A 144,179-nucleotide genomic window follows, 5' to 3' on the forward strand; every position below is an offset into this window, starting at 1 on the left:
CTCCCCATATGACTTCAAATAGAAAACCAATTATTTGCATTAATTTTGCGAGCCTGAATTGTTCTCCCTTGGCGGAGCACTGTTTTTTAAGTTGATAATTTTGTATGGCCCGCAAATGATGTTATAAATAACCAAATGGCCCTTGGCAGAAAACAGGTTCCCCACCCCTGAATTAGAAAGCACGTAATTGTCCAACCTCCTGTGCCCAGTGCATTCATCCTGAGGTTGATAATAAATAAATAAATACTGATGGAGAATAAAGGCATCCTATGATGATCCAGATTGTAGGATGCCAAAGATGTATAAAAATCAGATTTTCTTAAGGATGCACAAGAAATTTAGAAATGCAAATCCAGTTAAGACCAGCAAGCCATCTGTTGCTACAGGACAAAAGAAACCCTCAGTTTATCAGTTATGTTAGATCTGAAAAAGTATTCTGAAGTTACCTGGGATAATTCAGTTTTTGAAGCAAACCTAAGTAATCTGAGTAATCCAATCAATCCAATACTGCCAACTTAATCCATAAAAGATCACATTTTCCTATATTTCAAGATACCTTTTTTAACATAATGGTGAGCTTCCAAAATTATTTATAATAGGACAATCAAGAGATATAGTGTTTTTACTTCTTTCTAATAAAGAGCAGTGCATTTTGAATTATTTTAAACAGAACTGAACTGTGGACATGAATTAAATTCAGCAGTGGTACCTGTTGAGCTGTTGTCCAGGTCATTCGGAAACCAGGTGCTTAAAACATTAGAAACAAAACCTGTACATTCTCTTTATTGCTTGCATGATTCATATAAAAACTGTATGAGGAACATAGTCGTTTGTCATGAGACTGGTTTGCAGTACAAAGTAGTAACGTCATCATACTGAGGGTTTTCTTTTGATTGAGCAACTTTGTTAGAGATAAGTTCTACAGGTTTATAGGATGATGCGAATTGAAGGAACCATGTTATATAGAAAGACTTCCCGCATATCCATGTAAACCTGTGTCGGAGCGGGAGTAGCAGAGTGAGGGAGATGACTTGCCCGACACAGGGCTTCAGGAAAGAAAATCAGGCTTACACGTGCAACTAGTGCCAAAAGGTGTATTAACATATATACACAACAAGTGCTCTCTTGTGCAGTCTATACAATATCACCTCCACGGACAAAGTGCTTCGCCTAACCACCATCTCACAGGGAGAGACCTGTGTGATGCACACACAGATCATATATAGTCCAAGCAGCCAATCCTGGCCATGCTGACTCAGCAGATTGCATCACTTGGCTTCTGCCGGCTCAAGCCGGTCTGCTGATCAGGTCACTGTGACCTAGCCTGGCAGCTAGATCACCAGCTGTCATACTGTGGCTGTCAGACTGGGTTTATGTAGATTCTTGCTCCAACACACCTCCTAATCTATTTAAACCCAGTGCACCAAAACACTTTACACAGTTTACATACATGTCCACCAGCAACATTACAGTTCATATTTACGTAGCTCGGAACCCTTTCCGGAATTCGTTCAGGAACTCATCATGATTGTAAAACACATCATCGTGTTCCTGTTCAGCCAGCTCTTTCAGACGCTTGGCTTCAGCCTCCATCTCCCTTGCCTCGCACTCTGCCACCCAGGCTTTCCATTTCTTAGCCTTTTCTTTTAACATTTCCTCTAATCCGGGTGGGTCTGGATTGACAGTCAGAGTGACATAGGGACACTTGTACCTAGCGGGACGTTGGCCTTTGGTGGACCTGGCAGACACCCGTGGCCCTGTGCTTGGACCAGCTTTGTCTTCTTCGGGTTGCTCTGTTCCCACCTCCTGGGCTGGTTGCTCTGCCCCTGTAATTGGGTGTTGAACCTCCTGACTCTCACACTTTACCTCCAGTTCCTGCATTTGAGGCTCTGCCTCCTGACTCTGCTCGTCGGGCTCTGTGCCAGCATTCGGCTCACCTTCTCCAGCCCCACTGGGTGCCACCTCCTGGGCTGGAGTTCTGGGCTGCGCTCCAACATCGTTATCGCTACTTGGCAGCAGGACAAATTGTTTCTGCAAGGAGTGCAACCTTGGCCAGCTGCTTTCTTCATTGAACTGGGCACTCTTACTAAGTGTTATCTTGCTTTTGCTATTGCAGAAACGATAACACCTGGCCCTTGGCTTGTAGCCCAGAAAAATTAGGCTCTCTGCCCGGACATCCCCCTCCCCGCTACTCGTGGAGTGGATGCCAACCCGAGCCCGTGACCCAAAGACTTTTAAAGAACTCAAATCTGGGGTCTTGTTCAACAGTAACCTGTAAGGCACATTTTTCACAGTATTACACCAAACCCTATTTTGCAAAAAAACAGCTGCATGTATGGTTTCTGCCCAATAGGTCATTGGCAGTTGTGCACCCTCTAACATGCAATACATCACATTCTGCAATACAGCCCCATGCCCATTTTCTCGGGGCGTTGCCGGGTTCGTCAGACGGTGGGCGATGCCCTTGTTCTCCAGCCAACGTTTCATCTGGTTAGATAAGAATTCCCCCCCTCTGTCGGTTTGTACAGCCAGGAGATTAACCCCTAATTGTCTCTCCACTGCTTTGACCCACTTGGTGAATGTCTTATACACCTCAGACTTATGCACCATGGTGAAAACCCACGCGTACCTCGTGTGGTCGTCGGTGGCCACCAAGCAGTATCTCCTCCCCGACAGACTCTTTGGCAATGGGCCAATAACGTCTAAATGGACTAGTTCCAGGGCTCGTGTGCTTTCCCTTGAGCTTTCTTTAGCAACAGCACACGCCTTGCTTTTGGTCTTCTTGCAGACCTGGCAATCCAAGTAACATTTGCAAGGATTTACTTTCAAACTAGGCACAAGCTCCAGGGTTTTCTTTAACGCCCTAAATCCGCAGTGCCCAAGTCTCCTATGGAGCAAATGTATACAATTATTGTGCACAGGCTCATTCGACACCTGAGCCACCTGGGCACAATCACTCTGGACCACATACAGTTTACCTTCCCTCTTTCCTGTCACAAGCAACTTTCCCCCACCTCCCAGGATTTTGCAGCAGGTTTTCTCAAATCTCACCTGGTATCCCTGGTCAAACAGTGTGCTAACACTCAACAGGTTAGACTGCAGTGAGGGTACATACAACACATTTTGCAACATACATTTCAGTGCAGGAAATTCCACATTGCCTGAGCAAACAGAATTGGCAGTGGTCCCATCAGCCAATCTCACATACTTATGCTCAGGACTGTCAATGTTTTTCAACAACTCCTTCTCGCAGCAGAGATGGCTCGTTGCCCCGGAGTCTAAAATCCAAGCAGACCCTGTGCTCTCTACTGCAGACGTGACCAGCCGGGTTGCTTCCTCACACGGGCTGGCGGTCCTCCGCTCTCGCCGCACACGCCCCCGCCTCTTCACCCTCTCAGGGCAAGCTCGGAGCAGGTGCTGCGACGACCCGCATCCATAGCAGCGACGGACTGCAAACGCAGTCGGCTCCACTTCCTCCACCTTCGGACGCCTGCCAGCAGCAAAAGCTGGCTCATTCTTGGCTGTCTTCCCGGACACACCGATAACAGCACGCTGCCCGGCCGACACCCCCGGACAGCTCACGGCCGCAATTCTCTCTTGGAAGTCAAGCAGGTGGGCACAGACGTATTCCATGGTCAGGGTCGCTACGTCCACCGTCTCCAGAGAAGGTATCAGGGGAGTGTACTCAGGTGGCAACGACGACAGCAAAATGTACACTCTGTCGTCTGGAGCTACAGTCTTGCCTCTTGCCTCCAGCTCAACGAAACAGTCCGTTAGCCGTTTGATGTGATCTTTCACACACCCTCCAGCCGGCATAACGGTGCGGAACATCCTCCTTGTCAAGGCCACCGGCGTTCCTCGCCTCCGGCTCTTTCCAAACTCACAGTCAGCTCAACTCTCACCTCTCTCCTCCGCGCAGCGGAACCGCCCTGGGCCCATAACCCTGTCGGAGCGGGAGTAGCAGAGTGAGGGAGATGACTTGCCCGACACAGGGCTTCAGGAAAGAAAATCAGGCTTACACGTGCAACTAGTGCCAAAAGGTGTATTAACATATATACACAACAAGTGCTCTCTTGTGCAGTCTATACAATATCACCTCCACGGACAAAGTGCTTCGCCTAACCACCATCTCACAGGGAGAGACCTGTGTGATGCACACACAGATCATATATAGTCCAAGCAGCCAATCCTGGCCATGCTGACTCAGCAGATTGCATCACTTGGCTTCTGCCGGCTCAAGCCGGTCTGCTGATCAGGTCGCTGTGACCTAGCCTGGCAGCTAGATCACCGGCTGTCATACTGTGGCTGTCAGACTGGGTTTATGTAGATTCTTGCTCCAACAACCTGTACAATCTGAGAAGGAATCCTTCACAGCACTAGTTTACACATGCATGCTTACCATTTGATTATTGCACATAAAATAACATCATTCACCTCTGCACTCTTCATAGGAGCAATACATTAATAGTGCAATCATGCACAGAAATCATGTGATCTATATTCATGAGAACATGAATGTGACTATCTACTTTGCTATTCCTCAGAAAGTTTGTTTGAAAGATTTTCCGTTTGTTTTCCATGTAGAAATTGGCGCTGGCAGTAGATTCAAACAGCAGATCGCAGCAGCTACTTCCATGACTATAAGTGCATCACTGCAGTCTTCCTTGTTCTTCCAAGTTGGTACAGATACGATTTGCTAAAATATCTTATTTGTGTACAAAACACCAGTTTAAGTGAGGGCACATGGAAGACAGGATCAGTGACTTCTTTGATTATAAAACAATGCATCTTGCCAATTTTTTAACAAGGGCGTTTCTGGTGTTTATGTTCCCACTGTTCACCCCCTGGAATGTTATGCAGGTTAATTAAACTGCAGAAACACCCCCCTCCGCGCGCGTATGGATTTCAAGCAGGCTCCCAAAGTAAGCCCACCTAAAAGGTAAAGGTAGCTCCCTGTGCGAGCACCAGTCGTTTCCGACTCTGGAGTGACGTCGCATCACGAGGTTTTCATGGCAGACTTTTTACGAGGTGGTTTGCCATTATTAGCGGCCACGCGGCGCAGAGTGGTAAAGCAGCAGTACTGAAACCTGAGTTCGATTCCGCCGGAAGTTGGATTCAGGTAGCCGGCCCAAGGTTGACTCAGCCTTCCATCCTTCCCAGGTCCCCCCAGCTTGCTGAAGGGAAAGTGTAAAAGATTGGGGAAGGCAATGGCAAACTACCCCGTAAAAAAGTCTGCCGTGAAAACGTTGTGAAAGCAGCGTCACCGCAGAGTCGGAAACGACTGGTGCTTGCACAGGGGACCTTTGCTTTCCTTGCTATTATTACTACTCCTAAACAGGCCCACCTATCGCTCCCCCACTTGACTCGACCCACAGCTCCCCGCCTCCTCAAGCGTCACGAGCGTCTTGCGGGCAGCGCATGCGCAAGACTGCTCATTTGGTTTCGACCTCCACCTCCTCTTCAGAAGCAGCCTCCGCCTAGAGTAGAGTCCTTCTTGTGTTAACGGTCTGAGTCTCCGCCGTCTCGCTCGGTGAGTATCTCTGCTCTCGCCAGTCGGACTTCGGTCGCTTGCTGTGTGCTTCGGGGTGAGAGACGCTGGGGCAGTCCGAGGTAGGGCTGGGGGGTGACAGCCAGGGCTCCCCTTCGGGGCTGAAGTTCGGGCCTGCCGCCCTTTGGTCCTGAAGTCCAGGGAGAGAAGAGTGGGCTGCTTGCTTCTGTCGGTGACAAGGGACACGTAGTCTCCGCATGCCCCGAGGCACTCGTCGGCTTCCTCTTCGCGGAGCGTCCTGAAAGGGGAAGGGCCCTGCTGCCCCGATGTGTTTGGACGCCCCCCCCCCCCGGCCTCCGCCCTTCTTAAGGGGCTCAAAGCGCGTCGGAAGGGACGCTGGGCTCTCCTGTGACTCTCGCGAGGGACGAAAGAATATCCTGGCTGGGCTCCCAGTCTTCCGAGAGGCTCTGCGGGGGAGGGCTGGGTGCCAGCTTGATTCCCCCTCAGTCAGGGGAGGAAACTGGAGGAGGAATAAAGGGGAGAAAGGACATAGGCAGGTTGGGGGGAAATGGAGGCGCGGGAGAAAGAAAGACTCCTTTCACTCGGTTGCATGACGTCAAGTATTAAAAGTGGAAGGAGGAAGTACGCCTATTTTCATGAGTGGCGCAGTCTGCTTCCCTCTCCTGTGGCTACTGATTCAGCTTAGGATACGTGGGATGGTCTCTAAAGTAAGCAAAGTTAGAGGAATCCATGTGGCGTGGTGGTAGTTGGCTTGGCTGCTTCCAGCTTGTTGCTCAGAATATTTGATACATGGGGAAGGGACATTTACTTATTTATGTACATTTATATCCTTGCCTTTAGCTCCAGTGGGGACTCAAAGCAGTTCTCCCTGTCTCTTTGATCCATACAGCCACCCAGTGAGAGTGTAACTAGCTCAAGGGCACCCAGGGAGCTTCCATGGCAGTTGTGGAGTTGAACTCAATCTTCCTGACCTTAGTGTGACACTTTCACCGTACCATGCTGGTTCTCAAAAGATATATCTGTGAAGTTGCCTTACATTGAGATCACACCATTAGCCCATCAAAGTATTCACGATTGTCTATTCTGACAGTGGCTGTCCAGGGTCTCGGACAGAGGGCCTTTCACATCACCTGCTGTCTGGTCCCTTTAACTGGAGATGCTGGAGACTGAACATGACACCTTCTGCATGCCAAGCAAATGCTCTGCTACTGGGCCAGAGCTCCCATGCATATGAATTCTGAATGTAGTCACAGATAACATGGTGGCACAATTTATGTGTTAGCTGACTTCTTTCCCTCTGAATTCGATTATGTGACAATTGAATGCTAAGCATTTTTAGTTTTTCAGTGTAGGATATTGGTTTGTTTTTAGGCTTGGTGGGGAAATTTTCATCTTTTGTAGAGGTTTTTATAGAAAATTTGATTTTTAATCATCTAGGTCCTTAATTTTATCAATTTTTCTAACTGGTGAATGGTGGGTTTTTTACTCAGACTGACTACTCCCTGATCTGAGAATATCTCCTCAGAATAACAGCTTCATGAAGTACATGGGTTTAGCACAGGGGTTGCCAAACTTGCTTAATGTAAGAGCCACATAGAATAAACATCAGATGTTTGAGAAATGAAAGGAAGATGGGGTAAGGGGGATGTGAGGGGAAAGCAATTTTAAATGCATTCTCCAAGCTGCTGGTTGGTTTGGCAACGTGATTTAAAGAGAAAAATGTGTTATTCAAGCTGGCCAATGGGGTAGTGGGGACTTCGAGAGCCACACAGTATGTGTGAAAGAGCCACATGTGACTCCTGAGCCACAGTTCGGCCATCCCTGGTCTAGCAAATAACTGTTAAAGTTTAAATTAATGGTCATCTGGGTTACTGCTGCAGGAATAAATTGGGATTGGAGGAAAAGTGGAATAAAATATGATGAAGGTATGTGTTTTGGTTTTTTTTTACGGTGTAGTTGGCTACTTGCCTGTAAAAGAAGTTCTTTAGATTTCAGACAGTGGAAATAGCTGAGTTCTAGCTGTGTGATTTTTGGTGTTTTCCATGACTGGAATAGTTCCTCCAGATGGCCCTGTTGGAGCTGTAAACTGGCCTGTTCTCTCCCATCGGAAATGTTATTAATAAGACTGAGCTACTTTAAAAATAAAACTGTGGTGTTTTGAGTACTCTGTATTCTCTGAATGTTCTTTTTACAATTTGTATTGAATACTCAGGTAAATAGAGTTCATTAAACAGAATGCAAGACATGTACTTAGCATGTTATAAAAATAGATTGGGGAAATCTAGGTTCAGGTTTATTTTTGAGGAAGACAGGGACTGTGTTCGTGTGTGATCAAAAGCTCTGAAATAGCATATTAGGAATATTTTCTTTTTTGCAATCATTAAAAAATGACCTACAGTGACCACACACACACACCGGGCTTTTCAAGGCAAGAGATGTTCAGAGGTGGTTTGCTGTTGTCTGCCTCTGCCTAGCAGCTAGTTTTCTTGGTGGTCTCTCCAAGTACAAACCAGGGTTTACCCTGCTGAGCTTCCAAGGCCTGATGGGATTAGGTTAGCCTGACAAGGTTTTATGTGCTCAAAGTGTAGTCTACTGATGCACCATCATGTTCTGAATTGTTTCACTTGTCTTGTCATGCTTTGTATAGACAACAGCTTTGTTTCACATTTCTAAAATCCTAGTTCTTTTACATTGCTTGTAAGATATTATCCTATTGATTGGATTAATTTATATTGTCTAATCTTCTTAGTGTCAGTAATGAACTATAAATAAATATTCAGGGATATGATGTGATTTGTAACAGGTAGATAACTAACTGAACATCAGCCTATTTAAAAATAGAAGGCTTAGTCTCAGACTCGGCTGGATCAAGCAACTCCATGGGACAATATGCTCTCCCCTCCCAGTGTTCTATTATATATAACAGTCTTAGAATGAACAATTCTTTTTCTTTCTGTAGTGAAATTGGGTGAAAATGTCACTGTATCCTTCTTTGGAAGATCTGAAGGTGGACAAGGTAATTCAGGTATGTTAAGGATAAATTGAAAAAATGGATTTGTTGAAGGTAAATTTATATTGTGAAGAGCCAAGGTTATGTAGAAAGTAGTCATTAGTAGACAAAGAATCTCTCTCTCGGCTTGGCTTCGCGAATGAAGATTTAAGAAGGGTGCAGTAGTCCACGTCTGCTGCAGGCTCGCTGGTGGCTGACAAGACCAATGCGGGACAGGCAGATCCGGCCACAGTGGCTGCAGGGAAAAGTCTGATTTGGGGTTGGTGCTGTAGCAGTGCGATTCTTCCTCAATCTTCTTTTGTCCTCAAGACCAGCTATGCGTGCGTTCTCAAAGGAAGAGACAGCCTGGTGGATGGTGTGCCTCCGTGCTTTGCGATCTGAGGCTAGGTCAGACCACTGGTGATGGTTGATGCGACAGGTGCCAAGGGACAAAGAATAGTTGGCTGTATTACACTAATACAGGGGTGGCCAACGACAGCTCTCCAGATGTTTTTGCCTACAACTCCCATCAACCCCAGCCATTGGCCATGCTGGCTGGGGCTGATGGGAGTTGTAGGCAGAAAACATCTGGAGAGCTATCGTTGGCCACCCCTGCACTAATGGATATAAGCTGAAGTTGGGGTCTCTCTTTTTAGCAGGATGTTGTGTTGCAACTGACATAGGTGGGGGTGGATTGTGGGGAAGTCAAGGTTTATGCCAGTAAGCTTCACCTACTTACCTATGGCTGATATCATGGCTGGGGAACTTTGCATGCTGGACCTGGGAGATGATGCAGCAGCAGTGAACAAAACTGAAAATACTGCAGACTAAGTGCATGCATTCTTCCAGAGATGTGGCAAAGTGAAACTCATGTGAATTCCTATGTAAATAATATAGTGTGTCCCAAATGATGTGAAGCTCTCCAATATTTAAAAAAATTGAATGAGATCTTACTGCTAATGTTTCTTCATAATGGTTTTTGAAATTAAACTTCATGGAGTCTGTTTGCTGTTATATAGGCCCAGACAGCTTTCTCTTCAAATCCTGCCAATCCAGCAATTTTATCAGAAGCCTCAGCACCCACTTTTCAAGATGGAAGTAAGTTACTGTAGTGCGGAAAAGCATAAAGGGGAAAATTTGCATTGTATAGAAAAATACAGTTCTTATTGCATTAACAAGACTAAAGGGAGATAAATGACAAAGTTTAGGAAAATGAATTGTGGCTTAAGTGCTTAACATTATGTATATTTCCATTGTTTTTAGCATGATACTTAATGTTCTAGTCATTTTTGTGGTTCTTTGCCTTTCACTTGATTATATCTTTTCTCCTTTTGACTTTACACCTGTTTCCCCAAGATCCATGAATTGGAGAGGTTGCAGAGGAGGAAGGCTGAAAAACATTATTCTGATTTCATTTTTAAAAAGGCAGCTCAGCGAGTCTTAAATTATCACCTTTCACTGAGCTTAGTTTCCTGCACGAATAGTAAACCCTCCAACAGAACTTAAAAAAAATTCTAAAAGACCTGATAGTAGGAAATTTGTAAGCAAAATTGTTATAATGTTGACCCCTTTTTAGGAAATATTGTGCATTCCTTAACATGCCTGTTTTCTGTGAATTGAACTGTGTTTTACTTAAACAATTGCATTAGGGTTTTGAAGCGGAATGTATGGTATATGGGTATCAGTTGCTTGCCACAGTAACAATGCCAGCATTAAACAAATTGTCTTTGGGAATACCAGTCAACCAGTTAAATAATGTCAAATAAATGGCATTATCTTCCAGCACATGATGACTTTTTGTATGCTGTGAAGGAGGAATAGGTACACTGAATCCTGTTACTTGCTTTCATCATGTCTGGAGGAGAGGAGTGGGAACTATAATCTGAATAGGTCCTAAATATTTTATAGCACAAATCACTGTTTGGAATTGCTTTAATTTCTGTAGGTTTATATCCAAGACTGTATCCTGAACTTTCCCAGTATATGGGTCTGAGCCTGAGTGAAGAGGAGATACATAGAAACTTGGCAGTGGTTCCTGCTGCTGATTCTCAGGGGGTAAGTGTCAGTCCAGTGAGCGATCTCCTGTTTTGAGTTTGACATCTGATTTCCTGTAGTTAACTTCTGGGGGTTTTGTCCTAGCTTCTTTTAAGAGTACTAGAAATGCAAGTACAGAAATACTGTTCCACAAAATGTGGATATAGATGTTTCCTCCCCCAAGTATTCTGTTAATGTACTTACCAGTGTTGTGATACCTTTTAGCTGTTGCAGCTTTAGTCTTGATGCCAGAATCTTTTGCTGAAGCATAAAAAATTGCTGTACCAAATGAAGTTATATTCCATTTTAATCAAAGACCTGTGAATGATACATGATGCTGCTATAGTTTGCATATATTTTCTAATCCTCAGCTTGTTGCGAGGCCTTCTGGGGTGAATTACATGGTGGCTCCAGTAACTGGAAATGATGTTGGGATTCGTCGAGCAGAAATTAAGCAAGGGATCCGTGAAATAATCTTGTGTAAAGATCAGGATGGGAAAATTGGACTTCGTCTTAAATCAGTTGACAATGTATGTATGAAACTTTAGTATATCACCTTGTATACAATGTATGAATGAATTTAAAACAAATAATTTAAAGGAATATAGATCCAGATTTAAAGAAATATGAAGCAAGCATGAATTTTTAAAGGCTTAGATCCAGGCTAGCATTTCCATAGGCGCAAGAATGGAAACACTGGTCTGAATCCAAGCAAAAGCATTTAAATTTTATGTATCAGAAGACAAAGGAAATATGTATTACCATTTAGTGAACTGTTTCCTAGATACTGAGAAGTTGAATATACTGTTCTTTCCAGTAATGAGAGGTCATTGTTGATTTTTTTAAAGTATGGAACTTTGCAAAACAAAAACAAATTGAGTTTTGCTAAACTCCCACTATAGTTTTAAAAATGTCCTATGCTGCTTGCTATCTTCATCTTGTATACATCTTTTTAAATGCATTTGGTAGATCCTGATATTGTACAGTTCCTTGCTTGACATACAGCTCTGTCTTTGTGTTTAGGGTATATTTGTCCAGCTGGTTCAGGCAAACTCTCCAGCCTCACTGGCTGGCCTGAGGTTTGGGGACCAGGTTCTGCAAATCAACAGTGAAAACTGTGCAGGATGGAGTTCTGACAAGGCTCACAAAATTCTGAAGCAGATACCTGGAGATAGAATTTCAATGATTATTCGTGACAGGTAAAAGCTTCTAGAATAACTGTAGTTGTATGTTAAGGCTAATTTTTGGTTGCTTTTATGAAGAGAAAAGTTGATAGAGAATGTCTTTAAATTGTGTTTAATTTGTTCAGATCATGATCTACTAGTGGGACTAATAAATATGTACATAGATGAGAGAGGGATAGCTTATTTTTGACTTTATATTCTACCTTTCTCTTGAAAAGCAGCTTACATCTTTCTCTTCTCCATTCTATCCTCATAGCAGTCCATATGCTAGGGTAGGCCTGGGAGTACATGAGTGGCTCAAAATTACTTAGGAAGCTTCCATGGAACACTGAGGATTGGAATTTGAGTCTTTCAGATTGCATTCTGACACTTTAACCATCACTGTACCATACCGCTTACTGAACAGAACATTATACAATGACAATTGTAATTTTATTTTTCCTGATAGGCCTTTTGAGCGAACTGTTACCATGCACAAAGACAGCACAGGACATGTTGGCTTCATATTCAAAAATGGAAAGATAACTTCAATAGTAAAAGACAGTTCTGCTGCTAGAAATGGACTCCTGACAGAACATAACATCTGTGAAATCAATGGACAGAATGTAATTGGCCTGAAAGTGAGTAACGTGCTTGCTTAGGAAAAAAGAAAGCACCCCAATACTTGTGTGCCTTTAATTTTATTTTTATGATGTAATTGTGGCCATGCATGGAACAGGTCAAATGAGAAAATATTGCCTCAGATACTTAGTAATGCAGTCTTTGTGATTTTGTTTTATGTTCTGTTATGCTGTTATGTGCACCTCTAAAGTGGAGCAGTAGTAGTTGCTGGGGAAAGACTTGTTGCCTCTCTTGGAGCAGGCTACATATTTGGCTGCAGCGAGGACTCTGTCTGGGATATAAGAACAGGACACACTCTGCCCTCCCCCCCCCCCCCCGCAACACCACCAAAGAGAGAGGCTCTCAAAAGGGAAAGAATATTCTTGATTTCCTAATGAGTGCTGTATTCTGTCTGGGTACTAAGATCACAGGGAGAAGCCCTCCCAAGTGACCCATCAACTAGAGAAGCCATTTACAGTGGTCATTTACAGTGACAGCCCCTTGGTTATGGAATACCTTCCCGGAGTGGTGCACTTGGCCCACTCATGCTTTGTCTTTAGGAGGTAGCTGAAGATTGCTTTATTAATGTGTTCAGTTAAAATCAGCTCTGCCTACCAGTAATTTTTGATCAGTGTTTTTATGTATTTTATTGTTATTGCTGTTCATATTGTAAGCTGCCTTGAGTTCCTATAAAGTAAAAAGGCAATGACTACTAAAAATCTTAAATAAGATATGCATGCAGTTCTCTCCATTGCTCTTTCTCAGCTAACCTTGTAAAGCTAGTAGAGTGCAAAAACAGGGTAAATCCTGACAACAGTGGAGGAGTTTTTTGTCACTAGATAATAGCTAATCTTTGATAGTAAGCAGATGAATGCTTATTGAAAAGGCAGGGCTAATTTTTTCCCTTCGTCAGTCTTGTTTTTAAGAGGCTTTCTGGATCATAACACATCTCTAATAGGGCAATTAATCTCAATCTTTAAGACCTTCAGTACTCATTGCATCTGTAACACTTTCACAGGATTCCCAAACTGCAGATATCTTGACAACAGCTGCAAATGTAGTGACTATCACCATCATGCCTTCCCAGATTTTTGAGCACATAATAAAGAGGTATGTTTAAAACACTGTACTGTTTCTACCTTAACCTACCTTTTTGAAATTACAGGGAACACTGCTTTATCATAACTGAATTAATTTTGTGGTTTTGGAATAACTGCTTGATAAAAATGTAAAAACTATACACGTTGGGAGTACATCTGAGGGTCAACAACTTTATTCTATGTCAATGTTTCCCATTCGCAGGGTCATGACCCAGTACCTGACCACAGAAGCATCACTACCGGGTCACAAGAAAAGCCAAAGCTAGCCCCGCCCCCAGCAATGTATGACCTCTGCTCTGTTTCCTTCCTTCCCCCATTTCTCTGTTGTGCGGAGAAAAGTTAGTCTTGAAGACTGACACAAGCTGCAAAGCCTGAGCTCCGTTTGACTTCCTTCCTTCCCCTATCACTGTGTTGTGCAGAGAGGATCTGGGCTGCCTCTCCTTCCTTCTCCCCCCCCACAGTGTTTGAGAGAAAAGCTGGAGTCCATTGACACTTTAGACCCATGAAGTGTTCTTCAAAGTATGAGCTTTCATGTGCCTTGCAGTATGTTCTTTTGGGGAGATTTCTCTCGGAGGCCAAGGCAGCAAAGAAGGGGGGATGTATTTTTCAGCTGGGAGGGGTGGGGTGTGGGCATTCCAGTAGCTATTTTTTTTACCAAATGACCCCTGGGCAGAATTGTTGTGGACTGGGGTCATCTGATGGTGAGTAAGGCTTTTTCTTTCTTTGTCCCCCCCCCTTTTTTCCCTGCATGTGATGCTCTGTCTGTATTGGTGCGGGGGGGGGGAAGCAACAGTGGGAGGGCTTCTAGTGTCCTGGCCCCACTGGTGGACATTCTGGTGCTTTTTGGACATTGTGTGAGCGAATTTTGGACTGGATGGTCCACTGGCCTGATTCAACATGGCTTCTCTTATGTTCTTTCTTTCCATGTGTTTCTTTTCTTTTCCTTCCATTTCATTCTTTCCTTCTTTTCATTTTTACTGGATGAAACTTTTCTGTTCATCATACTGTTGCAGACATAGGAGCTCTGCCAATGAAAACACCAGTTGTACCCCCAGTTGTAGCCAGCTGACCTTTGTATGAGATTTCTGTGTGAGTGAGTGAGAGGTGTGGGGCAGAAAGAGAGTATTGGAAATTACTGCTGTATATCTTAACAGCACTGGAAGTGATGGTACTGTGAACTTGACACCATTTTACTGGTCCTTCTTTTAACAGCTGTCTGACACCAAAATTAAACTCCTCCTGTAGATATTTAAAAGGATAAAAGAAGTTGTTTTTAAAGGCATGGGAAACAAAGCCAGTAAAAAGCTGCAAGCCCCTCATAAATATACTTTTGGGGATAACTGCAGAAAAGCTTGTATGAACTTCATATAACATGAAATTAATTCATTGTTTGCAGTATAATTCTCTGCTACCTTTCATAGCAATTTCCCAATAGCTGTCAAAAGATTTTCTTGAAACCAAGCAAGCTTGGCAGTAGCTTGAGGCAGGGTTCCAGTAGTATCAGCTGAAGGAAGGGGCTAATAAATGTGACAGCATATTTTGAGGTAGAGCAGCTGCAAGGGTCCAGTGTAGGTGGTACACAGTGCTGGCATTCGTAACGGCAATGGCAACAGCACTCCCAACTGCATACACTGGCCAGTGCTGTTGAAGAAGGGGTTTGATCCGGAAGTGACATCACTTGGCCCTTGGCCTGGTCCTGCTTTTAACACCACAGGAAATGACATAATTCCTGGCTCCACCCCTGAATTTTAGTGGGCCACGAAGGAGAATTGTAAAAATAACCGGGCCACAGAAAAGAAAAGTTTGGGAAACCCTGTTCTATGTTAAGTGATAATGCATCTATTATTACTGAAGATCAGAGCTGACGATTAGAATCATAGAGGTGGAAGGGACCTCCAGGATCATCTAGTCCAACCCCCTGCACAATGCAGGAAATTCACAAATATCTCCCCCCCCCCATGCCCCCAGTTACCCCTGCTCTATGCCTAGAAGATGGCAAAAAACCCAGCACTAGTATTTCAGTGGTATTTTTGGCAGATACTGTTGATGCTGGGATAACAAACATAAAACAGGGATGCCACTTTCTGAAAAGTCAGGAAAGTGGAAATTGGTCAGGGAAATTGTGATTAAAATATATTCAAGCAGTAGATTTTTGGCCTGCTGCTGCAAGAGCATGATCTGTTTTTGTGGTAACTGAAACAGAGAAGTAGCAGACTACAAGTAAAACTTAATGATCCCCTTTCCCAGCCCCACTCTTAGCAAAAAGCCTAATGTGTTTGTTGAGCTCTGTCCTTGCATGATTTCCAGAGTTTGCCTGTTGCATTTGCAAAGCAAGGCTAGTTTAAACATTCAGCAAAATATATGAACTTTAAACATATCTTTTCATCTCTACCTGCTAGTACTGCATTTAACTTACATACAAAGATAAGCATGTTTTTGAGTCATGCTTATGTATGGAATGGACGTTTTGTCTCCTGCCAAACCCAGCAAAGTTGCAAATGAGTTTTGCTGCTGTTGGATTTCACAGACAACTAGCACTTTCTTCTCTGCACTATGCAAAGTAAATTTTGTTCCTGCTGAAGTTTACAGACTACCAGCTCTCTTACTTTTTCCTGACTTCTTCCATGCACAAAGGTTGCAAATGAGAGTTGTCTGCTTCTCTAGATTGCAGAGACTCCGCTTCCTTTCTTGATGCTGATCTGCTCATTTGGAAAATTCCAACTTGTTAGCATTCAGAATTCACTTGAATTGAAGTTTGTATCTTGGTGTAATTTTGGGGGCAATTGCAAAACAGATTTGCTGCAGTTAACATTGAAAGAAGCTGATATTCTCTTACTTTGACAAATATTTTTGCAGTTGAGACCTGGGTAATTGTAGAGTGGAACATTTCATGAAGTCTTGCATTAATTCAACATGACCTATTCATTTTTTAACTTACGGTTATATTTGCATAAGAGCCCCGTGGCGCAGTGTTAAAGCTGCAGTACTGCAGTCCTAAGCTCTGCTCACAACCTGAGTTCGATCACCGGTGGAAGCTGAGCTTTCAGGTAGCCGGCTTGAGGTTGACTCAGCCTTCCATCCTTCTGAGGTCAGTAAATGAGTACCCAGCTTGCTGGGGGGAAAATGTAGATGACTGGGGAAGGCAGTGGCAAACCACCCTGTAAAAAGTCTGCCATGAAAACGTTGTGAAAGCAGTGTCACCCCAGAGTTGGAAACGACTGGTGCTTGCACAGGGGACCTCTCCTTTCCTATATTTGCATGGTGGTCAGGGAAATTGGCAAATGTTGGTCAGGGAAGGAAATGAAAAATAAAATTTTAGTGGTAACCTTGTAAAACTTGTATAGCTAAGCTGGTTATGTTCATACACAGTCAGCTCCAGCTAATGGAAACCAAATGTTTTAAAGTTAAATCTGCTTGTTAATAATAATACAAACAAGTCATGACCTGTAGATAAGTATCTTGCCAAAAGGGTCCTTGGGGAACTGAGGGATAAGCCTTCAGTAATGTACTCTGCAGTCTGTGTTCTAACTCTCCTCTCCTCCCAGTAGGAAAGATAGCCTTACTTGGAGCTGAAAAGTTAGGTCCGGGAGGGAGATGTAACTTGGAGTTTACTTGTCAGAAGATGTATGTGTTTATTCCATTCTCTCAGGATAAAGTCCATGTACATTCCTTTGTGTAACACCCCCCCCCCCCCCCCAGTGTTTAATAGCTGAAGATGTTCCTTATGACTCAAGTAAGAATGACTTGAAAGGCAATAGATTAGAGTTCATCTGGGAGAGATCATAGAACCACTTGCATAGCAGTGATGTACTCTAAACAAATCTTCAGTATGAAGGCTTGGAGGAAAAAGTGTAAATGTGTTTCTTGTTGCAAGGACCCTTTCCATTTTTTTCTGATAACAAATTGGAAAGTTTTGAGGAGCACTAAAGGCAACTTAAATTTTTTTCTTCAAATGAGTAAAATGTGCTAACATAGCATAGACTGCAGCAGCTTTCTTGCTTTGGTACGGAGTGCTACATTTATGCTTCTAAATTGTGTAACTGTCTTAACTAATCCAACTGTATATCCTAACCTAAGTTATAAAGTATGAATTTTGAATTAAAGTAACAGTAGGTTTAGATAGGAAACTTGCCTAAATTAAAGTTTTTCCATATTTTTTTAATTTGTGTGTGGTGGGGGCGGGGGGGGGGAACTGCCAGACAATAGCTAGAACAGAGGTTTCAAATTCTGTGGTCTCTTTCCATCTTTTTGGATGCATTCTGCTTTTTCACCGAGGATTCAAACAGCTTACACTTTCTCATTTTATTCTCACAGAATACTCATGTTTGGCACATTAAGCAGATACAAGCTCACGGTCACATGACAAGTTTCCATAGCAGGGTGGGGATTTGAACCTTGGTTGCCCCAATCCTTGTTTGATGGTATTTACTGAGAAACACTGGCTTTGTGATCTCTGGTTTATATTTTATGCTCCTGGAATTAACAGCTTTTACTTTTTTTCCTTGATTGTCTTGGGGTTTGTTTCATAGAAGAGGATATATACTAGCTAGAGGCATTAACCTCTGTGTAAGGGGAAAATAGTTTTAGTATATTACCATTGGAGAAGTATGTGGATACAAGCTATGACAGTAAGCATTTTTGTACCATTTTGGACCTTGCTTCATGGTTACAGATCAAACAAGTACAAGTTTGTGCCATGTATGAAATTACTTTAATGTTTAACCTCCCTCCCCAGTAATAATGTCTGTAAAGAGTGTTTTGTTTTGTTTTTATTCCTAGGATGGCCTCAAGCATTATAAAAAGCAAGATGGATCACACTATCCCTGAAGTTTAAAATTTGAGCTATTTTGCTGTGGATACATCTATAATAAGAACTCTGCTAAACTCTTCATTCAGAATTTATGTTCTGCACATGAGCCTTTAAAAGCCGAAGAGGAGAGCTGCTGCATTGCATTATGATTCCAACTCATGACCTTTGTTTACCAGCTGTGAACATGGTAGCCTTACACTAGCTTCAGAAAATATAGAACTATGTAATGCTTCTTTTCATACGGCTATACTGTATATTTCCCCTCTAACTATAAGCCATAGTGGAAGAAAACTGATGTATACCATGTTAGTATTTACTATTTGTGATTCAAGCCTGTTGCTGCTCTTTGTACTCTTTTCAGATACTTTAGTTTTTTACACTACTTTCTGCTTGCAAAGATACCTTGTGATGACTCTAGTGCTAGTAATTTTGTTTACAAAAGCATGCCTCTTAAAGTTGAGCATAACAATGCTATCATTCCATATGTATTCTAATTAGAAGCATAGCTGAGCATCTAGGTGTCAATCTTTTTATTGCTATCCAGTCATTTTGATATGTTTGACCTTACTTTCACTGTTAATTCAAATAAATTGTTGCTAAACTTCTTGTTTTCTAATTAAAATGGCATTATGAGGTCATAATTAAATACTTTTTCTACGAAGTACCAGGGATGGGGAGTGCCTCTGTCAAACTGGCCAAATAGTAAAGGGGAGGCTCTACAAGTGCAGATATACGTAACACTGCAGTGTTGTCAACAGAATATTGGGAGGGGGGAGAGAATGTGGCTGTTTTGGTACTCAACATCAGAAGAACCTTGCTGTACCAAACCAACGGTCCATCTAGACCAGCATCTTGTCCCCCACAGTGGCCAACCTCTTCACCTGATGTTGGTTCCTGCCTCTGAACATGGAGACTCCTGGTCACCATGGCTAGTGTCTGATGCCCTTTTAAAGACTACTCTTTGCTTCCTGTCACTTAACCAGTTCTAATCTATAAGAGACTGATAAATTTATCAAGGAATATTAAGTGAGGTATCTTGTCAAAAGCCTGCTGAAAGTCCAAATATAATTTATTTTATTGTATTTATACGTTGACTAATCACCACAGTTGTGGGACTCTAGGCGACACACAGCATTATAAAAACAGTATCAGAACATAACATTACTTTAAAATCAAGAGATGAAATTTAGTCTCTTCCCACTTCCACTCTCATGGATATAAGGGAGAGGAATTCAGTCAATCTGGGGATGGAGAGCACCAGCCTGCCTGTAGCTACAGGGGCCTGTGGGGACCCTGCCCCTGACTTTCTGGCAAGGGACCCCAACCCAGCAGAGCCGGAAGAGAGGACAATAGGCAGCTGCGGTGGGTCTGCATGCTCTTTCAGCTGCCTGGCTGTAAAAGTAGGAAGATGGCCTCTGGGCCCCACCTCTCTCCCCTATTGCTCAGCCATTGTCCTTGCCTGAGACCACAACCTTGGCTGCTGCAGAGGGGAAGGAACCAGAAGAACACTTGGACTTCAGCTCAGACAGTGATGTGGGAGGGCAAGAGACTAGCAGAGAGGAGGCTGAGGGATGTGAACATTCCCCCCCTCGCTCTGGGGCATTCAGAGAAGGTGCAAACCATTCCCTCACCTTGGAAGTGGGGGACAAAGGAGTCCTAAGTCAGCATCCATAAGAGGGAGGCTGGCAAGGTAAGTTTCGGGGGGAAGGGGAATGAGAGGAGACAGCCAGATAAAAATACGAGATTGGGAGGGAGGAGAGCTGGAGAGGACTGTCCCCTCAGCAGGGAAAGGTCTCAGCACACAACCCCCACCCTCCTGCCCAGCTCCTTAGTCAGGTCTTGGATCCCAAGTTCAGGCCAGGTTCAGCAGCCAAGCTCCAGGGTGCTTACAAGGAAGTGCAGAGGGCAGCAGTCCTGGGGAGGAAACTGCATTCAGCCGTCAGGGAAGGTGCCTGTCCCAGAGGTTGCTGGTCTTTTCCCCTGGGAAGGGGAGAAGGGAAGCCTTGCTAAGAGCAGCCCCCAACCACACTGAAAGTGTCAGGGAGGAAGAGACTTTTAAAAAGGTTTAAGAATTGAGTGCCCCCCAAATTTTTTTAAAGACCCCAAACGTAAAACTTGGTTATGCCCATGGTGCCAACCATCACTGCCCTCAACCAAATTCCTGGTGGATCATCCCTACCTTAAAGGCCCTGCTGAACTGCATAAGATCCCGCAGGAAGGGCTGGACCTAAACTGTTTGGTACCCTAGGCAAAGCTAACTACTTCCCCTGCATTACATTGGAGTCCATTCTATTCTATGGGCCACCACTGTGGTGTGACTCCAGAGAAAGGGTTGCCCTGCCAGCCCACACTTTGGAGACTCCAAGAGGCACAGGGGGGAGTGTTCCCCACCCCACTGCCTGCGGCTCTCGGAGACTTTGAGAGGTGTAGAGGAGGGGAGATCTTTTTTCTGCTTTTGCGCGGGGTACAAAAGCAGGAAGAAAGCCCCGCTGGCCTGTTCCTCTTCGATATTCTGAGGGACATGGGGGAAGGGAGAGATCGTTTTCCTGCTTTTGCACCCCAGCGTGCTAAAGCAGGAAGAAAGCCCTGCCTCCCACACCTCTCAGAGCCTCGAAAGGTGCAGGGGGGGGGACGCTGGCCCATTCTGTGCTCCTGGACTGTCCAGTACCCTAGGCAATTTCATAAGTTGCCTAGCAGGCAAGTCCAGCCCTGCCCGCAAGGCACTGTTATTTGGCAGAGTTCCACCAGGTTGTGGTCTCAAGTCTTTGATTCTCTGGGACAGACCTTCCACTTTTAAAAAGTCTTTTTATAGCTTCTTTGACTTGCATTGTTTACCATGGCTAAATTTAATGATAGGTTACATACAATGGATTAGTAGATCACAATCTCACATCTGAGTTCCTTAAGAACTCATAGGCACATGCCTATCAGACCTGAAGATGTAATGGTCTTTAATTTCCCCAGTAGGCAAAAAAAAAAAGTCACCTTTATTTTACTCAGTTTTTCAGATTCCCTGAAAATAGTGGGTGTAGCATAGATATATGCCTCACACATTCCACAGTGATCATAAAAGAAAAAAGTTCATTGCCATCTTTCTTTAACAACCCCTTTATTCAGTGGCTCAGCTGCTTCTGACTGGTCTCCAGATACATTTAAAGAAATGTTTGTCTTGATGCTTTTAGCAACCTGCTCCTCAAATTCCCTTTTTTGCTTGCCTAATTATTGCCTGTAGTCTCTTCTGTTCTATTTACTAGGGCAGACCTCTACTTCAGCTTCTTTGACTTGTGTTGTTAACCATACAGGCATTCTTTTAGACGTCACAGTGCCTTTCCTGGGGAATGCATTTTAGCTTGGCTTTAATTAGAGTGGTTTAAAATAGCTTCCAGCCATCCTCTAGGATAGGGGTAGCCAACAGTAGCTCTCCAGATGTTTTTTGCCTATAACTCCCATCAGCCCCATCCATTGGCCATGCTGGCTGGGGCTGATGGGAGTTGTAGGCAAAAACATCTGGAAAGCTGCTGTTGGCCACCCCTGCTCTAGGAATTTGACTATCTTGTCTTGTGTTTCCTTTTCAAATTCCTTTTAACTATTTCCCTTGTTTATGGTTCCCTGTTTTGAAATAAAATTTTATTTTATTCCAATGAAATTTTGGACTTTAGGATAAGGTTCAATTGCCATGAATGCTGAACTTACTAGCATCTTGATCACTGTTCCCAACTGGTGTAAACCTCTACATCTCTCATCAGGTCTTGGGCACCACTCAGAACCAAGACCCCAAAGATCACTACCCCTCTTTGTTAGTGCTGTGGACTAATTGTTGCAGTGACATCATTTAGAAGCTACAGGGCAAAAGCATCTCAGCCTGCCATGCTGCAGGTCCAATCTGCCCTCACAGCATTTTTATATTATTTTCAAAAGGCAGTGGCATTCTTCTCATAACCATAGGGATGCCTTCAAATGTAGCCCATTAGACTGCACACAGTGAAATAGAAAAAATGTCAGTGAATTTAATAAAATCTTAAAAACCACATAGTGCTAAGGCTGCTTACCTCCACTAAGATGTGGATAAATACAGATGCTAAATATGTCACCATGCCTGCAAATTGATATCTTTACCAAAAATAAGTCTTTATTTTCATTTGAATTATTTGGAAAAGAATTTCAAGCTGCAATGATATACAGAAATACATGTGCATATTATAGGCTGACACTGAATAATTTAGAAAACGTAAGCTACAGGCACCAAGAACTCTTGGTCTGAACCTTTACAGGTTTGATTACATATGGCTAAGATCCATTTAAAAGCCTGGTTTAAAATATATTGGAAGCCCATGTACAATATGAGAAAAGGCACTTAGTACTGCTGTTTCCAGAACATGATTTGTTTGTCCTCCCCTCCAGTAATAATGTTGTTACATTGCTCATTCATCCACATAGATGTCACTGGACCTAAAGATGAAAGAAATTTAGCCAACAAATAAGTTATTTTTGATTGTCTGAATATATCTGATTTAGTGCTGTGCTAACATTGCAAACTACATCCTACTGCAGTATCATTTATTTTACATCTAAAGGCTTGTCCATAAAAGGTTAGAAGCAGCTAATTAAATTCACTTTTAATAAGCCAGCAACTATTTAAAATGATCCAATGCATTCCAGTATGATCAAAAGCAAAACAATGCACAACCTTCAATGTATCCCACTAGGTTCTAGGAGACAGTTAGTGGGCCTTTGCTAAGTCCTCTTCAAAGCAAAATGAGCTAATTTAAATATGCAACTTTATTTATTGTACAATAAGCATTAGGTTTAGATCATAAGTCATTCAGTATTACAAATGCTTTCACTCAAAACAATAAATGAGAACATACCTGTATGTCCTTTGATTCTTTCTACTATTTTTCCTCCAACTATATCCCAAACCAATAATTCTCCAGATTGACTTCCTGACAAGATAGTATTGCCATCCCACTTGAAACATCTGTAAATCAATTTTAGAAGGCACATGGGAATAAAGAGATGCTATAACTCATCTTCTCAACACATTACACATTTTTAAACCTGGCAAATGTTCCAGGTATATTGTTTGCACACACCACTCTTACAGTTTCCCCATGACATTTTCCCTTAAGGAGATATCCCATCATTGTTATGCCAACTTATAGTTTTGTCCAGAAATCACTTCCAAAACATCTGATATTACCGCATTACCTTTGTGGCTGCTCTGAAGCCATGGAAGAGATAATCATTCCAGTCTGCACATCTGTCACTTTGAAGTGACCATCTTCTCCTGTGCTCAGAAGATGCCGGCTATCTACGAAAAGGACAATGCTATATATGAGGGGTGGCCAACAGTAGCTCTCCAGATGCTTTTTGCCTACAACTCCCATCAGCCCCAGCCAGCATGGGGCTGATAGGAGTTGTAGGCAAAAAACATCTGGAGAGCTACCACCAGCCATCCCTGCTATATATTGAATTCAGGCATACTATACAAACAGAAAAACAATAGAGGCCATTGTTAATGGAGCTACCTGTACAGGTGCACATTCAGCCAGTGCTGGAAACATTGCACTGGTTGCCTGTGGTGTTCCAGATTTGCTTCATATGGTGATGCTCATAACCTTTAAAGCCCTATATGGCCTGGGACCTGCCTACCTTCGGGACCACCTCTCCTATGTGCCCCAGAGATCACTCCGTTCGGGGTCTCAAAACCTCCTTAAGATCCCCAGACCAAAAGAGGCTCCACTGTCCATCACCAGAGCCAGAGTATTCTCAGTAATAGCCCCTGCTTTGTGGAACGCCCTCCCTGAAAACATCAGGGCCCTGCGGGACCTGCCATAGTTTTGCAGGGCCTGTAAAACTGAATTATTTAAACTTGCTTTTAGCAGTTGAAGGGAGATAGCTATTACTCCACGGCACTGATAATCCCACTGAATCATTATAACTGAATCAAGAACATCAGAGTAATCAGAAACGCACATCTCGGTTTTAATGACTGTAAACAGTATGATTGATTTTATTGTGTAATTTGTTTTTAATGTTTTATGTGGTTTAATTTGCTGCTGTTAGCTGCCCTGAACCCATCAGGGGAGGGCGGGATATAAATCTGATAAAATAAACAAAATAAAATAAACAAAATACACCATAAACGTTAACCTGTGAAGCACACTCATTTTTTAAAAATGAAGACATTTCCCTTATGTATTTGAATGTGATTAACTGTCAAAGAAAAAAATTAAGTCAGAAAGGAAGGATCTTCTTGGCAGTGTTCCCCAACAGAGTGCCCATGGCCTCACGAACACCTTTCTTGGTGTCTACCAAATGTTTTTAGAAAGGGGATACATGGGGCTTTTGAGTTTCTGATGTTTATGGTATAACGAGGACAGTGGGTTTATTCTCTATGCAAACAGAGTGCCATTCAAAAAACACCATGGGATTTCCTTCTAACTAAATATGATAGGACAACATGGCTAAGATAATGTTTCTAACTAATTAGATCTCGCCAATTTGAATATATTTTTATAATTCAGATGGAAGTTGATATAATTTATGTTCCTATCAAAATCTGGCCAGAATTTCTTACTATACACATCACATATTCAATAAGCTCTTGCCAGCCTTTCAGCACTAATTGACATTATTACAAGAAACAGTGCAGACTGAAATTGTCTGAGCTCATGGAAGAAGTGTCTATTTAAAGCATAGAAGCTAGGAGAAACACTGTTTCCCCTTATGCATAAGTGAGTTAGATACCTGCAAAATGAAGACAAGATACTGCCAATGAGGGTTTCTTAGCTAGCTCATTATGTATACTTATTTTGTGTATATGCAAGAAAATATTTTAAGCAATATGTTAATTTTAAAAGACATCCTGTTAAACAGAGTTTCTGTCTGAAATGAGGAAGAGCTACTATCAGAGTTTATGCATAATTCACTCCCTGACATTTGTGGTTGGCTCTGATAATTTCATCTCCTGGAATTTGTTTTTTTGGGTTAGCACAGGAAAAAGGAGGGAATAAGAAAGAAAGGACCAGTTTGTGTTTGGCTCTCAGCTGTTATAGTGCACAGGCCCTTAAACTGTAATGGGCTTTCTTTTATGGGAAGATCTGGTCTCTGAACTCAAGCTAAGAGGCATAAAACAGATAAAGATGATTTATATCAAGTCAAACCCTTGGCCCATGTAGCTCAATGTGAGCAGCTTTTCAGTGCTTTAGGCAAGGAAATGTCCCTTCAAACTGTCAGTTAATTGAAGATGCCAGGGACTGAACATGAAGTCTTTTTTTCCTACTACTCCAACACACACACACACACCCTGGCAGTGGGAGGTTACTCCCTTTCTGATTCAGGGTTAAGATATAGATAGAGACTGCAAGTTATGTGGAGACAGATTGAATTGTTTCAGAAGACGATGCTTTAATAAAACATACCAGGGCTAAAAGCAGCATCAAAGACAGTCCCTACATGACAGGCAAGCTGATGCAACATTGTAGCAGTAGTAATATCCCAGATACTAATGGTGCCTTCTTTGGTTCCTGATGCTAGCAGGGTATGTACATCATTCAAGTGGATTGTATTTACCTAGGTATTTAAATACATATTACATATTATATCTTTACTCATTATTCAGACAAGCATTCATTTAAAAACTATGCATCGAGTAGATGGCCATTTCCCTTGAAAATTGGCATTTACTGACATCTATGGTCTTGAATGCCAATATTTCACTACATAAATCATTGTTATAAACTGTTTTTCCAAACATACTCTGCCCTGTTACTTTTTATTAGGCACTAGGTGAAATCTGTCCTGTTCACACAGAATCTGGGCAGGACAAAATTACAGAAATAGCAATAGTACCAAGAATATTGGAAGCCACCCACACCATTGCACTGTACAGAATTCATAAACCAATCTAGTTGTCCCTGTATTTACTCCTTTGAGATTGGCCTACCAAATGCTTTCAATTCAACATTAACTGGAAGCTGATGAGCCAAGGTCTTCTATCGAGTCCTCAGTGGCAGGAGTCTATAGCATTAATGATTTCCTATTATGTTACACAGCAATATTTTAGTAATCTAATCACATACTTATTTCTACAACAAAGCACACAAAAACTTATAATAACAAAGTCATTTAAAAAGATGGGTTCATTTTTCTGTTTGTCTCCAGTGCATGAAACAAAAATGAGTACATTTATAAGACCTACTGATCACTAAAGGCATACTTGTTTTTCTCTTTATCCTACTATAAATAGTCTTTTGAGTAAGTAGAATTTGTATACTGCTATTTGCAGTTCTGACCTCCCAGAATGTGGCTATATAAAATACACCATCACCCCAACTTTCTCCCTCTTCTGCATGTGCAGAAACTTAATTTTTTTTAAAGACTTGCATTAAATGATACATTCTCGGACATGTACATATAAAGTATAGGCACACAAAACAAGATACTTGGACTTCCATTCTTGTACTAGGAGAGCCTTTTTTTGATACAACAAGCATTTGGTCATTGCAACATTTCTTGCATTGAAGGAAGTCTCTATTGTTAGTGGAATAGAAACTACAGATCTACTCCAGTCTAAATCATCAACACACTCTTATTACAGGTAAAACAAACTACTATATTACAATCTGTTAGTTCTCATGTTTTACTTTTTAAAAAATTCTATGATTGACATGACAGCAACCACTTGTCAATTTCATTGAATATGTATACACAGTAATCAGTTCTTCGCACCACAATAAGAGGTTTCAGATAATATATAGGGCATGGTCTACTCTTTAGCTAGTATTTTGGGTTTGATTTACAGTAGTACATTCAGATAAACTATTATACTCACACTAACATCATGTTCCAACTCAGCAACCAATTCAAACTGTTTCTTAGTGCCCAACAATTCTGTAGGAACACAGTGCCACACCTGGAACACAAATATCTGGGTTGTTCTACATGGGACTGACATAAGTTCCATTTTCATTCATATTTGCTTTTTGTTACCTTTTGTATGTTGCCTAGAAGTTGAAGTTAATTTTAGAACAATTTGGCCTCTTTTTGTGGGGAGGGAGCGGAAAAAGAACAAAGTAACTGGCTTATAGAAGGTACTTCTACCCGTAGAACATGTGTGCATGTGTTTCTGCCACAATAAGACTTCATTTTAGGCTAAAATGCTATTATCTCAAACTATATTTTACACAACTGGGAGTCACTGCATCTGGGCTACACAGGTATCCAGCCACATTGGAGGAGGTTTTCAGTTCAACATTAGGAAGAACTTCCTGACCTTTAGAGCGGTTCCTTAGTGGAACAGACTTCCTCAGGAGGTGGGGGGCTCTCCTTCCTTGAAGGTTTTTGAACAGAGGCTAGATGGCCATCTGACAGCAATGAGGATCCTGTGAATTTGGGGGGAGGTATTTGTGAGTGTCCTGCATAATGCAGGGGGTTGGAATAGATGACCCTGGAGGTCCCTTCCAACTCTATGATTCTATAATTCTAACTCGTGGCAATTCTAACTCTAACTGCAATACTCGTGGCAATTGCCCTTATACTCTGTGGGAGAGGGGAGACTTGCAGGGGGAGAATGAGCTTGGTATCCTCCCTTGCTGCTGCTTGGCCTGGCACAACTACCAGAATCCTCCTCTGCTGCAGTTGAGCTGGCGTGATTGCCAGGTGTCTTCCACCAATGTAGTCTGGCTACAGTGGCTGCCAGGAGTCCTTCTCTGCCACAGATGGATCACAGTGAATCCTGGATGTCTTCCTCTATTGTGGCCGGGTGCCTGTGTAGCCCAGATACAGTGACTCCCAGCTGTCCTCTGCCACCACAGCTGGGCTGGTGCAGCTGCCAGAGTCCTTTGATTCTGAGGCCATGCCTGGTGCAATTGCTAGCATCCACTGCTGGGAGTCAGCTGCTCCATGTGGAATAGGTAGGAGTGGGGACCTGCAAGAAACTTAGAGAGGATCCATCCCTTTCCCACCTTTGTTACAGAAAGAGGAAGAGGTAAGGAAACAATATTCCACCCCTTTCTCCCTCCCCTTATCTGTCAACCTACCCATATCTCTTTTGCTCCCCATCCCTGTCAATCTACCCCTCCCCTTCTCTAGTTACCCTACCCATTTCCCCCCTTTCTCCCATTCATCTTATCTATCAATCTACCCCACATCTCTTTTGCCCTCCCTCCACCTTTTCTCCATCAGAGAGCCAGTTTGGTGTAGTGGTTAAGTGTGCGGACTCTTATCTGGGAGAACCGGGTTTGATTCCCCACTCCTCCACTTGTACCTGCTAGCATGGCCTTGGGTCCGCCATAGCTCTGGCAGAGGTTGTCCTTGAAAGGGCAGCTGCTGTGAGAGCCCTCTCCAGCCCCACCCACCTCACAGGGTGTCTGTTGTGGGAGAGGAAGGTAAAGGAGATTGTGAGCCGCTCTGAGACTCTTTGGAGTGGAGGGCGGGATATAAATCCAATAACTTCTTCTTCTTCTTCTTCTACTCAGTCCTTGCTGCTCTTCCAACTTATCACCTACTCCTGGTACTTCATTCGCCCCCATCTTTGCAGCTCTTCCCACCACTCTGGCACTCCACTCATCCCCCAACCTTGCTGCTCTCCCTGCCTACCCCACCCTTTGCACTCCTCACCAAACACTCTTGCTGACACTCCATTATCCCCCCATTCACCCTTGCTCTCTTCTCACCTGCCCCCACCTTTGGAACTCCATTGCCTCCCCCACCTTTGGCATTTACTCATCCCCACCCTCACTTTCTTCCCACCTATCCTTGGTACTCCACTTCCCCTAAGCCTACCTCCTTCTTTCTCCCTTCCACAGGCCAATACCTCCATCTTTTCCTTTCTCCCTCCCAAGCCAGTCCTCCCTTTATTTTTCTTCTCCTACGTCTTTTCCCCTGCCTGACAGTGGCAGTGGTGCTTGGGAGATGCTCAAAACCTAGAGAAGCTCCTGGTGGTAATCAGGCCTGGAGCCTCTCCCAGTGTTCCCTGCTGCCATGGCCAAGCCCAGAGTGCCTCTCAGCATTCCCCACCACTGCAACCAGGCCCTGAAAAGTTGCATTGTTAATACATGCTCAGACAATGCTTTGTTTAGGGGGTAATTTAACCCCCCCCTCCCCGATTTTTTAAAGATTTCCTATGGAATTCCTCAAGTGTGCAGAAAGATTTAGCTTCCATGTGGACCTGATCCACAGATTTAGATATCTGGAGACTGGAGCTATAGGTACCTAATATATAGATACTATTGACAGGGCACGTATAAAATGCATATCATGGCGGGCGTATACTTATATGGAGGAATCTGCCTGTAAAGCTTCTGCTCTCCTACAATCTGAGGAATGGCTTGCCTTATGAATGGTTTCTCACTGTATGGACAGCTGTATTGCTACCCACCATCAGGAATGTCTAGTAGTGGTATCATATGGGAACCTTTATACACAGCTTGGAGGAGATTCGTGTGTCTAGCTGACCAATACATTACAAGCACTGCAGGAAGCAATCACTATGGATCTGTGCGCTCAAGTAGTTTTCAAATAAATACAAATGAAAGACTGATTATGTAGCTGCAACTGACAAGAAAGAGCTTCCTTTGTGTACAGTCATAGACAATGTAGTTTCCAGAAGGTACAAGGTATTCAGCAGTCCTTGCTTGGAAGATTCAATGCTACACAGGCTCTGTAGATTTATACCATTGCTTTCATAGAATCATAGAGTTGGAAGGGATCTCTAGGGTCATCTAATCCAACCCCTTGCACAATGCAGGAAACTCACAAACACCTCCCCCTAAATTCACAGGATCTTCATTGCTGTCAGATGGCTATCTAGCCTCTGTTGAAAAACCTCCAAGGAAGGAGAGCCCACCACCTCCCGAGAAAGCCTGTTCCACTGAGGAATCGCTTTAATGGTCAGGAAGTTCTTTCTAATGTTGAGCCAGAAACTTTTGATTTAATTTCAACCCATTGGTTCTGGTCCTACCTTCCGGAGCTTTCACTATAACAAACGCATATCACATGAAGAAATGTACATACTTTAACAGTCGAATCCCAAGATGCAGAAAACAAGCAATCATTGTGCCAGCAGATCTTGCTGACAGCATCATCGTGGCCTATTAGGGTGTCTTGTCGTCTTCCGAAGGCAATTGAGTAGAAATAGCTAAGAGGAAAAGTATAACAGAAAAAAGTATCACAAAGAGATGACAGTATTTTGTATACTACTTTCAGACAGCTTCTTTGAATCTGCTTTTCAGAGTAGTTCAAATAAAGTAAATGCCTGGTTATCCAGCACTTGTTTATTCAAAGCACTCGCTTAACCAGCACTGCCCAGAGAACAAGCTCCTCCCTCTCAGCCACTATCCCCTTGCATCTTTGTGCATGTCTGAGCCTCACTCCCACCTCTCCAGTTGGCCAGCCTGATGCCTCCAGCTGTTGCTGGGCTCCTGAAAGCTGAAACTGCCAGCTGACATAACCTTTGAGTGCCTCCTTATCTCTCAACCTGCTGGAGGGCTCCCAGGCAGCCAGCTTGCTGTGTAGGAAGGCTCTGTTGCTCAAGAAAAAGATCCCAGTGGGTTTGGTCACTGTGATTCTTCTGGGTGGATGATGGGGCAGACAAATAAGATAGACTATTTGGCATATGTGATTAACTTGGCAACCCTCATTCCCCATGAGTGCCAGATAATAAAGCTTTTACTATATACATAAAGGAAACTCTTAATACTGCTAAATTTAAAAGCTGTTACATTACGTACATATTGTTGTCCCATGAAGAACATATGACAGTGGTATCCCCTGGAAGAATTAAACAGGATGACAAAGCCTGTGACAAAAGGCAAACAATACTATATTCAGTTTGATGACAGGTATTGCAAGAATAGGTTCTAAAGAAAGCAAATATTATTGCAAGCACTTTGTATCCTAAAAGCTCATACATTGACAATAACTCTACCACCTATACAAAAGAAACCTTATTGCCTTGTAGAGTATGCTATGTTCAACTCACCAACAAAGGATGAAGGCTGCCTGTGCAGAACAAAAAGACCTCTGTTGTTATACTCTGTTACTCAAAAGATTTTAAAAAGTCTGTGCTTTCCTACATTCTATGTGTCCAAAAGAAAGAAAAAGCTAAATCAGCCAAGGTCAGGAGTGGCCAATGGTAGCTCTCCAGATGTTTTTTGCCTACAACTCCCATCAGCCCCGGCCATTGGCCATGCTGGCTGGGGCTTATGGGAGTTGTAGGCAAAAAACATCTGGAGAGCTACCATTGGCCACCCCTGGCCTAGATAATATGTCTAAACCTAATTCTAAACCTAATTCAGATTAATACTCGCTTTGTAGTTAAGCCAGTTGCCAGTACTAGGGTTCTGCAGGGCAGCCTGCAGCTTTGAACAAAACTTTGTTGTTTGACAAGAAGCCAGCAAGGAGGCTTAAGACTTTTTCATTCTCATTTTATTTCATTCTCTGTACTGACTACATAGTAGCTTAAGGAAAATTTTCTTGGCAAAAAAGGGCCAGTTCTTTTGCTCAAGAGCCATCTGCCCATTTATATCAGCAGTTTGCATTGTAGTAAACATGTCAAATGCTACAGCTCAATGGCTTTCTGTACAAATGATACACTGTGTTGTATTAAGGTTTCTTTTCTTGACAGATTCACAGGTTAAACTGTAAATAAGAATAATGCAGGTCTGAAAGACTGACCATGTTTGAGAAGGACACACTCCTCTGGAGCATTTTTGATTCTGCAGAAAACATCTTCAAGGTTGAATCTAACACAAATTTTGAAGTAATAATGAAAAATAAATCAATACAATCAGTGCTTGCTAGATTTGACTTTCCAAACTCACAAAAACATATTAATCAGCAAAAGAAACATTACAACTTGTGCAGTCCTTTATGCAGACACTGAACTGCTAGTAAATGATTTATGCACACCAGATAAAAAAATAAACTGTTTACACACTAAGATTACTGTCCACAGAATATGGAAGATTTCTGGATCAGGCTTCATTTTCTTCCCACAATTTGACTGCAGTTTGTTCATGAGAAGAAGAAAGCTCTTCTGCAAGTGGCATACAAGTACTGTAGATTTCTTGATCCTAGCTGGCTTGATCTGAGCCACCTATTGTAACTACTGAATATCCAGACTATCCAAATATGCTGCAGGAAAGGAATCCACTCCCTTATTTTGAAGCCTGTGAACTTCATATTCTGTGCTGCCAGGTACATGGATCTGTCTGCCAATGAATGCAAACATTTCTGGGGAATCCCAAAAGATTACAGCAGATTCTGGCTGCACACTCTCAGTTTGCACAGAGTGCCGTAGGATATGTGCCACAGTCACATTCCATGCAGCTGAGTATTAAAAGAAAATTGAGCATTGTAGATAAGCTGATATTTCACAATCCAAACTGCAACAGAGAAATGATAGAAATTGTGCAAATTTGTCCAGTTTGTATAACCCTAAGACCTTTAATTCTGTCTATTTGGGTGGTCATGGGGAAGGATATAAGCTATTCAGGAAACTGAAGTTCAACCACTACTGCTGAAAGTGTTTTCTAGTCTAAGATTTCAACAGGAATCTCTATGTCTGCAGGTGGCTTCCCTACCCCCCATACTTACTGCCCTCGGCCGATCCACAAGATGAAGAGGCAGCAGAATACAGGGTGGGGATGGCAAGAGCAGGGGAGAAGGCCAGAGCACTGTACTGAACACAGAAGAAGGGGGGCAGGCAGAGGTGCAGAGCTGGGAAGTCAGAGGAAATCAACAAACAGGTACACCCCATGCCACCAGACAAGCCCACACAACAACCCTCTCATTGCATGGGAGAGGTAGCTGTCTACAGAGCACGAGTGAGGCAGGGAGAGGACTGGCAAATTCGGAGCTGTCACAACTCTGGGAGAGGTACTTACATGGGAGGCAGATGGCAGACTGAGGAGGATGAAGCCCTGCTATGCTGGCAAGAGGGGAAGTAAGACCAGGAGAAGGACTCAGGTGCTTGTCAACCCCTTCCCCTGGTATAATCTGAGGTCCTGCCCAGCCAACCAGTGGACATACCACTGTGGAGGGTTCTGCAGCTCTGAGTTCTAACCCAGCAACATTGTAACCTGACACCTCAACAGGCTTTCCTAACTATATTGCAAGAGTTGTGAGCTCCATAAGCGTTCTTACTTAAAAAAAAAAGTTCTCAGGAAAATGTGTTCTGTGTCTATTCTGTACCTTTCCTACTATTCTGCTCCTTTCCTATTCTGCATACACAGAGAGGCCACAGATTTCCTGAGAACACACATGAAAACTACGGAAGTAATAAAATACTCAGATGCATTCGTGAACAGTGTATGTTCCTGCTTATATGTATTCATGGACCTACACAATGAATTCTAAGGCAATCTTTATGGAGTGAAGTCAGTGCTTCCGAACACTTTTCATACTGCTGAAAATAACATTAGCCTACCTTGAGATGTAGAAAAAACAAAGGACTTGCTGGAAGAGGCTGCAATTCCAGTAACTGCCCTGTTCAAACAACAATATTGTGTACAGAACATTTTGTTAACATCTAGAAGTCCAAGTTTAATTTAATTCCAGGAGAAGATTTAGGATTATCCTATCCCTCAAGATGTGTCAGTGGTGGTATCTGCTCCAAAAACTGGTTATATCCTGATCCTGTAAAGCAGATCCACTCTCCCACCCACCATTCCCAATCCAGTTGAAGGATTATATTTTTCATTTGTACATGAAGGTTGTACATGTGCTACCAGCTGTAGAGACTGGCATGCCAGCCTCCTTTCCACCAGCTTGCTTACCCTTTGTGAATCTTGTGTTGTTCCTCTAGTTTTAATTTGGTAATGTTGTTCCAGGCAAGAGTTATACTTTCTTCTGTCAGATCTTCAAAAGACTCTTCACTGGGGAAGACTAAAGCAAACAGGGAAAACATGTCAGAGAAAAGGTTGCAGAATTATGCTTCATATAATTTTGCCTAACTGAAGAAGCTGAAAACAGATGGGAAACTCAGCCCTCTGCTGCATTTGACCTCCCTCACATTACCTTTGTGCTTATGAGATTTTTCCCCTTGAACCTTTTATGACTACACAGCTTGTACCATTTTATGACATTAAATCAAGAGCTGAGAGTCATGGGTAATTGACAGATATGCTGGTACATGGATGACCAAGATCAGGATGTTGAAGTAAATGAACAGCAGAGAAAAAGCAGGTACATGTAATTAAGATCCTGCCCCTTTGTCATATAAAGAGCTAATAGCCTGCATGATTTTCCCTAGGTCTTTCTAGGGCAAAAAAATTCCAGCATAAAGAGGTCCAGCACTCCTCTTCTTCCCACCATAATGCACCACTATAAGAACATAAGAGAAGCCATGTTAGATCAGGCCAATGGCCCATCCAGTCCAACACTCTGTGTCACACAGTGGCAAAATTTTTATATATATATATATATATATATATATATATATATATATATATATATATATATATATACACACACATACATACACACACATACACACACTGTGGCTAATAGCCACTGATGGACCTCTGCTCCATATTTTTATCTAAACCCCTCTTGAAGGTGGCTATGCTTGTGGCCGCCACCACCTCCTGTGGCAGTGAATTCCACATGTTAATCACCCTTTGGGTGAAGAAGTACTTCCTTTTATCCGTTTTAACCTGTCTGCTCAGCAATTTCATCGAATGCCCACGAGTTCTTGTATTGTGAGAAAGGGAGAAAAGTACTTCTTTCTCTACTTTCTCCATCCCATGCATTATCTTGTAAACCTCTATCATGTCACCCCGCAGTCGACATTTCTCCAAGCTAAAGAGTCCCAAGCGTTTCAACCTTTCTTCATAGGGAAAGTGTTCCAGCCCTTTAATCATTCTAGTTGCCCTTTTCTGGACTTTCTCCAATGCTATAATCCTTTTTGAGGTACGGCGACCAGAACTGCACACAGTACTCCAAATGAGACTGTACCATAGATTTATACAGGGGCATTATGATACTGGCTGATTTGTTTTCAATTCCCTTCCTAATAATTCCCAGCATGGCATTGGCCTTTTTTATTGCAAACGCACACTGTCTTGACATTTTCAGTGAGTTATCTACCACGACCCCAAGATCTCTCTCTTGGTCAGTCTCTGTCAGTTCACACCCCATCAACTTGTATTTGTAGCTGGGATTCTTGGCCCCAATGTGCATTACTTTGCACTTGGCCACATTGAACCGCATCTGCCACGTTGACGCCCACTCACCCAGCCTCAACAGATCCCTTTGGAGTTCCTCACAATCCTCTCTGGTTCTCACCACCCTGAACAATTTAGTGTCATCCGCAAACTTGGCCACTTCACTGCTCACTCCCAACTCTAAATCATTTATGAACAAGTTAAAGAGCATGGGACCCAGTACCGAGCCCTGTGGCACCCCACTGCTTACCGTCCTCCACTGCGAAGACTGCCCATTTATACTCACTCTCTGCTTCCTATTACTCAGCCAGTTTTTGATCCACAAGAGGACCTGTCCTTTTACTCCATGACTCTCAAGCTTTCTAAGGAGCCTTTGATGAGGAACTTTATCAAAAACTTTCTGGAAGTCAAGGTAAACAACATCTATCGGGTCTCCTTTGTCCACATGTTTGTTTACCCCCTCAAAGAAATGTAACAGGTTAGTGAGGCAAGATCTTCCCTTGCAGAACCCATGCTGAGTCTTCCTCAATAACCCGTGTTCATCAATGTGCCTACTCATTCTGTCCTTGATAATGCTTTCTACCAACTTTCCTGGTATTGAAGTCAGACTGACTGGCCTGTAATTTCCCGGATCTCCTCTGGAACCCTTTTTAAAGATGGGGGTGACATTTGCTACCTTCCAATCCTCAGGAACGGAGGCAAATTTCAGTGAAAGATTACAGATTTTTGTTAGATGATCCACAAGTTCAACTTTGAGTTCTTTCAGAACTCTCGGATGTATGCCATCTGGACCTGGTGACTTATTAGTTTTTAATTTGTCTATCAGTTGTAGGACCTCCTCTTTTGTCACCTCAATCTGACTCAGGTCTTTCAACACCCCTTCCAAAATTAGTGGTTCTGGGGTGGGCAAAAAGTTCTCATCTTCCACAGTGAAGATGGAGGCAAAAAATTCATTCAGCTTCTCAGCCATTTCCCTATATTTTTCTAGCAAGGGAAACATGAAGCTTTATCAATGTGCCCTTGGCCATCAACAATTTCTTAATTGGACAAAACAAAGTTAAATCATTTGAAATACTTGAAACTGTTATTAATATGCAGGACTACCAAATTTACCTGGTGACTCTGTCACAGAGATGGTGTGGCTGGATGCATGAGACAAACGTTTGAATTTGGGTACTATCCTCTGAGGGTGAGGGGTTATAAACAGTTGCTTTGGAGTCTGTCCAAACTCTAAGATTTGTGTCAGCAGCGCTACTCTTTCATTTGGGTCCATAATTCTTAAAGAAGGGAAAGGTACAATTAAAAAAACAGATATAAAGCTGTTTTATACTAAGCGAGAGCCCTGTATATTCTGACTGACAGCAGCTCTTTCAGCCCTATTGCCAGGGGTCCTTGAACCGAATCATCAAGCAATTTTTAGAACAATTAAGACATGTATTTTCTCCACTAGTTTAGACAACACTGCCAATGCATATAAGAATTCAACGTATTTCCTACCTTGTACATTTGCACAGATCAATTTTTATTTTAATTCTCTTATGTTTTAGGTGTGCACTCTTCCCCCCCCCCCAATCATGTTCTTTCTCTTTACAGTTTATATCTGGTTTATGTTAATAATTTATGGGAACAGCAGTGTTCAGAGAATTCAATGAGGCTCATCCAGCATAAGTTCTTGAATACAAAAGCCTTAGGAAGAGAGAGGAAGACTAGTGTTTCACTTCTTGTTACTCCAGATTTCCAGCTCCCTTCCCCCATTTCTCCAAGCTACATAAGATGCCTCAGTGCCATCAAATGTTTAGGAAATGCTGTTGAGCTCCTTCTTTCTAAACTGTGCAAGCCCCATTCTCTCCAGACTCATGGATAAAAGGTATGAGAAGCAAAGCAACACCATTGTACTGCCTCCCCCCACACCAGCTTAAGTTCAGTATCTTGCTAAATAAATTGCCTTCTTCCCCTTTTAGTGGTATTCATTACCTGTTCAAATCAACTCCTCCTTCGTATGTTAATGGATGAAATACTAAAAAAAAGAATATTATAATTTATTATTACAGAGCCCTGCTGTAATACTAAAATACTGTGCAATTCTCACAATGACATTATTCTGAGTCATCTAGCCTGACCAAGCAACTGGCCATAGATAGTATCAATTCCTGTGGCTTAATTTTTGTTTAATTTACAAACAGGTATGTAAGCTCACAACTCTTTGTTCATGCACATTCAACTGTATATTACAATAATTCCAATTCAGTAAAAAGCTACAGAAATAGAGCAGGAAGAGATCTTACAGGTCAAAACATCCAGCTCTTCTTCAGAAGCAGAAACCTTACCCAAACTATCCGGCTGAAAGAACAATGCATTCGCTCACTAATCCACTTAAACTCATTCAATAATTTCTCAGTAAGATATAACAACTGTTATCTCTTCTTGTTCCTCTCAAGTTCTGTCAACCACCAAGAAAAACAATTATGGTAACTGTAAAGTCTATTATTTCTCACCATGTTATGTTTCTCACCAAGAACCACTCATTGGCCTTTAAAGGTTTTTTAAAAACTCCTCCAAGAAGAGTAGTGACCACCACTTGAAAACATACACACACTGTGCACAATGGGTTGATTTGCTCAACACGTCACTATACATCAGGAGTAGGGAACATTTTTTCTGCCAAGTGCCATTTGGATATTTATAACATTATTTGCGGGCCATACAAAATTTTCAACTTAAAAAACAGCGCTCCGCTGAGGGAGAATAATTCAGGCCAGCAAAATTAATACAAATATTTTTTTCCCCTATCTTGTCAACTTTGACTTCCATTCCACAATATGTAACTGCTCTTTGGAGTCCTCCCCCTGCCAAGAGCAGGATCTGGCCCTTCTCAAATTTAATTTTAATTTTTTAAATTGCAATTATAATTCTATTTCACAGGTCATAAAATCTATGGAAATGCCTGAGTCAAAATGCCTATATAAGCATATTCTGATTGAGATGTCAATTTCAAATGTCAAATTAAGTTATTAGACCTCTCTTTTCTTTCATGAAACCTTTCCATTTGCAAGATATTCTACATTGTCTTTAATCAATGTTCTAATTAGATTTTTCTGTGCGGTGCTCTCTTTAAGAATTGTTCAGAATCTTTAATTGCCACAAAATGTAGTGGCCAGGCTATACTGTCAGGATTGGTTACAGGGATCATATCACTCCTGTCCTGAAAGTTTTGCACTGGCTATCCATCTATTTCCATGCACAATTTAAAGGGCTGGTTCTTACCTTTAAGGCCCTAAACAGCCAAGTACCAGGGTACAAGGAGGACCATCTCCTCACATACAATCCAGCTCCCATGGTAACAGCCTACTTCACTTTCTTTTAGAGACAGGCTAACAAACATCTTTGTACTCAGACTTTTAACTTGGGATTTCATCTTATCTTTTTAATGGTCTGCTTCTGTTTACTGATAGTTTTTATACCGTTTAAGCACAACAGCTTTTTTTTTAGTGGTTTGTGTTTTATACACTATGATTTTCAATTGTACACCACCTCAAGCAGGGCTCTGAAGAGACAGCACAGAAATACTCTAAATACATAAATATTTAACATTTGCAGTTGCTTTTCTTGCAATTTCAAGTTTTCAATGATTTATGTTCCTTCTATACCAGTCTTTTCACATACCCAGATTTTTAATAGAGATGAGGCAAGACATTTTAATATTTCTCTAATAATTTCTGCATGTTTTCCTGAATCATCACATTGCCTCTAAATCCTGCACATCTCCAACATCAATCTCAAATACTTCTGTAAACCTGACTATATAGAGAAAAATACTTAATAAAAAACCCTATTTTGTTTATAAAGCACCAGCATAGTACAGGGTTTATGGAATGTGAAAGTCAGACTGAGAAGATTCAGTTTGTACCTCCTACCCCCCCAACACTAAAGGGAAAAACTATACTGGGGCCAAATTACTTTTGCTTGTGCTGGTGTTAACAATCAATTGTATTTAGCCAGTAATGAATATGCTACGTTAGTCAGTCTTCTTCCTTTCAAAAATATAAATTGCAAACATTTTTTCATGGCACTTTTGAAACTGAACTGTCACAAATTGATTTCATGTCATTTTTTTTCTTTTTTAAAAATTAAGCTCCAGCAAAACTAAGCATTGCAAGTCCCATTAATTTCTTTGGAAGAGATTTAATCATCCGTTTACTTCTCTTTTTGACTTCAGTGAGATTTTGAAGTATGATCATGCCCTTAACTAGAAGTGTGTGTTCGGTATATACCAAGCCAAATATATACTTTATTGGTATTTTGGGGGTATTTATTCAGCTGAATGAAGACCAGACAATCTGATTTGGCTACTGAAATATCCATGTCCAAAAAAAAGCCGACATTATTTGGCTTTAATTTGGGTGCAGCCAGAAGGCATTTAAAGAGACTGGTCTCTTGTAATGCCTTCAGTTTCCTTGCTGAGTTGTGCCTCAGTGGCATGACTCAACCAGTGAAATTCTCCATTATACCCCATGGGGATGGTCCCCATAGAATATAATGGAGCCAAATAAATTAGGGCTTTCCAAATATTTACCTGAATACCAATACAATACCGATACTGCTATTTGGGAATATTTGGGAAGACATATTTTTGGGATCCAATAGATCTAAATCAGGGGAAAAAATTTTTGCATACCCTTTTCAATAACTTGGATATAGAAGAGCAATTAATATTACATAAAACAATCTGTACTAAAAAAAAGAAAGATATGCCTTTGTAACAAAAAGTTGACAGAATTACCACAGAACATAAATTTGCTTTTGTAGACAATGTTTTAAAAATTTTTAGTTTACCATTCTGGGCTGCAACAGCTTCCTTTCCCTTCTGTTTGTAGCCAAACACTAAGTCAATCCATTCATGCAGATGTTCTGACACATATTGGCTTTCTAAGGCATCTTGGCTCTTCTGAAGGAAGTCATCAGCATCTGAGATAGAGCATACCAGAGGGTAAACAGAAGAAGCCTCTGAAAAGAATGAAGGTCAAGTTCCATGACAGAACCCAGGCTATATAGTCAACTCAAACTCCATTTACCTGATGCCCACGGGGGAAGTTCTACATTTTGAACCATCTTTCCTCCTTGGGTCCTGCCAAGGTCCAGATTCAGATTATTCACTAGGAAACTGGAATCATTTTCATAGAATTCAGGAATTAGCTGGAGGAAATAATTTTAAGAGCGTGAGAAATGGTATATACAGATCCAGTGCTGCAGGGGGGGGCGGGGTCACACACAAAATATGCCATTAAGTACTACCAATCACACCTTTTTCTGCCATTTATACAACAACTATATACTGACTCTCTAGCAGAAGAAGAAAGCAAAAACAATTGCTGTGGGTAGAGAAGAACGATCTGATCCCTTCATGGAGTCAAATCACACTGATTATGCTTCTGCTATGCAAGTGGTGATGTTACAGGAGGTCAAAGGCCAGCAGAGGACCCTTCTTGACCCCCAAGTGTCAATAGTTTCCTGAAGATACTGACACAGGGAACTGTGAAATTAATGAAACTAAGTACAGCCCAGTTTTATAGACTGCAACAATAACAAAATTTATGAATACATCAATATTTCTAAACCACCAGGGGAAAAAGATTAACAAGGAGTAATTATTGCACACAACTAAATACATTGAATGGTTATATATCTCAAATTGTGAACATAGTTTAACATAACTAGAAGAGTTAAAGCAGTTGTATAGTAGAAAACATTTCAATTTTGGATGAGAATACACAGTCTTGGAATCAAATGTCATTTATTTCAAGTGAACAGAATTTCAAGTTAACAAACTGGTGCCAAGGTATATCTGAAATTCAAACCAACAAGAAAATCTAAAGGTTTAGCTCTAACCATGATTTTTGTGGGCAGGGCACTTCTGCCAAGAAATGAAGAGTTAAGGTAGAATTTTAGAAGGCTGCAGCAGGATAAGAAGAGACACAGAGCCTAGGAGTAGAAGGATCATATTTCAGTCCAAAGGAAGGCAACAAACTTCCTGACAGCTAGAATATATTTTTTCCGTTTTTGGAATATATTTTAGGCATGGGGACATTGCTCTGAGATTTATGCAAGCTGAAGACTAAGGCTACCCCAAACCGGATTTTATTGATCACCTGTCCTGCTTTACTTCTTTAAGGTGTTCAAGTCTGAAGTGGCCAGAGAAGAATTCTGTTGGCTGAGCCAAATTTTTGGACTGGCTTGATATTTATTTGTCTGTCAAGAGCAACCTGCATTTGTACTGATTACTGCACTGTGTTACACTGCTTGTTGTATTACTTGTTAGTAGAATTTTCCTTGTTAGAGTGGGCTTTGTTACTTTATATATTGTTAGTTATTACAGTTGTCAAATACTTTAGAGTGCCGATAAGTATTCTTTTGTTACCCTGGGCTTTTCTTGTATTTTATACATGCAGGATAAGGGGAGGCAGGAAAGCATGATTCTAGGAGCAATAAACACACTAGATAGGACTACCAAGTTTAAATATTTATTAAGAAGCCAATGTACAGTTTTCAAAAATGATGAGATATCATTGTTTCAGTTTCTTCAGTTCTTTTTCTGAAAGCATCTTGTAATGCTAGTAATGTGAGATTATGCTCAAAGATCACAAGAGATGGTGAACACTCCTCAGATGTACTCTTGAAATATTTCAGGATAACTGGACCCATTACCTGTATTCCAGTACACTTCCAGAAATGCATTCAGGAATCCATTTTAGATTCTGTATACATGGACCTATCAATGAACCTACTGAAATCCAACAGATTCCAAACATTCTGAAGGTTTTTCATAACTGTGGAGTACCAGCACAAACGACGGGCAACGTCAGAGAAATTTACAGATTGTTTTGGGACCACTGCCAAGTTCTTCTGTGCTTCTTTAGTATTAATACTTCAGAAGAAAATAAAATGAATGCAGCCAATAGTTATAGATTGAAGTGAAAGCATGCTGTTACCTCTTTGAAGTCTGTTGCCCCATCCAAGCAGTTCTTCCAGGTTTCTGCAATGCTGAACAAAAACAAAAAGCACTATTCAAGTTTTCAGTAAGATTCTAAAGTATGCAGCAAATCAAAGTAAAACTAATTGGGGAGGGACAGTGGCTCAGTGGTACAGCATCTGCTTGGGAAGCAGAAGGTCCCAGGTCCAATCCCTGGCATCTCCAAAAAAGGGCCCAGGCAAATAGGTGTGAAAAACCTCAGCTTGAGACCCTGGAGAGCTGCTGCCAGTCTGAGAAGACAATACTGACTTTGATGGACAAAGGGTCTGATTCGGTATAAGGCAGCTTCATATGTTCATATGTAATAGCAATAATCAAAGCAAACCTGTTGAACATTCTGTCAGGATGATCAAACTTTCCATTTTGTAAGCAAAGCATGTATTCTGGTGCTGTAGAAACAAGAGAAACAAGCTTCACTACCTCTGACAAGATAAAACAAAACATAACCAGGGGAAGAGTAGTGGCTGCCATACATAAACTTCGGCTTACCAACTCTGACAAGATAAAATAAAACATAACCGGGGGAAGAGTAGTGACTGCCATACATAAACTTCGGCTCTGGCATTTCTCGATAACGCTCCTGCCAATATAAAAAGGAAAAAGAAGGAAAACTCCTCAGTACTAATATTTTTCCATACTAAATTTAGATTTTGGCTGATTCCGCACTCATCTTTCTCCGGGGCAGGCTTCCATTTCTGGGCGGAACAAACTGACGATTGGTTTTTCAGGTTCACACTGCGGTGGGGCAAATCGCGGGTTTGCCCTGCACAAAATGCTGGCACGGAGCAACTGGTGTGAAATCGTCAGTTTGCTCCACCCAGAAATAGACGCCTACCCCGGAGACAGGTGAGTGCAGAATCAGCCGTAGTTAAACAATGAATTTTATTACAATTTAGAAGTGTCAATTTCATAATTACTACTCTGACCCCACTGACTTTTTAGAATGTGAACTGTGGGTCATTATAGAGGATAGTTCCAAAAGTTGTTCCATTGCTATAATATATTCCATGGCATTTGCATAGCAGGCAAAAGGAACTGTTCAACTTCTTTAATAAAATGATGGGCTATATTTGTCAGTCAATTCAAACAAAATGTTATATCCATGCTCCCACCACCGAAATGTCTTATTTTTTGAGAACTGCATTATATAAAAGTACAAAAAAGTTCCTTTTCTACATACCAATAATCTTTCTAGTCGTTCTTTATTTAATGCCCCTATTGGCTTACTAAGGTCTCGAAAAGTTTCAGGCTTTGTCAAATCTACAGAAAAGAAAGTTTAAAAAAAAAAATAAAAAGCCTTTTTTGTACATTATTATAGTACCTACCATTTAACAGTATTACACAGAATGTTCCAATCTTCCAACATGTATGGTCAAAAACTATTATGACAAATTTGACACATTGACCGTTAGCTCTTTAATCAGCACTCGCAAATATAATTTTATCTACTAATTACATTTAAAACATTTTTGGCACCTTTCTATCCTATCAGGTTCTTGAAGATGTCACACATAAAGCATATGAACGATTAAAATCCCTAATTAGAAAACAACACATAAACAATGAGCGAGGGAAGAAGACTAATGACCTTGTTTGAGAGAATGCCAAACTAAAAAAAAAAAAAAAACAACCCACCCCCCCCCCAGTAAAAAAAAACTTTAAAGCTATTAAGCCAATAGGACTGTGAATTAGGGAATTGACTTTTTGATGTTATATAAGCTATAAATTCTTATGATTAAATAAACATGCATATTAAGCTAGAAAGCTTAACCATCTTAAAATGCCTCATATGGTTGGCAACTTGTGCATATCATTTTCTATGTCAGTAAACAAACTGAGATTGAAGAAGACCAAGATGTTGTATCTTCCTTCAGGAAGAGATTGGGGGCAGCACCAACAGCAATCTTGGCACTTGAGGGGGGCACAGTGGGAGGGCTCCTAGTGTCCTGGCCCCACTGATGGATCTCCTGATGGCGCCTGGTTTTTTTGGCCACTGTGTGACAGAGTGTTGGACTGGATGGGTCATTGGTCTGATCCAACATGACTTCTTTTATGTTTTTATTTTAAGGAGGATGACTTTCCCTCCCCCTTTGCCTTAGTCTTGTTACATATCAACGCACACTATCCCTTTGTTCTGGGGACCCTAAAAACCCAAACCTTTGCAGAGAGGGGTTGACTATCCAATGCATTGGATTGACTATCCAATGCATTATGCTAAAAAGCTCAAATGAAGATAAACTTTCAAACTGATGCCCGATGGAAGCACTCTTTTGACCGCCCTCTTTATTTAGGTAATTCATATGCCATTTTTTCATCTAGCCCAATAATTATTTTTTTAAAAAATCATGTAACCACCCCAGAATATAATACATGATTTTCTCTATTTAGCAAATAAGCCATCTGTGGTTGTCTCCCACTCTTTTGTTAATTTATCTACAGATCTGCATGAAACAGGCTCTTTATATAAATGATGCTAAAGTACTGAGGACGTCAATATGGAGCTATGCGCTAGTTCCATCTAGTCATATAATTTTTCTTTAGTAACAGGCAGCCTCTGGTAGCACAAGGTTTACAATACACAATTCAGCCAGGTCTGCTATCAACCAGGGTGCTATCACCTTACCAAATTCATTTTGAATTAAGAAACAAGGAACAAAGCCAGTCCATATTTCTCTTACCCAGTTCTGAACTAGAGTAATCTGCTATGATCCAAGGAAACACAGGATACTGAGAGAGGTCATTGCAGCTCCGATCAGCCAGATTATTGAGATGGAGAAGATACTGGTAGTTGGAAATATGCCCTCGTTGCCACTGTAACATGTAACTCTCTGCTGCTTGCTCTGCAACATGATTCTCTGGGGGAGGGGGTGAGATAGAGAAGCACAAAAGGAACAGATGAATATTTTTTTTTCTTTATTTAAAATAATCTGATGACCCAACTGTCATGGACAGCATAGGCACACTAATAATGTCTTCCAATTCCACCCTTATGTTGAGGCCACTGCAAGCAAAAAGTTTTTGCCAAAGCCAATGTTACGAAAAATCAGTGTCAGCTAGCAAAAAAGCCATGGAAGCGGAAGAAACACCAGAATCAATCACTGGCTGAAACCAGAAATCACCCAATGGGGCCACCAGCACATAGTCAAAGAGGATATCTGCCAATGTTTTAATTGCACCAGATCTATAAGGATACAGTTTATATGAATATGCTACTCTTTGGAATCTGCACAGCAAAGAGCAGAGGGAAAGCATTTAACCTAGCCAAAAGAAAAGCCCTCCAGTATTAGGAATGATCAATCAACAAAAATAAGCTGAATGTGTAGAAGAAGGCACAACGCCAAAACCTAAGACACTATGAGCTGTAGCAAGGACCAAGAGATGATCTAATATATATAATGCTCTAGCTAGAAATGCCTTTGGGTCAATAGGTAACTCCATATTTCAGGCCTGCCCTCTATATTTTTGAGAGAAAAAAATGTATTAATACATTTTTATAGGAAAGGAGTTGTTCAAAAATTACCCTACATAATATCCCAGGCCAGGGCTTTCTTTGTAGCAGGAACTCCTTTGCATATTAGGCCACACACCCCTGATGTAGCCAACCCTCCAAGAGCTTACAGGGCTCTAGGGCCTACTGTAAGCTCCAGGAAGATTAGCTACATCAGGGGTGTGTGGCCTAATATGCAAAGAAGTTCCTGCTAGAAAAAAAACCCTGGCTTAGGCTGACACACCGTAGTATTACTGCTGTATAAAACTATTCTCATTCTTCACTGAATAGACAAGGCAGACAACTGGCAACTGTTTGAGTGAAGCTACTTGATCTGATAAACTCCTCTCCATCAAACACAAGAATTCAAACTAGTCTTACCCCATTAAAAACCAGTTTGTATAGCACTCATGATCAGAGATGGGGGAAAAAACTAGGATCATCCTGCCACCTGGTGGCTTCTCTCTGACAGAAAAGGAAACCATGACAGTGGGGGAAAAGCCACTTTTATAGTAGCAGGCTGCAACAGCAGTGACCAAAAAAATTGGCTATGCTTAGGAGGGAGGGAGGGATTTCCTACAGCCTTGTTTTGAATGTTTTTGGCCCTGGCCAGTACCTGGTTTAGGATTTACTTCATTTCCACAGGGCATTTGGTTGAGGCAGTGACAGTACACCAAGCAGTCTGGCACTCTCATACCACCCTCCCTCCATTCTCCAGAAGCATCCCCCAAGAAGCCACTGAAGAAATTATATTCATCATCTGTAATATAAGTAATATTTTTACTACAGTGTTTTTAATTTAAGATATTGTATTTTTACTATGTTGTTAGCCTCCCTGAGCCCTACTCCAGGGAAGGGCAGCCAATAAACCAAATATAATAAATAAAATAACCTTCAACCAGGAAGCTAATACATCTACCCAAGCATTTATTTGTTTTTAATAGCTCTACCACCTTCCCAAATTTTTAAGCTCTGTATTACTGGTTTTAGAAGAAAAGTAGGTTTTTATACCCCTTTTCTTTACCTTAAGGAGAGAAAGTTACAATCACCTTCCTTTCCTCTCCCCACAACAGGCAACTTGTGAGATAGGTGAGGCTGAGAGAGTTCTATAAAAACTGTGAGCAGCTGAAGGCCACACAGCAGGCTTCATGTGGAAGAGTGGGACATTTTAACCACTACACCATGATGGCTCTTTGAGTGTTTTTTCTTTTAATGTGCCATCAGATATTTTATTACCAAGAAATTGTAGATTTTATTATTTGTGTATGTTATATTAATGCTTGGTGTTTAACAGTTTGCAGAGGACCAGAGACACATAAACTCTCTACATAAAACAGTCCAGCTATATGGATGCCTGACCTGCTAACTCACCAAGTTTGGATGTGCCACAGGGGACCCAAACAGCACAAGTGAGGTAGGATAGCAGAAGGAAGAGAACCACAGCACAGCATGGAACAGTAAAAGTAATGCTGGTACTGCTGGAGAACTGCTGTTGCCACTTGAATGCTTGTAAGATCCAAGGCACTTTGCCTATGTGGCAGGTTTTAAAAAAAAAGAAGAGGACAAGGGCAGGCTCTGCCACTTCGGAGGCAGATCAGTTAAGGAGAGAAAAATCTTCAGAAAACTCCCTCTACCCACCACTACTGAGGCCAACATGGAAGGCACTTATGGATACCTCAGAAGACCTTCCATCCTGAAGAGAGGCCTGGAGCAGGCAGGGAGGCTTTCAACACACATATTGCCAGACAGAGAAGGAAGCAGCAAGGAGAACACAATACACTAATAAAGTACAGCAAAAGTCAGAACACAGAACTTTCAGTACATATCTGGCTTGGTATGCAGATTTATCCATTTCTAGTCCTTAAGTTGCATTCTCCCAGTGATCTGAGGTACTGTAGATTTATGGTTCAGAGAAGCGCCCAGTTCCAATGTGAGTAAGTTATCAATTCAGTAACTTAACCTTAGTACTGAAATAATACCTTTCCATTCAATTCTATATTGCTAAGAAGATATTGGATTTATATCCTGCCCTCCACTCCAAAAAGTCTCAGAGCGGCTCACAATCTCCTTTTCCTTCCTCCCCCACAACACACACCCTGTGAGGTGGGTGGGGCTGGAGAGGGCTCTCACAGCAGCTACCCTTTCAAGGACAACCTCTGCCAGAGCTATGGCTAACCCAAGGCCATGCTAGCAGGTGCAAGTGGAGGAGTGGGGAATCAAACCCGGTTCTCCCAGATAAGAGTCCACACACTTAACCACTACACCAAACTGGCTAAAAAAGCAAGAATCAGTCTACTTGTCATACGCATATCAGATTTTTTTAAAAAAAATCCGTTGCTTATACCTAAATATGTTGCCACGTAGAAATAGACATCATCTCGATCTTGAGTGTTGTAGAACTTCAAATAGATATCTGAACAAAGATCATCCTCTGTGCAGAATACCTCCAGACCCTTAGAAATTTAAGAGAAACATATTGAGGAATAAAATTCAATAACAGAGTAGTACTACAGTGTTCTTTGGGCACAGATATTCAATGCACTTTGCTGCCCTCATACCTGGTTTGGTGACACCATACAGCTTCGTTACCCAATACTCCTTGAGAATGGGCGTTGCCTCATATATACCAAATACTTAAGCTTATTGTTCTGCCCCGCATGCTATCCAGAGATCTTTAGTGGTCAAACCCCAGCCCATTTGTAACACCATGGCAACAGTCTTTACACTTGGTGGGAACTTTCCCTCACCCCAGAGCCATAAGAAGGCAAACAAGCAGGCCAGCTGTGCATGAATCCTCCAGTACAGCTGTACCCTGGCAGCCTGAGAACAGCAGAGAGAAAGGAGGCACCAGAGGAAAATGCCAGCAGGCAGCACTGATGAGGGCGGGGGCGGGAGCCGAGCCTCATGCACAGAGGGGCAAAGAAGCATGTGTACCCACAGAGAGGGCTCTGAGTGCCACCTCTGGCATGCATGCCAAAGGTTTGCCACTACTACCCTAGACTATGTGCCACCGCCCCCACACACACACACTGATAACATCACCCAATTTGTCACCCCCAGAAGGCCAGCACTCTAGACAATTGCCTAGTGGCAGGGTGGCCCTGGCTGAAGGGGAGGAGCCTGCCCTCTGCGGATAGACAATGTGAAACATTCGTAACAGTTTGACAATTGTCCTTGGAGAGCAAAAAGGAACGCTGGGTTATATCCAAAGGTGGTGAGGGACGGTGGCTCAGTGGTAGAGCATCTGCTTGGGAAGCAGAAGGTCCCAGGTTCAATTCCTGGCATCTCCAAAAAAGGGTCCACGCAAATAGGTGTGAAAAACCTCAGCTTGAGACCCTGGAGTGCCACTGCCAATCTGAGTAGACAATACTGACTTTGATGGACCAAGGGTCTGATTCAGTATAAGGCAGCTACATATGTCCCTATGTCCATGTCCATATGTGGTGTTCCACAAGTATAATGGAACTTCTGTTCAGGGAGAGGGGCAATTTTGCAGCTTCCCCTTCCCATGGCAGACCCTGACTTCAGAGGGTTTTTTGAGGGTTCCCCAGATTCAGGGAGTTCAGTGGGGTGGAGGAAGCGGCTATAGTTCCTTCTGTAGTACCTTGAATTCAGCCTCTGAGCAATTTCATGTGGCAATCTTATACAACACCAGGAGTGGCCAATGGTTGCTCTCCGGATGTTTTTTTGCCTACAACTCCCATCAGCCCCAGCCATTGGTCATGCTGGCTGGGGCTGATGGGAGTTGTAGGCAAAAAACATCTGGAGAGCTACCGTTGGCCACCCGTTATACACAAAAGTATGCATAGAATGCACCTGAGAATAAAGGAATGTACACAAACATTAGGAACTTACCAGTGGCAACAGGCCATGTCTTCTTTTATATATGCGTCTAACACTATGCAGTGTCACTTGGACTACAGGCTTCTATACGACAAAAAGAGATACAAAATTCAGAAAAATTGTAAGAGTTACAAGGGAAATTTTTTTTATGCTTCTGGGTTTTACTGGCTGATCTAATGTTAATGGTTTAATGATTTTGTCTTTTATGCTGCAAGCTGGGCAGTGGCTTCCTCACAAGGCCTTGCTGAGGGGAGGTGGTAAGTTTTTTTTGAGGGGGGTCATCATCACCTAGAGAGCCAGAAATCCTTGTGCCAGTGCTGTAAATGTTTTCACCAATAATTATATAATACGCACCATGCAATACTATCATTTCCCAACATTATATGCAAAAGCTTTAACTTTCTCCTAGGTTTCTACTGAAATTGGGCCTCAACATTTATATGTTTTTTGGGAAAAAAGAATTAAGTTTCAAAGATCACACTATACTAGCTCTACAGAATTAGCATTAGCCAATTACTAACCCTCCAAAACAGTGCTAATGCAGCCATGCTGCTGAAAGCAATTGAGAGTAATTAAAGGGAGGAAAAAAGAGAGTGGGAAGCTAGGCTGCTCAAATCCCTGAATGCTTATGGAATCCTGTAAGGAGAGTTCAGATGTCTGAATTTTTGATTTCCCCCCAAATTCTTGCAGGCCTCTCTAACTTGCATATTAGAACTCTCAACAAAAATGAAATAATGTGGTTTAAATTATATAATTTTATATATAACTTTAAGAAGCTGCTTGTTTGTACAATTTAACAGGTTGAAAGTAGGTAAATGAAAAATGTTCTAATATGAGTCATGTATTTTGTATTTTAGCAGTTTCTTATCATGTATATATAAAACAACATCAATTTCAACAATGCAAGTCTTGTGGTGTTTTCAAGGCAGACAAGAAAGTTAATGAGGGGCATTCATGTGTTTCTCCTTCATTTCCCTCTTGAGAGTTCTGGCACCTCTTTTTCAGAAAAACAGTCCTGATGAAAGTCGTTTTACAACATGCAAATCTGAATTACTATAGATAACATTCTTCCTATTAAAAAGCAGAATGAAAATGTCAACAGCTTCCACAGAAAATACTAAGCCTGCCCTTTATCCATTTTTATGTGGTTAAAAAGAAAAAGCTCACCAAAGGCCTTTGAACCTTAAGCAAATCACTGTATAAAGCAGGGGTGTCAAACATGTGCCCCAGGGGCCAAATAAGGCCCTCAGAATGTTCCTATTAGGCCCCCTGAGCAACTGGCTCTTGTCTGCTTCCTTCTCCCTCTCTTGCTTCCTTCTGAATCTCAGCTTGATTTACACAAGGCTTGCCCAGTTGCACAGGAGCTACAGAGCAAAACCTCAGTTTTCTCAATTGGTTGAAGCTCCTCCCCCTCCTGGTCCCCTGGGGAGGGAGGGAAAGAGCCAGAGCTTCCTTTGCCCAGTTCCCTGGATTCCATGGGAGAAATAAAAAGAAAGCACCTTTAAGACCAACAAGTAATAATGTTTTAAACATGTTTGATCTTACAGCGTTTTTTTAGTCATGTTTGTCTGTGTCCTTTAAAAGGTTTATATCTCTGCTACCTAATCTTAAGTAGGTACACACATGGCCCGGCCCAGCCCAACAACGTCTATTTATATCAGATCTGGCCCTCATAACAAATGAGTTCGACACCCCTGGTCTAAAGCATCCCCAAGACCAGTAGAATAGAAAATCAGAACAGTAGAGTTACTTACAGGATAGCCATTAAGAGGCTGGAAATACAAGTTTGCATCAGTGATGCACACATGACCTGGGTTAGTCACCAGTGGAGTAACCATTTCAGCTTTACATTCCATATGCAATGTTTCAGAAACATTCTGAAATCTACAAAAAGTAACAAATACTGAGTTACTTTAACACATGATTCTGAATAAAAAGTAAGTTACCTTGTTCATCTGTCTGAAGCGCAACTTCTGCTGCACTTTTAAATATACATCTGAGATTTTCTCAACTTTGTATTTTCTGTTGCCACTAAATGGAATTTATTCCACAACAACTGGCATGTGCATGAATTCTCAGCTGCTTAGGGCATACCAATGCGGATTTCAATTAATTTATAAATGGCACCTTTGCAAAGCAAGACTCAAATTAGAACCAGCAGAACAACTCCATAAAATATTAAGGAACAAGGCAAGGCAGCGAGCTTGTCATTCCTGAAGAATGAATTTTCATGTAAGATGCCCTGAAATCTTCATGTTTAGACATTAGTCTCTACATTCAATAAGTGAAAGGCAACTCCCAAATTCAGCCATACAAAATTTATTTTTCTAGAACACATAAATCTTAAAAAGACAGAAGGAAACAAAATATTTCAATGTAATGGGACATGGGAAGCATTAAGGAGAGCAGATTATGGTTAGATCCAATGGAGCTCCATTTATGTCACAGATGAATGGCTCTTTTCCTGCCACAGACATCTGTACTCCCCATGAAGTGGCTTCCTATGGTCTGTGGTGCTTCCTGAACAGTGTGACATGCAGTCTCAGATATTTCAGAGACAGGGAGTAGAGGGACTCTGGTTCTGAATACATTTTTTTGCCTACTACCTTAAGCATCATTTTATTTTCTTAAAGAGTGGAATGAGTTTTTTTCTAGAATGAATTGTTATATATAGTAAGAAACATACCTGTTCTTGTCAAATGATGCCCTGGCCAAACGCGATTGCAATATAGCCGTTATCTAAATTTGAGAAACAATGCTATGTGTTATATTTTTAATATACTTCAACCATCACAAGAAACTGTTTATATTGTTTTAATATATTTACCATAGCAGCCTGGTCTCCCAGCCTGTCAAGGTGAGATGCTCTGTACAACTGATTAAAAACAGAAGCAGGAAGCCTGAGTTTGGAAGATCATACAAATATGGTCTGGTAGTCCACAGAGGTCTATATCTAAGCAACATGCCTTGCATCATCTCCCCCCGCCCCCACCCCACAAGTCACTAGGCTGACCCTTGCATGATTTGCTATGAAATCCAGCATGGATTTGCTTCAGCCTAATCTCTCCCTGAAATCAACACACTTAGACTGTAATAACTCTGCATGGGCAACTGTTAGCTGAGATTTCCCATTTAACTCTAACACAGATCACAGCTTTTCATATCATAACTTTTTATTAAAAAATCAGACTAGGAAATATTTGCTGTCTACATATCCTGAGCAAGACTTCTTACAATCTTACAATAGCAGTTCTTGCTTCTATTTTGATAGGGCTTACAATGGAGACTCATTGAAAGGGCTATGATACATTTGATTTGTGTCCATTTTACAAAAACCCTTTCTTCAAAAAAAAGATGTCTGCTAACTGCAGGAGAACGACATGTATTCTGAGCAGAAAGCTGCTCCAGTTATTTGCCTAAATATTTGACTATGAAAATATTTTAATATATACAATAGATGACAGAATTATGTACAACAGTCACTGGTGATACTGTCAAAAGCACAGTCACACCTGGTGAAGGGTATGTATAACATCTTCAACCTTTCCAGGAACATCGAGTTCAAACACATATTCAGTTTTACCCTAAGAGAGAGAGGGAGAAAAGCCATTTTAAATTAGGTTGGAATACAGAAGTCACAAGACTTCTCCCATTCTTTAGAAACAATGGCCTTTGAAACCGTTGGCCACCAGTCAACAGTTCTTACTTGGTGGTTAGGTTCTGCTGATCTTCAAAAGAAGGATTTTGGGGGATGGGTACACAGTGAGAGGTTTACAGGAACTGTAACCCCAATCCCACCCCCTCCACCCCCTCATGCCTTTATTTTCTATCAGGAAGTCAAACTACTAAAATCTGAGTGCAGTTTTGGCTCAGCAGGTCTTTCCCCACCCCATTGCCATGGTTGTGACATGTGGCAAACCAAACAAATATGTTCCTTGACCAATTTTACAAAGGTCTCCCATATGGAGCTCTCAGAGATTTTTTTTATAGGCATCACACAATTTGTTTCATGAAGATATTAAAGTCTGCATCAAGATAAATTATATCCAATGATATTTGTTCGATCATGATGTCAAGATTATGTTAGTCATTATCTTCCTTTCTTTTAATTTTATTCTCTGGGTAATTCACCAATAAATATTCTTTCAGGAATTAGAACTAAGGTTTCATGGAATTTAGATGCCAAGAAGCAGTGAATACTTACTCTTTCTGTTTTAAAGGGTGCAATAATGTTTTGCTCTTTAGTGAGAAAAGCCTATGAAGAAAGGAACCATTATTCAGAATATGCTCTAGTAATAAGTTTTTGCATTTTGATTTTGTTGGGCACCTGGAGATACAGGAGGGCTTACTGGGGGAAAGCAAACGTAGAAACAAGAATGGACAAAGGGAGGGAAGCTATACATTATATAGCACTGCAAAGTCAAAGTAACCTTTGATAGCATACAACAATTTAACAAACAAACAGCAGCCAGCAACAGAACACTAATCAAGAGCCACTGATGATACAGTCTCTCCTAGAGGCAAAATATAAAAACTTGGCCACCACTTAATAATATAATAATAATAAATTTTAATTTATATCCCGCCCTCCCCGCCGAAGCAGGCTCAGGGCGGCTTACATGACATAGTACATTGTACCATGATACAATAAAATACAAAGCAATTTGGATTAAAATACAATTACATAAAAACAACATTTGAATTAATAATTTAAATTACAATATAACATAAAATGGTGCTACAGTCTTAATATGCATATGAACACAGTTTTTGTGGTGATGGTGCAATGGTTCCACCTTAAAAGGCCAGCTGAAAGAGGACAGTTTTACACTTCAATTGTACCAACACAACAGCTGAAGTGTAAAAAATGTGTCTTATGTTCATCAGGCTGATTTTTCTGTTTTCTTAGTAAAGGCTCTAAGTAAAAAACATGGAGGTCACAATAAGAACAATATAAAAACACATGCTCTAGAGATTCTGTTTTGTCTGCACTACAAGCACAGTCTATCACAATATGGGAGGAGGAGGAGACTGCAGATTTATACCCCACCCTTCTCTCTGAATCAGAAACTCAGAGTGGCTTACAATCTCCTTTATCTTCCTTCCCCACAACAGACATCCTGTGAGGTGGGTGGGGCTGAGAGGGCTCTCACAGCAGCTGCCCTTTCAAGGACAACTCCTACAATAGCTATGGCTAACCCAAGACCATTCTAGCAGCTGTAAGTGGAGGAGTGGGAAATCAAACCTGGTTTTCCCAGATAAGAGACTACTACACCAAACTGGCTCTCAGAAGGTAACACATTAAAGCAGCTTGCATATAGGCTCTCCGATGATATGGAACAGTTAAGCAAAAAAATTAAAAAAATACTCTGCTATAGACCTTTGGGGAAAATTCTTAACCTTATGTGGGAGCATCTACAAGTAGCACTGCTGATAAGCTCTAGTCATTCAATGTCTATTAACCTTTGCTTGATGAGGATAAAGGCTGCTTTTTCTGTGAGAATTCCTTAAAGCCCTACTAAGGCAATCTTCTTTTTTATATGAGATAACCAAACAGACGATTGGGACTCCACGAGCATTTGTGGGATGAGTGAACAGGAGTTAGTTCTAAAGAGTAATTTAAGCCAGAATTTGAATGTTATGATCCAGGCCATTGTAACCAGAAGCCTTTGATTGAGTTCCAATCAGCTGCATATGGCACTGCAGATGTGCAAAGAGTCTACCATTTAAGTCTACCATGCTTGCTCCAGAACCACCTCAAAATTTAGGTCCTTATGACCATTCAAGATCTGTTTGGAGTAATATATGCATCTCGTTTCCAACTACAGAAGCTGGAGAAAAGATACATATATTACTTCAAACAAACCTCAACTGCTGACAGAATTTTTACATAAGTGATTTTGCCCAGTAGTGCAACAGCTCTATGTGTACATCTAATTATCCCCAAATGGTATCAAGCCAGGTTAATGGTTAGGAGTGCTGGACTATGAAATACCTGGATTCAATTTCCCACCATTAAGCTCATCGTATGACTGTGAGCCAGCCAGGGTCATTTCATAGAAAACAAGGTGCTGGAGCTCATTAGCACAACATTTGCATATACCACACACCCCTGACATCACCAGATGGTGTACTAAATTATATCAGCTCAGCATCTACTTTAAAATGCTTCTTGATTATAATGTCATAATAAAACCTTATTCCTATCTTACTTTTTAAATTACTTTCTCCTATGTGGCTTGATGAAGATTTCCATCTGTCCACTTTACATGTTTTTGGTTATTTTCCCATTGTTTGTGGGGGGGAAAAGGGTATTAGAAAGTTTGTCAAATCTTAAAACACCAAAATTCTCTCAGGGGGACTGAACAATGGAGCCCAGAAGCAATTTTTTGGGGGGAGGAAGGGGTTAAGAAAGAAAGAGCACAATAAAATTTAGAGGCTCCAGAGCGCCGCTCCTGTGAGCTCCTGCCCAAAATGAGCCACTCTCAAACTAACCTGCCTCAGAGGGTTGTTGACAGGATGATAAAGACTATGAGATAACTATATACATATCTTGAAAGAGAATGTATAGTATCTTGGGCTCCTTGGAAAAAAGGACAGCAGAAAAATGTGATACAGCCTGTTCCAGACTTCTCAAGTAACTGTCACAATGCCAGAGAACAAATCCAAGCACAAATCACATATGTATTGTGTCCTTCAATTTTTTAGCTCAGGACAGCATACATAGGAGCATCCCATTTTGCTTTCCATCACAACTCTGCAAAAGGGTTAGTATGAGAAACAGTAACCACAAAGTCTAAGCTACATCAGAAGGAATACCAACAGATAAACATAATTTAACCTGATCCTTCTATGCGTCAAGATTCTGCATAGCACCTAATATTTTGTGTAAAATTCCTAGTTGTTTATATTTTAATTATTTTATACTTGTAACTGAGATTGTTGGTTTTATTATGACTGTTAGCCACCTTGAGTCAGCTTTTGGAATGGGCAGGATATAAATCGAAGGTAAATAAAATAAATAAATAGATACATGGGTAAAACATATCAGCAACAGGAAACATATCTCTGCTCCAAAACTTGTAACTCACATGGCTCTTCATCTATTAGCCTTCACTAATACATAATATAATAAACTACTAAACATTATATGAAATGGGAAGCATTTAATAATTTTTGTCTCTTCAACCTCTCTTCAACACTGCATCCATTTTGAACCTTGCACATTACTAATAAAAACCAAAAACCTGTCTTGCTGGATTCTTTTGCTTAATTGTAGAGCAGAGAAAAACTTTGTCAACAAGCCAAAGAAAACTACTGTTGTCCCTGTACAATGTATCTTGCTATCCATTTCCAAATAATGCATGAGTGTTTTTATAAACTATAGCAGTGATTATCTAAATGGATTAATATATTAGTAGAGTGGTAAACTGTAGTACTGCAGTCCAAGTTCATGCTCATGACCTGAGTTAAATCCCAGCAGAAGCTGGGTTCAAGTAGCCAGCTCAAGGTTGACTTAGCCTTTCATCCTTCCAAGGTCAGTAAAGTGAGTACCCAACTTGCTGGGGGTAAAGTGCAGATGACTGGGGAAAGCAATGGCAAACCACCCCATAAAAAGTCTACTGTGAAAACATTGCGATGTGATGTCACCTCGGAGTTGGAAATGACTGGTCCTTGCACAGGGGACTACCTTTACCTTTAGACTGTGTGCATTTAGGACTATGTATATTTAGGAGTGTGCATTTGGGTCTCCCCAAAATGAAAATATACCCCCCCCCCAAAATCCCACCTTGTCTATTTTGGGGTAGGTTTAAATCACGTTGCAGGAGAAGCCAGCTCCAGGATCTAAGTGCCTCAGGGAGTGATCTCCCCGAGGCACACCAATCCTGGGTCTGCCTCCTTCTGCAGCACACTTAAACCAGGCCGCAGGAGAAGCTGTCCCACCCATGATCTGTGTACCTCCGAGAGCACTCTCCCTGTGGCACACATACATACATACACACGACATTTCCAAAACTAGAATAAAAAATTACAATTTCATCTAAAATCTAATAGCTAACTGCCCAACAGTTTCTGTGACCTGAGTATCACCATTCAGAACCTGGCTAGCCTAATTTGGATTAATTAAATGAAATGGATAAAATGTCTCTGGGGGAAAAAATTCTGGACTATAGTAAATGAACACGGAACTCCAGGAGTTCACCCACAATCTCTATAAATGGAAATGAACTGGGACCAAATCTCTAGTGGAAAAGCATTCTCAATGCTATACCCAGTTATCAATGGACTAGGTAATTACACAACATCCTTAAACAAAAAAGGAAAGTATATCAGAACTAAGGATGCACATGAACTACAGTCCTTTTAATGGTGTTTTTAGAAACCCTGAAAAACAGCTGAGCAACAGAACAGTTTTGCTCACTACCACTCAGATGTTTCGGCCTGTCTTCTGCAGTCTCTTTAAACTTTAAAGGAACTGCAGAAGATGACCTGAAAAACAGCTGTGGGGTGTCAGTAAATTGCTCACAGTTGTTTTGGACCATCTTCAAAAGCTTTAAAGCTTAAAGGGACTGCACAAGTCAGCTTAAAACAGCCGAGTGTGAGGATTGCCCCCCACTGCTCAGCTGTTTTTGCAGCTTCCAGTCTGAGAAGACAATACTGACTTTGATGGACCCAGGGTCTGATTCAGTAGAAGGCAGCTTCATATGTTCATATGTACTCTCTTTAAAGTCCTGCTTTCTGCTATGTCCCCAAATCACCACTAACAGCTTTAAAAGATTGTGGAAGTTCATGACAGTAGAGCTGTTGGATCCTTCTGTTTGCAAACCATGAACAGGACAAAATTCACGGCAAATTTTCTTCATGGTTCAGTCCCTAATCAGAATTTAAGCAAGTTAGGCAACCTGCAATATTAGCTTCATCCTACAGGAAATACTTGGGAACTGTTGTTCCTAAACAATATTTATGTCAGTTAAGACGAATCATTGTGCCATCACAGGAGAGCACAAAACCATACAATTAGTCAAGCACAGAAAATCACTCTTTAAACTGATTAATAATGCAACACACATCAGTATCAGCAACAAATCGCCACTTTCAAGGTAAAACTAAATTTATCAAGTATTAAATGTTCAAGACCAAGTGCCAACCCCCCTTTAAGGATGTTGCATTAATTTCCATCCTGACAGCGTACTGAAATAGCAAGTGCATCAACCAGAAGGTTACTCAAGATGTGCAAGTTTCCCATTAATTCTTCAATTTAATTCATTTTTCTTTTCTAAGTGAATGGCAATCAAGTGCTGCGGAGCCAAATTCAATCAAAAAATGTATTGACATTTGTACTACTGCATAGCAGCAGTCTCTAATGTTAATTTTGGGATTAAAAGAATTAGGGGGTGGGGAAGTGTTCTACTGAAGGATTCCCACTGCTTTCTTCTGTCTGAATCTAACCAAGCCTGGGTTGCCCCATTTTGGTTACTCAAACATTGGTCTATGTTCTTGTCTTCTATAGAATGGCCACCACAACATACTATAAATTATATTTTTTGTTCAGGATACTGCTGTTTAAACTTTATTTAAAATATTCCATATGATATCTCTTCACTATCTCCCTAGACTATTATTAAAGAAAGTCAGAGTAAAGGGAACAACATTTTCTGGCACTGTATTTGTTTATTTTCTGCATAAAATTGTGCAGAGCCTCCTGTGTTCTACAAGCTAGAATTCAGCAGAATTCTACTCTTTGCTGCCTCTCTTGTTATCCAAAAAGAGTGAACCTGAAGTATTGTTTCCTTTTCTCTACTTCCTTTAACCTTTCTGTATTAAAAAACAATCTCAAGCATTCAGCATAATTTTAAGCTTATTAATGATGCAAATTAAATAATCAAGTAGAAGAAAAACCCATAACTGAGCAAGAATGGCACATTCATTGTCCATATTAAGAGATAATTGTACACAGTATTATTCCATTTTATTAAAGCTGAACTAATGGAACAATTCATGCCATACTAGATTTCTTTTACTGTCTTTTTGATTAATGCTACCATAGTATTAAAATGTTTCTAGTTCACAAATTATAATCGTGCAAGTTTACTTCAATAGTATGTTCCTCCAGAATTCACCTCAGCACTATCATAAGAAATCTCTAACTAGAGATATTTCTTCAGGATTAAAATTCATCAATAGAAAAAGGTTTTAGTTAAAGATGATAGTTGGTTAAGATTATGCTGGCAATTGTGGATCTGTGCGTACAAGAAACTGTGCAGGACAAAGGCTGCAGTGAGGGGAAGAACTGGGCAAGATCACCTATGTTCTCTCTTGAACCAGTGGAAAAGCTGGTAAAATGCAAGACATTATTCCCACCATATAAAGGCATTTACATTATTTTTAGCTGAGAAGTGGAATGTGCATCTCTTACCTGATTTGATATAATAGAAATTGTTCCAGGGGTTATCCTAAAAGGCAAATTTGAAAACTAGTTATTGCACTAATAAAATAACCTTGCAAAACCCTTAGACAGCTCCAAGATGACATACCCTGTAAACAGGTTTCTCTCATTTTCTTCAGGTGCTTCTATTTTAATGCAGTCTCTCAAAGGGATCTGTATGAATGTACAGAAATAAGAATTGTTTTCTTTTCCCCCTTCTAAAATAAATTGGCTATTGTATTCTGGTAAATTACTTACCTTAATAATGGGCTGGTTTATTTCATCAGGTTCAAATATCACAGATTTTGAGCAGATTTTCAATGATCCCCTGATTTTCCTTAGATTTCAAGGGAACAAAAATACCATTGCAGAATTTAAATTGAAGCACAATCATATTTCCAGAGTTATCTCAGTTTTAAAGATGTGGTAGTATACCTTCTATCTGTGCCATTTTTCTTCAGAATGTGGTTCGCAGTATGCTGTTCAAAGTAGTACTCCTCAAGATTAAGGAGCAACAAGGAAAACCTGAAACAATAAAAGTATTTTAAAGGGATCAAATTCTGTCAAGCGACTGCTATACATATAATCCCACAGAACTACTTTACATTTTACCAAAACCCTTTGAAAATATGTACTTTATTCACTAAAGAGGATACCAGATCCTCTGCTCATTTTTAGGTCATTTGATCACCACAGAAATCCACATATTGCCTTATTCAGTACCAGATAAGGGCATTCCACAGATTTTATCATGAGAAACTAAAGATTTCAGTTGCTACAGATACAAGCACAATGTATGACTACCCATGAGAAATCCTCAAGTGCATTTCAGGCTTGCAGAACACTATTTGGAGAATTAAATACCTCAAACACATTGAAGCCACAACTCTGCCATATATGTAACTGATCTGTCATTATGTGTTAAAATATTTCAACTCACTTTCTAAAAACAGCATGTTCAAACTGACTTACACTCATATCAGCACGAACTAAGATAAGCTAAAATAACCAGTAGTATTGTGTGGAGTGCCTTCTTTTGTTTATGTATCTACTACTAATCAGTGTAAGTATTTGGGAATCTGGGGCAGCAATATGTTTTTGGAAGCTTCCACGTGAACATGCATAGGACTAAGTGGCAAATTTAACTTTGAATAACATAATTATTATTCACAAGGAGCTATGTTAGAAATAAAAATTGGGCCTAACTAAATCCTCTATACCCAACCCATTCATAACTATTAGTTGGTAGCTGTTCTAACTGTGTAGGTCTCTAACACTTTATTTTGCAAAACATATTAAGTTAACAATGCCGAAAAAGAAAAAAAAAAGTCAACCTTCAATGCCAGAATAGATACCTTCCGCTGCCTCTAAACTGATGGTCATGACTAGTCAGCAGTTTTGAACAGAGTTTCCAAATATGAAAGTATGCCTTTGAAAATACCATGCTCCAGTGCCACAAAGAATCCAATCCAGCAGAGCATGAGGCTGCCATGCCTAATATAAGCATTGTGTCCTCTACGTTCACACTGGTAACTCCAACAACTTATTTAGCAGCAAGTAAGGCAAGTGCCTATAAACAACCTCACTGTCTTTTTCGTTTTAAGCATACCACAGTTTTATCAAGGAAGGGGGAAAGAAAGGCCAATCAAATAGAACCAGCAGGAAACAGTTGGATCCTGCACTTTAAAGAAGTTCACTATTACATGCAGGCTTTATGATAGCCTATCACTGATTCCCACCATTTATCAACAACAGGTAGTAAAAATTTATAAAATTTGAGTGCATGTATTTGGCCACTTTTTCCCTCTCAACTACAGAAGGAATAGGCCTCCAATCCAATAGGTCTCCCTGTCCAGCTATTCATTTCTACCAATGTTCCATTATAGTCTATTTCCTGTTAAGTATACATACAGCACCTATTCTCCCTATGTGGAAAATATGACAAAACCATGTCACCTTCCCAATTTCAATGCAAAACTTTTGCCTTTCTTACATGCCTTTTTAAGATGGTAACCATGAAGGTATGACCCAATCTTCTTTGAATGTGCTATGCAACAATAGTTAAAATTAATGAAGTAAAATTTTTCTGTCATTTATCTATTTCAAAACCTGTAATTTTATACCCCAAGTAACACTGCAGCACACAACACTGCTTAGTTACTTCTGGTTATGTACCCAGAAGTGATGTCACAGCACTGCAGCAACGCTTTAGGGATTTCCCAAATCTCTAGGGCAGAGGTGACGAACACATTTGTTAGAAGGACTGGATCTAACATAAATATTACTTTGTCAGGCTGGGCCATATGTGCAATAAAATGTAATGCTAAGTACCAGATATAAACTTTATGAAGGACACAAGCAAATCCAATTAACCATGTTATTTTTTACTCTTCATTATAAGCATACAAGATTTTAAAAAGGAAATTTATCGCATCAGATTATCGCGGAAAGCTGAACTGTATCACAATTTTGATAGTTTAATTTGGACAAACAGGCTAAACATTTAATGCTAAATAGCAGTAACCATATATTGGCTAATTCTCAAAGCAACGGTGAAATGGAAGGTCCTAGGACTTAAAATAAAAAGGTAAAGGTAGTCCCCTGTGCAAGCACCAGTTGTTTCAGACTCTGGGGTGACGTCGCATCACGATGTTTTCACGGCAAACCTTTTATGGGGTGGTTTGCCATTGCCTTCCCCAGTCATCTACACTTTCCCCCCAGCAAGCTGGGTGCCCATTTTACCAACCTTGGAAGGATGGAAGGCTGAGTCAACCTTGAGCCAGCTACCTGAACCCAGCTTCTGTCGGGATCAAACTCAGGTCATGAGCAGAGAGCTCGGACTGCAATACTGCAACTTTACCACTCTGCACCACGGGGCTCAGTCAGGACTTAAAATAGCAAGGGGATATTTCCAATCAGGGGAAAATGGTTCACTACTCACCTTCAGTCAGTGATGCAGATCTGATCCATATTAGGCTTCCAGAGGCTTCCTTCCATAGCTCCAGGGATATGGGCCACAGACAAGAGTTTCATCACTTGGATTAAAATGAAATTAAAGTAGTAGCTCTATTATTAGATCTTTCAGCCGCATTTGACACGGTTGACCATCAGCTACTGTCTAGCCGCCTCGCCGACATGGGGATCCAAAGGTTCACCTTGCAATGGATGGCCTCTTTTCTCAAAGGTCGGGGACAACGGGTGGTGATAGGGAAAGAATCATTCTGAAGACACCCACTTATATGTGGTGTGCCACAGGGAGCAGTTGTTCCCAATGTTATTTAACATCTATATGCGCCCCCATGCCCAGATTGTCAGGAGGTATGGGCTGGGATGTCACCAATATGTGGATGACACCCAGCTCTATCTATTGATGGGTGGCCAGTCCAACTGTACCCTGAATAATCTAGACCTGGCCCTTCAAGCTGTAGCATCTTGGCTCAGGCTGAGTCGGTTGAAGCTGCATCCAACAAAGATGGAGATTCTCTATCTGAGCCAGGGGGGCCCAGGAAGGGAGATCCCTTTGCCAGCTCTTGATAGGGTGCCACTGATATTGGCCCCTAAAGTCAAGAGCTTGGGAGTGCTCCTGGAGTCCTCCCTGACAATGGAGGTCCAGTAGCAGCCACTACCAAATCCACCTTTTTTCATCTTCGGCAGGTACGGCAGCTGGCCCCTTTTCTGAAACATGACGACTTAGCAATGGTGATCCATGCTACGGTCACCTAGAGAATAGATCACTGTAATGCTCTCTACATGGGGCTACCCTTGACCCTGGCTCGGAAACTACAGCTAGTGCAGAACACTGCAGCACGGCTGTTAATGGGGCTCCCTCAATGGGAGCACATTTGACCAGCACTGAAAGAGCTGCACTGGCTATCTATTGTGTTTCGAGTCCATTTCAAGGTGTTGGTATTGACCTATATGGCCAGGGGCCTGCATATCTACGGGACTGCCTTTCTCCGTATGTTCCCCAGAGAGCACTGTGTTCAGGGTCACAAAATCTACTGTCCATCCCCGGACCAAGGGAGGACAGACTGTGTTCTACATGGGCTAGGGCCTTCTCAGTGGCAGCACCAGGAGCCCTGGTGCAGGATCCATAAGGATCCATAAGGGATCTTTCTCAATTCCGCAGGGCTTGCAAAACTGAACTATTTCGACAGGCTTTCAACATCTAAACCGGGAGAAGACTGCCACTCCACACTGCTGAGGAATTATGATCATAGGATTGCCGTCAGAAGAAAGAAAGATCCCACCTATAATGAAGTTAAATCAGCACCATAAAGTGTTTTAAATTGTATTTTATTAGTTTCAAGTTGTAATTACAGATAACTGTTGTTAGCTGCCCTGAGTCTGCTTGCAGAGGACAGGATAAAAATCTAAAGTAATAAATAAATAATAAATAAATAAGCTCTAAGCACATTTAACTGGAACTGGATCCCATCAAAATGGGGTGTTTTTTTAAACTACTGTTTTCAATCCAATCCAAGTGATTCAACTCCCCATCAGTTTGGGAGATCAAACTATCAGTGTCTTGAATGAGAAAATAAGAGAAGTGTGCTGTTAGTTTGGACTTGGCAAATATCTGCTTGCTTCTTTGACTTTTGTACCTTAACTTTTCAAAAAGATTATAGGCCGATTATTAGGTTGACCAAGTGTTCACTAATGGCAGGCAAACTCCTGGTAATTATTTCTGATGCCTACTGTGCTGATACTCATCTGGTTGATGGGCAGGAGCACACTGGCAAATGGAGGTGGGGGGGGAGCAGAATCTTTGCCGCTATGTGGTATCACTTCCAGCATGACCTGGAAGTGCCTACCTTGCACCGGTGATGCCAGTGTTTCTGGGTTGTGCCAGAAGTGACATAATTGTGTCCTGCCAGTTGCCAGGCCATGCCTGGTAACCATGGTTATTAATCTGGTTTGCCATATGTTCACAGCTATTCTTATGAGAAATTGGTTGTACAAAAAGACGATGCAAGTCAAGTTATAGTTAACTAGGAATAAGGCCCATTGTGAACAAAATACAATGGGTTCTAGAAAGAGGTTCTGGGAGAGTGCCCCCCTCTGTTGTCTTTCCACCCAGCCAAGTGAAGGCATTCACTCCCCTCCACCTCAAGGGAGAGCAGTTGTAATTCTGGAGAGCAGATCTCCAGCCCTTACCTGGAGATTGTCAACAGTGGTTCCCCAGGATGAAATGGCTGGTTTGGATGGTGGAGTCTATGGCATTGTTCCTGTCTAAGGTCCCACCTCTTCTCAAACCCCACCCTCTCCAGGCTTCACCCCTCAAATCTCCAGGAATTTTCTAACCTGGAGTTGGCAACTCTATCGCCTTCCCTTTATCTGCCCCTCTGACTTCAGCGTTCCATTGCCTCCCTCTTCCCTGCAGCCTCTACCTAGGAAAAGGACAGTCTTTCTCCACAGTGGGGGCTACCAAAGCAGCTACATCATTCTTCTCTCCGCTCCCCTTTGATCCACACAACAACCCTGTGAAGCAGGTTAGACTGAAAGTCTGACTGGTCCAAAATCACCCAGTCAGCTTCCACAGCAAGAACCTGGGTCTGGTAGGCCCCACTCTGAAGCCCTAGCTACTATACCATCCTCAAACTCCACCACAAAATATCCATGGATTTCTCACCAACCTGGAACTAGAAGCAGCCCAAGTAAGGACTGGCCCCAATGAGTTCTCTCTCAGAGGTCTTCAGTAATACCTTCTAGACCAACTCTCTCTCTCTGATAACATTGTTGTCTTAAACACAGGACTTCAATCTTGCTCTGTCTCTCACTTTCCCTCCCTATTTCTCTCTCTGTATCTGGTCTGCTGCTACGGGACACCATTTCCCCCCTGTCTCTGTTTCCCTTCCAGAAGAGGATAAGGAGCAGCCCTCAATCAATCAAGGGAAGGCTTTATCTGGCTCTTTCCCTCCTTCTCCCTCAGCCAATCAAAGGAAGGCTAACGCTGGCTGTTTCCTTCCTCCTCCCTCAGCCAAGAGAAGGAAGGGTTTCTCTCTTTCCTCTGTGAAGCAGTGCAACAGGTGGCTCAGTCAACAGGAGAGTAGGGAGAGCCATAAACTTCCAGAACCAAGGTTGGTTGCCTTTTACTGACAGAACCAGCTTGACTGGCTAGCAACAGCCACTTGGGTGGGAGAGAGAAGCGGACTCAACCAATGGCATGCAAGTACTCTTGATTGATGGTGTGATAGGCCGAAAGTTGATGGAGTGCACCCTCAAGCAAAAGGAGAGCTCCGTGTTGCCAAGACAAAAAGGGCTTTTATATCTATGGAATAACTTTCCCTGGGTATGAATATTGCACTTGTTAAAAGAAACAAAAATAACAATTGCCTGTTATCTGTGGATGACCAGTCCACTGGCTAAATGAACTGGTTCTTCAGAGCTCCAGGTACACAGTAATGAGATTTCTTCAATTATTTGATAGTGTAATTTTCTCCCTGGGAGGATAAGAATTCTATCACACAGAATGGTATCCTAGTAACTCTCTGCCTGTACTGTATGCCATTTTTTATTACCTAGTAATTATTAATTTAGTACATTAGGTTAGTTATTTCTGGTTCTTCACTTGCCTTTTATTAGAAGAGGAAAGATGAGAAAAACATTTGATGTCAACAACTGAGGCAGAGGATATGACATGCACTTCCTCTTTTCACACTTGCTCAAAACATCCAAAGCTGGGTCTGTATGCCTGCTAGTGAGGATATATGCACACAAGGACTACAGCTGACTATATTTCTGTGCAAAATACTTGAGCTCAGCTCAGACACTCTGAAACAATGCAAGCAATGAATTCAGCCAAACCATAACATCAAAACTAGCCCTTGGTTTTCAGGTTCAGAGTTCTAGTGAAACAAGAAAACACAGGCGATTACATGCTGGAGCCAAAGGCATCTTTCCATACATGGAAGGAGACTTCTGCTAAGGGAACAACTGTTTTACACATCATATTACACTGTTGTGGAACAAAAGAGGAACTAAATCCAAAAGTAATCTTTGACAGGTACAAGCCAAAGAACCTATCATGCCACTATGCAAAGTTCTAGCACAAATATTTGAGGAACACAACTTACAGTTTTCTTTTAATCTAACCCTGCAATGACAGCCTAGATAAAATATTTATTGCATCTATCTAGTACAATGTGTGTTTCTACAATGAAGTCTATACAGATGCTTTGCCAATTAAACTTTCATTCATGGTATAACACAGATGCTATAACAACTATGGGAGTGCATATTCATACTACACAAGACATCATTTGTTTTAAGGACCAAACTGGCATGGTAATGGAGATGTTTAGTCTATCAGTAAACCCTAATAGCTACTATCTACCAAACAAAATACAAGTTTCTGAACAAGAATCAAAGCAACATACTGTATATTGCTACAAGAACCAAAGAAGCCTTTTAAATGCAATCTCAGTCAACCAGCTTTACTTCATTGGAGTTTAATACAACCAGCAATTCAAACCATCAGAACCATTACTTAACACCAGTAACACCCTTCAGTGTATTTGCAATTTCCCCCAACATTTTCCCTGTTTATATATAATTATGGAAAGCTGAGCATTATGTAGGGATGCAAGAAAATTAGATTCCCTAGAATTTCCCCGCAGAATATTTCATTATAAACATTCAACCCACCTATGTTTTAGCATTTCCAGCTCATTTTAAAGCTTTTCTAGTTCAAAAATGCAGTCTGTCAAGAAGTATTACTCTATCATTAGTCATATTATCGGAAAACTTTCAGAAGCAGTCATTATATAGCATATATTTTATATATTTATTTATATCCTCAGTTCTAAGTACTTGTGATGTTGCGTTAAAATAGCAATCAGTGTGCCCCTCCCCAAAATCTATGCACAGGCACATAAACATTTTATAGTACAGCAGTAGCTAGTATCAGCATTAAGAATTTGAAGAATTAATAATTACTCTGTCACAAAACAAAATAAAGTAACAGAAATAATCCACCTTTGTGACAACATAATGAGAAGAAAACATCTATAAACTATTAAAGGTGACCATAAGTATGTCAGTTATAAGCAAAGCCTAGCAGTTTCTAGCACATGCTGGGAAAGTGAAAGTAACAGAACTGCCAGGTTGATCATCTAAGTGACAGAAGGTGGCTGGTTGCCAGATTGCATCAGCCTGAGCAATGTCAGCATGACTCAGCAGGAAGCTGATTGGTTACCTGGCTGGACTTGATGTATAAATGTACAGACACTTTACTGTCTGTGGGATATGTATGGTGGTGTTGCAGCGGAGCATTCTGTCGGATTGGAGAGTGGAGGTGTAAATAAATTGTATATAGTGGTTTTAACACTACTGTGTGCAAGCCTTCATTCTTTGTGTCACTAAAGACCACCCTCACTAAGCACAGGCGCATCAACAAAGCATTACTATGTTCTCTCTGTCCTAATTAGAAATCATGCTGCTATATTTCCCTCTGATTTCTGTATTTATAGCCATTTAATTTCCTCTCAGTGTATCTATCTGTAACTGATCAGGCCATCCTGTTTGCTTCCAAATAGAGTTGCTATTCCTCAACTTGTCTAAATTGAGAAAAGGCCTGCTTTAGCATTATGAGCCTTTTATGGCATCTATTCAATTTAATTGCTTCACTTCATCTTCTTCAATTTTTCATTCAACAGCTAAGTATTTGATCATCTACATTTATTCATCAGATGCTGGTCAAGGTATACTTCCAATAAAGTCAAAGAGTAGTTTACAAGAAAGTGTGGGACTGGATAGGAGTTTGCTGGGGCCACACCAGACATTGGTGGGTCTGTGAACTATTACAAATTCAGGTTGTTTTTTTAATGCAGCAGGCAGCTTCTCAGTCTACAGAGTGTCAAGTGACAATTAAAGGACAATGCATCAGGGCTTTTAAAGATTTTCTTTGGCTTTCCAAGGGCAAGCACCATTCTCACTGAAATTAATGAAAAGTACATTATAGGAGCACTTGCTGGATGGCATTGGCTAAAGCTCTTATTTTTCAAGTATCCCATGGTAAAGACAGATGTATATAGTTTGAGTGGTAAGCCTTATCGTTGATTCAAAATCACTCCCAAATTTTTCAACGTGAATAGGGCCAGGAATAACCAGTCCTTCCGTTCCAAAGGAAGTCATCTGTGAAGAATACTGATCTGCTGGCCCTTATGGTAACAATAACATCAATTTTCTGACAGCAGAGCGAATCTAGAGTGAAGTCTTACATTTTGAAAAGCAAATACAGGCAGTCTTTAAGAAACTATGCCAAAAACACCTAATCAAGCTTGGTGTTCAGTTTCAAACCTAGGCCAAAGGCTGAAAAAATCTACACTGGATCTAGAAGGTGGCAAATGTGTTAACATAAGCATGTCAGCAAAGTATGTCAACAAAGTTTGCCTGGCAGCAGAAAATTTGTATCTAAAGTACAGAAAATCTGTCTTCATTTTATGATGCTATGGTTAGGGAAGTATAACTAGCTTAACAGGGACTAGCCCCACACCAGGCTGCAATGCTTGATCAAGGACTTCCTAGTTAAACAAGTTGCAATTTACCATGATGCCTGACTATGGTGACTTTGGTGAACATCCGTTTGTTTATTCAACATAATCAGGCATATTAAAGTGAAATTTAATCCAAGTTTAGACTCCTATTTTGTTTGCTAAGCCCACCTGCATTTGGATGTAATGGTGAGCTGGAACTTAAATCAAACCAGGAAGGGTCCGATTAAGCATCACACACTGGAGGAAGAGGGAAGTGCAAGAGATGTGTGGAAACAAACAGTATTTGTGTTCCACTGGAGTTTGATTACAATTTATAATGAAATCTGAATTCAGCCCAAACTTCTGAAGTAATATAAACCTGGTTTACAAAATATCCTATGGATTAATAAGATCCACAAGACACTTTACTGTTTAAAATATGTAGAGCTCATTTCAAGTATATTATTCTTAAACACTTTAGCTCTCCCCTCCATAATACTCAGCCCAAAGACAAGCAGGATTAGAAGCTTCTAAAAACAGAATCTCAGAATCTTGAACCATGTAATGACTTTCATTGCTAGGCATCAACCATCTTTCATTTCATTTCATTTCATTTCATTCCTTTCATTTCAAAGATTAAAAGCTGTCAAGAACCTCCTTCCTTTTAGTGTAAGAGGTTTGTTATCCTGTCAGATTGTTACATTTGAGAAGGTAAGGGAATTTTATGTCAAAGCAGGGAAGAACACTAAGCAAACCAAATAGTATCCACAACACACGTACTGGTAATATGAATGCTAAAAAAAAAATCCTGGATGGCTTGCTGTTAATAATTCATTTTTCAGGCTAGCTGCTTCTTCAACCATCTGCAGAGCCTCATCCCCATGTGATCTTTGCAGTCAAGTGCTCAACACATCCGATATAGAGAGATTTTCTTCTTGCATCAGAAAATGTATCTGTACAATGGACATGTGACCTCTGCATCACACTCTTTCTTTAAATGGCGACTCTCATTACAATTACTCATATGAACAAAATTATGGCAGTTTCTCAGACACATTCCAGATGGAAGATCAAGGTAGTCTACCCACAAAGACACTCACTACTGAGAGGAATGAACATAACTAAGAATAATAATAAGTTTTTATTTATACCCCGCCCTCCCTCATTATTGGGGTAGGGAGTAATGCACCACAAAATCTGTTTCAAAGCTAAAATTTTTACCCTGACTTCCTGATCTTAAACCCCAAAATTGCAGTCAGGGAAATGCACTAAGTCCATGTTTAAAAATGTTTTTGCCTATCTCTGCTTCAGTTCCTGATATCAAAAAGAGGCTTGAAGGAGGGACAAATTTAAGTCACATAACCAAAATAATGTCACAAATACTGGAACATTACATACCTTCAAATATCTTTTGATTTTTTTATCTGCTGAAATAGGTTAAAACAATAGTAAAAAATAAGCTTAATAAGGCTAGCCATATCAGGCCCAATTTAAACAAGACATCAACCAAGGCACAGGAAGTTGCTGGTTTAACTCTTGGTAGATGTTCAGTGTTTCATGAAAGGTTGGTTGCTACAAATCAGTCACTTCACACAGCCCATTTTATTGGTCAATTTACACATGCACAATAGATTCCACCACACGGTGGATGCAGGCTCATATTCTGAAATGTTCCAAATGTATTTAAAGCTCCTTGCAAATAGAAGAACAGTACGGCTAGGAAGGGTGTGCGTGTCCTTTCTTCCCTGCTATGCTACTTCTCCATATGCACGGACACCATCGTCTTCCTCTACTGGACATGTAAACCAGACCATGAAGAAGATTCTAAGCAGATATAAAGTTGCAGGGTTGGGATCATTAGCCTGGCCGGCTTCGCTTCGTAGCCAGCCCTCCGTGAGCTTTAGACGCCCTAACATTTGGTTCTAAGTTTGGTTTGCCTAACCGAAGACGATGAGACTTGCACTCTTAAGTGCGTTAGACAAGCTTCGGAGGATTCTAGAGGCGAGTCCAGATGGTGTCAAATATACCGCAGTGCCCCAAGAAAAGAATCGCTCGACTTCCGTGTCATTCGCACGCATTCATCACATTGCAAAACAAATGCAAAGACTGGCTGGCGGCTTCCACGCAAGCCTCGAGACGAGACCGCCCCCCCCCCCCACCTCCGTCCTTTCCCTCGCGACAGTTAATCCGGCCTGATAGGGCAGCGAAGGTGGCTGTTTTCGAAGGGGACCCCCACCCTTCCCCCTCGATGTGGGTGGGGGACACTTTAATCCATCTCCCATTCTCTTGGAGAAGGCATCGGAACAGCGGTGGAGTTGCGGCCGCCTCCCTCCCCTCGCCCACGAAGAGGAAGAACATGCACTGCGGCCGAAGCAGCCACGGGAGCAGAGGCACCCCCTCCCTGCCAGGGGCCTTCGGCGCCTCACCCACCTCTCCTTGGAGTAGAGCTGCTGTTCCTGCCGTCTCTTCCGAATGAAGGCCATGAACCCGGCCCGGCTGCGTTTCCCCGGCCCTTCTGCTGTGCAGCCGGAAGGAACTGGCAAGCAGGCAGAGGCCCCTCTCGCCGCCAGAGGACTCTTCGCCAGACCATTTAGACCGGAGGGGCTGTCCCGCAACGCGCGCCGGCTAGGCTCCAACCAGGCATTTTCGGCTCACCGGTCTTCCTGGTTTCCTTCTCGCCTAGTAATCCTCGTTCGCAGCTGGAGCCTGATTTCTGGAAGTCATATGCTCTGCTCCGGAACGCAGGAGGAGGCGCTGTTTTATAGTTCATGGAGTGTGCCGGAAAGTAACTCTGCACATGCTCAGGATGGTTTTTGTCTCTGTTAGTGTCGTCATTCGCTTCGGGCTTGCTTGGCATTGGAAGCAAAGGCGTTGGGTGACGGGAGGACTAGGCTGTCAGGCTAAAGCGATAGATGCCCTGCTAGGCAAAAAGTAAGATCTGGACTGCTCTTCTGTGCACACCTACTCCTCAGTGGAGTTTCACTGGTTTCCATGAAACTTACTCTCATTGCAGCAGAAATAAATAGGGATAGTAACCCAAGTTGGGAAATTTCTGGAGATTTGGGGGCAGAACCTAGAAAGTAGGGTTACCAGGTCCGTTCTGGCCACCAGTGGCGGATGGGGGGGCGGGGTGCCAGATTCTGATAGAGACACTCCTGGATATTTGGGAATGGAGCCTGGGAAGAACAGGGACCTCAATGGAATACAATACACCCTCCAAAGCATCAATTTCTGTAGAGGAACTGATCTCTGTAGTCTGGAGAGGAGCTGTAATAATGGGATCCCTAGGTTCCAGCTGGAGACTGGCATCCCTAGGGGCTGGAGTTTGGGAACTCCAATTGGGAGGGAGCTCAGAAGGATATAATGCCATAGACTCCATCCTCTGAGGTGCTATCCAGGGGAACTGATCGCTTTTCTGGACATTAGTTGTAATTCTAGGAGAACTCCAAGCCTTCCCTGGAAGTAGACATTCCTAAGAATCAAAGACAGAAGGCACAAGATCTTGCTTCTCCTTTCTCTCTCCCATACAAGCTTTGCTATTTCTTGGGAGACTGATTTCTGAGGAACTCATGGGTTCATCAAAGGGTCAAGCAAAGATAGTGCTTTCTACAAATCTTGCCCAACTTTTTTATGGTAGTTAGAACATATATTAGAACATATGAAGCTGCCTTATACTGAACCAGACCCTTGGTCCATCAAAGTCAGTATTGTCTTCTCAGACTGGCAGCAGCTCTCCAGGGTCTCAAGCTGAGGTTTTTCACACCTATTTGCCTGGACCCTTTTTTGGAGATGCCAGGGATTGAACCTGGGACCTTCTGCTTCCCAAGCAGATGCTCTACGACTGAGCCACCATCCCTCCCCAACAGGACATGCAAAAGAACTAGAAGGGAATACAAAGTTGGAGTTGTTGCACCTTTAAGACCAACAAAGTTTTATTCAGAATGTAAACTTTCATGTGCTCTAAGCACACCATCAGATGAGGAATCAGGTACAGTGAGCAGAGCTACATATAGCTGGTAGGTAGTGATTTAGAATGCAAACCACTACCAGCTATATGTAGCTCTGCTCAATGTACCCGATTCATGTGCTTAGAGCACATGAATTACATTCTTAATAAAACTTTGTTGGTCTTAAAGGTGATACTTGACTCCTACTTTGTTAAACTAGGAACTAGTTTGGGGAAACTTGAATATGGCAGTTCTTCTCCAAGCAACTTGGAGAATTCAAACCAGGGTATCCCAGATTCTGATCTGATACTATTATACTTCTCCCTTGGAGAAGAATTGTCATTATGCAAATCAAGGAGGAATCAAAGAAAATTAAAAGCAGTCGAAAATCTGCAATCACATCAACAATACATATATTTATATATTTACACAAAGTATGAATTAATTCTGTAACAATCAAGTTTCTCTTCTGTAGTTTACAGTGTGCTTGTTGATACAGCCTCCTGAATTAGTGGGACAAATTGAGTTTTTTGCCTTGCAGGCCTAGAATGAAACTTAGTGCTGAGTTGGCATAGAGCCTGATTATCTCAGTAGCTTCCGTCTCTGCTCAGAAGCTGGAATCTCCTGAGCACCTACAGCTCCATTCCACTTCCCTCCTATGCAGCAACTCAGCAGACATATTCATACCAGTATAAACAAATGCATAGATTCAAGCCCTGCAAGCATCCATCTACAAGGCAGCTTCTAAAAATTCTTGTCCAGAACTTGAGCTCCAGCTTGTGGTGAGATGGATGTGTGTATTTGTCTGATCCAGCTTTTAGAGCATCACTGCAAATGTTGCTATTCAAATGTTTACAGTACTGGAGCAGTCATTTATGATGGAAGATATATTGCTTAATCTAGCATGGGGGAGGTTTTACACATGGCTGTTACATGCCCAGATGTACACAAAAGCTGTCCCTTAGAACAACTTTCATCATCAATCAAGATATCTAATTCTCAACCTGTCCATGTCTGCGGATACTTACATCGAATGAGTCGGGTCGCAGACAGACAAGGCAGCTGGTTCTATAAACCTGAGAGAAACAACAGTTCTGCAGAAAAATCTGAAATTAAAAATAAACAAAATGAGGGTTTAAAACTCACCAAAATTATAAAGAAGTAGCCACAGCTTTAAAAAAAAATATCTATGTCCTCAGTACCAGTTGCTAGGTAACAACATTGTCAAGTCTTGGTTTTTGTCAAGAGAAGTTAGCATGAAGGAGCGGGCTGTTTTGGCCTTTGGCGAAAGCACAGTTGGGATAACAGACATATTTTCAGAAAAATCTGAAATCTTTTTTTAAAAAACCCAAAAGCAACAACTGGGGGTTAACCTCCCTCTAAATAATAGAAGCAGCATCTGTGCTTTTACCTTTAAGGAATGGATACTCATTGGCTATTGCGGAGGTTGGTAAGTAACCATTGCAAGTCTTCAAACCTTGGTTTCTGTCAATAAAAGGCAGAGGGAAAGCCATTTCTAGGCTTATTTTGGTCTCCCAGTCCACACTGGGGCCAAGCTTAACTGCAGTCACTGGGCAATTTGGTACCATGCAGTTTGTGCAGCTCAACAAGGAGTGGCAGTGGCTATGACTTGATGTCACACAACTCACTAGAGCCCAGAAGACGCCTCCATACAACTTGTACAACTTGGCTAGGCCCAACAGTGACCACCACACAACTCACCTTAATGACTTCCTGCCGCATGACTTTTGCAAGTTGGCTAGACATTTCACATATGGATGGAAGGAGGAAAATCCGGAAGCCATAGAGTATCAGACCAGAATCTGGGATACCCTGGTTTGAATCCTGACTCTGTCATGGAAGCTCACTGGATGACTTTGGCCAGTCTCTCTCAGCTGAATTACCTCACAGGGTTGTTGTGATGATAAAATGGAGGAGGAGAATGATGTAAGCTACATTGGGTCTCCATTGTTGTATAAATGAAGTGAACCAATAACAAATGGAGCTGAAGATGGAAGGAAGCAGATAAGTTTGAGTCCAGTGGCACCTTTAAGAGCAACAAAATTTATTCAAGGTATAAGCTTTTGTGTGCAAACATATTTCACACAGAAGCTCGTATCTTGAATAAAATTTTGTGCCACCGAACTCAAACTTTGTTCTACTGCTTCAGACCAACACGGCTACCTACCTGAACAGGTAAAAGAATGGTTGGCTGATAAGTGAACGGAAGAAAAGGAAGCTGAAGAGATATGGAGCTAGGCCAGGTCCAGTTGTGCAGTGGGGAACCTGCAAGCACTTATACTATAGATTAGGTACATGAAAAAGACCATATGTTAGTTGTTTGATTCTCAAATGAGGAGTATGTAAGGTCTTTTGAACAAGATGGTATATGTTCTGAAACATGATTCCATTCAGATCAGTTTTATGCTTTGACCAGCTGTTAACGTCAGCCCATTACATATAATACTTTATGCCTTACACCATATCATATATAGACCATGGACAGAGAGAGGTTTACTCAGGAGTGACCAGTGACTTCCAAGTAATTAAAGGTAGTTCCCACCTACCCACTCCAGTGCTGCTGTAATACCATCCTTCCATTTATAAGTTCTGCAGCAGCTTTTCTCCACTTTAACTCCTATTTTGTTCTACTACTTCAGACCAACGTGACAGACTACTTGGATCTTTCCTGTGAAGGAAAAGAAGGTGCATGAATGGATGAGAAAATGACAGTACTGGCAGTCTTTCCCACCTGTCTCTCCTTCATGCACACTGTCACCCTGACCACCTGTCTCAGTTGGGGTGTGGAATTAATAAGAGACAAGGCTGGCAAAAGAGGGTACAGAGGGATCTTCTAACCTATATATACCAAGGTAAGTTTCATGAGGAAGACTCTAAAATAACTGAGACCAATTTTTTAAAAAAGGTGTTTTATTTGAGGTATTTATTAAACACAGCACATACACAAAACATAATCAAATAACACAATCAAGCTTAAAGAACAGCAGCGTGTTTCAGAGACGAAAGGGATCTCGATGTGATAATTACCAAACGTGTAGAACTCCTGAAGGCCAGATTAGGAAGTCCTTCATACCATGACCTCACATTAACTTCAGAAGAAACTATAAGATTGTTCTAGAACAAATTGGTTGCAGAGCTGAGTTAGGGCCATTTTAACGTCATTTTTTTTGTACTCAGTACAGTATGAATGAAATAATGTTGAACTATTTAGATGCCAAAATGTGTTTAGGAAAGTCTGGAATCTTCCCTTCTATAGTTCTCTAGTACTTTTCAATGAGGTAGTTCCATAGGCCCGTCTTGTCTTCCAACAATCCCATCTACCAACCTTCCTTCCCTGCCTGAATACCAGAAACTCCATGAGTAGTAGCTAGGGGGCCCCTATCATCATCAAAGTGACAGCTGCCCTGCCCACACATGCACGTGCACACAAAAAACAAACGCCGTATGTTTCCTTATGGGGGAGTGATGTAACAGTCCCCGATGGTGGCTAGGGATCCACCCACCTCAAGGAATGCCGGATGTTTCCTAAGGGGGAAAGAAGGGTCAACCACAGGTGTAGCAGGCTTCATATTGTTTGGGGAAAGCGTGTTTTGCAACAGACGTTATTTAGAGAATTGTGGAGATGCAACGGTTCTAAGCGGACATAGTTTGGAGAGGAGACATACCCAACGGATAAAATGATGGCCTTAAAACTGAACACGGCTAACCTTATACGTGTAACACGTCCCTTTAACAGCAGGTTGCATCAGATTGCGTGTCGATACAACTCATGCTCTTTAACTTGTTCATTAATGATCCGGAGTCGGGAGTAAGCAGCGAAGTGGCCAGGTTTGCAGATGATACTAAATTGTTCAGGATGGTGAGAACCAGAGAGGATTGTGAGGCACTCCAAAGGGATCTGTTGAGGCTGGGTGAGTGGGCAACAACATGGCAGATGAGGTTCAATGTGGCCAAGTGCAAAGTAATGCACATCGGGGCCAAGAATCCCAGCTACAAATACAAGTTGATGGGGGTGTGAACCGGTAGAGACTGAGCAAGAGAGAGATCTTGGGGTCGTGGTAGATAATTCACTGAAAAAATGTCAAGACAGTGCGATTGCAATTGACACACCTTAATACTCTGTGAAAAAGGTCCATTCATAGAAAGGAGCCCAACTCTCCAACACTTCCTGCATAGGTTCAACATTTAGAACCACTGTCATGATGTCTATTTCAGCCGTTTCAGGTATTTTCTATAGTTGGTGCTTCCAACTTTTTCCAACTGTTTGGCAAAATTATCCCAGCATCAGTTACCATATGTATTATCAATTGGTTACAATTCTTGTAGGGTTTTTTGTGGAATCATATTTAACAAAAATAATTTAGTTTTTAAAAGTATAATTATCTTTTAAAACTTTCTGTACAAGTTTAATGTATTTTTGTCCAATACAATTGCACAGTTTTACATGATCACAGCACGTTTTTTGATCTACATCTATATGTTTGTTTTCTAGAAGCTGTACCTGGAACATCACAAGCTGCTATGCTGTTGCAGGGTGATGATGCACCTCAAAAGAAACGTTCTGTGTCTATCAACAGCCAGAAGGGGCCTAAGCCTAAAAAGAGAAAAACTGACAGTGCAAGAACCAATGAAGGAGGAGTAATAAGCGACTGCTATCAGCCTAAAAAGTGGATGGAATTCACTGAATCTCTTTTCAAACTCACACAACAATTGAAAGAGAAAGATAATTTTATTAAGAAAGCCAAGGAGGCTCGTGATGTTGCCTCCAACAAGATTTCCAAGCTGTTTGACAACTATGAGACCAAATTGATTAAAAATTATGCAAAGTACCCAGCTTGTGCTGATCACGCTATACAGTATGGGAGGGCTCTGCCCAACAATGTCTCTGAAGGGGTAAGGGGCTCTCCAGACCTGATGTCTGTTCAAGCTGATGAGGTGGGGGGAGAGGAGGATGGGGAATCATGCTCTGCTAGCACCAATGGGGTTGGGGAGGGAGCAGAAGAGAGTTGTGCAGCCTCTCCATCACCTCCCGAAGTCTCCGACAGCCCCGATGGTGTGGAGGAGGAAAAGGCGGTGCTGGGGGTTCCAAATGCCCCCCACAGCCTCTCGAAGTCTATGTGGAACGTGCGAGGGGGTGGCAGAGGCCCTATGAAAGATTTACGTAGGTCTTTGGTAACCAGCGAGGAATTTCACATTGTAAATTTAGAACATGTGCGCTCCTTTGCACAGGCCTTGGAGGTGCTAACGAGGGGGATGAAATTTAACGGTGGCATAGATGAGGGAGATTTTGTTCAAATACGCCTACAGGGGGAAGGTCTACAAAATCCATTATTTTCATTTAAGAAAAAGAAGGACCATCTCAACGCAGATGAGTTTCTGGAGTTTGTGGTAAATATACTGCAAAGCAATAGAGAAATACTCAGCACAGACACACTACGGTCAATTGTGACTGTTTCAAAGCCCCCGAGGGGCGGTGCTCGCCGTAAGGTCAAGTCTATCCCTTACAGTTCAATAATTGGGGAAAAACGGCGTTTTTTGGTAGATTTTTCTGATTACAACAACAACCTATGCTTCGCGGCGGGGCTCATGGGTGTAATGAAAAGAGCAGGGATCCTTCTGCCGCCATCCTGTTAGAGGCAGCTAGAAAATTACACAGCGAATTAGGATAGTCTGATCAGAAAAAGGTGGGTCTCTGTGACATATCAACAGCTGAGGAACATTTAAAAGTGAAGTTCATGTTGTGTTGTGTTCTGATAAGGGATGGAGTATATTTAAAAAGCAGCCCCTGAAATATCCTGAGACCCATTTTATGCTTTTACATAGTGATCATTTTTATGGCATTCTTCACATTAAGAGATTTTTTTGGATCTAGGAATTATTGCAGGCATTGTTACACCCTATACAACCATCACCATTATTGTTCTCAATTTTGTAGAATGTGTTCCACCGCAGAATGTAAAACGATCCTAGGAACGCCTAAGAAATGTTCCAATTGCTGCTTGTATTGTAGCAGCGACTTTTGTTTTAAGAGGCATGGTGAGCTGGCGGCCCAAGATGAAACAGCATGTCCCTCCAGGGCATGGTGTACAAAATTCTTACAAGGACGTTACGCACCTGTTTGAAGAGTGTTGTGAGAGGGCATGTAGACAATGCGGTGAGAAGCTGGAGGATGCTGAAGATTTCCACAGTCTGTGTTATTTAGAACCTCTGAAACAGCCCAGCATTTTGTCAAAATACATATTTTATGATTTTGAATGCACACAACGTAGGTGGGGTGCACCGGCCCAATTATGTTTTTGCTAAAGCCTTGGGGGTAGATAAAAAATGGCGAGCCAGTGGTAAATCTTGGGAATTCAGGGGTGAAACATGTGTGTATCAGTTTGTTAACACAATTACCACACAAAAGCAGTTTAAGCACATTACCTTCATTGCCCATAACTCCAAGGCTTACGATTCTTACTTTATTGTTAAGCAGCTGATTGAGGAGAGGTTGGATCCTGAACTGGTAGCCTTAGGGGGAAAGCTAATGTGCGTGAACATAAAAAGTCTTGACATAAAATTTATTGATTTGTTGAACCATCTTCCCATGGCCCTCTCTAAGCTGCCGAAAGCTCTAGGTTTTTCCCAGAGTAAGGGCTATTTTTCTCATTTTTTCAACACTAAGGAAAATCAGTCTTATGTGGGACTTTTACCAGATCCCAAATACTATGGGGTAGACCTGATGATGCCCGAAGAAAGGGAGGCTTTCTTAAAATGGCACGAGGAGAACAAATCTAGAACTTTTGATCTCCAAAAAGAACTAACTTTTTATTGCCAGCAAGATGTGAACATTCTGGAACAGGCTTGTACGTTGTACTGAACCAAAATCGTGAGCATGACAGCCCAGGACAGTCTCAGTATAGACCCTTTACAATATCTCACATTGGTGGGAGTCTGTTTAGCCATGTACAGGTTTAATTTTCTGATACCACTCTCAGTGGCCATTCCTCCTCCAGACCACTATCACAGGGAAACAAAGAGGTTTTCAACTTCTTCTATTCAGTGGCTCTGCTACTTGGAGCACACTGAAAAGATCCAAATCCAACACACGTTAAAGGGGCGGGAACGTAAGGTTGGGAAGTATTTCCTAGATGGGTTTGCGGTGCTGAATGGGAAGAAAACAGCTTTTGAGTTTAACAGCTGCTATTGGCACGGCTGTCCACAATGTTATGAACCTAACAAAATCAATAGATTAGCAGGGAAAACATTTGACCAGCTTTACTGTGCTACAAGGCAGAAGTATGATGACCTTAAAAGGATGGGGTTTCAAGTTGAGAGCATATGGGAGCATGAGTGGAACCATCTTAAGAACACTGACAAGGATGTGAAAGCTTTTCTTAAAGCAGCAGATTTTCCTGATCCTCTGATTCCTAGAGATGTGCTTTTGGGGGGGCGGACTAACGCCATTACCCTGTACTACAAAGCTGGAGAAGGAGAGCAAATACACTACTACAATTTCACCACCCTGTACCCATTTGTGAATGCGACAAAGGTGTACCCTCTAGGCCACCCCGAGATCATTCAAAATAATTTTGCGCCTCTCACAGAATATTTAGGGTTGGCTAAGGTTAACGTCTATCCCCCAAGAGGACTTTTTTTCCCTGTGTTGCCATCCCGGGTGGGTGGGAAGCTGTTTTTTACACTATGCAGGACCTGTGCTGAAACAAAACAACAGGAAACATGTTGGCACTCCAATGAGGAGAGGGCTCTGACGGGCACGTGGGTCACCATGGAGTTGCACGCGGCTCTGGCCAAAGGCTACAGGGTTGTGAAAATCTTTGAAGTTTGGCATTTTGAGGGGAAAAGCAGGCAGCTCTCTGCAAAATACATTAAAAGACATCTCAGGCAGAAGCAGGAATCTTCTGGCTACCCAGATTGGTGTGTGACACAGGCTGATAAAGACAAATACGTCGCTGATTTTTACAAAAAAGGTGTCCTTCTCTGCACCAAGCATATCTGCCACAACCCCGCAAAGCGCCAGATTGCTAAACTTTTCCTCAATTCTCTATGGGGTAAATTTGCTCAGAGAACAAACTTGCCAAACACCGAAATTGTGAGAGATCCAAACCGTTTTTTTGAGCTGGTATTTTCAGAGAATTACGAGCCCACAGCCTGCAGTTTCATCAGCGAGAATGTAGCATGGGTGTCTTGAAAGCACGCTGAGGAGCGTTTGACAGCTCCCAGATACACAAATGTGTTCATAGCTGCTTTCACCACAGCTTATGTGCGATTGGAACTCCACGTTCTCATCGAAAGTTTAGGAGAGAGGTGCTTGTACTCACAGACTGATTCCATGATCTTTGTGAGCCGTCCCTGTGACTCTAATCCCCCCTTAGGATGCTATCTAGGTCGGCTGATGAGTGAGGTTCCCGCGGAGCAGTATATAACGGAGTTTGTTTCTGCGGATCCTAAGACTTACAGATACAAGGTGTCAGGAGGGGAAGCATGTCTGAAAGTTAAGGGTGTTACTCTGAATGCCTCTAATAGTGAAAAGGATTTGGTTTTCACGCACGTTTCTGGCTCTGAGCCGGGTGAGATCACGGTGAGTCACCCAGGCATAGTCAGAGACAAAAAGAACTTTATTATTAAAACAAAACTTCTTAAAAAACCTCAGAAGGTGGTTTATGACAAACGAGTGCTCAGGGAGGGGTTTAAGAGTCTGCCCTACGGTTATTAAAATGGATACAAGGTGGCGTCACCCTTTCTTGGCCATCCTGGCAGGACCCAGCAATTGCTGAAAAAGCTATTTTATAAAAAATTTACTTGTTAACGCAAAGTCTACGCTTTCTATCATGCCTGAAAATATTGTGTGGTTTTCCGCATGCTGGTAACCATTGTATGAAGAATTGCTCAGACACTATTCTTTTATAAAGTTTGTAGAGGGTTTGCCCTCCAATTTGAATGATGATGAATTGTTACCTCTTAATAAAATAAACCTTGTCATTGTGGATGATCTGATAGTGCGTGCCTCCAATAGCGGCGAAATCGAAAACACTTTCACCAAATACGTTCATCACAGAAATCTGAGTATTATTTACATCGTGCAGAATCTATTCTGCCAGGGGAAGAGCAGCAGAACCATCAATCTGAACACCAAGTACATGGTGTTATTTAAAAAACCCAGAGATAAATTACAAATAGCGACTCTAGCCAGACAGATGTACTCCGGGAAAGCGGCCTTTTCTATGGAGGCTTATGAAGATGCCACAGGGAAGCCCTTCGGCTACCTGATGGTGGATTTAAACGCAACAACACCGGAATCTTACAGACTTCTTACAGGGATGTTCCCCCCAGACCTCCCGGTATACTATGTTATTAAAAAAACAAGAGGGGGAATTAAAAGGTGCTGACGCTCAACTCTGCGGGGCTTTTAAGGAGAGTCAGCCTGGCACGGAGGAAGCATATCAGCCAGCTTAAAAAGAAACGGAAGTCTCCTGAGACTCATCTCCAAATCACCCCCTCATCTAAGGAATGCTATTCTGTGCGCTGCTCCAAACGATTTAATAAAGGCTATCGGGGAGATAGCTTTAAACACGCTAAAAGGTGTCATCCCCCTGTCACAGCGGCAGAACACTGTCCTGCGAAAAAAACAGTCCCTGATTAAAACCCTGAGCAGCTCTAAGACACCCCTTACAAAGAAGAAGAAACTGGTGAGACAGCATTAAAGAGACGGGCCTCTGGGACAGCCTTTCAACAGGTAGCTGATCACTGGGGAAGACGTTCAAGAAGCTTTTTCGGGTGTGAGGAATGTCTAGTAAGACGCGTGTTAGCTGGACAGTATCCATGTTACATATAGTCAAAGAGCACGTTGCAGTTTTGGTTGATCTCGATGACATCAAACACCCCGTACACGATCAAATTCACCGTTTGGGGGAGTGCGGCTGCAAAGCGTATTTCAGCTCTCAGGTTCCCCATTTGGATCAGGGAGTAATGGTCTGCACATTTCTGATTGGGAGAGAGGTCAAAGGCAAACAGAGTGTACCCGTTCCAATACTCATCACAATCTATTTGGAGCAGTCTATCCTGAAGATGCTTCCCCACCATTTGCACCAAACTCATGTATTCTCTCACGTTGTTCCCTGCGGCAATGTCGGGCTGAAAGGGTTTTGGGGGGATCTGCTCCCCATCCACATATAGGGCTGCAATGTTAATGTTGTAATCTTTAAAGTGGAAAGGGTTTTTGGTGAAGCTGCCTCTGAAAGTGTCATTCTCCACCAGAGCCATGACCACCATTTTGGGAAGCTGTCCCAAAAACAAGTTGTCTTGATTGCTTACAAGGGCTCCTGCTGAGATACTGAACACTTTCATGCTGACACGGTCCACAGGGTATTTTGCTGTGGAGGTCATCAGTGCTTCAGCATGGGCCAGTCGGACACCCGGGGACACCCTCACTTTTTTCACAAAGAGAGAGGCTGAATCCATCTGGAACTTAAAACGTGTCCCGTCTCCCGCACCACTCATCAAGCAGAAGGTGTCCCTGCTGCGGGTTAGTTTGATTTTCACATCCACTTTGTTTAGCAGCAGTTTTTCTTGAAAAAAGAGGTCCGCTTGGACACGACCTAAAAGGTCTATCACCCTGCTCTCAGCCATTAGTTCTGCTGTCTTGGCAAACCCCTTGTTGACAGGGTTTGTTAAGATGGTGGACTCATGCTGGCCAGCCATATCCTTATAAAAGCCACCTGCTGAAAATTGTGTGGCTAGGGTTTCCCCTCTGTAATTGAGCAGAGTTTCAATCATTGCCCTATAGGGGTAACAATTATTGCTCTGGCGGATCAGCCGATCTCCGATGGTCACATCCAGCTGACTGAATATGGATGCTATCGGTAGTTCACCAGCGCCACTCTAGAGTCAGCAGGGAGGTCTGTGCCATCTTCTCGAGTAATTTTGCAATTCACAAAGATGAGTGTATTGTTTAAATCAATGTAATCTTCCCCATTACCAGCTATATAGAACTCTAGAGGCGCAGATCCTGTAAGGGCTGATAGGGGTGCGACTTCGATATATAGGCTTTTCTCGATGCAAGTTTGTGTTGGGGCTATCTGGAACAGATCGAGCTCCGACTTCACACACTCTTCCAAGCCGCAGTGGATGAATGCCATGGCTGCTTATAAAACATCTTTGAGTCCCCCGTGAGGAGTCCTCTTCTTCTTCCTCTTTCCTCCCCTCTTCCTCAGGGCCTTCTGCTTCTTGGTGCCCTCGCGGCTTCTTTTAACGGGTCCTGGGGGCCCCTGTGTGTAGTAGACTGTTTTCTTTTAAGTCTGCCCCTTCTTTTGAGATAAAGAAAGCCCGATCCCTCCTGCGGGTCAAGTTTATTCATAACTTGACATGTCACATGCCCCACGACATCTTGAGCAATATTGCAAGCTGCAGTTTTCAAGTGCGGCTTGACAATGTCCGCCCCTTTTTTAAAAAGCAGTACGGCAATTTGGAAAAGCCTCAGAAAAATCCCTCCAACTCCTGACCCATAAATAACGGGTGCACCATGAAATCCAGGGAGAGTGTAACCGGCCTGTGAATGATAATAGCCCCAAAACAGTGCTGGGTCCCCATAATCTTTCACAATCACCATTTTTTCCGCAGTCGTAAGTGCAACCTTACAATGACCTTGCCGTAACGGAATGACACGGGTTGATTCTGATCCATCTTTATTTCTACATGGATCATTTCGATATGCTGTTTGTTGACGGGGACGTAGTGGGGCTCATCATAGATGACTGTGACAAAATCGTGACTTTTCCCTCTTATCGGAACACAGCGCAGAAGGGACACAGCTGGTGTTCTATGATATCGGTATATAGGTGCAGAGAATTAAACCCTTTGGTAATATCCGTTGTGTGTTGAATGTTTTTGAACAGTGTGTTAGGGGGAGTCCCCAGCAGCACTAATTCATCACCCACAATGAAGTGTGTAACACTCGAACCGACAAATATAGTTTCCCCTGTTGTTTGGTCATGAAGGAAAAGCACATCGGGTGGTGTGTCGAAGTGTTTCCGTACAGCCGTCTGCATGGCATCTAATATATGGCGAACGTCTTCATAATAGCCCTGCTTCACCTGGAATTCATTTCTAGTAGTCTCGGTACAGATTTGGTACATCTGTGGCTTACTGATCGTGTACCAGGTGCAGGGGTACTGAATTTCTACCAATCCCACTTCCCACTCCCCCCTCAAATCCAGAGGCTTAAACAAGCGCACAGTGAAAGACGAACTGGTGTTTTCAGGAAATAGGTTCTTAGAAGCTTTGCTGGGGAGCGTGATGTAAAAACTGTCATCTTCCATCCTTTTCAACAATGTCTTCATCCGGGACCCAACTGTTAAATTTGGGTGGCCACCCCCTCCCCTTCACTAAGATCTGCTTCTGTTTCTTGTTTGTCCGGGTTTTTATAATTTTCTCTATCTTGTATGTTATGTCTTTCCAACAAGTCACTTTCTGCAACTCCTCCGTGTAAAACCCTCCTAGGATCGGTTCACCATCAAAATCTACCAGGTGGTACACGGGCCTCTTGCCCCTTCCCCCCACCTCTTCTATAATAAAAATTTCTTCTGTGAAATTCTGTTCATAACCCTTCTCAAATGTCCCCTTTGTTCTAGAGACCCTCACACGGTCCCCTTTTCTAAACAGAACTTGTGTTTCTTTTTTGGGAGACCCCTGGACCGCACCATACATGTGCCTTCACACTGTAAGCACGTTAGAGGGTTTGACATCTACAGGCTGCGTCTGAATAGTTCTATGGTGACTATGGTTATAACTTTTGACTAGGTCTTGTAACACATCCGTATACTTAAAAGTGTTATTGTGTGTAAAATATCTCCACATCCTGGTCTTTAAAGTTCTATTAAACCTCTCCACTATGGCCGCCTTCACTTCGTTGTTGGTGACAAAATGGCGAACTCCGTGTTGCTTTAACAGAGCACCCACTTTTTTATTGAGAAACTCCTTGCCCCTGTCTGTTTGCAGCTTCTGAGGGACCTTCCCTGATCCTCTGAAAATGCTTTTAAAAGCAGTTGCCACCTCGGTCCCACCGTTGTCTTTCAGAGGCACCACCCACGCGTATTTAGACAGGATGTCTATCACTGTCAGAATATATTTATAGCCCATGTTGTAATTGAAATATTGTTGCATATCTACCAAATCTGCCTGCCACTGTTTATCAATATTACCCATGATTACCTTGTTCCTTTTGAAGCGCACCCTGACCGGTTTATGCACTCTGTATGCGTCCTGATCATCCAACCACTCTTTCACCTCATTTCTGCTCAGCTTATACCCCCTCTTAGATGCTGCCTGAAATAGCGGTTCAACACCCCCAAAACTTCCAACCTCCCGCGGATTATAATAAATCCCTTTTAACACATCCCCGTGGCGTGTCATGACACTTTGCTCTCTTTTGCCACAATGAAAGGGGTTTTTTTATTAGGCTGCATATATACAGAAAAACTGGATCTTCACTCTGACTTTTTCTGATTCTCATCTTTTTCCCCGAGTTGTTTCTGCATCTCAGCACGCTCCATCACTTTCCTTTGCAGAAATTTACACAGGTCTGCCCCCTTTACTTCAAACACCGTAAACTTTGGAACATCTACAGGCGCACTTTGGGTACTGTATCCCTCCTTTTGAAACAGGGCGACCAGTCTGCAGCGGTAGCAGCAGCCTGGGTTTATCTCCTCGCTAATGCATCTGGCCAGTAGTGCAAAATCAATGGGTCTGCCCCCCCCCCCCCCCATATTCAAAGAAGAAAACACATTTTTAGTCCAAATATTGCTTTGTTATATTCACACAGTTGGTGCAGTTTTATTATACTTACAACAGGGAATAAAGCCTCAATGCATCGGCGGTTGTCTTCTTCCCCCTCCTTGGCCGGATCAGCCTCTGTTGGCTGTTCAGGTGTTTGCGCTTCATAAACTGGGGGTTCCCTCACCTTTTCCATGGCTTCATGCTCCGTGTCTGCTCTAGAATGTCCAGAGGTATTCTCCATGTCCACTCCAGAATCACCGGCTGTACCGTGCTCAGTATCTGCTAGGGAATCTTCCTCACCATCATTCTTTACAGATTGAATGTTATAGACAGTCATGCATTCCCAGCAGCAACTTGGTTCTGGCTTCATAGGGACGACATCCGCCACCTCCGAATATGGGTGAGTTTTCCCTACCTTGTCAGAAAAAAAAAAGTGTCTTAAGTCTTTCTATTTCCCTTCTAGACAATCCCATCCCCCCACCCCTTTAAAATAAAAAACTTACACCCGGATATAAATCTCGCACACGGAGGTTGTGGGCGTTTCATTTTCTTTCTCACCCAGCTGTGTTCTTGATACCATGCTATTTCTTCACAATAACCACAACATGAAGGATTCACTTTCTCATGTGCAACTTTCACAATTTGTATAAACTGTTCCCACTCCACATCATCATATTAGTTCTGCAAGAGAAAAACAGCGATGTTTATTCTGTCTCCCATACCACCCTGGATCTTTCCAACGTCCCATTCCACGTGCTACTTACCATCTCTAGATAATATTCGGCACACACTATACTTTCTTCTTCTTCTTCTTCCTCCACCTCCTCTTCCTCATCCTGTCCAGTCTTCTTGTGTGTCACGTTTTTCATGCAACTACTCTCTTGACAATATGTTATCGTTCTACAGAATTTACAACAGTTTGTTCCCACTCTACTATGCGCCAATTTCAGAATTCGAGCTATCAGTCTCCAATACAGTCCTTCATCCTCCATCTACAAGAGAAAAAACACAATTCTAAATATTTCCTGCCTCCCCATCAACAACATCCCCGTTTCCTTCATGCTACTTACATCCTCTTTCCAATTCTGAACACACCGCGCCCATTCCTCTTCTTCCTCATCCTCTTCTTCATCTTTTCCCTCATCATGTCCAGACTCCTTGCCATCGCTTTTGGGTGAAAGATGCATCATCTCCTCATAAACAGGTTCCTCACCAGCATCAGCTTTCCCCCCATCGGTCTCTACTGGGTTCATATAATCATGAACAGCCTGTTCCAAAGCCAGAACCCCGTCAGCCTCCACAGCATTCATTTCTTCATAAAATGATGGTTCAACAGAGCCGGGAAACCAAAAGCAACAAACGCATGCCATGGGGGGGGGGGTCTCCCCTATTTTAAAGAGTTCCATGGGAAAGCACCAATGACACTCATTGGTGTGTTTAAATGTCGCAGGGGACATGCCCTGTGACAACCAGGGGCGGCCAGCAACATTTCAGACATATTGTACAATGACATTTCTGGTGCCTGCACTTCTCACCTGTAAACTATTGACTTAGGGGATCCAAAAACAAAGCATCTGTTTTTGAAAAGCTCCCCCCGTTGCAAACACACACAACTGCATCCTCTCAACAAATAACTGGGGGGGGGGGGCTGACAAACCAAGGATCTAGGATTCATGCAAAACTCTATGGCGTTACTGAGTCCCCAGAGAGTTGTATTGACACACAACCTGATGCAAACTGCTGTTAAAGGGACGTATTACACATAAGGTTAGCCGTGTTCCGTTTTAAGGCCATCATTTTATCCGTTGGGTATGTCTCCTCTCCAAACTATGTCCGCTTAGAACCGTTGCATCTCCACAATTCTCTAAATAACGTCTGTGTTGCAAAACACACTTTCCCCAAACAATACGAAGCCTGCTACATCTGTGGCTGACCCTCCTTTCCCCCTTAGGAGACATCTGGCATTCCTTGGGGTGGGCGGATCCCTAGCCACCATCGGGGACTGTTGCGTCACTCCCCCATAAGGAAACATACGGCGTTCGTTTTTTGTGTGCGCGTGCATGTGTGGGCGGGGCAGCTGTCACTTTGATGATGATAGGGGCCCCCTAGCTACTACTTCCATGATCATAGTTTTCCTAGTCATTTTTTTAACCTTAAAGCAGTTGTGCTTGACTGCTAATTGTATTGACAAAGTACAGAAGCAGGTGCTTTCTACAGATAAATGATGTATTTTTAATTTTTTATGATTAGCTCCTATAGATTTTATATAATTTATTTCATATAATTCTGTATATATTTTTCTTTTTTTTCTACTATTTTATAATGTTAATTTTTAAAAAAAAAATTAAAAGCAGGTGCTTTTAACAAGAAAGTGATGTTTTCTGTAAACTGTCACCCTTTCAGACCACAGTTTCCCTCATGACCACAACCACTCCCAATGGCAGCTGCTCTTAGCTGTGCATGGCAGTGGGGGGGGGGGGGGCAGGAACTACAGTAGCTTGGGGGTGGGGGGGAGGAGAGAGGAAGGAATGAACCATGAGATGCTGAAGCTGCAATGAATTGTAACATGTCTTCCAAATCCATCACTGTTCCTTTGGATTACAATTAACCTACAGTTCAAAAAACCACAATAAGGAATCATTATACAACTATGTATTTACTTAGTTTATACCCCACCTGTATGCCTACCCAAAATGGCTTACATCATTCCCTGTTTCACAATTTGAGCCTCACAAAACCTGTGTGAGGTAGGTTAGGTGTTTGACTAGCCCAAGGTCACTCAGCAAACTTCCATGGCAGAGGAGGGATTCAAACTGTGATGTGTTAAGCTTTCTCTTCTATTTTTTTTTAAATAAATTCTGTGGTGCCACTGGCGACACCTATCCTTAGGTAACAATGCAACCCAGTAGTTAAAGATCATGATTTTACACACACAGGCTCCACTTTCAGTCCAGGGCCTTGTTTTCACCTCTATTCATCAGCTGATACTTCTATTGTTTCCTCTACTTTCTCTACAGTTTTCCTCCTGGGACTTTTACCAAATTTGCCTTACTGGTCTCTTTTACAACCTTTCATTTAAGTGGTTGTTCTCCTCTTCTGAATCTGCATCTCTTTGCCTTAGTGTGAGAAGTCATAAGTTTGACATGAATTGAGATTGTTCATCCAGTTTAGAGTTCCCTCCCTCCCTTCCTTGTTATTGCTTTTAAGAATCATTTTTGCTGCTTGCTGTGTTGGTGCATGGAGAAGCAGCCACATAACTGCTTCACAAGATATTCCAGCTCATTCCACATTTCCTTAAAGTGGGATTCCTGGTCCAATTTATGTCTCTGAAATTCTAGGCAGTTTTCATTGTGCTGTTCATTGTATATATTTGACTGTTTTATTGCATTGTTCTCTAATATGCTAATCCAGCTTTATTATATTGTGTATTGTATGTAATATAATGTTATTTTTTCATTGTTTTCCAATCTCATAATATGGCTTTAATGTCTGGTTTTTAGTGCACTGTTCTATAATTTTGCAATCCAGTTTTACTGCATTGTTAGCTGTATGCATTATGCTATTTTTATTGAATTGTTTTTAATTGTTTGATCTACCCTGAGTCTCAGTGAGAAAGGCAGACTATAACTAAAGCAAGTCAGCAAAATGTAGGGTGGCCAGATCGTCCCGGTTGCCCGGGAATGTCCCGCCCCTGGTGTCAAATTCCCGCCTCCCGGCCTTGCAAGCACGGGACCATTAAAAGTCCCGGTTTGGCAAAAATGGATCCAGTGGTGGGGCTCCACATCGACAGCCAGCCTGCCCAGCCACTGCGGAGCAGTCTTGAAGTGGTGTGGGGGCGTGGCAGGCAGCTAGGGGCCCCACCTAATTGGTCCGTGGAACGTGGCTGCCCACCCCCGCTTCCCTCTTCCCGCTGCTTCTTCTAGTTTCCCTTTTCACTCTGATCTGGGCTGGCTTTGCTTGCCCATTGCAGAGAGAGAAGAAGAAGAGAGAGAGGAGAAATAAGAGAAAAAGCTTCCCTACATACTACACACAGTAGGTACCTTCCCCCCTTCCCCCCATTTGCCGAGGCGCAGTTCTGACCTTTGTGTTCTGGGTCCCGACTCCAGATCCCCGGTCGCCACCGCAGCCAGCCTCTTCCCGCCGGCAGCCACCACCATGCCGCCTGGCTGCTGCTGCGCCCGCTCGCCTGCTGGGTGGCAGGGGAGGCCGGAGCGGCGGCCCAGCGCTCCCCGGACTGGCCTGGCCTCTCCCCGCCTGCTGGATGGCCTGGCCGGCTGGAGCAGCGGCCTGGCCTGGCCTCCTCTCCCCGCCCCGCCTGCCTGCCAGATGGCCGGGCCCGCCGGAGCGGCGGCCCAGCGCTCCCCGGCCTGGCCTGGCCTCTCCCCACCCCGCCTGCTGGATGGCCTGGCCGGCCGGAGCAGCAGCAGCCTGGCCTCCTCTCCCCGCTCCGCCCCGCCTGCCTGCTGGATGGCCTGGCCTGGGCCCGGAGCTAAAGCGAGGCGGGGGGTGGGAGGAGACGGCGGGGCGTGTGTGTGTGTGTGTTGCGGCCTGATCTCTCCCCTTTTCACCCGCTCCACTTCCTCTGCGGCGCTCGGCGCCATCGGGCGGCTGGTGGCTCTGTGCAGCCGCTGATTAGTGATTAGGCAACACAGGGAGGGGGCGGGGGGCAGCCGGCTTCACTCCAGGCTGAGTGCCGCGGCTCTGTTGCCCTCCTGGGCGCGGAGCCGGGTGCATTCCCAGGCACGGCTTGGATGGTGGGGAAGGTTCCATTTGGACTTTCCCCCCTTTCTGGCCGCGGCTTTTCTCTCCTCCCGGCAGCTCCCTGGAGTAAGCGCGCTTGTCCCACGCTGGGTTCTCAGGCGGGCAGCTGCAGAAGGCGGCCTGCGCCCGGAGCTAAAGCGAGGCGGGGGGTGGGAGGAGACGGCGGGGCGTGTGTGTGTGTGTGTTGTGGCCTGATCTCTCCCCTTTTCACCCGCTCCACTTCCTCTGCGGCGCTCGGCGCCATCGGGCGGCTGGTGGCTCTGTGCAGCCGCTGATTAGTGATTAGGCAACACAGGGAGGGGGCGGGGGGGCAGCCGGCTTCACTCCAGGCTGAGTGCCGCGGCTCTGTTGCCCTCCTGGGCGCGGAGCCGGGTGCATTCCCAGGCACGGCTTGGATGGTGGGGAAGGTTCCATTTGGACTTTCCCCCCTTTCTGGCCGCGGCTTTTCTCTCCTCCCGGCAGCTCCCTGGAGTAAGCGCGCTTGTCCCACGCTGGGTTCTCAGGAGGGCAGCTGCAGAAGGTGGCCTGGGCCCGGAGCTAAAGCGAAGCGGGGGGTGGGAGGAGACGGCGGGGGCCGGGCGGGTGTGTTTGTGCGTGTGTTGCAGCCTGATCTCTCCCCTTTTCACCCGCCAAAGGGTTCATCTTACATTGATTCATTCCCCTCCCACTTAGAAACGACATGTGCGCGCAGAACTGCCTTCCTTATACAGAGGACTTGGCCATAAAAAGGAGCTATTTATGCACACTCTGTTGTGGTCCGTAGATGGATTTATTTTCGCCTTTTAAAAATCCAAAACGGACTTCAGCGTGACTAGCGTGTAAGCCTCTGAGCAAACTCCATGTGGCCTCAGGAGGGAACTGTGGCTTCTGGGAGTTGTAGTACTTCGGGTTCACTGACAGAAGGAGTGTGATGTAGTCTAGGGGATGCGGCAACTACATTTCCTATAATCCTAGGGAGCGTGCTGTCAAGCAGCCGCTGGCCCCTTGCTATCTTAAGCACACTGATGTCTGCCAATAGTCCATGTTACAGAGAAGCTGGGCAGTTTTGAAATGAGCTTCAAGAAGTACGTCAGAGTTGAGAATTGCCCTTTAAAAAAAAAATTAAACAGCACAGTTTGTCCAGTTGCGTAAAAGCAGGTATTTTGCAAAGTCATGACTCGTTGGCCTTTGCACTCAAACAAAGAGCAGTGACTGCTCTTTATCACTGGACTGTTCCTCATTTGGAAAAAAGTCTTATTTTGTTTCAATTAGAGTTATGTTTTCCCAATTAATTCTCTTCCTAAATAGAGTGTTTAGTTTCTTCTGAGTTCCTCCACCATTAATGCAGAGAGTTACATTTGCCCGTTTGTATGTTACAGTGATCGCATGTATGTGTACAGCTGTTAAAGCGAATCACTTTGCAGATTAAATCAAGGACCAGAACCAGAATTGCACAGTCTGCTCTACATGTGTTGAATGTAACTTGAGAATTATTTTTGAGTCACGTTTTTATTCGTATATTTTGCTGGAGTTGATGATCATGTTAAGAATTGACATAAATGAAATGCTGACTCTGTGGACAGAAATACTGATTCAATTCATTTTTTTCTCACCCTGCTGCTGCACACATACATACCTATTATCTAGTATATTTTTATTCAAGGAGCTCAGGACGCTTCACAATCCTTCCTATTTTATTCTTACAACAATCTTGTGTGGTCAGTGAGGCTGAGTGTAACTTGCCAGAATTTTATAGTATTTGAACATGTCTTGGTCTCCATAAATGTAGTCCAACACTCTAAGTGAGTGATTCACTGGCTTGGTAGTTGCATGCGAGTATTTGCCGTGTCACCTGTGGCTCCGCTAAACACTATTCCACAATATGGTACTTGCCCCGTGTTTCAGCAAAGTGGATTAGAACTATACCTGGTGGGGCTTTGGTTGCCAGGTACTACCTGTACGGTTTATTTATAAATTATATGGAACTGCTCCCCACCTATTACAGGTGTTAACTGCCTTAGTGGTCTCTGTATTTTCTTGGTTAGATTTGAATGACACATGACTTCATTTCACTCAGTGCTTCGTTTGTTTATGGCTTTTTTGCTGTAACAAAGGCAGGAATGAATTCATTCAGACTCACTCCCAAGGAAGTGTAAATTGCAGAGGTGACCAAACTTGCTTAATATAAGAACCATATAGAATAAACGGCAGATCCTTGAGAGCCGCAAGACATGAATGTCAAATGTTTGAGAGCTGCAAGACAGGAAGGCTGGCAAGCAGGCAAACATATGGGGAGAGGGAGGAGGAAAAGAGAGGTGGAAAGAAAGCAACTTTAAATGCATTATCCAAGCCGGTGGAGGTTTCAAGAGCCACAAAATATGTGTGAAAGAGCCATATGTGGCTCCAGAGCTGTAGTTTGGCTACCCCTGGTATATTGGATGGTAATCTCAAAGGCAATCACTCCTCCATATGTCTCTCACCAGTCAAGGATCACTTAAGGTTGCATTAGTTATGCTTTGGCATACAGCCTGCATAACAGAGTTCTTTAAAAACTATAAATGGACTTTTCTTCCAACAGTCATGTACAAACTTATGTTTGCAAAAGTGATTCGAATCTCTCTCTTCCATATGCCTTTGAACGAGAAGCTTTGATAGGTGAAGGCTGCAAATACATGCTTGCTTGGAAGAAAGCTCTCTTGAATTCAGTGGCAATTACTTCTGTAAGCATGCATTGATTTGGAACAGGGGTTTCAAATCAATGAGAGGCCATTTGCACAGATGGCTTGGCAATAAATATGCAAGGGTTTGATATTTATTTTGAAGTTTATATCCCACCATACAGGCTGATGGGGTTCTCAAGTGGGCGAACAACACTGCCATCTATAAAGAAAGAAGTGGGATATAAATTTATGTGACGCAGAGTGTTGGACTGGATGGGCCACTGGCCTGATCCAACAGGGCTTCTGTTATGTTCTTATGTGACGCAGAGTGTTGGACTGGATGGGCCATTGGCCTGATCCAACATGGCTTCTCTTATGTTCTTATGTGACAATACTGACTTTGGTGGACCCAAGCACTGATTCAGTGTAAGGGAGCTTTGTGTTTGTGTCTTCTGGTGCAATTTTGTTCTCAGATCCTGTATTTACTTCATCAGTATATGGGATAAGGCACTTTCTCAACTGTGCTGCATAATGCAGCCTATTTATTTTGTCCTGTTTGCTCTGTTGGCTCTATCTGCGCCACCTTCATCACTTTCGGGGTGTGGATCCCCCAGTGGGGTGGTCTCCCGACTCCCTCCGCCGGCTGTCTCTTATAGCCCTGCGCCCCCTCTTTCATTTGATATGTGTCCCGTGCGGGTGCCACCCTCCCGCCGGGAGATGCCGCAAAATGAGCCCCCTTGAGGCTTATGGCGGCAGGGCTCGGGGGAAGCGAGCTAGACTGCTGTTCTTTTGAGGGGTTATAGAGTGTTTCGAGCCCCTCCCTGTGGCATCCGTCCCATCGTTGTGGGACCCAGGGGGCCGGCGCAGCGGCCTGCCGAAGCAGCCTGTCACTAATAACACAGGTCGAGATGCGGAAGTGACTGACAGGCTGCTTCAGCGGGCCGCTGCGCCGGCCCCCTGGGTCCCACAATGATGGGACTGATGCCACAGGGAGGGGCTCGAAACACTCTATAACCCCTCAAAAGAACAGCAGTCTAGCTTGCTTCCCCCGAGCCCTGCCGCCATAAGCCTCAAGGGGGATCATTTTGCGGCATCTCCCGGCAGGAGGGTGGCACCCGCACGGGACACATATCAAATGAAAGAGGGGGCGCAGGGCTATCAGAAACAGCCGGCGGAGGGAGTCGGGAGCCCACCCCACTGGGGGATCCACACCCCGAAAGTGATGAAGGTGGCACAGGTAGAGCCAACAGAGCCAACAGGACAAAAGAAATAGGCTGCATTATGCAGCACAGTTGAGAAAGTGCCTTATCCCATATACTGATGAAGTGTATATACAGGATTTGAGAACAAAATTGTTTCCGGCGGTGATATTTGGGGGATTTTTGGGGACGTCACAGGAAGTGCTGTGAAGTCACTTCCTGTTTCCGGCAGTGGCATTTGGGGGAAATGATGTCATTTGGGGGAAATGATGTCACAGGAAGTGATGTCACTTCCTGCTTCCGGCAGGCGGCGCGGGGAAATGATGTCACAGGAAGTGATGTCACTTCCCGTTTCCGGCAGGTGGTGCGGGGGAAATGATGTCACAGGAAGTGCTGTCACTTCCTGTTTCCGGCGGTGGCATGACATCACCGGAAGTGACGTCACCGGAAGTGACGTCACTTCCTGTTTCCGGCGGCGCGCGCGCTTCGCGCGCGCGCACACCCCTACCTTCCCCCCCACCCCAAGGTGTCCCTGGCTGGCCTTCAGACATTATGGCCACCCTAGCAAAATGTACAGCTTGCTTTCAGAGTTGTGTGAATCCTGACAGCAGGCACACACTTAGAACTTTTGCATTCTGCAGTGCAAATACTTGCAAATCCAATGTAATGCTGTTTCCATGTAGAGTTAGTCATGCCAACCGCACAGAACAGGGCTGTACAGCCACAACTATGTGCTTCTGCTTGGGGTAGGTCTCATTACATTTATTATGACTTTTCTACAAATAATAGGTACATATGATCAGGATGATTTTTTTTATCATGTATTTTAGTACATATATATCCAAACTTTTACTCCAGTGGGGTCCCAAGCTGGCATACAAGATTTTCCTCTCTGCTTCATCTTCACCTATCTTGTGAGACAGACAGGTTAGGCTGAGATGTCACCCAATAAGGGACCGTGGGAGAGTGAAACTGGGTCTCCCAGGTGTTTCAACACTTTACTCACTACTATATAGTGGCTATATTGTTTCTGCAGAATTAAGTTTTGCAGATTTCTCTGAAACTTACATCTAGGAGTGCAGCATTAATTTAACTAATTGAGCCACCTGTTTGTTCACATTTGCAAAGAAAAACATGTTGATTTTCTTCTCTATTGAGAACATGGTAGTGTACTGAAAGCACATTTAAACTGCACTGGATTGATAATGCAAATGTTGGTTTGTGCAATGCACAGGTTGGTTTGTGCAATGCACAGCAGTTGCATTTTATCCTTCAAGTACTGTGTGTGTGTGTAGAACAAAGCAGTAGACAAGTGCACCTTTAAGATCAACTAAGTTTTATTCAGAATGTAAGCTTTCATATGCTCTTAAGCAGACTTCATCAGACAAATGGGAATGGAAGCAGCAAATCTTAATATAAATGGGCAGTGTGGAACCATGGGAATGTTTTTAGCAGATTAAAAGAATCACAAATAGGATCTGTGTTTCTTAGTGCAGGACAAAACAGGGCTGAAAAAACACTAGAGGGTGATAAAAAGCAGACTGCTGCCATAGGGGTGCCATAAATCGAGGTCATATTCTGGCTTTGTTAGTTTACATAGAGGGCATGGTTACTCAAGAGATTATAACATCCATATAGTTTGCCATAGGATGGGTTGGTATATGCAATAAGACAAACAGCCAATATCCCCCATTTGAGTATGTCAATACAAAAAAACAAAAAACAAAAAATCCAAATATTCTGATACACTGTTCTAAAAGAGAAATAACATGTTAGCCCTTAGAAAAACAGGGCACATTAAAGTATAGTAGAAGGTGGGTTAGTATATGTAATGAGACAAACAGCCCACATCCCTCATTTGAGCATGTCAACACAAAAAACCCATTATTCTGATACACTGTTCTAAAAGAGAAATACATTGGAACACTGTGGATGCACAGCTATACTCAGAGTTGGTTTAGTATATGTAATGAGATGTAATGAGTGTGTGTCTGCACCTGGAAGACATGTCGACCTCTGGTGATTGAGCCCTATTGGGGGCCTGGAGGATATTGAGGAAGGTGGCTGAATAAGCCTACCCTGCCTCCTATCTTTCAAGTACTTTTTAATAGGTGTTCTGCTTTTTTTAAGCAGGTATGTTTGCTGCGGATACACTCAAAATACTTGGATATAGAGCTCATTCTTGTGGTTGGATCACTTTAACACATCACAATCTTCAAATTTAACATGCAGCAGGTACTTCAATTTAAAGTGACTTAATAATTAGAGTGTCCATTCAATAAAATTACCTTATTAGGACCCAACTGCTACAGAAATGAGTTATCCTAAGCCATTTAAATTGGTTATTTCAGTGGCTAATTGAAGACAAATATCTTCTTGCAGGCAGAAATTTCCTTTTTCCATTTCAGTCATGGACCATTACTACATAAGAATGACTTGTGCTATATTCAGTATAACTTTAGGATTTTGTGTCTAGGAAAAGAATGGAGGATATCAGAGAAGCTCTGAACTAGAAGTGCTCAAGTAAGCACCAGTTCAGCACACATCCTGCTCACCAGTTGTGAGCAGAGAGCCAGTCATTTGGTGAACTGCTAAGATGTAGCTGAATAAACTTAGATGTATTTGTTTTCACTGCTTTCTTGCATTTTTAAAACAATTGCTGCTGATTGACACCCTTCATTTGAACCACTTGCTGTAGTCAAATTTTTATTTAAAAATTAAATTAATACAATTCTACCATTACACAATTTCTAATAGATTGTAAAAACAGTTTAATATTTCAAGCCTAGTTAAAAAAAAAGAAAAGAAATGTTTTGGCCTAAAAGTGAGCAGAGCAGATGTCATTATTACATACATTAACAACTGGAACAACAAGAACAGCAGGTGCTACAACCCGGTCCTTCAGAATAAGTGGATACTGTGCCAGATTAAAGCTTCTTAACACAAACTTCCAACAATGACCATTGGAAAGATTCAATAAGAAATCCAGCTCATATTTGGTTGTGGAAATCTAACAGGGCTATTTTGCCTGGTGACCATGTTCATGTCAAGGTTTGCAGCAAAGTTAACTTTGTGTGTGTACAAGTCACTTCCAACTTATGGCAAAACATCCTGCCATCAATAGCCTTGCTCAATTCTTGCACACTGAGGGCTGTGATTTCCTTGACTGAGACAATCCATCTAGTGTCGAGTCTTCCTCTTTTCCTACTGCCTTCAGCTTTTGCTAGCATTATTGTCTTTTCCCATGACTCTTGTCTTCTCATAATGTGACCGAAGTATGATAGCCTCAGTTTATTTATTTTTGTATTCAGGGAGAGTTCAGCCTTGATTCGATCCATAACCCACTAAGCTGTCTTTTTTGCAATCCATGGAAACTGTAAAACTCAGAGGAACGTGGTATCAAGCCTGTGATCATGTGAAAGTGAATTTTCCTTTGAAGCCAACATTTGTGGATGGACTCCGTTCTGCGTATTATTTTGGAGTATATCATCCAATGAAGATTTTTTAATTTTTTCAGAGTCATCCAGCAAAATCAATATTTTGTATAGGACTTCGTGTATAGGAAGGTTCATTTTTTCATGTATGAATTTTGGATGCTTGTGCACTTTCATAATATACCATAATTTTCTAATTTTGCATCAAGTGTTTGGTATTTTTGGTGCAGTTGTTTTTGGATACATGTATCTGGGGACTGGCAAGTCTATTTCTCATGCCTTCATGGTTGCCCTTTCCCATTCCCGTCTCCTTCTGATTCCTTGGTTGCAGTTTCCCTTTAAGTTGATGATGGAGCCAAGGAATAGAAAATCTTGAACAATTGAATTTTTTTCATTGTCAGCCTTGAAGTTGTGTAATTCTTCAGTAATCATTACTTTTGCCTTCTTGATGCTCAGTTGTAATCCGGCTTGGACACTTCCTGCTTTAACCTTCATCAGTAGTCGTTCCAAGTCTTCACTGTTTTCACCCAATAATGAAGTGTCATCTGCTTATCTCAGATTGTTAATGTTCCTTTTACCAATTTTCACTCCACCTTTACCTACATCTAATCCAGCTTTTCTTATGATATGATCTGCATAGGGATTGAAAAGATATGGAATAACATACATCCTTGTCTGACACCTTTGCCAACTGGAAATCAAATACATTCTTGTCTAATACCTTTGCCAATTGGAAATCATTCTGTTTCTCTGTATTCTGCCCTAACAGTAACCTCTTGTCTAGAGTACAGTCAGATGCTGTGTACATCAAGTTCTTTTAAAACCAGCCATAGCTTTTCATGATCCACATAGTCAAAAGTTTTGCTGTAATCGATGAAACACAAGCTGACACATTTCTTCCATATATGCTTTCATTGTATTGTTCCCATCTTTTCTTGATTTTGTCCTGTTTAGTTAATATGTTTCTATGTTGATCTTTCAGTATGCCTCACCTTGCTTTAAATTTCCCCTTGATTTCTTTTTTTATTCTTTTATTTCTTTACACTGGTTAGTATAAGAGATTTCTGATAGTTGCTGCAGTCTTTGACATCTCCTTTTTTGGAACTGGAATGTAAATTGAACATTTCCAGTCTGTGAGCAATTGTGTTTTCCCCCCATATTCCCCTCCCCAATATTTGTTGGCACAATCTTGTTAAAATTTTGATGGACTCTGTTTCTGCAACTTGGAATAACTCTACTGATATCTCATTTACACCTGGTGATTTGTTTTTCCCAATTGCTTTGAGTGCAACTTTCATATCACTTTCTAAAATTGCAGATTCTTCTTCAAAATATTCTTCTTTGAAGGAATCTGTCATCCTTTCATCTCTTCCATATATACCTTCTTTGTATTATTCCTGTCTTTTCTTGATTTTGTCCTGTTCAGTTAATATGTTCCCATGTTGATCTTTCAGTATGCCTCACCTTGCTTTATATTTCCCCTTGATTTCTTTTTTATTGTTCTTTTTTATTTCTTTACATTTGTTATTTTAAGAGATTTCTTTGTCTCTCTGTGTCGGTTGCTGGAACACTGCATTTAGACTTCTATTTGTATTTCTGTCACTTTTTACTGTTGCTTCTTGTCTACTGTTAGCAATTTTAAGAGTCTCATCAGTTGTCTATTGAGACTTTTAATTTCTTTTGGCTAAGTATTAGTCTTTGCTCATTCTTCCTTGATGATAGCTTGGTTTCAACCCATTGTTCTGCTGGTTCACATTCACTTGAACTTACTAATGCAAACCTGTTCTTTATATAGTTTTTAAACTCTTCAGAAATGTTGTTTTGGTGTTTAGCTTTATTCTAATTTTTTATCTTAACAATTCAGTGTTTACCAAAATCACCTCCTGGTCTTGTTTTAGTGGAGAGAATAGAGTTCCTACATTTTCTGCTTATGTAAACTATTTGATTATAATATTGACCATCTGTTGATGTCCATGTATATGAAACTTCTGGTTGCCTGAAACATGTGTTTGCAATGAACAACTAATTGTCTTCACAAAGTTATGTGAGTCACTCCCTTGTTTCATTTTGTGCCCAATTTTCAGACAGTATTTGATTCTACTTTGTTTCCCATTTTTGCATTCCAGTCACCAGTTACTGTTTAGGTGTGTGATTAATTTCTTCCTGGATACTGCAGCACATCTTGTTTATATGTATGATCAGTTTCTTCTTGAACACTGCAGAAAAGCTTTCAATTTTTTCCTCGACAGCATCTGTGGATTGGGCATAAACTTGGACAATATTTATGTTGATAGGCTTTCCACGAAGACTTTGTGCTTGTGCTACATCCTGCTTCACTACTTCCATTTCTTCTGTGTTTGTTATTTCTCAAGTAAACACTTTGTAATTTTTGACTGAAAATATCCTAATACAGTCCCCTTCAGTTCACTCACTCTCAGAACTGCAATGTTTAAATGTTTCATTTCTTCTTTTACTATTTTGATATTGCCTTGATTTATACTTTTCAGGTTCCATGTTCCTGTATCATGTGTCAAACAGCTTTGGGCCTTCCTTTTGCATTCATGCACATTAACAACCAAATGTCCTTTTGGCTTTAAACCAGTTGTTTCATTAAGGATAATGTAACAGACAGCGAATGGTTACAGCATTAGCCAGGTCTGTAGATCTTGATTGACAGGGGGTTCGAATGGCATTCTACAGCTAAGAGTGGCAGTTAAGCAAAGTGAAGGACTGAGAAGCATCCTGACATTGGGAAGTGGGACAAGTACTCCTTTCCTGAGGGAAATCTCCTAGTAGAAGGGTGTGATCAGGTGTTTAAGAAGGAAAATTGGAACTTGTGTGTATGTTCATTCATGCCATTACAAACTTAAATAATTATGATATAAAGAAGTGTATGCCAGTTTATTTAAGCAGTGATTGCCAAAAGAGCTGTCTCTGCAGTTTTAAAGACTGGTTTGTAGAACCAAACAGCTACTTTATTATAACAAACTATAAACTATTTATAATTATACAAAGTTATCTCATTCCTGTTGCCTGTTCACCTGCCAAATTCCAAACCTGATACCTACCTGACCATTTCCCCATAAAGTGAAATAAAGCTATTTGTTTATTTTGAATTAATATCAATCTCTCATGTGACATACTCTAACATTTATCAAAGAAGAGTGTTCAGGAGTTTCTTCCCCCGAACAGTTCCTCAGTTCTTTAGGCTGGATCACCATATATCTAAGTACTGGGTGAAACAGACAGAAAAACAAAGAAGAAAAGGGACTGCCCAGCTAATAATAAAAAAGGAAAGAAGAGTAGGGTTAGTGCATGTTAGTATTTGAATGGAATCTCAGGGTCACTGTTGCAGAAAACAATAGCAAACCATCTATGTTTGTCTCTTATCTTGAAAACCCTACAGGGTCATGGTAAGTTAGCTACAATGAAGTTGCAGAGAGCATCTTGCCAGGCAAATTCAGAAGGCTTTTGCATCTGTTTAGAGAAGAGGTTATGGCCTAGCTTGCTCCCAGTATCAGCACAGATTATAACAAGAGGCTGATAACTTTGAAGGAAATAGGAACACTCCTGAGGAAGACTTTTGACTAAATGAGCCTACAGTATGTCACAGAAGTGAGTACACCCCCTCACATTTTGTAAATATTTAAGTATATCTTTTCATGTGACAACACTGAAGAAATGACACTTGGCTACAACGTAAAGTAGTGAGTCTACAGTTTGTATAACAGTGTAAATGTGCTGTCCCCTCAAAATTACGCAGCACACAGCCATTAATGTCTAAACTGCTGGAAACAAAAGTGAGTACACCCCTAAGTGATAATGTCCAAATGGGGTCCAAAGTGTCAATATTTTGTGTGGCCACCATTATTTTCCAGCATTGCCTTAACCCTCTTGGGCATAGAGTTCACCAGAGCTTCACAGGTTGCCACTGGAGTCCTCTTTCACTCCTCCATGACGACGTCACGTAGCTGGTGGATGTTAGAGACCTTGCGCACCTCCACCTTCCGTTTCAGGATGCCCCACAGATGCTCAATAGCATTTACATCTGGAGACATGCTTGGCCAGTCCATCACCTTTCCCCTCAGCTTCTTTAGCAAGGCAGTGGTCGTTTTGAAGGTGTGTTTGGGGTCGTTATCATGTTGGAATACTGCCCTGCGGCCCATTCTCTGAAGGGAGGGGATCATGCTCTGCTTCAGTATGTCACAATACATGTTGGCATTTATGGTTCCCCCAATGAACTGTAGCTCCCTAGTGCTGGCAGCATTCATGCAGCCCCAGACCATGACATCCCACCACCATGCTTGAATGTAGGCAAGACACACTTGTCTTTGTACTCCTCACCTGGTTGCCGCCACACACGCTTGACACCATCTGAACCAAATAAGTTTGTCTCATCGGACCACAGGACATGGTTCCAGAAATCCATGTCCTTAGTCTGCTTGTCTGCAACAAACCGTTTGCGGGCTTTCTTGTGCATCATCTTTAGAAGAGGCTTTCTTCTGGGATGACAGCCTTGCAGACCAATTTGATGCAGTGTGCGGCGTATGGTCTGAGCACTGATAGGCTGACTCCCCACCGCTTCAACTTCTGTAGTAATGCTGGCAGCACTCATATGTCTATTTCCCAAAGCCAACCTCTGGATATGACACTGAGCACGGGCACTCAACTTCTTTGGTCAACCATGGCGAGGCCTGTTCTGAGTGGAATCTGTCCTATTAAACCGCTATATGGTCTTGGCCACCGTGCTGCAGCTCAGTTTCAGAGTCTTGGCAATCTTCTTATAGCCTAGGCCATCTTTATGTAGAGCAACAATTCGTTTTTTCAGATCCTCAGAGAGTTCATTGCCATGAGGTGCCATGTGGCACTTCCAGTGACCAGTATGAGGGAGTGAGAGCAATAACCTGCTCCCCCTTCACACCTGATACCTTGTACCACTAACAAATCACATGACACCAGGGAGGGAAAACGGCTACTTGGGCCCCAACACATTCAGTGCTGATGAGGAAGTCCACATACAAGATTTATAGTAATGCTCTAATATTAATTTGAATATCACTGTTAGTCTAATGAAATGTTTACTTAACTTTTACAGATATATTTCAAATTAGCTTATATATTTGACAAGTTTCAAATTTGACAGATATATTTCAAATTAACAGTTGTGAAATGCCATTTTCATTGTACTTTAAAAGAAACATTCAGTGCCTCTTCTAATTTCTTATCACTAGATGGCACTAAACTAACATGGTATGCGCATTAATTCAACACAATGAAAGGTATTATGCTGTAATATAAAGTGATAATGCTTGTGTTTCTTGTTCTTCAAAACTTGATTTTGGCAATAAAAAAATCTTTAAGAGCTTATCAAAACACAGCTGGCAAATCTTATCCCAACAAAAAAAGCAAACAGATCCTAAAATATCTACCACTTCATGATTTTGATCCTTTTATTAAACTTATTTGTTCATTCAGCCCTATTTTACAGTTAATCTATTGCGTCCACGTTAGATAAACGACTCCCTTAATCTTTTCATACATTTGAAAATTACTGAGATGTACCCTCAAACTAATCTTTTCTGCCAGGTTTACTTTTTTTGCCATCAAGTTGCATCCAACTTATATTGACCCCATACAGTTTTCAAGGCACGAGTCATTCAGAGATGGTTTATAACAACCCTCAACTTCCTTGATAGTCTCCCATCCAAGTACTAACCAGGGCTGACCCAGTTGTGATGAGACTGGGCTACCCTGAGCTATCTGTGTCAGGGCCAGCTTTACATACCCAAGGCCTGATCTAGCGAAGGTTAGACATAGTTCCATATGAGAGATGTGCCCCCATTGACACTTAATATGACATAGATGTCTTTAAAATGGGCTGGATAGCACTCTGATTTCTTCAAGTTCCCCCACCCTTTATTATATTTGGTCTGTTTAATCAACCTTATCATAATTTGAATCATTTGTCAATATCCTTCCTAATTTGTGCTGTGGGACTTAAACATATTACTGTATGTGAGGTCTCATCTGGGTAGAATAGGTGCTTGTAAATGATGTTCTGATTACTATCAATTATGCTACAGAGCAGCAGGTTGTTGATTTGATTCATGTTCAGCTTTTTGGAATCTTCTTCAGACATGCTGTTGTCAAGCATGTTTCCTTTGCTTACTATTTATGCATGTGGTTGTACTTTCATGTACAACTTGCCCTTTTTGAATTCTATCTCATTGCTTCCTGCAAAAGTCACCAGTTTAGCCAAACTCGTTAGCGTGCATTTTTGTCCATCTCAGTTTGCTTCAGCAATGGATTTATTTTGTTATTTTATTATCCTCTCTCAGGCTATCTTTTGCAATAAATTAAAAGGCTATACGCAGATTATCAAATAGTTGTCTAATAAATTAGTGTATAAATAACAAAGATTTTGAAAGAAATCAGATGTCTCCAACTCCACTGTGGATGAAGCAAAAGAAACATGAAGCTTTACACTAGTCAAATTCTGGTCCAGAGCATTAAACTTCTACCCCCCAAAACTAATTTCTACCAAACCAAAATGTTATACATTTGAAATAGAAAACAGATAGTATATCCACTAGGCTCTGCAGTCTTTAGTTTAGGTTTATTGGGATGCAGTGGTGTAATTGGTTCATTAAAAAGGACTGGTATGATTGCATGAAAGAAAAAAAATCTGAGAAATGAGAAGAAAATATATAAATTCAGGAATGTGACTGTGAAGAAAAAGATATAAATTCAGGAATAATGTCTGTGCATTATGTGAAATCCTACATCTATGCAACGTTCTATATCCATGCTGATTATAGTGAATTCATAATAAAAAAAGAAGAAACAAGATCCTTTTTGTCTCATTAGCTAACCAAAGTTGGCTTGATCATCCACCTGTCTAGATCACAGTTTATTTGAAAATAGCAAGTAGGTACCCTCAAAGAGTCATAAAGCAGCACCAGCATTCTTAATGTAGTTAAGTTTAACTGATGTATGGCATGCCTATTAGATGACTTGGGGGCCAAATAAGCCAGTTATTTGTGAATAAGGATCAGCAGTATTGTTGTTAAGAGAAATTCCCTTGATTCCTTTTTATCCAATTTCTCCCTTAAATACAACATTCCATTTATTTTCCTCTTTTTAGGAATTTGGAGTCTGTTTCTAATCACTTTGATTTTTATCAAAGAGAAATTTGAAGGAAGGACAGGCAGGAAGGGTTAGACTGCAAAATTTCTCTGTGTATATGTTCAGAAGTATGCAATCTCTCCTCAAACCTTTATGTCTTCTACAAAGAAAAATGATAAATCCCTCTTAAAAGAGAAAAAGAGAAATTAATGATAAAATAGTGACTTTCACAAAAGGAAATTGCCCCCCATAACAACACTATAACAACATTAGTCAACATCATCTACCCAGACAGCCACCTTGATATACGTTGATCCTGTGCAGATGCAAAACTACTTAAAATTGTGTTTATTTTGAATTGCAAACAAATAGTCAAGCTAGTCATATGAAAAGGGTTTGTGAATCAGTGGTAGAGAATCTGCATGCAGAAGATACCAGCTGCAATCCATGGCATCTCCAGCTACGGGGTCAGGACACAGAATTGCACCATCATCTTTCCCAGGATGGGACTGCCACAGAAGGGGTCCCTAGTGGGTATGTGCCCTGAGAAGGGGACTTCAGTTCCTCTGATCCTTGGTAGAGGGTGATATAGCTACGGGATACAGATTGGTTGTTCCAGGAGAAGGAAGCCTGGCTGCTTGTTGACTGTTCCTCTTTCAAGTCTGAATCCCAGGAAACAAAGACCTAATTCCACTGAGGTTGGGCCCCTTGGGTTTAAGATCCTGTTACTGAATGTCAAGTCAGTAAACTGAAAAACTACTGCCATTCTTCAGGATTTAATCTTGGATGAGCAGGCTGGCCTGGCATGTATGACAGAGACTTGGTTGGATGAGGCTGGGATTATAACTGTGGTCTAGCTCTTTGCCCTTGGTTTCTCTAGGTTTGCAGTAGGCTTGGCCAGGGAAGAAGGTTGTGGTGGTCTACTCTAATTCCAACCATCTATTGAGGTGCCTCATTCAGAAGACTGCCAATTTTGACTTTGTGCTTCTGAAAGTGGTTAAACAGGACAGAGTAGGGATTCTGCTGTGTACTGTCCACCCCACTACACAGCTGTTTCTCATCCTGAGCTAGCCACTCTGGTCTCAGGTGTGTTAGTGGAGACCCCAAGATTGGTAGTCTTGGTTGACTTTAACATCCATTCTGAGGCCAGGCTGTCTGGAGTGGCTCAGGATTTAATGGTCTTCATGATGACCATGGGCCTTTCTCACAAATTACTAGTCCCACACATGTAGCAAGGCACACACTAGCTTTATTACTCTGATGGGGAGGGTGATCCGGAGGTGGGGGAGTTAAAGCTTACTCCCTTGTCATGGACAGTTCATTACTGGATAGAGCTCAGACTTATTGCTTCTTCTTTCCTGTGCAGGGGTATGGGACCCATTAAGATATTCCACCCAAGGTGCCTGATGTATCCTGATAGGTTCCTGTGAGTGCTTAGGGATTTTCCCACTTCAGTTGCTGATAATTCTATACCATCACATCTATACTATCTATTTGTCCTCCTCTACAGTGACCTATTAATTTACCATCTTGACTATTAGATTTCGGGCCAATATCTATGACATCTATGTTTTAATCTGTAAAATGTGTCTGCTTCGCGTATGCTGTATTTTATCTTGTTGTGTTTGTTTTGACTGTTTTATTATTTTATTGCTGGTTTTATCTGTCTTATTATGCCTGTAATCTGCCCTGAGCCCATCAAGGGAAAGGGCAGAATATAAATCTATTAAATAAATAAAATTCTGCCAAGGCTTCTGACTGCTTTCCAGAATATGGAGATGGACTGTGTAAGCCAAATTGCCCTCAAATGAGAAAGGGGAATTTATTTAGGTGGACAAGGATGGCTAACTTATCAGGGTCAACAACCTTTGTATACCAGAGTGGTTCTTCCCAAATGCCCAAACCAAATAATAATATACTAAAATGGATATTTATTGGAAAAATAGTTCACTCATACAAGAATAAAAATTCACACAGCAAACACACAGTTTCTAAGAAATATAGTGGTGAATAATTGGATAGGGAAACACAAAGATAAAACACAGACAAGGCAATACCCTACCTCTCGTAGTCTTCAGAAGCGATGATTCCAGTAGCGAGTGGGAGAAGCAAACACCGATCAGCGTAATTTGCCAATTAAAGGGACACCAAAAGTAATCAGGTTTCTGGGGGTGGCCCAAACAGCAAGCTAGGGGTACTGTAAGAGACACACCAGGGTGGCTCAAAGCCAGTCTAGATATAGCCAAATTCTTGACCCCAGGCTATGACATCAGGTGACTTATGATACTATTAAATGTGACCTGTGACATAGGAACATGTGACTCCTGACATCACTATGGGGCAGGCTCCCAAATGTTTGGAAAAAGGATTAATGGGGCTTAATGGACTTACTTATTGTTTACCTTGACTAAAAGAAATCTAGGTGGGGAATCTGGATTCAAATTGATTCCTATATGAAACACCACAGCACACACAATGGGGAAGGTCTACTTGACAGGATTAAGTCTTTGGCAATGTTTTTTCTCTGGAGCGTCTTCATTGTGTTCAGCCCTTTCCTGAATAGCCGACCAGACCATTCTATTGTTAAGAGTGCGGGTGTGGTAGCAACTTCCTTCTTGCCCGTTGCTTCTTCCATTTGCATTTCCATGGGCGCAGCACGAGTATGTGATGACTCGCTTAGCCTTCATGGAGGTAGGCAGGAACAAGAGTTGTTGCTGTTGAAGGATCTTCCAGGAAGATGACTTCTGGAGGGTGGCTGCTCTATGCACCGTCTCTACTTCATGACAGGAACGCTGTTGAAGTTCTGCAGGGCTTTGGCAGTTCTGCAGTGAAGCACAGTCTGGAGTTCTTCCTTGCTGGAAGAAGGCATGAAGTCCTAGGCAGGGTGTGCAGCAAGGCTAGGCTGGAGACCTTCCTATCTTAGTACGAGGTCCTTATTTGGGCCATTATTATACCCACTGCTTTCTTTTTGCCATTGAATTTTCATAGAAGCAGTGTGTTAGTGTTCTGGAGTGACACAAGTCCATAACATAAATCCACCATACTGAAAGTCCTATGATTCTGGCTCTGGGCCAGAGTGAGCACAGTCCATTAAAGATGGAGGAGGGGGCTTCGGGGCTTACAATTGGGCTGTTGACACAGTCACCCCTAAGTGTCTTCTCCCCCCGACAGAACCAAGCAACCTCTCTGATTCACTGGGAAGCTGATGATGATGAAAGAGGCATAATGACAGGTAGAGTGCTGCTGATGAAAAACTCAGAGCAAGACTGATGTAACACAACCCATATTACAGACTATTCTTCAGCAATGATGATGGCAAAATGGCAACATTTCTCTGACACTGTTTTGTATGCATATAATCATCCAGCTGAGCTGTTTAGTGTGGTTTGGGGTTTCTTTTACATCTTAGCCCCAAGGATTTGATCTCACAATAGCCTGCTGTAATCAATTTGCAGACAAAATCATTCAGACCTGCTGTGGTTTAGATGCTAGCATGGATGCATATCCAGATAATGTACCTTTGGCATCTGTTGTCTGATTTATATGGCTGCCTTTCTAGTTTGTGGATCCCAAGGATGTGGAGGACAAGGTCCTTGGATTTCTGAGGCATGTTGTCACCTGAGTTCTCTACCCTTGCTCAGCACTGGCTCTAGGGCGAATAGCACCCTAGGCAGGTGCCCACCTGGCATGCTCCGCTTGCCCTGTGACCGCCATGCTCCGGGCGCTCGCTCTCCCCCAACTCACTGTGACTAAAACTGAGCCCTACTGGCTTTTCGCAGCCTGTGCATTTTGTTAAGAGATGGATGGAGGAGGTATCTCTCCCCTCCTTTCCAGAATGGTGCAACTGCTTAGTTTGTCTAGTGGGCAAGCCGGCCCTGCCCTTGCTCTTCCCGGCTGATGAATGCTGCTAGATGGGGGCTGGCTGAGTGGGTAAAGGACGTGGTAACTGCTTCGAGAGTCCATGCTCCAGGAGGCAATTAGATCTGTTATGGGGGGAAAAACCCTGTCCCTGACTGCTACTATGTTAGAACATTTCTGGCCAGTCTCCAATTTTCCATTCTGCTCTTAGGGTGAAGGAATCGCTAGGCTAAGCTGGCCCGTGCTGCTGCCTGTAAAGTTTGCAATGATATTTTATGTAATAAAATTACTCATCTAACTTGTAACTGTCTATTTTAATTTGTTTTTATGTCCCATTTAATTGATGGACCACTTTTAAAATTCTGAGCGATGCGTATAATGATCTGTGCTGATCAAAGACCATAAGAAATAAATTGATTGATAGAATCTTCCATTCTTGAACAAGGTGCTATAGAAGGTTGTTGTGCCCTCTGTTGACCTGTGGGGTGCTGTAGAGTTCCATCTTATCCCTCATGCTATTTAATATGTATACAAAGCCACTGGGAGAGGTCATCTGGAGGTATGGACTGCAGTGTTGCCAACAGGCAGATGAAACCAAGCTCAACTTTTCTTTTCCTTCAAATTTAAAGGAGGCTGTTGATGTTCTGAACTGGTGCTTGGAGTCAGTAATAGGCTTGATGAGAGTGAAGTAACAGAGTTGATCCTGATAAGTCAGAAGTTCTCTGAGTTAGTAGAAAGGAAGACATGGGACTTGAGATCTCTCCTGTCTTGGATGGGGTTGTACACGCCTTGAAAAGCCAGGTTCACAGCTTGGGAATCTGACACAGCAGTCACTTTAGAAAACTAGGTGGCTGCTATGGCTTGGAGTTTGTTTACCTGGCTCTGGCTGGTGCACCAAATTCATCTGTTCCTGGGTCAGTCAGATCTAATCACAGTGATTGAATCTTAGTTACAGGGCTTTTTTTGAGCAGGAACACACAGGGACACAGTTCTGGCTGGCTTGGCCACAGCTCTGGCAGAGGGAAGGCACTAGGCAGTCACACACTCCCAGACCACACTCTCCATCCTCTCTACAGCCTCCAGCTTCAACGGGCTTGCGAAGAGAGCAAGAGATGTGGAGCTACCCACGAACACCCCTCCCAGGAGAAGCTGGACCTGCCACTGTCCACTCTGCCACACATAGCTCTCTCTCTCTGGCCCTGTTGGAGGGGGGAACAAAACAAGATGTCTCGTTGGGCTGTGTGACAATACAAATCCATGAAATTCAGCTGATGGCACGCTACTGTTCTGTGTCAATATGCAGAAAGTAACCTACTAAATGGATGGTGTCACTTCTGGTGATGTCGGGGGGGGGTGGCCTAATATGCAAATGAGTTCCTGCTGGGCTTTTTCTACAAAACTCCCTGCTTAGTTAGATCTGTTGTAATGTGCTCTACTTGCCACTATCCTTGAAGAGTGTTTGGAAGCTGCAACTAGTGCAGAATGCTATGGTTAGACTGCTGATCAGAGGCACCTACTGGGAGCATGTGTCTCCAATATTACTGCAATTATACTGGCAACCCATCCACTCCTGAACAAAATACTAGGTGTTAGTTTTGTCCTTTAAAACCTTACATGGCTCGGGACTGGACTATTCAAAGGGCCATCATTTCCCATATCTTCCTTTCTAGGAATTAAGATCATAGGGCAAACCTTCCTGACTATCCGACCTATTGAAGGTGTTTGTTTGGTGGGTACATGAGAGAGGCCTGTTTGTTTGGTGGGTACATGAGAGAGGCCATAGCAGTGCTTCAGCTATGAAACAACCTCCCCAGGGAACTGTGCCCGACTCTTTCATGGTCAATCTTCAGGAGGCATCTGAAAACAGTTTGATTTAAGACTGCATTTTGATTTATTTAGCTTTTATTATTGGTAGTTCTAATTGGATTTTTAACTGTGACTTCTATGTGTTTTATAATTGTTGTTTTATTGTAAGCCACCTTGAGTTCTGCAAGAAAGAAAGGCAGCTAATAAATAAAGATCTCTGCCTGAAACCCTGAAGAGCTGCCAGTCAGAGTAGATAATATGAACCTTGACAGACCAGTGGGCTGATACTGTGCAAAGCAGTGTCGTGTGTTTGTGTGGATGCATAAGATGACTGACCTGACAGGAATCACAAAAAAGGTATGTTTTAATGTTGATTGCATTTGTGCTAAGTTCAAAGTATGTCTGATCCTTATGGTCAGCTTTTTGATTAGTTTCAATATATCATCAAATGCTACATGTTGTTGAGGACACATTACCTCAAATCTCTCTTTGGGGTTTGGTGAAAATGTTATCTATTGTATCAAATGCGCCCTTCAGGTCAATGAAGGCAGCATATAAGTTTTTTGTCCCAGTATGCATATATTTTTCAGCAAGGAAGGCCAGAGTACAGCAATGGTCCATAGCAGATTTGCCTTTGGAGAAGTCAATCTGTTCAGGACCTATGATGTTATCTAGGCGCATCCAGTCAGTTAATCGGAGTTCTAAATGTTTGGCATACAATTTGCCCACTAGAGATAATAAACTAATGGGGCGGAAATTTTCTGGTAACTCTAACCCCCCCTTTTTAAAATTGGGATAATTATAGAATCAAGTCAAGAGTCTGGGATGGAACCATGCAGATCAATGAAAAAGAACAATTTTGCAAGGGGCAAAAACCACCAGTCAGCAAACTTTGTGAATACCTCAGCGGGAAGGCCATCGGGGCCCGGTGCTTTACCCGCTTTTAAATCCTTCAATAAATCACTGATTTCCTCTATAGTTATTGGAGGCCAGACCAGCATATCAGTAACCATGGGGTTTTCTAAGATGGGAGGGGATACACATGGAGCAGCAAAAATTAGAGAAGTAATCAACCCATGTTTGCGCAGAAATAGTTGGGTCAGTAACAGAATTGTTTTTTTGATTACTCAAAATGATTCTCCAGAAAGCCTTATTATCATTAGATTTTATCAAGTGGTAAAGTTGGTCTCATTTATTCTGAAAGAAAACTTTCTTTTTGGATATAATAAGCTCCAGGTAGGCTGTTTTACAAGCAATATAGGCCTTAATTTTTGTTGGGTCTTTGGAGTGACAGGACTCTTTAAACAGTGGAATCAGTTCTTGTTTCCAAGCTAAACAGATTGTATCGAACCAGCTAAAGAAACTGGACCTAGACAAGATCACAGGTTTAGCTTTAGCACTACAGTAATCAATTAATAATGAAAATTCTAAAAGGATTGTATCATCCAAATTGGCATCTATGATTGAATCCTTTAATCTGCACAGAGCTTCAGAGTCAAAGAGAGAAGAAAACTCCCTTTCTAGGGCTGGGGACCACTTGATTTTTTTTAGAACATTCTCAGAGGCCTTCACAGATTGGAAAGATGATACCATATTAACCTCCTGATCCAACCTTAAAGATAGAATTAGGGACAGGTGGTCACTTTCCATGTGCGAGTCAATGTAAATGTTATCAATAGATGACAGAAGGTTGGGCGAATCCAAACAAAAGGCTATCACACTGCAACCCCGTGTGGAAAAAAAATAAAATCAGTTGCAGTTGGAAATTTGGAAAGACCATTAAATATTATAGCATTGTGTGCTATGCATAATTCAATTAGTCTAAGACCCACCTTATTGGTTAAAATATCTTTAGAACAACGGGGCAAACATACAAATTTATTAGTAATCCCCTGGCTGAAGGAGACCCGATTGAAATCAACTAGAGACAGGGCCTTCTCAATTGTAGCCCCTGCTTGTGGAACCAACTGCCAGATGAAGCGAGGGCCTTGTGGAACCTTGTGCAATTCCACAAGGCCTGCAAGACAGTCTTCTTCTGGCTGGCATTCAATTGACTTGGCACCGGTACTTAAGAGAAGTGGAAGAAGGCTGTCGCCACCAGAATAGCACCAACTCAATATTCTGTTTTTCTGTTTTAATCATTGTATATCTATTTTATTACCGAATGTGTAATTTTAATATTAATTTAATTGTTTGTGGGATTTTATGTTGTGAGCCGCCCTGAGCCTGCTTCGGCGGGGAGGGCGGGCGGGATATAAATCAAATCAAATAAATCAAATAAAAAATAATTGTAGTGAAAGGGATTCAGCCACTTCAAAGCCAAAATGAGAGATCCATTTCTGATTATTACTGCCTATCTGAGAATTAAAATCACCAGAAATCATAAGCTGAGCAGTATGGAATTTCCTAGACAAAGACATCACATATTCAGAAAATTTCTCCCAGACAGCAACAAACTCCAACTCTCCATTAGAAGGGGCTAGATAAACATTAATCATGATTAGAGTAAGTGCTGGAAAGGACAGCAATAAAGCCTGGGCAAATAGCAGGCAAGGATCCAAGAGGACCACATAAAGGATATTATAGCATTGGAGAAAGTCCAGAAAAGGGCAACTAGAATGATTAAAGGGCTAGAACACTTTCCCTATGAAGAAAGGTTGAAAAAATTTTATATATATATATATATATATATATATATATATATATATATATATATATATATATATATATATATATATATATTGGCCACTGTGTGACACAGAGTGTTGGACTGGATGGGCCATTAGCCTGATCTAACATGGCTTCTCTTATGTTCTTATGTTCTTAAATGGTAAGTTGGATTTCACCAAAGCAGCCAGGCCTGCTTTACTGCGACTTTAGAGTGAGTTCTATAAGCAGGGAGATTAAAAACTTTAAAATCCATCAGTGTAAAACTGTCTTCCACCCATGTTTTCTGAAGGAAGACACTAAGAATTAAGCTAGGATACCTGGGAATGGACCCTTGTTTGCTGTTTCTCTTGAGGAAACTTCATTCCAACATCTTTTGCCAAGGATTTTCTTCTAGTGGTGACTTGACTAGTAAAACTGACATGGCACAATTTTTGAGCCCTATTAATGGTCATCTGCCTAAACTAGCAGGCCGAGCGGTCCCCTTATTACTTTATGCCGATGATACTACCATCCTCTCTTGCACAAGTGTGGGCCCGCAAAGGTATATGAATGCTTACTATGACTACTGTAATTGTAATTCACTCTCTATCAATTATGCCAAATCTAAAGTAGTTGCCTTTTCAAATTGCTGGCACCCACAGAGATGGTTTATTGACAACTCAACAGCTGAGCAAACAATTTTTTTTTAATACTTGGGGATCACTTTTAATCATAAATTAAGCTGGGTTTCACATTGTAACAACACCATCAACTTGGCTAAATGCTTGGTTGCTCAAATCAAACAATTTTTCTTTGCAAGGGGCAACAAATGAGTTCCGGCAGCAATTAAAGTGTTCAAAGCTAAAACGCTAGCCCAAATTCTCTATGGTATCCCTATACGGATCTCAGGAAAGTGGAGGGCATTCAAGCCTCATTCTTTAGACAAATTCTTGGTATGCCAAAATGTGTGTCCTACTTTGCTCTCTGCTCTGAAGTGGGTCAGTCTTTGGTGGAGACAAAAGACTGGATCACAGTGTTTAAATTCTGGCTCAAAATTCACTTTAGAACAGATCCTAACAGCCTTCTTGATTGTCTGAAAAGAGACCCATATATCTCATCCTGGTCAGCAGTTCTTATGTCCAAACTTAACCAGTTGGGGATAGAGGTTGATGATTTTTTTATATCTGATGAGTCATATATCTTCAGATGTATTAAATTGAGATTGTTGGAGGAAACAAAACTACGCCCAACAGACCCTTATATTTGCTTTCCAGCATCCTTAGGTCTTTATGCTTTCTGTGGCAAAATGGTCCATAATCTATCAGACTTAAACCATTCCAAGTCATCGCAGGGCATTTATGTTGGCTAAACTAAATGAGTTTCCCTCCAAAGTTCTACAAGGGGGATATCGAGTCCCTTTAGGCGACAGACTCTGTTCCTGTGGAGCGAATATTCCCGACTCAGTTTGGCATATATTGCTTGATTGTTCCATTTATCATAACCTTCGTAAAGATTTATTTTGCAAGCTTTCTTTCTCCCCAGATTTGTCTATTCTGCCATCCTGTTATTATTTATTGAACGATACTGAGGGGGAGGTTAGCAAGGCTGTGGCAAAATTTTGGGCTGACACCCTTAAATTTAAATCTGGCCATGTATTAATGCATCTGTAATCTCCGTTTCGTTTTGATTTTATCTCCAATGTTTAAATTTTATATTCTGTGTATTTTTATTCGCAATTGTTATGCCATTAAAGGTTTGGTACAGGTGAAAATGTTAAATGACATGAGGGACAGAGCTGCAAAATTCACTGGTACAAATGGTAAGATGCAGAACAATAGTCTAACAGAATCACTTTAAGCAAATGATTTTACAGAACCACTTTTATCCCCAACCGTGGTAAGCAATCTTGAATACTATTGCAGTTTTCAGGCTACAGCCAGATCATAACAGCAGTTTAAAAAGCTGCACCTCCTTGGTAAAAGCTTGGATAAAATAAATGCTTTGAGGTGAAACCTCAAGGTGTGAAAGTGAACCTCAAGGGGCAGAGAATTCCAGTGGTGAGGTGCCAATGCTGAAAAAGCCCTGACTCTGGTTGCCACCCATCTCATCTCTGTGGGCAGAAGCACAGAACACAGGGCTTGAGAAGGGGATCTTAACTTATGGGCTGAATTGTATGGGAGAATGTGGTGCTTTAAATATTCTTTAAAGTTATGTTAAGACTAAATGACTGTGTTCAGGTGGTACAATTTTAAAACAATATTTTACACTTTATTTTAATTTCTAGCCACAATCATACACATCTTAAAGTCACTCATTTCAAATAAGTGGCCTCTGGTATCTCTATTACATTTTCTTCCTTAGCAATATTTTCTTAGCTCTGTACTGGCAGGGGACCAGGAAGGGCCTTCTTCTGGGTGCAAGCAATCTGGCAAGGGTCTGTCCAGGAGGGCCCAGAGCACCCACTCAACCCCTGTGTCTTCCTTCTTAACAAGTACCTTTTAACTGTGACCAAAGAGATGTGAGGACCCAGGCAGTATAACAATAACAAGTTTATTGTAAGTGCTCAGAACAACAAGTGGTTTTAATTATTAGTGCAACAGTAAAGGTAATATAACACAAAATAACAATCCTAACACAGCTAGCTATATATTCCCTACCTCTAATGCCAAAGAATCACCACCCTTGGGTGAGGACAGAGTCTTGCTGCAGCTTTTCCACGGAGAACACTCCTGACGGCAGCCTCTCCAGAGACAACACGTCCCTGTCTGTAGCTAGACTTTCATTTATTTAACTTATGGGCTTTCCTCCCATGTCCTACCCCTCTGGGCAAGTTTCTCCTCCAAAACTTCTGGCCACTCAATCAGAGGGACAGAAGGGATCCTGGGAAGTGTAGGCCCTGTAGCCACTCTGATACAGGCTTCCCTGGAGCCTGTGAGCCTCATTAGGCCTAGGATTATGACACATGGTGACAAGAAGGAGGTAAAGATAAAGACAAAGTTCAGACTTTTGTAGGTGAAACTTGGGTAAGTGATGTCTGTGAAAATAATTTGGTATTATCTCTGAAAAAGTGAGCAACCTTTACTACACTAAGCTTGTCAAGATAACTAAAATTAGTTCTGACCCAGGGTTCCAGGAGAACCATGGAAACAATTTCACAGTCCATCCAATGCATACTTCCATCCTATTTGGAAGTATTGCGTTCAAGATGTAAGTTGTGATACATGTTGCATACAGAGGAATGGGATATGTCCATCATGCATACTTGTAACAAACGCTACAGATACAGAACTGATTAAGGTTGTCTGTTTGTAAAGATTACTCAGTATCTGGATGAAGTTGAAACCCGACAATTACATAGATAACTAAACAATATGCTCCAGTTAACATGTAAGTAACCACAAGAAAGGAATTAGTGCCTGTTTGCACAATATCTATAAGAGTTTCAGATAAGTGCATTATTGGCCTAATGACAGGCAATGGCAAACCACGTTTGAATATCTGTTGCCTTGAAAACCCTACAGGGTTGCCATAAATGGCTGTGACTTGATGACAAAAAAAAATCTACAAGAGATATTTTAATTAACTTTGTAACTGATTTTTTCTTCTTTTGGGTTGTTTGGAGGTTGCCTCTTCCTTTAGTTGATACCAATACACATGCTGTAGTTAATAACCTTCAATGAATACAATGCTTTTCTAATGCAAGAGAGTAAAGAAGGCTACCCTTTTGGAATGTGTACCAACACAACTGTGGAGCTTGGTCTAGACTGAGGCACTGCAAATCCTTCCTGTTAAAGACAGCTTTGGATAGCCGGGATTTAGACATTTGGGAGGACTTTTGAAGTTTTCTTTTTTCATAGAAATGCATTGTGATCTGTTCTGATTCCATGCTCTGTATATAAATTTGTAAACTGACAAATAAATCTGTAACATTGAGATCTATATCTCTATGGCAGTCTTAATGTTCTTGAAAAAGCCTATTAATGACAAAGGAAAATAAGAAAAGCTTCAGAGAATTACAGCACAGTGAAAAAAATAGTCTATCTGGAAATGAAGGTGGAAAGAAAGGTTCCCAGTATTAGACAGTTTGGGCAGGGTACTTCTTATCTTGCACAACCAGAGGTTGTCCTCAAGAAAGTAACAAAACAAAACAAGGGAACTCAATTGTCAAGAATATTCAAGGCAGCTTCTAGCCAACAGAGTATCGAGAGTATCTTAACATCTCAAACCAACTGAAGTAATACATCACAATAGCAGCATAGTGAACATATGAACACATGAAGCTGCCTTATACTGAATCAGACCCTTGGTCCATCAAAGTCAGTATTGTCTTCTCAGACTGGCAGCAGCTCTCCAGGGTCTCAAGCTGAGGTTTTTCACACCTATTTGCCTGGACCCTTTTTTGGAGATGCCAGGGATTGAACCTGGGACCTTCTGCTTCCCAAGCAGATGCTCTACCACTGAGCCACCGTCCCTCCCCTGAGGAGGACATCAGAGGGGTACAATGCCATACCCTCCACCTTCCAAAGCAGCCATTTTCTCCAGGCGAACTGATCTCTGTCATTTGGAAACCAGTTGTAGCTCTGGAAAATTTCCAACTATCACCTGGAGTCTAGCAGCTCTACCCAGACAGTTTGCAAAGATTACAGCATAGTGAATTGAGTTCACTGCTACTAGTAAAAAAAGGAACAAGACTCACATTTTCCTTAATGATCAAAAGAAGTTCTGTCACTGTGTGCTGAACAAGTCTGTGCAGTGGGAGAAAAGGGCCAATCTACTGTTAATTTCTTGGCAAAATTATGGTGTGAATTGGGGAAAAACATGATTTGAAAGTGTTCAGGATGAAGAGAAGTAACTGTATCTTTTTTCACATGATGGAATATTTCTGAACTTTTATTTGATTTAATTTATTAGATTTTTAGCCTGCCTGTCCCACAAATGTGCTCAGGCTGGGGTACGACATAGTCATAACAATAAAAATACATATAAACAACATTAAAACCAGGGCTTTTTTTGTGCAGGAAGGCACAGGAATGCAGTTCCGGTTGGCTTGGTGTCAGGGGGTGTGACCTAATATGCAAATTAGTCCCTGTTGGGCTTTTGCTACAAAAAGTCCTATGTAAAACAATGTTGCTATCAGGGGGTGTGGCCTAATATGCAAATAAGCCCTGATTAAAACTATCCACATTTAAACTACAATCTAATAGTCAAAGATAGCAGCCAAAATATATTTCTTATGTTCAATCTAGTGAAGCATAATTTATCAACAACTCTTAAGGGGCCGAGTCTACATCAGCTCAGTTACAGAGAGAGGAAGAGGAAGGGCCTGATGAACAGATGGAAGGATGATGCCCACTGCCTTATATAAAAGCCTGGTGGTAGAGCAATGTTCCTTCTAAGCTTCAGAGTCTTGTGAGCAAAAATTCCACTTTGTGAGCTATTTGGCATTAAAATTGTGAGCTACTGCATAAATTAGTGTGCTCTGGGGTCATCCTTCCTGAGCCAAGACAAAAATGTGTGAGCTAGCTCACACTAACTCAGGCCCCACAGAAGTGCAAAAGGTCCTGCAGGGCCCTGACTTCTAGGGGAAGCTCATTCCACCAGGCTGGAGCCAGGGCCAAAAATGCCCCAGTCCTAGTTGAGGCTAGTCAGACAACTTTTGGGCCGGGGATCACCAGAAGATGAATAAGAAGAGACCAACTAGATCAGACCAAAGATCCATCTGTTCTAGCATCACCTTTCTTACAATATCCAATCAGGAGTACCACCACCAAACAGGCAACAACCTTCTTTCACTGATATTTGTAGGTACACTGCTTTTGACCATGTAGATTCCATTTTGCCATCATGGCTAATTACATTGATCTATATATTATTGAAACAGCAGAAATTTAATAAAACTGACACTTTATATCTAAAGAAGTGCAACCATAAGTTGGAACACTAGTTAGTAGAGTTCTCATAGTCATCTAAACTAAAACAGCTTCTTACCAAGAATAATGGACCACCTAACAGGAACACAAACTAGGGACCAGACCCTGCAACAAACCAAGATAGAGAATTTGTCCACATATGTACTCAAGTTGTAATATTACAGAGCTGGAGAGCATCAGCTGCACCATCTGGGGCTTATCCACTTGCCTATCCTCCAATATGATCCTTGTGATCAATGCTCTTCTGTTCTCTGCAGAGAAGAAACAGGTGAGTCCTTATACAAAAGAACAATTCAGGCTTCCAGGACACTATTGCCTAATCTGAAACTCACCATTCTTCTCTTCAACAAAAGAACATCAAGGGGAGACTGTACCTTGGAACTGCTGAATTGGAATGCATTAATAGGTTTTATACTATCTCATCCCACACCCCAGGGACTTTGGATTTCTTTCCTACTATAATTATGCTATCGTAGCATAACATAATTCCCCATGCATTAACATGTCAACTAGTTTAGCATAACTAGTGAAAGGTCTCTGTATTGTAATTGATTAGATTTGAATTTTACCTAATTACATTCACCATGTATTCCCTGTAGTTCATGGCCCCTTGACCAGGCTTTGTGCATTTTTTTATAACTCTTACATAAATGTTGGCACAGCAAGAGCCTAATCACTGCATTTAAAGAAGTGGACTCTGGTCCACAATAGCTTATTCTGGAATAAAATTTTGTTAGTCTTTAAGGTATGACAACTCATGTTTATTTTTGCTACAACTCACTAACACAGCTACACTTTGAGAGCCACAATTTGGAATCAATCTGTGTGCTCTCAAAGATAAAACAGCAGCTGACTATTACAGGCTATTCGCTTTGCAAAGGAATGATCATGCAGTAGCTATAAAGTTTACAAAAGCTTTGGGTGTGGATCCTCTACTTTTGCTCCATGCAAGCTTCTCTCTGGTAGTCTGCTGCCAATCTTGCTCAAGCAAGGCATTGCTGCTTGGACACTTCCAGTATTTTTCATTGAGCATTAAAGACTATAGCACTAGAGCAGGGTCCCCAACATGGTGCCCGTGGGCACCATGGCACATATCAACAGATTTCTTGGTGCCTTCCAAGTGGTTTTTGGAAAGTGGGCAGAGCCAAGTGGGGCTTTGACCAGCAGGGCTTCTGATTGGACAACTGATAGGCTGTGCACATTTTTAAAAAGCTGCTTCACCAGCAGTTCCCACCACAGCACACAGATCATCACTGCATGACTGGAGATAAGTTGTGTGTATGCAAGAAAATATTTTTAGCAAAGCTTCAGCCTGAAATGCTGAAGAGTCAGTTAACATTCTACATGAACTCACTTCCTGACATTTGGTGGTTGACTCTGCCTCCCCCAGAAGCCATTGTAGTTATGCCCACCATCCTGTGTCAGGATTCCAAAGGTGCCCTAAGGCTAAAAAAAAAATGTTGGGGTCTCCATTGCTACATTGCCTCATGACAGAGGACTGCCTCTACAGTGCCCAGAAAGAAGCACACAAGGCAAAGATGGAAGTCTTTAAGGTGCCATAAGACTCTACAGAGTTGGCTGCTCCAGACTTAACTTGGCTACCTCTCTGGAATGAATACTAAAATTGAGTAAAAATGAGCCTTCAGTTTAGATTCTTTCCATGTTAGCCTGCAGGAGGGGTCATTAAGATAAAGGGAAGAAATGATGTTTTGGAAAGAGGCTAATTCCTGAGAGGCAAGAGAATTTCATTTATATTTAAAAGATTCTTCAAACAAGTGATATCCAGACCAAACGAAACAGTTGGTAATCACTTTGAAATCCACATTTCCAGGGCTCATCATTGAGCAGGGCAGGCTTACACAACCAAAGACACTGCGTATGTGATCTGGCAGCCTGCCCCTTATGACTCCAGGGATGCAAATTAGATTTATAGATGACTTAAAGTATCAAAAGTGAATGCAGGAAGGGCTTTTCCGTCACAGCATATGAATCGCTGAGATGCTGCAAAGCCAGTAGAGGCCATGGGGAAGCTTTAAGAAAAAAGGAAGACAAATGTGGATTGCTCTTTATAATCAGAATATTTGAAAAGTACAGTCAGTTCTTTTCTGGTGTGTCTTCGGAAATGGCAATTGTCACCTTTAAACCTATGAAGTAAATTTAGTTGCAAGATGGTGCTTCTTCAGTTAAAACCTAATTTAATACTTCACAAGTAAGACAAAGCCACCTGATCCTTACTCTGCTTTTCTCACTGCAAAAGGGGATGCAAGATGGAGTTGGGAGGGGGGAGAGAACCACATTTTTAACAATCCCTAGGACATTTCCCTGACATTGCTTTCAGTTTCTAGGGCAAATGATGGACTTTTGCTAACTGCCTGGTTCAGGTTTATTAATTTTCAAAGAAAGAATTTTAAGAGATTAATTCTTGTAAGCACTGTTTCTGGATCCTAAATGTGTAGAAATAGGCTGAGATTCCCCAGCGGTGGGGCAGAAGCACTCCATCTGCATAGGCACAAAGGTACATAATCATAAAAAAACTTTAATCCCAAATTTAACCCCTGGAACCTGGCAGAGGTTCTAAGTATGAGCTCTTGTGACATCTACAATGGAAGTCCTGCTTCTGTCTTCAGACCTATTCCGGAGAGCTGCAAGTTAGGAAGGGGTGGGATATATGCCCAAGTCTAATGACCTCGCTGCCACCATACACATAGATAATTCATATCAAGGCTTTTTCATAACAAGCACAGAATAATTGTTTTGTGGGGAAAATGATCTGAAGAGATGCTGTGCTTGAACAATGGCTTACAGCCTAGAAGTGAGCACTATTTCCTAGCACTCCAAGCAGGTCAGGACAGCGCTTGTTGTTACAGGCGCTAGTAACAGGAAACTGCCTTATAGACCACGGGCCCATTAAATTTAGTATTGCATATTAACCTCTGACTGGCAGGGGCTTTCCAGAGATTATTCACATCTGATGAAGGGAACATTGGCTTTTGAAAGCTTTATACACATAATATCTTGTTGCTCTCTAATATGCTACTGGACTAAAATCTAGGTGTTGTTCTGCAGACCAACACGGCTACATTTTGAAACACCAATTACCTGGTTGTTTTAACTGAAGATGCTGGGACTGCACCAGGGACCTCCCGTATATAGAACACATGCTGTACCTCTCAACCACAGTCACAGTTCATGGGGATGGCTGCATCCCTCCCCCCATTCTTGGGTTCTACTGTTGCTTTTGGGGGAGGGAATATAACAAACCAAGAGTGCAGGCTTTTGTACATGTGAAGGATACTCTCATCTTCTGCTCTCTTTTGGCCAAAGAACCCAGATTCTTCCATGCAACTTTCAGCTCAATCCTGTACATTTTTATGAAAATTAAACTTTTACCAGGAGCATAAGAGTCTCAGTGGATCAAGCTAACAGTCCACTTAGTGGCCATCCAGTTGCCCTGAAGGACCAACGAACAGGGCACACAGAATAAAGCTTCCCCTGATGTCCTAGCACTGGTGCTCAGTTTATTGATTCAGAATGTGGGCAATTTCTTCAGTCATCATGGCTAGTAGCCATTGATTGGCCTACTGTCCATGAATCTATCTAATCCCATGTTAAAGGCACCTATGCTAGGGGCTATCGCCACATCCACTGGCAGTGAACATCAAAATTAAATTACTTGTAAAGAAGGATTTCTTGTTGTCCGCCCTGAATTCATTGCCCATTAACTTCATTGGGTTGTCACTGGCAGTCAAAATAAACAATCCTGACCTTAATAGATCAGTAGTCTAACTCAGAATAAGTAAGTTTGTCTAAGATTACCACCTTAATTGTTGTTTTCATGACTAACATTTTTATCCTGGTCTTCTTCTGAGGAGCTTAGAGAATGATATGTTTTCCTCCATTTTTCATTCACAATAACCTTGTGAGGTAGGTTTAGGCTGAGAAATAACGGTGGACTTACCTGAGTGAGTCTTATGACTGAGAAGGGATTTGATCCCTGGTCTCCCTGGTGAATGTGAAATAGTCTGTCTATGACACTACATTGGCATAGTTGCTCTGGAACTGAGGAAGAAAGAGCAACAAATCTTATCCTTCCTGTATTCTGGTAGTTTCTGTTTCACTGCAACATTCCCTCACCGATAAAAAAAAGGGATGCTCAAGCACCCACTGGTTCAATTCATGTCCTGCTCATTTGCAAGCAACTCAAACCTGTTTGTCATGTAGTCAGACCCTACAGTGCAATCAGCAATATTCCATGCATGTGCGTTCCATGCATGTACATCCTGGTGGGAGCCTACTTCCCCATCTCCCACTGAACTGTCATTGCTGCCTGCCAGTTGGCAGCCAATCATATAAATAAATAGTGAACAGCCAGTGATTTTAGACTGGTTTTGGTGTTGTGTTTTTAAAGTCTGGCCATTTGGTGTTTGCTTTCCACATGTGCATTTTTACACATCCTTATGAAAGTCATAGTTTACCCTTTTGCCACATTATTTAATTACCCAATCCATCATCTTGGAGAGGAACCAATTTCACCTATTGCACAGGTACAAAAGCAGCTGCAAGGCAGAAGGGAATGAAACTCCACCACCATAGCTATGCGCAGCTGCAAAGGTGTTCATTTGAGTCAGATGGTGACAAGGAGATAGATGGAATCAGATGGAGGCAAGGAGATCCAGGGCTCAGCTCATGAGTAATCACAGCTGTGAAATGCAGTATTGTTGCCTGTTGCCTAACAAGCTTGCCATGAAGGTCAAGGCATCCCTAATAAGCAGCTCCCTAATTTTGATAGCAATCAACTTTTTCTCCCATCTCCAACTGTACTCAATAGCACAGGTTCTTTGGATTAAAGAGAGGACATGGGGCCTGAACAAGAGAACATATATACTGAAAGGGCAGCTGGTAGGAAAATGCAGTTAAAAACAGGGACAAGAGGAGATCAGTGCTAAACATCAGGGGAATTTGGGAGGCAAAAAATCATTGGACTGGGCAGTCCAAAGAGGCAGAATACAGCTGGAGAGAGCTTTCTTGCATTGACTGACATATACCAGCCAAATCTATGGCTGTACTATACCATCCATAAATGCCATAAACTGTGGTATGTAAACTATGGGAGTTTTTGTTGTTAAACAAAAAGTTTTTTTGATTATATGCTAGTAGCTGGATTTATTTAAAAAATCAAAACTATGAAATTGATGTAACACAACTTGGAAATGTAGAAGGGAACACTGAATTGTGTGATTAACAATCACTACATTCTTTTAAAATTCTGTTATATTTCATAAAGATTTGTTATACTTCCTTTAAACTTACATCTTCTATTAGTTCAACAACATTTTTGGGAGAGAAATGTATCTGGTTTCCAGGGTGAGGCTGCTTGTCAGTAAAACAGATGCTTTTTTTTAAGGAGACTAGAAGGTGATATTGCAGATTAAACCATAGGCATAATTCCAGGAATGATTCCCATCATAGCAATTTTGCAAGTATGGAATATTCTATCAATCTTGAAATTCATGTTTCATAAATAAGCTGTGCGTGGTAGAACATTATAATTTAAAATCAGTTATAATTATTGAAATTTTGTGCAGCAGTCACTATAGCAGCACATCTCATTCGTCCATCCACACTAGTATTTTGCTCTCAGCAATGACAAATTCTTGATTGCTTCTGGGAAAGTGGAAGAAAGTGGGGAAATTAAAAAGAGCCCAGCCATATAGCATTGAGCCAATTACATTATGCTGTCTTTGTAAAACAAAACAAAATAAAATAAAGATCTTCCAGACATATTGAAGAAGAATCCTATATCAAGAAGGAAAGAATTGGTTTCTCTCTGTTTGGATGTGATGTCATTACGCATTATAATACTGGTCACATCATCATTAAACTCATTACAGAACTGGTCACTTATCTCTTTGCTTCAAGCATTGGGATTTATGTTGACTCTGTGCTAGCAAATAGGTTCCTAACATAGATCTCTTTAGCTCTGGGCTCCTGCTAAGTGTCGACACCTCCAAAGACATACTAAGCTCTCAATATCAGCATCTGAGATGTGTGAAATGGTACTTTTGTATTACCTTTTTCACTTTATACCATTCTTTACAGTAGTATACTGTATTATAGCATAAACATTTCCCTTGCAGATTTACAGAACCAAAACAGCTAGAATGCAGAAGCTCACAGTTTATTCTGTTTATTTATTTAAAAAATTTATATGCCCTCTGTCCTGAGACCTGCTTGAGGCATCTTACAACTATGATTAAAAATCATACCCATTAAACCACAACCATTATAAACCATTTGAAGCCATTTAAAACAACCAATTTCATTAAAACGGGTCACTAAAAAAACCCAAGCTGATATAATTAAAACAAGTCAGGTTATAAAAATGGCATAAAATACACACTGAGAAGCCCAAAATGATGTAGATACAATTATCCTTGGGTCACAAGGAGACCATAAAAATAATAATATAACTTCCTTTGTTAAAAGCCTATTTTAAATAGAATGTTTTAGCTTAGTGTTTAAAAGTAAGTAAGGTTGGTGTTAGGTATCCCAAAAAACCACTACTAAAAAGCCCTATCTCTGGTCATTAGGATTCAATTCTTTGAATTGTGCGCAAAAACAGATAGGCAGCCAGTGCAGATCATTCAACACAGGGATAATACAATGGCTGCCACATTTTGGAGGCTGTGGTTTCTGGGGGCAGTTTTGGAATAGGTGAGGATTAACAAACTGAAACTTAATTCTGATAAAACAAAGGTGCTACTGGTGGGGGAAAGGTCTGACCCAAGAACTGGGATGTCTCCTGTTCTGGATGGATTTGCACTCCTCCTAAAGGAACTTAGCCAGCCTCTGCAAAAGGGCACTGTGGTTGACAGAATTAAAAACTGCTAAGAGGTCAAGAAGAATCAAGAGTGATGCGCTGCCCTGTTCTTCTCCATTAAAGACCATTGGTCAGAGTGACCAAGGATGTTTCCATCCCAAACCTGGTCCTGAATCCAGACTGAAGTGGATTTAGATCAGATGTGGCCAAACTGCAGCTCAGGGGTCACATGTGGCTCTTTCACATATACCATGTGGCTCTTGAAGCTCCCACCACCCTATGACTTAGAAAAGACATTTCTCTGTTTAAATCACTTCTCCAAGCCAAGCCAGCAGGTGGCTTGGAGAATGTATTTAAAGTTAAGGTTGCTTTCTTTCCACTTCACTCTCCCTCCCTACATCTGATGTTCATGTCTTGGGCTCTCAAACATCTGATGTTTATTCTATGTGGCTCTTACATTAAACAAGTTTGGTCACCCTGGTTTAGATAATGTGTTTTTCTTCGAGACCTCCTGAAGCTGCATACATATAGCATAAGGATGAGGTGTTGACCACTGGGTAGTAGTTATTTAGGTGATTTGAATCTAGAGATGCATTCTTCAGGAGGTGTTCTAGAATAGAATATATCTTCACAAAAGATGGTTTACAGTGGTTCTAAATGCAGTTTGATTGTACCATTTAGTACCATTTAGTGGCATAAACCCTATATTAATGTATTTAATAACAGCATTAAATATCTAGTAGTGTGTAGTCCATTTATAATGTTTACATTCTAAAGCAAACAGTCTGATATTGGCCAAAAATGCATAAATCAGAAGCAAAATTTATGTATTTATTCTCATTATAGCAAACAAAGAAATTCCTCTGTGTTTCAAAGAGCAACTTTCATGTATTTACCTGCTTAAAATATTTATGCATTACATTTCTATCAAAAAAGATCTCCAAGGTCATTCACACAATTCTTATATTTAATAGTAAATTGAATGTTTCTTGTAAGGATAATGGAAGCTGCAAAATGGGCCACCCCATGTGTGTGTGTGTGTATATGTGTGTATAATTCTGTAAATTAATTGAACGCCCCTAACCTGAAAATTCCGTAAATTAATCAAAAGCCTCTGACCTGAAATTTTTATCACTGTATATCACTGTATCCCCGACCTGAAATTTTTATCACTGTATATCACTGTATAGCAGAGGAGAGGTTTCTGGAGGCTGGGAGGAAAACAAAAACTAGCAATCTGCACTCTCATAAATTCAATGGAAAAGAATAGTATTGAGTTAAAGGTGAATCCAGATGAATTTCCTTAGGGAGACACTTCCCAGTTTGGGATGCTACTAATAAAAAGGCTACCAGAGCAATTCTAGACAGGTCTCTTCTGAAGGAGGTGGAACTGACACCCAGGGAAATCATTGTAAGGATTGCAGCCTGATTCCTTATTGGTGGGGGTCCATGGAGCACAGCCTCTGCAGAAGAGCATTGATTGATTTATTGTTTATTTATTAAATTTCTGATCCACCCTCCCCCACATGTGGGCTCAGGGTGCGTTACAACAATAAAACAGTTTAAACAATTATAACATAACTCCAATTAGAACTTATAGAACCCCCATAACTCACAAGGTGGCAAACAGAAAATTTAACAAAAGCTCTTAGATGTACCCTGGATGTGCGCTGAAGATTGACTAGAATATTGAGTAAGTGGCCATAAGTCACCACCAATGGTACAAGTTGACATAGTGCAAAACAAGAAGAATGGGGTGGAGCCTAGCAGAACAACTCCATTTTATAGGCCCTGCAGAACTGTAATAGGTCCTGCAGAGCTCTGATCTCACTCGGGAGTAGGGTTGCCAATCCCCAGATGGGGGCAGGAGATCCCCCGGTTTGGAGGCCCTCCCCCCGCTTCCGGGTCGTCAGAAAGCGGGGGGAGGGGAGGGAAATGTCTGCTGGGAACTCTGTTATTCCCTATGGAGATCTATTCCCATAGAAAATCATGGAGAATTGATCTGCGGGTATCTGGGGCTCTGGGCGGGCTGCGTTTTGGGGTAGAGGCACCAAATTTTCAGTATAGCATCTAGTGCCTCTCCTCAAAATACCCACCAAGTTTCAAAAAGATTGGACCAGGGGGTTCAATTCTATGAGCCCCAAAAGAAGGTGCCCTTATCCTTCATTACTTCCTATGGAAGGAAGGCACTGAAAAGGTGTGCTGTCACTTTAAATGTGATGGCCAGAACTCCCTTTGGAGTTCAATTATACTTGTCACAGCCTTGATCTTGGCTCCACCCCCAAAGTCTCCTGGCTCCACCCCCAAAGTCCCCAGATATTTCTTGAATTGGACTTGGCAACCCTACTCGGGAGAGTTTTCCACCAAAAAGGCTCTGGCCCTGGTCAAGGCTAAGCAGATGTCTTTTGGGCTGGGGATTATCAGAAGATGTTGTTCTAAGAGCATAAAGCTCCTGATAAGACAAGGTGGTCCTGGTGATATCTAGAGGATCAAAGCCCTTTTCGGCTTAACCAGTGACACTGAACAGTTATGCTATTTCTGGCAATCACCAAATAAAACCCTAACTCCTGCATTCTAGACTAGGTATAGTCTCCAAATACTTAAAGGAAGAATCAAAAGTATGCAGGCTTTTAGGCACATTTCCAGACAGAGTTCAGGACAAGAGAGCCTTTGTAAACACACAGAGGGCTTTTGTGCCTTTAAGAGTTGCATAGAGGTGAAATTTCACTGAATTTAGCCTCTTGCATTGTTATGAAAGTGGACTCCTGCTAAGTACATCTCCTTTCTAAACAACTCTGAAACCTAAAACGGCCCTATCATGTCTGAATCTAAAAAAAAACTAAGAGGATTACCATGTCTGAATCTAAAAAAACCCTAAGAGGATCTACCACGTACAGAGAAGAAAACTGAATTTCATAAACTGATTTGATTGAATCAGCCACTATGAAGAGAGGCAAGGATTTTTCTGAAATTGCGGCATTGGGTAGTACAGATGGCACTAGGCGTCTTTTCATTAATGTAGAATGTAGATTCAGATTTGCACTAGAACATGCACAGAGTGCCAGATAGATTTGCGCTAATCCTGATCATAGAATATATTTGTACTAACCTGCTTTAGCTACTATATTTGTAGAACCTGCCTTAATATACATGACACAGGCCCATAGTGGTCTTTGAGAACAAGGAAAGAAAGCACATTGCATATCACAAAGCCCTTTTCTCTAGCAAGAATATGTTATCATCATGTTCTGTAAACATTTTCTAAGAGAAAGTAAACATTCTTCCTTTCTCCCAGTCCGGAGACATATCACAAAGGTAGATGTTTTGCCTCATACACATTTTCTGGAATTAGGCCAACTGCCCACACAAAGAAGACAAAGAACCTGAACAAACACCCCTTGGCCATTTGCACATTCCCACAAATGCAAGAAACCAGGAAGTAAAGGGTTGGGGGGGGGGTCCTATTTAAAGACCTCATGAGGTGTCACTTCATCTTTCGTTTCTAAAATGGGAGATGGGATTCATTTGACCAATGAAGAAGAAGAAGAAATTGCATTTATATCCCACCCTCCACTCCAAATCTCAGGTAAATCCTTTACCTTCCTCCCCCGCAACAGACACCCTGTGAGGTGGGTGGGGCTGAGAGGACTCTCACAGCAGCTGCCCTTTCAAGGACAACCTCTGCCAGAGCTATGGCTGACCTAAGGCCATTCCAGCAAGTACAAGAGGAGGAGTGGGGAATTAAACCCAGTTCTCCCAGATAAGAGTCCGTACACTTAACCACAACACCAAACTGGCTCTTTTGAGATATCAAAAAGGGCCAGAAGCAAGAATTTTGTGACTAGTCAACTTGACTTACTTAGTTATCAGAAATGTATAAATGTTATGGCTTTGTGTTATCTGGGGGCAGGGGAGATTCGGCGGTGGGACCAGGTCTCATTGTTTTGGAAGAGGCCAGAGATGTAAGAATGCTTGGACCTCTTCCCACCTACATCCCATCCTTCAGTATGTCAGTTGTAGGACTAGGACAATTTACCCGGCTCTGACACTGATGTTGATTAATGCCAAGTCTATCAACAACAAGACTTATACTCTACGAGATTACTTCATAGAGCAACGGATAGACCTGGCATGTGTGACCAAGACCTGGGTGCGGGAGGGCAAGACTGTTGCTCTGAATCAACTTGCTTCACCTGGGTTCTTGGTCCTTCATCAGTCTCAGATGACTGGGGGGGGGGTTGCAATGCTCATTTGTGAATCTTTTTCTTTCAGGGCACTCCCTGCTCCAAACATAGCTGACATTGAATTTGTCGGTCTGGTATGGGTGGGCTGAGGAGAGTTGGCTATCTGGGTGGTGTACTGGCTGCCTAACGCATCCCCAAAGAGCCTGCCTGCCCTGCTGGACACTGTGTCGACATGGGCACTGGACTTCCCCAGGCTTTTGGTTTTGGGGGATTTCATTGTCCATGTTGATGATACGGCGTCTCTGCAGGCTCAGGACCTAGTGTCCTCCATGGAGACACTGGGACTCAGTCAGATTATATCGACCCCCACTCACCAGGCTGGTCACATGCTGAACTTGATCTTTGGGGCTAGGACAACACCTGATCTGATAGCTGTTGATACAGTTCCATGGTCAGATCACTATGCCCTGAAAATCTGACTGGACTTGCAGCCTTCCTCCTGTTTGGGTGGTGAGCAGATTTACGCTCGCCCACAGAGCCAATTGGACCCAGAGCGGCTTTGAGAGGCTCTTTGGGATCTGATACCCCCTGGTGGGTCATTAGATGAGCGAGTAGAGGACTGGTATTCCTGGTTCTCTGTGGCCATTGACGACATTGCCCTACAGCGCCCTCTTCGTCGCTGTACTAAATCAGCTCCATGGTATACCCTGGAGTTGAAGAGGTTGAAACGGCAACTTAGACGGCTAGAGCGAGTGTTGCGGAGATCTCATGACGAGGAGTCTAGAACTTCTTATAGAGTGCTTATGAAGACCTATGAGAAGGCAGTGAAGTCCGCTAAGAAGGAATTCTTTGCAGCCTCCATTGCATCAGCGAAATCATGCCCAGCCCAACTATCTAGGATAATTCGTTCATTAACTGAAGTGCCAACTGGCAATCTAAAAGCTAGGGAATTGAATATAGGTTGTGAGACTTTTGCGACTTATTTTTGCAGACAAGATCTTGACTCTCTGCCAAGCTCTTCCAGCCACAGTTGATACAGTACAGGAACTGGAAACCCATTGTCCGTCCTTTGGTCCCATGTTGGACCACTTCAGTAGTCTTTCTCGGGAGGATGTGGACAGGATCTTGGCTGCAGTGAAGCCAACCACTTGCCCATTGGACCCCTGTCCATCCTGGCTTCTTAAGGCAGGTGGCGAGGGTATCCAAGGTCCTTTAGCTGACATTGTTAACTTGTCTCTGAAAACAGGGACTTTTCCAGCTAAACTTAAAGAGGCAGTGATTCATCTGCTTTTTAAAAAGCCATCTTTGGACCTGATGGTCCTGGCCATTTACCGCCCAGTGTCAAATTTACCGTTCCTGGGTAAGGTAATTGAGAAAGTGGTAGCAGAGCAGTTCCAATCCTTCCTGGAGGATACCTCTACCCTTGATCCCTTCCAGTTTGACTTTCATCCTAGCCATGGGATGGAGACTGCTTTGGTTGCCCTCAATGATGACCTTAGAAGGCATCTGGATTAAAGCGGGTCAGCGTTGCTATTGTTGTTAAACTTTTCGGCAGCGTTTTACATGGTCGATTACGATCTAATGACCCACCACCTTGCCGATCACCACCTTCCGTTCAGGGGGAAGCCTTACTCACTCACTTGAATGTGGTGTGCCGCAGGAAGCTATTCTTTCGCCAATTATGTTTAACATCTATATACACCCCCTTGCCCAGATTGCCCGAGGTTTTGGGCTAGGTTGTCACCAGTGTGCAAATGACACCCAGCTTTATCTGCTGATGGCCGGCCATGCAGACGCCGCCCCGGAACATTTGACCAGGGTGCTAGAAGCTGTGGCTGGATGGCTGCAGTTAAGCTGGCTGAAGCTTAATCCAACTAAGACAGAGGTCCTGTGCCTGAGCGAAGGAGGGCTAAGATCAGACATCCATCTCCTCACCCTGGATGGTGCTCCTCTTGTGCCATCCCAGAAGGTGAGGAGTCTGGGCGTGACACTGGATGTCTCCCTTTCTATGGAGGCACAGGTCACAGCAGTTGCATGATCTGCATTTCATCATCTCCAGCAGATCAAACAGCTAGCATCCTATCTGACCGCCCCACGACTTAGCTACAGCAATCCACTTCCAGTCTGGACTACTGTAACTCACTTTATGCAGGCTTGCCCTTGAGGCTGATCCAGAAACTCCAACTGGTGCAAAATGTGGCAGCATGGTTAGTAACTGGATTGCCTTTACAGGCAGGCAGTTGGCCGATGCTGTGCAAATTGCACTGGTTACCAATTGAGTACCGAATCCGCTTCAAGATTTGAGTATTGATCTTTAAAGCCTTATGCGGCCTGGGACTGATGTACCTGCGGGACTGCCTCTCCCTATACAAGCCCCGAAGACTGCTGCGATTGGCCAACCAATATCTTCTGGCCATCCCTGGCCCAAGGGACGTCCGGCTTGCCTCAACCAGGGCCAGGGCTTTTTCACCCCTGGCCACAGCCTGGTGGAATCAGCTCCCTGTGGAGATCCAGGCCCTACCCGATCTACTTCCATTTCCTAGGCCTGCAAGATGGAGCTGTTTCGCCAGGCCTTCGGTTGAGGCAAGCGGACGTCTTTTCATTCTACTGCCTATTCTAACATCTATTGCCCTCCCCCACAATGGACTATAAATCTACGAGCCAAAATATTTGTTTTTTCATCTGAAATATGTGCCTGCCCGCCTGTGTATATTTTTGAGCTATGTTTTACTTGTATATTATTGTGTTATTGCTGTATTTTAACTGTTTTATTATGACTGTGAGCCACCCTGAGCCCGTATGAGAAATATAAATCAATATAAATATAAATCAACCAAATAAATAAATAAATAAAATGGCTCTGAGGAAAAACGCAGGAAGGATGATGATACAGAGAGAGTATTGCTTTTTCTCCTGTCACTGGTGACAATAAAGGAATCTCTGGATCAATTCACTTGGACCTCTGGTTGTTGAGTCTCTTAAATTGGACTGGGGACTCAGCTCTTGGCACTGATGGTGTGTGCAACATTAACAATGCTGAGGTAATGTTGCTAATTCTGAAAACAGTGGGTGAGCTAAAAATGAGTGGCATCACAACTTCCTTCTGAGAAACTATGCGTATTTTTGTCTGTCATTTTTATCCCACCTTTCCTTCAAGACACTAAAGAGCAGCTTACATGTTCTTCTCACTCAAGAGAAGAAAGAACCAAGCCCATAGGAAGTATACAATGAGAGCCTTAAGACAAGGGTTATTGCATAAGAAAATTGTACCTATGACCCTATGAATTTTCCAACATCTAAGCCTCTAATTTAAAAGATTATAAAAAGCAGTTTGTTTATTTATTTGCCACTAGTGAGCAAGGCCTCTTCAAATGTAGGCAGAATCAGTGACAAGGAGAAAAGGTCCTCACCAAAGAAAATCTCAGCTATTTCAAGCAGTTGCCAGGCCCCACCTGGAGTATTTATTAATGGCAGTGGTTTGGGTAGAAATATGTTTTGTTAATCTTCAGATGATCTATGTACAGTGGAGCCTGGAGCATCTTTCAATTAAAAAGCAATATGTTGAAGCATGCTACAAGCAGGGGCAGCAACAAATTCACAAGAGAGTTTTGATCTCTGGCACCATTTGAGCCCTCTGGGAATATTCTCCACCTCTAGAATTCTCAATCTTGACAGCTTCACCAGTTCTGGCAGATCACATAACTAATAATCCTATAAAAGAAAAAGTACCTATTCACTGTGGGTGGTTTCCTCTTCGGGGTCTGTTCCAGAATGACAATGAACTTCACTGGTTATTGAACACTCCTCTCTGAAATCATCCTTCTTCTCTGGTCCTAGAACATTTTGTGCTACAGCATTGTATCAGCAACTATGTATTACCTATTTATTTCAGGTATTTGCAATGTGCCTTTCTCCGTAAAGGACTAATGGTAGATTACAAATGCCTTAGGCAAATATAGCTGCTAATACAATTGCTAGTTAGAACATGGTGTGGTTAAAAAAAGGTCTCATCTAAAATTTGTGTCATTGCAGAGTTCTGAATTATTGCATGAATTTAATGCCATTTCTCTTTCATTTCAAAATGTTACTGAACTACAAGATACACTTCATGTTGCTTAATCTACTTACTGTGCTAATTCTTAGAACATATTTTTCCACAAGGACTGTTTCAAAGATACCCCCAAATGCACATACAAATGTCAGTGGAAAGCTCTTTCTTATATTAGTACTTCATGAACATGAAATAATATCCAAAAACTTAACATGCTTGCCTGCTCAAATATATGGAGCATCCTGTGTGAGAGCCACACTTCTTTGAGAGCTCCCTAGTATTGGTATGCACACACACTGTACATTTTTGAGTAGGCATGGCCAGTAAGGTTGTATTTACTTATTTATTGAATTCTTTTATCATTGAGACTCATGGTGATTACACAGCATAAGTCAATGCAATTAATAGGATGAGATGTCTTTTAAGCATTATAATAGGACTAGAATTATAGAAATCTGAAACAAAGCTGTCCCTGGATGAAGGTCCTAGCCTCGGGCCTGCACTCACAAACATTGAAGGGAGCCAGGCAATGGTTGAAAGAAGTGGGCAACATCAGCTCTCTGCTCAGGGAACATCCCAAGCTCAAAGCAGAAGCACAGGAGGGACTTGCAGAAGCATAGAAGGAGAGACAAATGGCAGTGACAGGAAAACAGGGGATGGGAGCTCAGGCAGCAAGGGGGAATTGGAAACAGGTGTGTCAGCCTCACCCCATGCTAAGGCTAGGGGACAGATTCAAGGAGAAAGCAAGAACACCCCATTGGGAGCAAGGGTTAGCTGTCAAGACAGACCCTTCTCAGGGAGAAGAGGGCTTGGATGGCTTAGTGGGGCCTCGCCTCAAAGGGGAAGAATTAAGCAGGGAGTTCAAGGCTGGCTGGGGAAGAAGAGCATGGGAGAGACCCAGAGGGCTAGAGAGAACAATGGGGAACTTGTGAGCAGCGCAGGTGTTAGGGAGCTGGCGCAAGTCCAGTGCCCCAGGCCAGGCATCCCCACCACCCCTCACCTCCTTGGCAAGGGCAAGCTTGACAGCGGCTGCCACAGGGCTTCTGGCCTCAGCGTGTGCACATGCGCAAATGCCATCACTCCACCCCTTGTATCTGTGCTTGGAAGCACAGACACAAGGGGCAGAGTGACAGCAAGTGAAGCAGCATGCATGTGCGCTGAGGCTAGAAGCCCTGTGGTGACATCTGCCGAGCTCTCTATTTCCTTTGCCATGGAGGTGAGAGAAGGCAGGAGGGCAAAACCAGTGCCCTCCCATGGCCATGCTCTAGGCAGCTGCCTCAGGCTGCCTAATACCACACAGGCTCTGCTTGTGAGCAGGAGAGAGAGACTCAGGTGTCTGTCAATTCCCCTTCTTCTGCATCATCTGAGGCCACTGCTGAGCTTGCTAGTCCTGAAGTCATGCGCTGGAGGACTCTGCTGCATTAAGCCTGCACCCTGTGGACCCAGGACCCGACAAAAGCATAAAGTATTAGACATGATATGCTATACAATAAAATGGATTTATATAGCCACAAAACAATGCAGTGAGAGTGGGATAACTTAAGGACACCAGTAATCTATATATATAATTCCCCTATGGTGGTGGCCTAATGGAGTTCTCCCATTGGCTTATAGGTGCATTCCCTGTACGTGACAAATAATTGGCCCATCAAGGCTCACTCAGCATCTTTGGCCTCCCATTGACTGACTCCCCTACCTCTGCCTACTGCAGGCCTGGGAATGTTGAACAAATCACCAAAACAGTCTTACTTCAGAGATAGCCACAGTTCCAACTTTCTCTGTGTCTTCTCTGTCAACTGGCCTCACAAAAGGCGTTATCAGCAACAGCCCACTTCTGCCCCATCAACAGCCCACACAGATGGCCTCCCAGCACACACAGCCTCCTAAGGCTGCAGATATAGCCAGGGAGTTACCACTGCAATGCGACTGGGCAGCAAGGCCTAGCCCCACTGGGACCATTTCTTCAGAGGCAATGGCTGCCACCTCTTTCCTGTCACTCCCTCCTCCCCTTAGCCTCACCCCTAGCCAGGAGCAGGGGTGGACCTCAGAAGGTGCAGTGTCATAGACTCCATCCTCCAAGCCAGCCATTTCCTCCTGGGGAACCACTGCTGCCAATCTCCAGGTGAGGGCTGGAAATCACTCAGAATTACAACTGCTCAGATGGCAGATATTAGCTCCCCTTGAGGTGTGTGTGGGGGGGAGTGAATGCCTTCACCAGGGTGGGTGGGAAGATAGCAATGGGAGGGCACTTGCCCAGAGCCTCTTTCTATTTTTGTCACAACAGGCCTTATTCCTAGTACAAACTAAACACAATAGCATAGTTCACAATCCTGTTCTGTTTACAATGGTTTCCCTCCTAAACCATCTCATATGCCATGTTGCCATTATAAAAATACCCTCCTGAACAATTGTGTTTCATGTAGTTCGTGGAATAACATGCAGGCCCTTCCACAAGGTGATGGCCACAGCAGAGAATGCATGTGTGCAGGCAGTTGTTGACTGGGCCTATTTACTTCCACAGAAGTCCTGCTCAAATTAGCAAAGCAATTTTAGTATACAGGCAACTGGCCATGTTAACATTAAAAATTACTGCTTTCCATGGAGTACAACTATGAGGAATAGCTTTTTAGAAACATTTGTATATTTATTATTGGGTGTTAAAGCTGCAGTACTGCAGTACCTAAGCTCTGCTCACGACATGAATTTGATCCCCGTCGGAAGCTGGATTTTCAGGTAGCCGGCTCAAAGTTGACTTAGCCTTCCATCCTTCCAAGATCAGTAAAATGAGTACCAGCTTGCTGGGGGAAAAGTGTAGATGACTGAGGAAGGCAATAGCAAACCACCCCATAAAAAGTCTGCCTTGAAAACGTTGTGAAAGGAATGTCACCCCAGAGTCGGAAATGACTGGTACTTGCACAGGGGACCTTTCCTTTATCCAAAGGTCATATTTCACAGATACAAGGTACTTTGATCTGGAGAAGAGGGAACAATTTCTGCTGATTTCCTCCTGCCATTAAAGAGCTCCCACTTTGCCCCCACACTTTCCCTTAAGAACGCAGTACTGGCTATCCACTCAAGATCCCCCCGTTTCAAACAAATTGTAACCCCAGTTGTATGGGCTCAAAACAATGTTGCCCACAGCTATCTTATTTGTTTCCATGGTTTCTTTTGGGGGGGGGGGATGTCACATGCTTTTTCCAGGGCAAAGAAGCCAATAACAAGAGCAGCCAAAAGTCTTGAAATGTAAACAGAATCAATAAGCCCAACAAAATCAATGTCAAACTAAAGTATCCCAGCAGAATGACAGGCCAATGTAGCAAGCCCACCACAACCAATGTCAAACCAGAGAATCCAAACCAAACCAACTGAAGCAAGGGACACTGTTGCACACTCAACAGAACTAAAAGAATATCAAATCACAGAAGCCAAGCAGGCAAGCCCAGTAGAACCAATGTTGAGCCAGATAATCCAAACCAGTACCAATGGCAACATTAATAAAGACCAGGGCTTTTTTTGTGGCAGGAACTCCTTTGCATATTAGGCTACACTCCCCCCTGATGTAAATAATCTGCCAAGAGCTTACAGTAGACCCTATAAGAAGAATCCTGTAAACTCTTGGAGGATTGGCTACATCAGGGGGGTGTAGCCTAAAATGCAAAGGAATTCTTGCTACAAAAAAAGCCCTGATAAAGACATAGATACAGCCTTCACTTCCTAATGGAAGGCCTCAGAGAGCATGAAGGGTTTGGGGCACTCAAATTCCTTTCTCTACAGTCTGTAGCTTATATTGTCATTGGCTTGCAGGAGGACCTTCTGGATGTGCCCGAACATTTGTGCCACCATCACTCACCACATAGCTCATGCAGAGATCCCAGTCTGTCCATGCCACTAACTGCTTCTTGATGGCAGCAGAGATGTTGGCTGCCATGCATGCCTTGTCCTAGAGCATCTTGTCCTACAGTGCCTTGTCCATCATCATAGAGCATCATAGAGCAAGGCATGGTAATACCTGGCCCAGCAATTCCTCTTATCTTGCCTAGTGTTAGTGGCCCCATTTTACCTGGAACACCCTTAAGTTGCCACCAGTTTGCTTTCACAGCTTCAATGATGAGAAACATTTAAGGTCTCTTCATCACATCATCCCACTCAGAGGCAGGGGAGGTGGACAATTGCTGTAGGGCAAGGCTTCACATAGGTGCGGGGGGGATGGCAACCCCACACACTCTACTATTCTACCTAGCCTTTCCTTCAGGGCCCTGGTGCACTCTCCACCTCTTGCTGTCCCCATAGACTACTTGACCAAAGTAAAGTAGCTGCTATACTAGGCTACACTGCACTCTGAGTACTAACCAACCTGCTCTTAAATCTGACTCATTAATCTTCTGTCTTTGACTTTGTCTGTCTACCAGTCCTCCTAAGCACTAACCTTCAGTTGCCTTTTTATTCAAAACAACACAACCCTAGGCTTGCATAAATTGATTTAAAAAAAAAAGCTTGTGTGACGGAACAGGCCCGATTCTGCCTTCAGACCCAGTCCTGTCAACTCCTGAAGGGAGCTTATCTTCTTCCCACCACTAGGTCACATTGCCACCACCTGTTCAATTTAGGGTTCCTAACCGAGAGGAACAGGACTCCCAATCCCCTTTGCCAGCTCTGTGGCCTAAAGGTCCTCTGCCAACCCAGCACCTGGTTAACACAGAGACCACAGTCCTTCTTTGGGAGACCCCTGGAGGATTGGCACCCTTGCCAACTGTATGCCTTCCCTGGACTCCCCTCTAACAGTGGTGTGGTCTAAGGCAGTTGGGAAAATCTTGGTGGTACACAGGGACTACCTTTTAAACAAATAAAACATTTATTTAAAACAAGCAACTATTTACAGGCATTTTTAAATAGATGAACAGAAGTAATAAATGAAAGTAGGGATAAACGCTCTTTCTCTCCCTAATATACAACTGGCCATGACCATACCATCCAGAACCGACTCACCAGTCTCCAAGACTCAGATCAAACTCTCCACTGTCAGCTTCCCCTGACAACTTTTAACTGTCTGTTTCCCTCCAAAAACCTCTAATATAAAACCCAGTTCCTGCTAAGGAACTGGTTTTCCCTCCTGCAGCCTTCTGGGAGACCAGCCTGAAAAACTTCCTGTCTCTCTAGGAGGCCTCCTCAGAAGTGCTGCTTCCAGACAGGAGGGGAGGGTGAAGGAAGAATAGACTAGGGCAAAGCCTTGCCTAGAGTTTAAGACTCCTCTAGCCAACTCCCAGACAAGCACAGGCCTAAAATGGTGTTTCTCCGCAGCTTGCTTCACGCTGACTTTATGTTCTTTCTAGCCTAGAAGCTGACTAATTTTTTTTGTTAAATACAACCTATGATGCAGGTATGGAATTCTGCCTTAAATTCTCCATCCTGAAGATGTCCAGATGGCACAAAACAAGTAGATTTTACTGGGTAGACAGCAGCGGGTGGTTGAAATTCAAGGCACAGAGCAGAGCAGTACTCCAAATAATCTTAATTCTCAAGTGGGATCAAGCTAAAGGTCTGCTTTTTATCCTCTTTGGTCATGCTCAGAGAGCCATGGAGAGCTATGAGAGAATTCTCATGACTGGACAGACAGTTCTAGTGATCCACTGATATCAGATCCCATTGCCTGGGAGAGCTCCCTCTTTCTCCACTTCCTCCATTTGCTTGGTAATCCTGTAAAATTACAGAAAAAACAGACCTAGAATCATATAGTTGGAAGGGACTCCAGGGTCATCTAGTCCAACACCCTGCACAATGCTGGAAACTCACAAATACCTCCCCCTAAATTTAAATAATTCCCCCTAAATTTAAAATGCCAGTCTTGAATATTCCAGGTATTTCTGGATTATTTTTGGTGACCCAGTTACTGATATTCTGAAAACTCAAATATTGCTCTAAATACCTGAATATATCTGGAAAATACCAATTAGATATTTTTCAGATACATACTCAGACCAGAAATAGCCAAAGGTATATTTCTACACACATGTATACACATGAGTTGCATGCCTGGAAGATTATCCCTGTGGTACCCTAAACTTCCACAACTTAATATATCTGTATTTTGAGAAATAAAATTATAATGGAGAAAACTGCCATGAGGTATGGCATGTCACAGATCTAAATTTTCTCTGGTTAGTGATGCTATTAACACATTTGGTGCTACTATCCTACTGGCAAGAAATTCATTTATCTCTAAAGAATGCAAATCCCTTCATTTGGACTAGATCTGGGTTAATTTATCAAACCATGCAGACAGAGCAAGCCGTTATCCTTTGTGAAGACTAGTGATTAGATCTATATGTTGGTTGGAGGCTCTAATCATTGCCTTTATACAGCAATAATAAATAAAATAACCTCCTTTGCTTTATTTTTTTCTAGCTGTGCAATCTGTCAACCAGTTTATCTTCTTCACTAATTAGGCTGAGGGCTTCCAGGAATTTATGTACTATAATTTCTCCATTTCTTTTCCCTGATCCGCCCTGCATTTATGTTCACATGTTGCTGCTAACATAGTTTTAGTACTTTGTTTAAACACAGATCAGCTGTTGTAGTTGAGAGTCTTACTGTTAGAATATTTACCTGCATAGTAGAATTCTGAAGTCCTTTTTCTGGATTTCATTTGGCTTACTTTTCTGATATTGATAGTAGTTGAACCAAATTCACCTATCACTTTTGATTTTTATTATTCAGATAAGGACTAGCTGGTACACTACACATTCATTTATCTAAAGATCCAGTATACAAGATAGAGAAGTGGGTATGTGTTTATACATACTGTGTGTAGGTGTGTGTATATATATACACACACACACATACTGTACATATATATATACACACACACACATAAACACATACCCACTTCTCTATCTTGTATACTGGATCTTTAGATAGATGAATGTGTAGTATACCAGCTAGTCCTTATCTGAATAATAAAAATCAAAAGTGATAGGTGAATATATATACTGTATATATATATCTATTGGCCCATTCTGCTTCAGTTTATCTCCTAATTTCTGCATGCATGTTTGTGCTTTCAGTCTTCACTTCTTTTATTGCTGTTGCTTTCCCCCAGTTTTTTTCCATTTTTAAAGACCATATGTACAGCAATATTTTTCTGAAAGCCAGTTTTGTCACCTTTTTCTTGGTACCTAATATTTCTGTTGGTTTTCTGTGCCCTGCCCACTCCTATCCACCTCCAGGCCACTTTTTGATGATTGGTCTGTGGTGATAAAACCACTTGGTCTCCTCCCCTTGTTACACCTCAACTAACTTTTTATTGGAGAATATTAATATTTCTTAACTCAAAATGTTGAGTCTACGAGAGGTGAGGTGAGCAGGGATCTCTGTCAATGTCTACGGCGATAGACCACTGAAAATCCTTTGGTTAATAATGGATTTTATTATAAGTATAAGGTTTCAAATAGTTACATCCCAATCAAACAATTTCAAGCATACAAGAGGAATACAGAGATTAGCTGAAGAAGTATGGATGGGGGAAGGTGATACAATACCTAGATCTTGCAGGGTAGGCTCAGTCAGAGGAAATGCAAGGCCTCTGGAGGGAGATTTCTCTTGAGAAGAAGGGGGGTGAGGGTAGGAAGGGATGGAGGGAGGAGAGGATGGAGGAATTCCCTTTTCTTTCCTTCTCTCTTCTCTAACCTGACAGGTGGGGTTGCCTGTTTTCTAAGGTAAATTACATCACATCAAGCAATTCAGTTACCCAATGAGGAAGCAGAGTGTCACACCAATGGAAAATTGGGGTGTCATATGTGGAATATCCAATCAGAGATCATTGTGTCATAGATCCATACCCCAATAGAGGAATTTTAATTACACTGGCCAAATGACTTTTTATGGCCCTGTTTTTCCAAACTGATTCCTTTGAAGCTCCCCAAAAGTGATAGATCTCTCTTAGTGTCAAACATGGATAAGCATCCATCAGGAGATTGGTTGACTTTGATAGCCTTAGCAATAATTAAAGAAAAATAGAAACTTTGTTAAAAGTCATTCCCTGGCAGAAAATATGAGACCAGTTTACAGGTATACCACACATTCACAACAAGTTGACCACTTAACCTTTAGCCTTTGTGTTTTTGCTGTCTTGCCCTGAAGAATAACGGAACATATATATACAAGCCATTTATTTGTGTTGCAGGGTTCCTGGTAACCCTTATTTCTTTATGTTTTGATAACAGGACTTAAAAGGTTGCCAAAAGAAATGAAGGAACTTTTACAGCTCTGCCCACCATTTGTCCCTCTCTGGGCCTGGAATTCTTCATTTCCAGGAACAGAAAGATGGATG

General features: G+C 42.1%; 3 protein-coding genes across 3 annotated transcripts; 1 reads left to right on the forward strand and 2 right to left on the reverse strand.

Annotated features, from left to right (window-relative positions):
* Positions 1 to 8,424: 8,424 nt before the first annotated feature.
* SDCBP (syndecan binding protein) lies at positions 8,425 to 18,848 on the forward strand. The gene is made up of 8 exons (XM_060243731.1): positions 8,425 to 8,534; positions 9,518 to 9,596; positions 10,444 to 10,553; positions 10,904 to 11,062; positions 11,556 to 11,731; positions 12,165 to 12,336; positions 13,335 to 13,426; positions 18,196 to 18,848. Exons 1-8 carry the CDS (start codon positions 8,484 to 8,486, stop codon positions 18,248 to 18,250), a joined length of 894 nt encoding a protein of 297 aa, XP_060099714.1. The 5' UTR covers positions 8,425 to 8,483; the 3' UTR covers positions 18,251 to 18,848.
* Positions 18,849 to 22,333: 3,485 nt separating this feature from the next.
* NSMAF (neutral sphingomyelinase activation associated factor) lies at positions 22,334 to 72,392 on the reverse strand. Its single transcript, XM_060243732.1, has 31 exons — positions 72,087 to 72,392; positions 60,616 to 60,705; positions 60,439 to 60,517; positions 60,290 to 60,354; positions 60,172 to 60,208; positions 53,959 to 54,009; positions 53,267 to 53,338; positions 52,582 to 52,629; positions 52,441 to 52,493; positions 51,509 to 51,638; positions 49,767 to 49,838; positions 48,256 to 48,364; positions 45,103 to 45,279; positions 43,605 to 43,684; positions 42,914 to 43,004; positions 42,750 to 42,813; positions 42,384 to 42,435; positions 40,470 to 40,590; positions 40,231 to 40,362; positions 37,372 to 37,414; positions 36,511 to 36,674; positions 34,009 to 34,117; positions 33,660 to 33,718; positions 31,907 to 31,974; positions 30,961 to 31,028; positions 30,245 to 30,368; positions 27,063 to 27,143; positions 25,651 to 25,801; positions 23,435 to 23,537; positions 23,095 to 23,204; positions 22,334 to 22,675 (listed from the first exon to the last, which is right to left on the reverse strand). Exons 1-31 carry the CDS (start codon positions 72,137 to 72,139, stop codon positions 22,581 to 22,583), a joined length of 2,751 nt encoding a protein of 916 aa, XP_060099715.1. The 5' UTR covers positions 72,140 to 72,392; the 3' UTR covers positions 22,334 to 22,580.
* An 11,057-nt stretch (positions 72,393 to 83,449) lies between these two features.
* Positions 83,450 to 84,325, reverse strand: LOC132575527 (uncharacterized protein F54H12.2-like). Its single transcript, XM_060244341.1, has one exon. The coding sequence runs from the start codon at positions 84,323 to 84,325 to the stop codon at positions 83,450 to 83,452; it is 876 nt and encodes a 291-aa protein (XP_060100324.1).
* Positions 84,326 to 144,179: the final 59,854 nt, after the last annotated feature.

This window comes from Heteronotia binoei, chromosome 7 (assembly GCF_032191835.1).
Source record: "Heteronotia binoei isolate CCM8104 ecotype False Entrance Well chromosome 7, APGP_CSIRO_Hbin_v1, whole genome shotgun sequence".
Classification (NCBI taxonomy): domain Eukaryota; kingdom Metazoa; phylum Chordata; class Lepidosauria; order Squamata; family Gekkonidae; genus Heteronotia; species Heteronotia binoei.

Excerpts from the sequence above, each read along its gene's own strand:
- SDCBP (XM_060243731.1), top strand. The coding sequence starts at position 8,484 with ATGTCACTGTATCCTTCTTTGGAAGATCTGAAGGTGGACAAGGTAATT. Across the intron at positions 10,554-10,903 it reads CTGCTGCTGATTCTCAGGGG|CTTGTTGCGAGGCCTTCTGG; the intron begins GTAAGTGTCAGT and ends TCTAATCCTCAG. Across the intron at positions 12,337-13,334 it reads AGAATGTAATTGGCCTGAAA|GATTCCCAAACTGCAGATAT; the intron begins GTGAGTAACGTG and ends ACACTTTCACAG.
- NSMAF (XM_060243732.1), bottom strand. The coding sequence starts at position 72,139 with ATGGCCTTCATTCGGAAGAGACGGCAGGAACAGCAGCTCTACTCCAAG. Across the intron at positions 60,518-60,615 it reads AAAAATGGCACAGATAGAAG|GAAAATCAGGGGATCATTGA; the intron begins GTATACTACCAC and ends TTGAAATCTAAG. Across the intron at positions 30,369-30,960 it reads TCTTCATGGGACAACAATAT|CTATTTCTACTCAATTGCCT; the intron begins GTACGTAATGTA and ends TTTTCCTCTTAG.
- LOC132575527 (XM_060244341.1), bottom strand. The coding sequence starts at position 84,325 with ATGGCTGGCCAGCATGAGTCCACCATCTTAACAAACCCTGTCAACAAG.